The 132,778-nt window shown below is 38.6% G+C and overlaps 2 protein-coding genes across 4 annotated transcripts; both read left to right on the forward strand.

Moving 5' to 3' along the window:
- The first annotated feature begins 12,182 nt into the window (after positions 1–12,182).
- CTXN2 (cortexin 2) lies at positions 12,183–21,051 on the forward strand. Its single transcript, XM_028507837.2, has 2 exons — positions 12,183–12,972; positions 20,381–21,051. The coding sequence occupies exon 2, from the start codon at positions 20,438–20,440 to the stop codon at positions 20,681–20,683; it is 246 nt and encodes an 81-aa protein (XP_028363638.1). The 5' UTR covers positions 12,183–12,972; positions 20,381–20,437; the 3' UTR covers positions 20,684–21,051.
- A 7,873-nt stretch (positions 21,052–28,924) lies between these two features.
- On the forward strand, positions 28,925–110,777 carry SLC12A1 (solute carrier family 12 member 1). Of its 3 annotated transcripts, none has more exons than XM_036033212.1 (26): positions 28,925–29,341; positions 39,462–39,596; positions 39,750–39,825; positions 44,138–44,233; positions 47,384–47,523; positions 49,229–49,339; positions 51,225–51,336; positions 53,094–53,221; positions 59,132–59,216; positions 60,565–60,716; positions 62,106–62,213; positions 62,535–62,658; positions 64,439–64,540; positions 66,397–66,552; positions 69,102–69,201; positions 69,960–70,071; positions 78,146–78,286; positions 80,735–80,841; positions 84,760–84,842; positions 94,745–94,888; positions 97,418–97,549; positions 97,785–97,896; positions 100,386–100,472; positions 106,815–106,950; positions 108,348–108,415; positions 109,471–110,777. In XM_036033212.1, the coding sequence occupies exons 1-26, from the start codon at positions 28,925–28,927 to the stop codon at positions 109,562–109,564; spliced, it is 3,258 nt and encodes a 1,085-aa protein (XP_035889105.1). In that variant the 3' UTR covers positions 109,565–110,777. The 3 variants fall into 3 exon arrangements, with proteins under 3 accessions (XP_035889105.1, XP_028363239.1, XP_028363240.1); XM_028507438.2 differs by lacking the exon at positions 44,138–44,233 and adding an exon at positions 44,762–44,857; XM_028507439.2 differs by lacking the exon at positions 44,138–44,233 and adding an exon at positions 45,397–45,492.
- The last annotated feature ends 22,001 nt before the right edge of the window (positions 110,778–132,778 follow it).

The following is a 132,778-nucleotide window of genomic DNA, read 5'->3' on the forward strand; positions in this document are numbered from 1 at the left end:
AAATTTATTTACAAACACAGGAGACCTGTCTGTATGCTGTAGTGTGGTAATTAAAATATTCCATTAAAATATTTGTCTTGATTATTGAGTTCTTTAGTCACCTTTAAAATTCTGCGCCTTAGACAAACGCCTTATTCACTGTACCTTACTCACTGTACCTTGGTCCTGATTCTATAAAGGCAAAAAGAGCAGAAGTTAATTCCTAAAGGAAGATCCAGGAGAGCTTCACAGAGGAGCTGGATCTTAAAAGACAAAAAGAATTGGGGGCAGCTTCTGAAGAGAAAATGATTAAACCTTATCACTCCATCTGAGTGCTCTATAGAGTGATCTTTCCTCCCTCTTTTGCTATTAAAATTGTCCTTACCTTAGCTAAATCTGTGAAAACATTCTTATTAACTTTCTATTACTACATTCCATTTCTATAGTTTCCTTTTTTCCTTTACTTTTTAAGTCCATATATACATACCATAAAATAATTGAGTAATGCTTTAGCTCTTGTCTTCTTACAGTTCCCATTGCAAATGTCATCCTTTCCAATCACACAAAATGTGTTAATAATAAAACTTCACATAACCACTTAGTTTTGTCTTACAAATTGAAGTGTGTGCGTGTGTGTGTGTGTGTGAGAGAGAGAGAGAGAGAGAGAGAGAGAGAGAGAGAGGAGCTGTTATACAGGTCTAGAAATTTAATCCTAAATCCCAAAATATTTTCAATTAACATGTATATCATTTAGGAATTGTGTTCATCTGCTAGTAACAGGGACTAGAAATAAAATAATAGTAACCGAAACAAGATAGAAGTTACTGCTTTCTTGAGAAAAAGCAGAGCAGAGGGAGGCATCCCAGAGCAGAAATAGTAGCTCCGCAGTTATCGAGACTGAGATTCTTTCTGTCTTAATCTTACGCAATCCTAGTGTGAGGCTTCCACTTTTAGGTTTTCCCAATGGTCCAAGATGGCTGCTGGAGATCTGGGTATCTCATCAACATTGGAGTCCAGGAAAGAAGGATTGGATCCAGAATTCTCACACAACACTTCCACCCATGAGTCAGAACTTAATCACATGACACACCCAGCTGTAGGGAAGGTTGGCAAGTAACTTTCTTTTCATTTTGGCTCACTGACCAGAGTTCTACCTCCAAACAAGAGACTCTAGTGGCAAATAAAATGTGATCATTCTTTTCTCTTTGCATTTGTGGTACATATATACAATGGAATATCACTCACCCATTAAAAAGAATGAAATCTTGCCATTTGCAACAACACAGATGGACCCAGCAGGTATTATGCTAAATAATATTTCAGACAAAGAAAAATATCACATGATTTCACTAAAAAGCAAAATAAACAAGCAAATAAAATAAATTTATGGATACAGAGAGAACAAATTGGTGGTTGCCAAATGGGAGGGGCATCAGGGAGATAGGTAAAAAAGATGAAGAGATTAAAAAGTACAAATTGCCAGTTATAAAAATAGTCATGGAGATGTAAAGTAGAGCACAGGGAATATAGTTAATAATATTGTAATAACTATGTATGGTATCAGATGGGTAGTACACTTCTTAGAGTGATCACTCACTAAGCAACATAAATGTCTAATCACTTTGTTGTACACCTAAAATTAATATAACATTGTATGTCAATTGTAATTGAAAAATAAAAAAAATTTAAAAATTAGAGCCAAAGACCAAAATATGAAATCAAACAGAAAGTATAGTATCATTTTTAAGGCGCTTGGCTCAGCTTAATAAAATTAAAATGGCTGAATTTGGAGCTATTGGATTTCCAAACTTTAGAGAATTAAAACTTAAAAAGGAATTTATAACTTTAAAAAATACTACAGGTTATATTTGAAATTCATATGTAGTTTCCTCTTGCATCATAGAAGTTCTTTCTGTGATAAAAGGTGAATGTGGGTTATTGTCACTAGAAAGAAAAGTATAGCCTTATTCTGACAATCAACTATTTACTGTTTCTCTGTCCCCCCACCCGCATTGCTCTGCTTAATGCAGGAATCTACTTTTTAGCATTTAGCATTCTAAAAATACATCCTGAAGAAAGGTCTCTAACAGCCAAGTGAAGTTTAGAAATAAGGCAATTATGTGAATAATTCAGGCTGAAATTCTACTTTCACCTTAATTATTCAAATAATTCATATAAAACCAAGGGTTTTGACTGAATTCCTTAGATAATTTTTATGTTTTTCAACTGTACCATGCTGGGGTTATTGCCCAATAACAGATTTACTTTCAAGTTTTGTATGAAATACTGGGAATCTTTTTGAAGACTGAAGATTCCTTTAATTCCCATATATTTATTTAAGCCTCCATATTTATTCATTTTTCATTTATTAATTTAAATTACTTAATTTAATTTTTAATTAAATTTCTTAATTTTTAAGATTTTCTGCAACCTCACCCCAGTAACTCCATTAAATGGAGGATCAGCAGAGCAAATTTTCAAGAGTGCTGCCCTACTTCTCTCCCTGTGTGCATAGTTACTCCCTTCTCTTTAATAATTCCATGAATTGGGTTTTCTCTGTCCAAACCCATGGCTCTTATATGGTATTATTTTTTAAAATTTTTAAAAGGATTTTATTTATTTATTCTTTTAGAGAGAGGGGAAGGGAGGGAGAATGAGAAGGAGAGAAACATTGATGTGAGGGAGAAACATCAATTGGTTGCCTTTCACAGGCGCCCAGACCGGGGACAGAACCCACGAGCCAGGCATGTGCCCTGATCAGGAATTGAACCAGCAACCTTGTGCTTTGTGGAATGATGCCCAACCAAGTGAGCCACACGACTCAAGGCATACAGTAATATTTTTAATATTCTCATGTTGATATCCTAACCCAAAAACACAGTAGTTCCCCTTATCTATAGGGGATACGTTCTCTGACGTGCCATTGGATGCCTGAACTTGCAGATAGTACTAAACTGTTTATATAGACTATGTTTTTCCTTATACATTCATACCTAAGATAAAGTTTAATTTGTAAAGTAGGCACAGTTAAAAGATTAACAAATATAATAATAAAATAGAACGGTTATAACAATATACTGCCACAAAAGTTACATGAATGGCTTTAGCGCCATCCTTAAGTAAAATAGAGGTCACTTGTACACAAAGATGGAGACAATATGACAATTGATGTGATATCTGAGAAGGCAACAAAGCGACTAAGGGGCAGGTAGTGGGTAGATTGTATGGTGTGGATACTCTGGACCAACGGGTGATTAACATCACAGGCGGGACAGAGCAAAATTTCATCATGGTACTCAGAAAGGCATGTAATTTAAACTATGAATGGCTCACTTCTGAAGCTTTCCACTTAATATTTTCAGACCATGGTTGACCACAGGTAACTGAAACCCTGGAAAGCAAAACCAAGGACAAGGAGGGACTACTGTATTAATGAACATAATTGCTTCATAGCAAATATTGTTTTTAATGTAAATAATTATCCACCTAACAATATCATTCTCAATTTTCAATTACAACACTGAAGAGAGAAAATAGATTTCTTATAGTGATGAATAATAAGGTTCAATCCACATGCTGTCCTGTAGGATTATTTGAAAATAATCCTATAAATGGTGATTGTACAGATAACTGACACATCCATATTCTTCTTATTTCATAATAAAAACTTATTTAAGGTGTCTGTGAATATTGCTAAAAAGCCCACATTTCCTAAGCACACTTGCAACTATGCAGAGCCACATAACTATGTTCTGGCCAGTAAGATATAGGCAGAAATGTTGTAAAGACCATGTAGGAGGTTTCCCGAAAGGTACCCACTTAACTGGTAGAATAGCCCTTTTGTCCTCTTTTGCCTCCTCCTGCTGTGGCCTTGGAATGAGCAAATGATGACTGAAGAAATAGCAACCATATTGGACCATGAAGTGACCTCATAATTGGAAGCTAAGGTGTAAGAGGAAAATAGGATTAGGGTCTCTGATAGCACCATGAAGCCACATAGTAACAACACCCATATTCCTACCCCAAACTTGTTTTCAAGATTAGGAAATAAATTTCTATCCTGATTAAATTGATACTATTTAGACTCTTTCTATTATTCATAGTTTAACCTAATCCTGATGATTAACATTTTTAATTGAAATAACTGATTTGTTTCAATAGTTTCTTCTACATTGTGGCCACACAAACACTACTACTTTAAATATTTTTCTTTGAAAACCTCAGTTATATTGGCTTTTGTGTGTCCCTTTGCTTTATTTCTATAGAACATTTCGGTTTTCCTATCTGATACCCATTCTCCCTTTCATCCTTATTGACAGGAGCACAATTTTGTTTAGAGTAGCAAAGTGCCCAGCTGAAATATGAGGCCACAGAACAGAAGTCTGAGAAGTTGTAAGAAGAAATATGCTATGGATCCTAAAAGGGTCTTTCCTAAGAAGTTCTTCGCTTTCTTTTTCCCTGTGAGACTAGAGGGTGTAATATTCCTCTTGAAATCATGAGACAACAGTTCTGAGGACAAAAGCTACAACATAAGGATGACAGATCAGTAGTTTAGCAGACTGCAACGTTTGTGACCTCACAGTAACATTGCATAAGCCCTGGATTGCATACATCCAAACTTCTTGTTTTGAGAGAAAAAAATAGCCCCTATTGCCTTTAGGCATTGCCATTAGATTTCTGTTTCCTCACTTCCATGAAACTGAACACAATCCAAAAATTCCACCCTTTTGCAGCCCTTTTTTACAAGGGCCGCACCATTCTTGATGGTGGCTTATGAACCTGATTTGTTAGAAGCAATGACTTTTTTCAGTAGTACACAAATGTGATACATTCTCCATGGTGTATTGTAGAATGGTAGGCTGAAATGATTTCATGTCTTTACATTTCAATCCACAAATTGTTTAAACATGTTGAAACATATGTATATATATGCACATATATACACATAAATATGTACTTAAACAAACTTGATTAGGTATATTTCCATAGTTTTTGTGTTTTACATTATTCAGCAATCAGTTATGAAGAGAAATAAAGCTTTGAATTAAGTCAAACTGTATAAATATTTGCTGTATAAAGTAGTAGGATTAAATGCACAAAGACTTAGCAGATTAACACAATAATTAGTATGACTGAGGGAAGCAAAGGTCTAGGAGTGACTGCTAGAATTTGAAAAATTAGGAAGGGCAGGAAGCATGGGGAACCATCAACACTATCCTTGTTGCCTGCAGTAGCAAGCCTCAAAATTTTCTTATACCATAAAGCTACTGGCATAACATTTCATCTCATCAGCCACTTGCTGATACCTACCAGGTTACTGTTGCTGGGATGAATGATTTCTCTTTCTCTTCCTTCTCTAAAATTTTGCATCAGTGTCTCTCATTGGTCGAGTCCAAGTTGGAATGCTGCTGGCAACAGAGTCTGCAAAATGTTTTATACAAGGGACAGTTTCAAAGGATAAGGATGATGCTGAGCATCAATAAGTAACATTTGGCTCAATTTCTAAGCCATCAACATATGTTCTCAGGTACCCAAATACAAAGAAAAGAATTCCTATATTCATTCACTCATTCATTCATTCATTCACTTGTCTATTAGATTTAAGAATTCTCATACTTTTAAATAAGAGTAAGCCTGTAAAAACACTTATAACTTACATTATTCTCTTGATTCCACTAACAAATCTCAATTTTGAGTTCCTCTAGATACCCTTCAGATTACTAAGGCGACTGCATGGCAGTGCTGTCAAGGTAGACTTTCTGACAGTCCCAGAGTTGTTGAGGGAATGTAAGCTTGCATGAGCATCTGTTTACTTCTATCGATGTCTCTGCTCCTGGCCTCCTAATATCTCTGGAAATTAGTGTCAAAAACACTTCTGCCAAATCAGACCTTATTCTTCCCAACTGTTCATTGCTTTGTGCATTACCTAAGTTTCTGGGACAGTCATATAAGAACAACTGTGTACTGTATATACTATACAAAAATTTGTCCTCAGAACATTAAGTTTATACTTTCTCCTTAAAATCTTTTAGATATTCTTTTATAAAATAACCACTGACTTCAAATCATGTTATACTGACTTTCAGGTAGCTCTCAGAGATAAGGCCTCTTGGTAGGCCTTGCTAATTGTCTTCTATATTTGCCAGAAGTGATTTTATATCTTACTAAATACTCATTCCATTTTGTTTTACTTAAAATATGAGGGGTGTGAGCTTTATTTGACTACATTAGTTTTAGAAATCTGATATCAAATATGCAAGTGTTTCTTCTTTAACAATGCATGCATTCATGGAAAAAAACACCTTGTGTTCTACAAAATCATGCACTAAAAATAACTGTCAACATAAGAAATGAATAGAAGCTCCAACTGAGATAAAATCCTTGCAAAACACAAGTCTGATAAAGGACATATATCCAAAATATACAAAGAACTCTTAAAACTAAATGATAAGAAAACAAATCTCCCAATTAAAAAGCAGGGAAAGATCTCAACAGACACCTCACCAAAGAAGATATACAAATAGATAATAAACATACGATGTTTGATATCTTCTGCCATGAGGAAATCAAATATAAAAACAACAATGAGATACTTCTATATAGCTATTAGAATGGCTAAAATCCAAAGCACTGAGAGCACCAAATGCTGATGAAGAATGTGAAGCAACAGAAACTCTTGTTTCTTGCTGGTAGGAATGCAAAATAATATAGCCACTCTGAAACACAGTATTATAGTTTCTTACAAAGCCTAACTTACTTTTACCACTTAATCTGGCAATCATACCCTTATTTATGAAAATGAGTTGAAAACTTCTGTTCACACAGAAACCTGCACATAAATGTTTAAAGCATCTTTAGTTATAATTTCAAAAATTAGATGCAACTAAGATAAGCTAGATAGGTTAATGGCTAAGCAAACTGTGGTATAGCCATATAATGGAATGGTAGTAAGCAATAAAAAGAAATAAGCTATCAAGGCATGGGAAGTCATGGAGGATACTTAAATGCACACTGCTAAGTGAAAAAATGCCAGTCTGAAAAGGTAACAGAGTCTACATGACTCTGCACATATGTTCTAGAATGGACAAACCTACAACTACAGTTAAAGGATTAATGGTTTCCAGAGGTTCAGCAGGGAAGTTGGGGGCAAGGGGAGGAATTAATAAGTGGAGCACAGGAGATATTTAGGTAAGTGAAACTATCCTGTTATGATATATGAGTAGGTACACAACATTATGCATTTGTTAAAAACCCATAGAACTAAACAGCACAAAGCATGAACTCTAATGTAAACTATGGGCTTTACTTAATAATAAGGTATTAATATTGGTTCATCAGTTGTAACACATGCATCATAAATGCAAGATGTTGATAACACATGAGACTGGGGCAAGACAAAGGAGGTATATGGGAACTTTCTGAACTTTCTGTTGATTTTTCTGTAGTCCTAAAGCTGCTCTAATAAATAAAGTTCAGTCAATTAAAAAAGTAACTGGCAAGATTTAGGGAAATAATCATGTTGGGGAAAAATTCAATGTAACTTCCCCCAACTTCACAACCACAGCACTACAAAAGCCTAATGAAAATACTGGCACAGTTAAAAATAAAATTTCAAAACATGCATTAGAGCATATAGAACTTCACAAAAAATAGTTAAGAATAATGAAAAGTATAAGGAAAGGTTGATTTATGAAAATAAGGGAAAATGCACAAGGATCAGGAAGAACTGTTCAATATGCACTTCAAGAGTGAGCATGTGGCAAAACTGAGCCAAGAGGAAGAAGGGGTGGTGAGCAGGAATAATGTATAGGACTGCTTTCTGCCACAGCTTACTCCATTCAGCTGTGTTGGTAGAGTTAGGGCTAAGCTGCTTTTACTTGGTAGTCAAAACACTAATGTACTGGAGAAAATCATTTATAAATCCATTGATTTCCACATTTTATTGACATCCCTACTTGCCAATAACTATTCATATTATACAAACATAGACCATAGCAGAATAAACTGCTTTTGTTTCCCTATTTCTTCACCTCAGCAAAATGATTTAAACCAATTAAATATACTGTAGTTATAGCTCATACATTTGTGGAGATTGTGCTCAAGATACCTTATCATAGTCATTACATTCAACAGTAAATATCATAGAGGGTTTGAAGTACACTTTACATGAATCAATGTGTAATACAATTATGAACAATAAAGTTAAAACCAACTAAATGAAACTTCATAGATTACTCTGAATTGAAATATTTAGTGCATTTTTCTTTGTAAAAGAATTTAGCAACAAAACATAACATCTCGTTTTTAGCAGGACTCATCAAATAGACAACAATAGATCATTATCTACATGAAAGTGTCACCATGCTCAATTCACTTATGAGTCCACTTACTTAGCTAATTTCCTCACTGTTGACAAAACTCCCACACAGCCATTTTCTAATCAAATTTAATCATCCTGTTACTGTACTCTCTAATCCTATTTCAGCATATTCCGAATTGGCTACTTTCTAGGGATCAGATGGTAAAGTGACCCCTTCTGGTTTCCAAGGAAATCGAAGGGAAGAAAACAGAAAACTAATGGAATTGGGGCAGGGGAGAGAATTACACACATGCCCCCCCCCACACACACACACACACACACAAACAAACCACACCAAAAAAAAAAAAATCCATAGGTCTTTAAGTCAGAATACTTAGTTGCAAAACAGAATGAGACCATGAGTTATTCATTTATAGCAAAAAATTTAAGATCACTCCTTGCATTATTTTGAGATTATAAAAATGTATTTCCAAGGGTCCATGAATGCCTTGAGTTGTGGGCAAAATTATCTGTATCTGTTTACTTTTTAGGTAGAGAGTACACATTTCTTTTTGGAATTTCAAAATCATTCTTGATCCTCCAAAAATATTAAAACCACTTATGCAGGAAAAAAAGTATGGGTAGCTTCAAATTACACTCAAAATAGGTAGAAAAGCATTTTAAAAAACAAACAGTTGACTTTTGGATATAGCTAATTACCTAATACCATCTAAAGCCAACTAAGTATTGGATTAGTTTTGTAAATGTTCATAAGAAAAGTGGTTCCCTTTTGTCTTTAATCATTTTAACTTTTTATTGGAAAGTTTTAATATCTAACATTTAATTAAATGACAACAAAAAGACACAGCAACATTAAAACATTTTAACTCAGAAAAATCAAATTTCAGCCAGACTGGTTTCCATTAAAAGCTGAAGGTAACAGGTCGATCCAATAAATTTAAGAAATGATCCCACTGTAATAAATGAGAGGAAGTCCAGTTAACTGAAGCCAGGGTGGGGAGTACTTATTGCAAGCAAAATTTTCTTTTGAAAAGAACACTGAGCTGACATATTAGAAATGAAATTTTTGCTCTTAGTTTCTTTGTGACACCCTCATTCTACAGTATATTCATTAGGGCAGAGCTGTCATGTTCTTTAAATTTCTATAGTTACCATGTCTTCTAACAAGGTAGATAATTAACATTTCTACTCTCTGACATAACAAAAAGCCCTAGTCTTATAAGACACACTATTTATAGTGTATAGAAGAAGAAAAAAGGAAGTAAAATGTTTAGAAATAAAGCTGATCTGTAGTTATATAAGTTGAAATTTTCTTCTGGTAGCTAAACATTTATAATTTAGTCATATTAAATTAGATTTTATCTTCAGAGCAAACTAGATTATTTTTTCTATACTTTAGTATCTTATTAAAAATAAATTTATAAAGCAAACATATATATCCTCCCAGTAGTCAAAATTTTTCACCAAAAAATAGAGAAATAAATGTATTCATTTACTTGTTTTTGATTTACTGACTCCATTGCTGATTTTATGAGGACATTTCCATGAGAATATGTATTAAAACAGATAATTTAAAGAAAATAATATACCAATATCTGGGGAAACAAAATTGCGTCAGTCAAAGCAATAGAGAAAAAGCACAAATATAAAGGCCTTATGGCCTTATAATGTTACTAATCTGTAGCTTTTAATTTGAATCTGACATCCCTGGTAACTAAAAGTAAAGGCAAATGTGATCAAATGTATGATATAATATATTGTATATAAGAGGAGAATACACCACTTACTTTGGGATGGTTTCAGTGGTAAGGAGTGGTGTAAGAGTTCAATTCACGAAATTGATATTAAACAATGTTTTTGAAGGGATGTCATAAAAAAATAGAAAGTGATATGTTGGATAAGTTTTTAGTAACAATCCTATAGTTGATGTAGAGCAGGTTGTGTAAGCTGAGGGTTGTTTTATATAGAATATTTGTGTATAAGCTGAAAGTGTAACATCAAAGCATGGTAAAGGCAATTTTGTTTGGGGAGGAGCTAAACAATGCCAACCACATATTTACCTTTATAATAATTTGCACTGCTCTGAAAATAAATCATAGACTATCCATAAGCATAGGCTAATCATATATTCTTTAGAAGAGCATTCAAATACTTCATATCTTTCAGCAATTTTTAAAAAATTAAAGTTTGGCCACAGACATTGTTAAGAATCTAAAATACAAGTATGCTGGGTTTTATTCTATTCTTCATTACTTCTTTGGCAATAAAGAATAAAATATAAAATATAAATTACTAATCTCTGTGCTTCTATGGAACTTTGTAGAAATTGCCAAGTTATTGTGTGTTGTAACTCATCAAGGACAGAGACCAAATCTCATCTATCTTTGTATCTTAGCATCTAGCAAAGAAGTGGAACATAATGAACTTTTAATTTATTATTCTTCCTTGAATGAGCCACTTTTCAGACATTTCAGAGCATCACCTTTGTTCATACAGCTGGAAAAAGGTCAAGGTTATGCACCAACTACAACCAAGAAATCTAATTTATAGTCAAAACTTTTCTTTGGCATCAATTCAAACTCATTAACTAAAAGTACTGTATTAACTGAGGTAGACATGATTTTTTTAAATGCCAGAAAACACTCCATAGGAACCTTCAAAATCTAACTATATCTCCATTATGTCAGTGACATGACAGGTCAGCATTCACTTGAATGATCAATGAGACAATGGCCATATCCCACTTTCTAAACTGGGTGAGAATTATGCTAGTGACATCCAGATTTTTAAAACCAGTGGCCTGAGCATTTACTATTCACCCATATTTAAAGTCATAATATTATAAGTCAAGTTCTCCAATTATAATAAATCCTTTGAGTAGGACCTATACATCAACAGTAGAATCATTCAACTTAGTCCCACTTCCTTGAGCCCGGCTTGAAAAGAGAATGGTGATAGCAGATCATAGTATGGAAATACAGAGTGGAGTAAATTATAGTGTGTGTCCAAACAATGTCAAAATCAAATCAAATGATCAAATTCACAAAATTTGTTAATATTGTGCAAATAAAATGGTTAACCCCTGCACTTAATACAAATAGAGTATTCTTGTAACAGGCTGGAAACATACATAGAATAATAGGTGAATAATAAAATGACCTCCTTCCCATACTCTATAGGGTGACTGCATTGCCAGAATACAATATTTCTAGCACCTTCCTACTTGAAGTGTGGTTTGGAGACTAGCAACCTCTGGCATCAGCTTGGATATTGTTAGAAATGCTAAATCTGAGGCCCAACCTCACATTTACTGAATGAGAACATTCATATTAGTAAGATCCTTATAACTGAGTTTGGAGAACAAGATCCCTAAGTAAAGACGAAGTGAGAGGTTTTTGCTGTTTTTGTTTTGTTTTGCTTTCAATGTGGTTTAAGCTTGGATTCAACATACTTAGCACTTAGGGGATTTATACACACATTAGATTTCAAGAGGCACTGCTTTAGCACCTAGTACCTCCCCCCCAAAAAAGGATGTTAGTAAGCTTTAAAAATGTCAATAAGACCATGGCTATGACTGGAAGAAGATACTTCTATTTTTTCTTTGGTGGGCAGTTAATTCACCCATATTATAGGGTGTTTACTAGTTTTAAATGAATAAGAATAACGTTTTTGTTTCTAGTAATATCATGTATGAATTCCAAGTTACACATTGCCCATTTCTGAAAGACCATTAAGTTTTCTAAATTACCAAATACTCTAAATAAGTATTATTAAACTATAACATGATTTTACAGTTTTATTTTTATACGAACGATGACCCAATTCTGTATTTACATTTCCCAAATTTATGACAATTTAATAATTCATAAGGTCAATAATTAAGTTTTTAGGAAATCTACAGGTGTTTGCAACTTGTAGGTTCTGGCTATTGTATCCAAATAAGAATAGAAGTGGAACCTTTTAACTGAGTTTGGAGAACAAGACCCCTAAGTAAGAATGAGGTAAGAGGTTTTTGCTCTTTTCATTTTGTTTTGCTTTCAATGTGGTTTAAGCTTGGGTTCTATGTATTTAACACTGTTTAGAAAACATGCCTCACAACTGCATATAGGCTTTATCGGAGCGTCCCTTGCCTGGTGTCATCCAGCTCCTGTGTTGGAGCTAGGTATTACTGCGCAATGTTTCAGCACTATGGACAGCGCCTAGGCACCAACTTCTACGAAAGGGAGGGGATCCGGTTGGGTTTGCGTAGAGGAGAAAAGGTGGAGCAGGGGAAAATAACCAAAATGCCGCATGCAGTCCCCAGTTAAACCTTTCACTGTGTCTTTTCTGTATCGGAGAAGAAAGACATAAGAATTTAGAACCATCACAAACACGCGCGAGCGCGCAAATATTTACACATTGCTACATCGAAGTAATCTATGCACATTTTCCTGCAAATACACTCGCGCGCGCACACGTACTTCGCGGGCGCCCACGTCCTCTTCCTCTCACCGACAGATACAGACATTTACACACGTAGGCCAGGAAAGCGCTAACCACGGTCCTGTGACTCCACGCAGGTTCCCAAGACACGCCTTTTACATTATTACTGAACCGATCAGCGAACACAGACAAACCTGCCAGCACTTAAGTCTACTCACTGGATTTCATCTCCATGGCAACAAGCATGGAAGGTGAGACAACCCTGCCTAAGAAGTAACTTTCTCCCCCTACCCTGCGCATTAACTGAAGGGTTCCAGGGCAGGTCCAGATGAGAAGCATGTCTTCATTCTCTTGTATTTCTGAAGCTAGGTAGAGAAAGGAGGTGGGGGAATGGGGGGAAGGAGCCTGCAGGTCTGGTAAGTTCAAATTCTAAAGGAGAAAGAGCACAAATGTTTCTGTTGCTGCTGCTGCTGCTGCCAAAAAAGCAAAACAAAACAAAGAGAATGTGTGTGTGTGTGGTTTGCTGATGCTTCTCTCATGTTTTGGAGGAGGTTTCTATGCTTCTTCAGTTTAATATGTCCAAAGAGTACTGCAGACAAACAAGGCAGAATGATAATGATAGTCTAGGTTTCTCTAGTGAGACATTTTGAGAATTTACAGAAAAGGTTTTCAGTGCTTTGAGAGGAATGAATATCAGAGTCCTTGAGGAGTCATCCAAAGATTCTCTTAAGAAGGAAATTCTCTTAAGGTTGAAATCCAAATGGTTGGGGGATGAATTTTGGCAGACCCCAAGGTTTTGCATCCCTGGAAGGCCTGAAATTTATGCATTTCATCATGATGAAGACATCTGGGTTTGTAATTTAGGGTTTTCTTTTGATTCCAACACATTCCATTCCTCACGATTAACTAGCTCTGTGCAGATGTGACCTCAATAATATTTCTTTCCCCTCTATTTTTAATGGGATTTAATAACCTTGATATATGGTGTGGAAGTATGTGTGTTGGGGGAGAGGATTCATTATTCTTAAGCTTGGGTTTTCTTATATATCTCATTTCATGAAATTATAAATGTGCACATTATTACCATTAGAGATTATTGTATCTAATCACCAATATCAAAATACTTTCCATCCAGAACATCATATTATACTGTAATAGTTGTTATTTCCAATTTACTGTTTGGAATATTATTAATAGAAGAATAAATGGGAAAAAACCTGTTGATTAAAATAAAATACAGGAGGTTCCTTATCTTTAATGGGCAATATTTTCAATATTGGTTCTCAAATTGTACATTGCTGCATACAAATTAAATAGCTATGTTTCTGAAAAATGAAATTTTATATCTCCATCAGTAAACTTATATCATAGAAAAACAAACACCACACATAACATTCATGTTTATAAAGGGTTATATATCAGGTATAAAAAATACTGCTATCTTTGCTTGACTACCCAAATGGTATGATTTGTAAGACTTAAAATGGAAAGATTTTATTTATTGGTTAATAACTACAGTGAGATTTGGGCCTTGTGGTATCTATAGGTATAAGCTTGGCTCAATCCTATGACTTGTCAGGACTTAGAGATCCCAGATTTTGACAACTGCCATGTAGGAAATGGTGTGTCTTTTAACTCAAGTATTTATTTCTAGAAGTATATAAATAATTATTTCAGTGAATATGGCTTAGGGCAATATTTTTTTGCAGTAATACTATAAAAATGTACTTAAATACTTTCATCATAATAAATATAGATCCTGATATTTAAACTGTACAGTGTTGATAATTTTACCCATTTTTGTTGTACAGTATTTTAAAAATAACTTTTACCCCACAATTTTACATTCTACTCTTTTTTGAAAATTGTATTTTTAACTATTTTTTTCACAAATGTTTATTTGTGAGAAAAAACATTTGTTTTTGTAACTTCATGGTCTAGATTTCTCTCATTTACTATTTCTCAGTAAACAGGACGTTAAGATGATGGCTCCCCTCTGAGGTATGCATTAAAGGGTCTGTTGTGCAGGAAGAACCTGCTGATTTTTTTTTTTTTTTGCTTTCCCACCTATCCAGGGATTAGAGAAACTGAAATGTACCATTTATCCATACTTGTAGAATAATTTTGAATACTTATTAATTATGAAGAAATCAGTGTTGTAACTGAAGACTTCCATTTATTGTTAACAGTATCTTATTATTGACATTGCTTTTATATCATATTATCCTCTTCACCAATATAAAGATACAAAGCTCAGCACACTTAGCAGTATATTCTCAAACACTTTAGACTCTGTATTGAAATGAGACAAGTTGTTCACCTCACAGAGCAAGAAAATGGAGAGTTTGGGAAAATGTTTAGGAAATTTAGGCCTGAAAATACTGGTATTTCAATTTCTATGTATATGGCTTAAATTACCAAAAGCACGTATTTGCTGAAGATATTGTTAGGCAATTGCTTAACTTTTTACCTTTCTTCTTGTATAGAAACAGCCAACAGAAATGGCCAGACTTTCTTCAACCTTGAATACTACCCTTTCAGTTATTCTCCTTGACCTATATTTTGTTTTTATTTTCAGTAGAAGGTAGAATTTTAAGATTACTATAAAAGTCTAAGGCCTTTCTTTTAAGATACTAACAAAATGTCTGTTCTTTTTTACCCCAAATTTTTTGTTAAAAATTGAAATTTCATAGTTCTTTTGAAACCCAAGTGAATTTACTCAGCTCTACTTTTAAAAACTGAATATATAGTCATGTTCTTATTATTGAAAGTTCTTAGTCTAATGATCTCAACTTCTGCACTTTTAACTTTTGTGCAAATAAAACTTCTTTTCTGTCAAGTTTCCTTTACCGCCTGACTCCATGTTCTCTTTATTCTTTTAAACCCTCTTCATTTGATCGTCTTTCCTGGACTTTCAACTGAAATTTTTAAATGATACAAACATCCTGAATGGCAATGCCGTATTTTTCAGTGTTTAGTTCCAATTACCACTGATGAACTTGACACTGTTTACCCACCCCTTTTAGACACTCTAGCCTCCTTTGTTCCAGGTGAGCTTCCTCCTATGGCTTTACTCATAGTAGGATCACTCCTCATACAACTCCACAAGCAGATCCTGTTTTCTTCTTTCAAAAGAAACATTCATTGAGGCTCATTCCTTGGCTTCTTTCATCTTCAATCCTTTCTAGCACATGCACATAGAACCTTGATGGAATTACAACAAATTGCCTTTGGATCAATTCGTAACAAGTAGATCTGACTTCCTATAGTATCACACTTCAAATATTTGGATGCAACTATCATCTTCCTTGATCTTTCCTTTCCTAGTCAAAACTCAGCAGTTCTTTCCATCTCTTAAATTTTAATCTGCAAAACTTTGATGCTTGTATGTATTGGATACTCCATCTGGGATGCATTCTTCTACACAAAATTTATTTGACAATAATGCCCTTGAGATATTCTCCCCACCAGCAATTTTATGCTGGACAAAATGATGTAGATTAATTTATTGCCCATTAAAGTGTCCGCTATGATCCACTAATTCACTAAGTCCAGCGCAGAACTCTTCATTTCCTTTATAAGTAAGTTTATACTTTGCTCATTTTTCCTTTATTTTGGTTAATGAAAACACTGTTTTTGCACTTGTCCAGTCTCCACAGAGTGGAGTCACCTTTGATGTCTCTGCCTTCATGGCCCACTATGTTCGTTGCCACATCCTAGCCTTCATATCTTTGTAAATATCTTTCAAACCCCTACCATCTTCTACACATTCAGTTCATAGTCCAGGCCCTCATTGCTTCTCACCTGGACCATTTCTTTCCATGATGCTTCCTTCCTGAAATCTATGTCTACTTCAGTCTCATCATCTGACCACTTGGCCTGTAGGCAAAGAAATTTCAAACTCAGCCTGAAAGTCAAGATATTTCACATTTTGGCTTATACAAACCTATCCTAATACCTAATGGTTTTTTTCCATTACTCTCCTTTGCTTGGGCCAAATTGTTCACTGTCCTCTAAACAAATTCAGAACTTTTCTGTTTCCATATTTATTGCCATGCTCTTTCCTTCTACACATACCTAAATCTTCTGTGTTTCAATACTCAGTTCAAATACAGTCCCTTACAAGAAAAACTTTCCTGATCCCTAAATGTGTGAAGTTTCTATTCAGTACCTCTAAATTTGATCGTCCTCTTTGAATCTCTTTTTTCATCAAATTTTTTAAGATAATATCAGCTCTGTATCATTATTATGGAGATTACATAAAATAGCATGTAAAGGAATGCTTGATACCCAGTCTATGTTAAATACAGGTTTATTTCCTTTGTAGAAGCCTATACTGTTTCATTCTTGTTTGTGCATAGGTTCCCTCTCTTACAAGTTGAGTAATCTCTTTGAATAGAGAGGGCCACATCTACTAGAACATATTAGTAGCAACTTAGTAAATATTTTTACATGGTATCTTCAGAATTTTTTAAAAAATCAAATAAAAGTTTTCTTGTTCTTTTTACTTTGCTAAATGTATTTTAAGGTTCTGAATGTTTAACACCTAGGTATTTTAAAACCAGAACTTTATTCATCAAATATTATATTTTCAATATATTTAACTCAATTCAATTAAAGTATTTACTGAGTATTTACAATATGTCAAGAACTGTGGCCACCACTTAAGTAGTTATTTTTCCATAAAAATGATAAGTAACTCAATTTACAGACTGTCTAAGACTCTAAGAACAAAGCATTATCTGATATATGTTAGACAAATTGTAATAAAAAATATAAGAGTGTTTGTATCTCTAACTAGAAAGATACCTTGTTTTTTAATTACTATTCACATTCAATATTATTAATATTTTACATTAGTTTCAGGTGTATAGCATAATGGTTAGACAATCATATACTTCATAAAGTGTTTCCCCTGGTATTTCCATTACCACCTGGTACCATAAATAGTTTTGTTACAATATTATTGACTATATTTCCTATGCTGTACTTTACATCTTCATGACTACTTTGTAACTACCTATTTGTAGGAAGATGCCTTGTTCTAATTTACTAGTGACAAATTAGTTGTGTTTTATTGTGATAGCTGGAAAATGCATTTTTTATTTGTTTGTTTGTTTTGGTCATTTAGTAGATTTGAATGGAGAAAAAGAGTCCAGTGGATTAATCACTGGCTAGGAGCCAACTTAACAAGACTTAACTCTTGTAATGATCAGCTGTCATCCTGTGTCTGTCTGCTTTATGACTTTTAAAAACCAAATAAATTTAGCGAAAGCATAATTATACTCAACTTAGGCTGTTTCTATATGATGGCAAAATTAACTAGCTGAAAAATGTACAGATCTTTGAAACTGCTAGGTGTTTTAACTTTTGTGATACAAATTATTCCAAGTTGGTGTCCTCAGAAACCAGATTCTGAGGCAGAGTTTAGCATGCAGGATGTTTATTAAGTAATGCCCTTGGGCTCAACCCTGTGGAAAAGTGTGAATTAGGCAGGAGTGGGCAGAAGTTGACCTGTGATTGGAACTAACAACAGCTTCGGTGTATCCCATGTGAAACTCTAGAACTAGAATTGTCCTTCAGAATCGTGCCCCTTTGTGACAAGATAGCCGGGTCTTTTTATTCTAATGGCAACTGGCCATTGCAAATGGTCTTCCCTAGGAAGTGCCCTGACCTTGGTGAGGCAGCTCTCTGCTACTGAGGCCACCTGTGAACAGGGCTAACGGTTGAACACCAGCTGCTGGCAGCACTCCCAGCTGCTGGGCAGTAAGTCACTCAGTGGAGGGAGTCTGCTGGACACACCACAGTGTTCCCCAGTAAACCGAGTTTACTGCCTCCTCTTACCCACATGTCCCCTGATATACTCTAATGGTATAGCCTAGAAAGGTCATGATTTTAATGAAAAAACAATTCAAACAAGTTACTTGGCTGAATCATTCAGGTATACAACAAATGTTGGGTCCAGCATCTCCAAGTAGAAAACATCCTGCTTTTCCGTTTCTCCACCATTAAACAAAACAAAACAACAACAAAAAACAGAGCATGTGTAGATCTCAACAAAATATGTTCAAGTGACAAAGGCAATAAAATTAGAGATTAAGATGGAAAAAAAGTTCTAGTTAAGTCCCAAGTTCATTAGATATTCAGTGCCATCTCCTATACCTTCTATATGATAAATTGTACAAGAACTCAATCTTCAGAAAAACCATTCAGAGCCACTCTAAGTAATTCTAATTTTTTAAAAGTATACTCACTATACCATACTTATTAGGATATAAAATGATTTGATGGAAAGAAATTCAGCAGGTGGATTAAAACAATATTTTTCCTTTTATTGAACAAAAATGTCAAATAACCAGCACACTCCAGAATGTATTGTAATCCAAACCATTACAAAACAAAATGTTGTTTGATATTAACTGGTATATTAGTTAGTAAGTAATTTTAAAAACTACAAGGCTTGTTTTTATCAATTACTTCCCTTCTCCACTCCTTACCATTCATAAAAAAACCCTGAAGAGCCAGTCATTTTAATAAACATAGTTCTTAAAAATTATCAGAAGAAGCAGCAACCAAACCCTAAAACAAAACTTCAAAATGACAACAAACAAAAATGAAAATACTAACAATCTATTGTCCTCAGTTATTTGATGACAAGATATTTGGTGACAGTCCTCTCAAGAAGGGTACCTGTGAGTTAGTAACCATTGATTTAATTAACTGATTCAAATTGGAATCAATGTAATTAACATTAAGACATCAAATGGGAAAAAATTTTGGCTTCAATTTGAAACCCACTTTCCCAACACTTTTGCTGTAATTTTAGAACCCAACTATAGTAGGAACTTAGGGATAGGAAAGTTCCCTTTCGAAGAGGACTGAGGACCTTGCCTTGAAGCTGCATTTTTATAGTAAACATGTGTTTAATTTGGACTTTATGTTTATTTAGGGTGTTCTGAAAACTAATGGAGATGGGGGAGACATGGATGCTTAATGGTCCACGGCTACTGTTGTGTGTTACTTGCAAGCTGCTAAGTTGGGCACTGCACTTATAAACAAATTTTTAAAAATACAATTTCTCTCTTTAATAAATTGAGATTTAGTGTATGGAATAGTAGTAGAAAAATACATGGATATAAGTCTAAAGGCTAAGGAGTAAAAAAGAGAGAAGACATGAAAAAGATAAGAATCTGTACCCAGACAAAGGGGCAATGAAGATAGACCTTGAAATCTGGACTTTAAAGAATTTGACCAGCTGACATCCTGTAATTATTTATTTATAGTAGTATCTACACATGCCAAATTAGATGATAATTCATCTAATTTGAAAAAAAAAGCAATAGCTTAATTACCTCACAAAGCTTTTGATTAAAAGCTTTTAGGATTAATTTTTTGAATATTTACCTTCATACTTGACTTTATATTTAGCATATATAGGTACAGTTTTATGTTTCCACAAAGGCATTTACTACAATAGGAGTAACTTCTCCAATGCTCATGATTTGATCATAATTCAGTCTTGATTCATATCTAATGGTGTCTGCAAACATTTTTTGCGAGTTAAGTCAAAAAAGTTTAAAAACTGCCAGATTTTATAAAATAATTACCTGCTCAATAACACACACAGATAAAACTAACTGATTCCAATTTTATATCTAGGCCAAGAGGTGACTCCAGCTGGAATTCTGAAGAGCTGCAACGATGTGACAGTGAATAATGAGTAGTACCTACTGTGGCAACTCTTCAGCTAAGATGAGTGTCAACGAAGTATCAGCTTTCTCATTGACTTTGGAGCAAAAAACTGGCTTTGCTTTTGTTGGGATTTTATGTATTTTCTTGGGACTTCTTATTATCAGATGCTTCAAAATCCTGTTAGACCCATATAGTAGCATGCCTTCCTCTACATGGGAAGATGAAGTGGAAGAATTTGACAAAGGGACATTTGAATATGCACTCGCATGACAGTTGCAGCTTTACGGCTCTTAGTGCTGTGCCACTGGGACACGTGATGGGTACAGTTGTGATTACCTCGAAAGTGCTGGAGACAGGCTCATGTCATTCACTACATTCAATAAACATGTGTCGTTAACTTATCCACTATGCTGTTTAAGTCATAGACCACTGCTGGGTTTCCTAACTTTCCCCATCTGCCAGTATTGTGGTTTCCAATGAACAGAGTAGAAGGATTATTCCAGCCATATATACCATCTTTATTCTTATCTCAAACATCTGCCTTAAATCTCTGCTCCCTTTTTGTGCTTATAAATTGTGCCAGGGCCTTCCTGCTTCTGACCCTCTGCAATGCCAACACACTCTCTCTGCATTCCCAATCCCAGCCCACTTAGCATTAGAAAATCAGGTCTCTTAAGCATAAGGGACCCTCATTGCAAAGGATAAATCAAATATGATTTTCCTAATAATAGCCATTGGTCTAAAATGTTCACGGGTGAAAAAAATTTTCACAAAACTAACACACAATCCTACAAATAGACACAGGTCCTAAAGATTTCCAAATCTTACAGTGCCCTGACCGTTCTAATTATTCTTCTAGAATATCTTGCAATAAACCACCCCATAGCTTGAGATTCAAACTAGATCTGCTTCATACTGATGCTTCCTCCACCTCCCCCTTTCTAAATTAAATTTATTGGGGTGACATTTGTGAATAAAATTATATAGGTTTCAAGTGTACAATTCTATGATATATAATCTGTATATTGCATTGTATCTCCACCACCCAAAAGCAAATTTCCTTGACATCGCACACACTTGACGCCTCTACTCTTCACTACCCTCTTTTCCTCCTGGTAACTACTGTACTGTTGTCTGTGTCTATGAGTGTTTTGAGGTCTTTTAGTTTGTCTTGTTTGTCTATTTGTTGCTTTCAGTTTTATATCCCACATATGAGGGAAATCATATGGTGCTTTACTTTATCTGTCTGACTTATTTCTCTTAGCATGAAATGGTATATGCGTGTGTGTGTGTGTGTGTGTGTGTGTAAATGAGCCACAAGAAAAGATGAAATACTGCCACTTGTGACAACATAGATGAGCCTTGAGAATGCCCTTCTCTCCTTTTATAAACAGCACGGAATGGAGTTTCCAGTGTGATCTGGTGGGAACAGCACTGTTCCAGAAACAGGAAGTCCAGTCTCTGCCCTGCTGCCATGACAGCTACGTGAACATGGTCAAGCCAACTAATCTCTGTGGACTTTAGTGAGGAAGCTAACTAGAGGGTTCTAACAACCCTTTGAATCCTAGAGTCCTGTGAACTGTACGAACATGCCTGGAAACCCAGAGATCTGAGATGAATGAGGACTTAAGATGTGATGAAAACTTTTTTTAGTTTAGGAGCCTAAACTCAGAGATAGGAATTTTCATGTTGGCCCAGCTAAGAACAAGCTTTATGATCCATAAGTTTACTTACAGGAGACTTATTTTCCACATCTGCAAAACAAGGATAAAGAAACCTATCCTATATGTCTTGAAAGGATGCTGAGGGGACTAAGTGACATAAAAAATGTGAAAGGAATTTGAAAACCATAAAGCCCTATTCAAACATAACTTACTGTCATTATTATCCTTATCGATAATAGTTACAGTTCTTAAAATTTAAAAAGCACTGATTTAGTATAAATTATTAAACCTCTTCAGTTTTCAATCTATTTGATAAGTAAAAAGATAGAATTATATAATTCCAAATTCTTTAAAGCTATAAAATTCTGACTCTCTGTAATCATTGAATGGAGGACTAACAGGAGATAAACAAATACAAAAATATTTGTGTCACTTGAGAACACAGAACTGCTAAACATACCTAAAAGGAATGAGTAATATTTACTGAGAGTGAACACTAAATTAGGTGCTTTTTATTAATTATGTGATATGATACTCTTATCAATCTTTTGAGTTCAGTACTACTGTTTCCATTTTATTATCTCAGTTTCACAGATGAGAAATGGAAGTTGAGAGAGACTGATTTCCCAAGGTCACCAAGCTAGGGAGTGGCTGCTTTAGAAATTGAACTTGGGTAATCTAGTGTCAGAGTCCTTGTCTGTGAACATCCTGCTGTACTCCAACATTGTCCTCATAATTCTACATATCTTATAAATATGGTCACTGCTCAGGGCTACGGCACCACAAAACCAGCTGCCTTAGTGAGATTCCCAGACACTTTCTATCTCCTAGTAGATTTAGAACACATCCTGGTTGGTCATGGATCTTCTGGACTAAACCCATACCTCAACAAGGTTTTTTGAACCCCAGTAGGTACAGGAGTATCAGCCTGGGACATCTTGTAATCAAAAAGTTATTTGGTCCAAGAACACCTCATTGAGCCATGTCAGCTGGACACACTGAAAGTTGTATTTACCAGGACACTTGGCATCTTCTTCGGGACCCAGGCTTTTAAAGTACTCACCAGGATATATGTCTAAGTACCAGATGCTCCATTTGTCTGCCAGGAAAGACAGCTACTAAGTCCCTTTATTTTGGTGACTAGAACACAAGGCTAGATCTTTATTTCAGAAAAAAAAAATACCCAAACCAAGGGAAAAGGAAATTTTACAAAGTATGAACATTATTTCAGAAAGTTCAACATTGACAAGCTTTTTCAGATATCATCAATTTCACCATAATATTATTTCAATCCCTCTAGAGAGAAATTACTTTAACCAAAAGTGCCTTCAGCAATGGGATATATTCATGGCCTGTTGTGCACCTGAGACATCTTGTGCAGAGAGAAGAAGAGAGGTCAGCCTCTATAGTTTCACAGCAAGGAACAATATGGAAGATTTTAAAGGCTGGCTCTAGTATGGACACAACATAGAGACTTTTTGAAATGTTAACCTTTCTAGAGATAGATGTACAATGTCATAGCCAGATCATCCCCCAGCTGTCCTTTCCCAAGAGCCCTGTCAAGGTGGACAGGAAGAGAGAGAGAGGAGCACACTGCCAAACAGGTTTCCTTTGGTTCTTTACCCACCAGTCTGAAATACCTAACTTGGGTTTACCTCTCAAGGTTGGATTTATGGCTGGCTTCACTCATATCCCCCAAACCATCTCCCCAGCTCCAGTATGTCCAAATCCCTTTAACAGAGAACAAAGGCTTTTATTTCACAGTTAGAGATAAAAGTCTTAGAATTTCAATGTCTGCTTGATGTAAGACCAAAACTAAAACTAATTCACACTACCCTGTAGTCAAGCAGTCAGCAAGAAAAAAAAATTGACCACTGTCACAGGCATTCACAGTCTGATGTAGAGTAAAAAACTTTATGAAATAAATAGGTGGATCATATGGTGATTCTATTTTTTATTAAAGTATATAGTTGCATACAATATTATATGTTTCAGGTATACAACATAGTGGTTCTATATTTATATACCTTACAATGTGATCACCACAATATGCCTAGTAACTGTCTGTGACCAGATAAAGTTATTACATTCCCCAGCTGTATACATTATTTTGTAACTGGAAGTTTATATCTCATATTTCCCTTCACTTTTTTCAACCATACCCCCATGCCTCTCCTCTGGCAACCATGAGTTCATCCACCTCTTGGTATATACCCCAAAGAATTTAAAACAGGGTACCCAAGTGATATTTGGACACCCATATTCCTAGCAGCATTACTCACAATAGCTAAAATGTGGAAGCAATCAAAGTGCCCATCAATGAATAATAATTGTAGTCTATACATACAATGAAGTATTATTCAGTTTTGAAAAAGAATTCTTCAATATGCTACAACATGAATGAACCTAAGGACATTATGCAAAGTGAAATAAGCCATTTATGAAAAGAAAAATACTGTATGATTCCACTTATATGATGTTCTTAAAGTAGTAAAAATCATAAATACAGACTGGGAAATGGGAAAGGAAGAATAAGAAGTTATTGTTTAATTGGTATAGAGATTTTTTTAAACAACATATAGAGTTATAGGGATAGATGGTGGTGATGATTGCACAACAACGTGAATGTGTTTGATATCACTGAGCTGTACACTTAAAAATGGTTAGGCAATAAATTTTATAAGTACATTTTACCATAGTGAAAATGCAAAAGCAAAACACTATCCTTGGGGGACGGGGATAGTCCATGCTAAAAACATAAAAAGAAAGAGAGAAATAGGTAGACTCCTGAAAGAGGGCAGGTGTTGGGGGAACAGTTAAAGGGAGAGAGACTAGAGATGGCAGAAGTAACTGCAAGCTCATGTCCAGGGCCAGTGAATAGGACTTGTTTGGGGTTTCAGCCTCATCTCAGCTGATTTAAATAACCATCCCCACCTAGCTGAATCTGAAATGTGACTAATTCCTATGCCTGACTACCTTCTATATGGCAAGTCAGAATCCTTTGTAGAACAGATAAATGCCTTGTCCCAGTGGCCTTTAGGAGCAGAAGTTATAGGTGCATTTTTATAAATCTCTCTCTCCATATGTATATGTATATATAGTCCATCCAGAGGAAGTCCAGGCATTGTTAATATAACGAGAATGTTTGCACAACATTGATGTAACCTGGCAGCCAAGGAGAGTGGGCTGGAATGCACATGCATGAACAATGACGACTTCACTATACTAGTCAGTGGGGCAGCAGATGCCATTGAGTGAGCATGTGGACTGTGTGGCCATGATATTCCAAATGACTGAGCTAGTAGAGAAACAAATCTGCATCATTTTTTCTTTTTTAAAATTTTTTCACACCTTTTATTGTTGTTCAAGTACAGTTCTCTATTTTCTTCCCACTACTCCCCCCCACACCGGCCATCCCCACTTTCCCCCCTGTTCCTACCCGCTTTTGATTTTGTCCATGTGTCCTTTATATGTGTTCCTGAAAACCCTTCCCCTTTCCCCTCCCCCCCCCATTATCCCCTCCCACCTCTCCTCTGGTTACTTTCAGTTTGTTCTTTATTTCAATGTTTCTGGTTATATTTTGCTTGCTTGTTTGTTTTGTTGATTAGGTTCCACTTATAGGTGAAATCATATGGTATTTGTCTTTCACCACCTGGCTTATTTCACTTAGCGTAATGCTCTCCAGATCTGTCCATGCTGTCATAAACTGTAGGAGCTCCTTCATCCTTTCCACTGCTTAGTGTTCCATTGTATAGATGTACCATAGGCATCAAATTTTGCATTAAGCTTGAAGATTCCTCCATGGAAACTATTAGGCTGACTCAGAAGGCCACTGTGAGCAATTGGTGATTGGCAGCTTCATCACGAAAAGCACATCCACTCATGCATCACGTCTCATGAAGAGATGTTTGGCGAAACATCAAATAACCTGGATGGCTCAGCCCTCCTACAGCCCGGATTTGGTGCCCTGCAAATCCTGACTTTTCCCAGAACTAAAACCACCTTTGAAAGGGAAGAGATTTTAGACTGTCAATGAGATTCAGAACAATATGACAGGGAAGCTGATGGCAATTGGGAGAACTATGTGAGGTCCCAAGTTGCCTACTTTGAGGGGACTGAGGTGCCATTGTACAATGTACAATGTTTCTTATATCTTGCACCTTCTTCAATAAATGTCTCTAGTATATGGCTGGATACATTCTGGACAGACCTTGATATGATACAGCCTCAAGATACTGGCCTGTACCTGACCAAGAGCATCTGAGAGGTTTTACTTAGGTAACTCCAGGTCCCTTTCTACAATCTTGTTATCTGTTCACCAACCTACATTTCCTCCTGTTTTAATAGGCATAGTACCTATTCTAGTCTCTAATGATTCACCCTAGAATCTTGGATGTGACTAAGTAAAAGTCACTAATTCTTAAGTATTACTAAAATAGTAAAAGCAAGAGCTAAGTATAAACACAAATTGACTTACTTAATCCTTATAATAACTCTACAACTATTATCCACAACTGCATTTTAGAGATGAGAAAAATTAAATCAGAGAGAGACTGAGGAACTTGCCAAAGACACACAGGTAGAAAGTGGCAGAGTCAGGATGGGAATGGAGCAGCCTGACTCCGTAGACTTGCTCCTAACCACTGTATCACACCACCACCACCACCCTGCTCAGGCAACTGGAACTCCCGTGGATAGTTTCTTATAAAACACAAGGAGGACTCATTCAATCATCACAATTGGAAACCATGACAGAACCTGCAGAGAGGAATTGTTCGTGTTATTTTAATAATCACTACCATCTTAATAATCACCATGTCACAGATGTGAGCCAAACCTTTCCCTCCACAAAACTCAAAAACCTGGTTTGATAACAATGTTTCCCAAAGGGAGACAGAAAGATCATTTAGCACTGCCACTGGAAAACTTACCCACAGTTTGATTTCTTCTTGAAACCATTTTCCCACTAGGTAGAAATATTTTCAATAAACCATTGATTGTACTCTCAATCTGCTCACTTCTCATGCAGAGAAGAGTCAGAGTAATATGTGCTATAAGCAAGATAAAATGATCTCAAATATCTTTTTGTAGTTCCAAAGTATAGAAATTATCTCTGGAGGACTATATTTTCTGCACATGCTGAACAATAGGAGGTCACTAAGAATCATGGGAAATAAGAAGACAGGATTCAATTTATTTAGTTCCAACCAACTACAGCACTGCTCACATATTATTGGCAATTGCTGTTGAATAATACAACTCCCTTATGCATTAAAGAAAATTTATTTTACTTTCTGTCTAAAAGGATTAATGGTTTACTACTGGTTACTAGTTGATGTAGTACTTAAGGTTCCTCGGGGCTAATGACTGGGCAGGACATACAGTATTATTCCAGACCAATCATTGCTCAGTCATCTCTTTCAAAGAAGATTCTAACCAATAAGAAGAAGCCTAAGGTTCTGAGCTGAAAGCTAAGTGCCCCATATATGACTGGGTGATGCTGAAGCAAGTTACACTTTTTCAGAAGAAGGCTCCCGGTGGTAAGTTAAACATTCCTGGGCAGGATGAAAATTATACTTAATATTATGTCATAAAGGAAACTCTGAAGAGTAGAGGAAGGGTGAGGATATCAAGGACTATAAAGAGAAGCGGATATTCCATAAAAACTAAAGAGATAACAGATTCACTTGAGATTTTCCCAGAAAAGTTTACTTAGGGTTGAAATTGAAATTTTTTATGATTTTTTTATTTTAATTGTTGTTCAAGTACAGTTTTCTGTCTTTTACTCCCATAGTTTTAGTAATTTCTAAAGAGAGGCAATAGAACTTTCTTTGAAAAGAGAAATTTTAAGTTATAAATAAAAAGATTATTTTAATAAAATAAGGCTCTAAGATGGGGCTGTACCATAAATTTTGAAAATGATTATATAGTCTGTTTATCTGAAAGTCAAATACAAATTTATCAGTGAAGATTGAGAATATTTCATTAAAGAGAATAAGTGGAACATGATTATTTAACCTACATATTGCATATGATTTTGTTGAGGACTGTGATTTATATCCTTGCCCTGAATATTCATATGTTATTTTAAAGATTCTATAATAGCATTTGTAAAACAGACAAATTTATGAGCAAATCAAACATTTTAAAGGCTAGTGAAATATCTGGTAATTTAGAGAGACATCATCTTGACAAGACATTTTTATAAACTAACAAGAATTATTTTTAGAAGATTAAATATTTTAACATTTTACTTATTTAATGTATATAGATATCAGTCATGAAACACTTGGCAGTTTCAACATTTAGAACTGTGTTTCAGGCTAAGAATATTCTCATCAGCTCTTACTGTATGAAATTGGTAGCTATATCTTTTCTAAAATCATATTGAATCCAACTACACAGGATCTAAGCAAACACTACAAACACAGGCAACATTTTAATGACTCCACTGGAAATTCTGGTTGCTGAAACAGGTCCTCAGTTATTTATTATGAGATTTAATTGCTCAGGTGTTTAGGGTTCCTGGACATGTAATTTTTAATGAAATGAATTTTTAAATTGCAAGTCTTGTGAAAGAACACTGTTCCCTCACATCCCCACTCTTATTTAAATATCTTTGAACAGGTTTAATTTTCTTTGTCAATCACAGCTTTGAAGAACAATGTGAAGATTGTATAGGAGACAATACAACAAGAATCCACTTGCGTTCTTCTAGAACAAAAGCCAGGAGCTCACTAATGTAAACACATTAGTGTTTATTTTGAGGAGGAAATATATAGATTAAAAACAACCACAACCACCACTAAGTAAATATCTGAGTCCAAAAAAAATACCTAGTTTGAAGATGTCAGTGAACAATTCTTCCAACGTGTTTCTGGACTCAGTGCCCAGTAATACCAGTCGCTTTCAAGTAAATGTCATAAGCGAGAGCCACGAGAGCAGTGCTGCAGTGGATAATACCGACCCTCCACATTATGAGGAAACCTCTTTTGGGGAGGAAGCCCAGAACAGATTCCGAATCAGTTTTAGGCCTGGGAAACAGGAGTGCTATGACAATTTCCTCCAAAATGGAGAAACCACTAAAACAGATGCTAGTTTTCATGCTTACGATTCTCACACAAACACATACTACCTGCAAACCTTTGGCCACAACACGGTGGATGCTGTTCCCAAGATCGAGTACTATCGCAACACCGGCAGTGTCAGTGGGCCCAAGGTCAACCGACCCAGCCTGCTGGAGATTCACGAGCAACTTGCAAAGGTAAGCTTATGGGCACAAGCAGGGAGCCTCCCTTCCTCCTTCAGATGATTTCCTGATCTCCAAAGACACTAGGAATATAAAAGGGTCCAATGAAGAGGTCTATTTAAACCGTCTATCTTACTTACTCCACTGTCCCTAGTTTCCAATAAACAGAAAATACACAAAAGTGTCTCACAAATGTTTACTGACTGAGAACAGAGAACTAGAGAATTGACTGAAAGTTAGGCAGTATGTCGTAGCTTGTTTACAATTGTAGTCTACTCAATTCACACTTGGTTAAACATGTCAAACGGAATACTAAGCTGATTTCACCTTAGGATTAATGCCTGCACAACAGCTGTAAAAAAAAAAGAAAGAAAGAAGGGAATCCTGATGCTTGCTGTAGTTAATACTGTGGTGCCAGCCTTTATTGCACATGGGTATTTTTTACATTCTTTAAAGAGACAGAAGAGATTTATAAGATTTAGCATTTTATCCCTTCCTCTTCAAAGCTTTGCCTGAGGCTCCAGTGTGCACTTAAGCATTTAAAAGTAACTAAATTAAAGTACAGAAGCAGCAGATGTGGCTAAACTACTTTTTATTTAAAAAATATAGTTAAGGTTCCCAAATCTGCCGAAAACATGAGACAGCACTTTTTCTAATCTGGTAGCAAATCATTTATAAGCGTCGTAGATTTTTTCTTCCACAACTTGCCCTAAAATACTTTGATGTACTTTATCTTCCTGTTCTTTTGGAACATAGTTGGGAATTAACATACTTCTTTATGGATATAATTACTTGCTAAGAAAAATAATTAGCTGTCACATATCTAAATATAGTTTACTCTTGCCCAAGTTTTGAGATAAGAAAAAATTTATTAGACCAATGTTTCAAATTCATTCATTCATTCAACAATTTTTAAATTAATTGATTGTCTGCTCTCGGGAATCTAGGAACACTGATCTCGTGAAAGATGCTAATAAAAGTGAAAATCTCCTTTTGGCTTCTGCTCATCCATCTTTTCATGAGGAAACCCGTTTCCAAAACTTGCTTCCCTTAGCTGTTTAAGGTTCCTGACTCTGGGTGCTACCAGTGGAGACAGGAGGAGCCAGCACTCTGAACTTTGTCCTGTGCCCCCTCCCCACCAGACCTGACTGTTCTGTGTGCTATATCGGCAGCACTCTGCTGCACGACTGGTTTCTTTATAGACCTGAGACTTAGACTTTATCTGGGATGTTTGATACTAAAATCAAAAGAAGTTAGTAATGTGGCAATGTTGAACCAAATGACAGCCCCCACGAAGATTTTTGAAAAAGGGGGCAACTTGAAGCTCCTGAACTCAGGCTGAGGTGTCACTTTCCTTTTCTATTTGAGTGAAGAGGAATGAAAAAAAGAAAAGAAGGGAGGGAAAGAAGGCTGAGAGAAGAGGGTACAAGGAGTTTCCAAGATTCAGGGGCGGCAGAAAGAGAAATTTAGGGTATTATAAAGAGATTTCAGTTTACTCTGAAGAAATGAAATGAGCCTAAGTCCTCTTTAAAAAGACCTGAAATTCTGTCCCCCATACTCCACATCAGTACACATTTTTAGAGCTGATTTTTCATAAAATTTTGATTCAGATTTCAACATTCTTATTCACCCCCAACTTACTTACAACAAAAGAAAATAAAATTTTAACTCCATTAATAAGGGAATGGAGTAAATTCAACATTGTCCTTGGGGTTGATATTCTGGAGAGAGAAGAGTAGCTTATGCACAATTTCTAAAGCCATAACATGTAAATAAATCTTTAAATATGGGGAGAAAAACTCTGAGGGAACATTGTTAAAAGCCATCTAATTCAGTAGCAATGCAATAGCTACGCTTGACAGATGTGATAGCTATTTGGGATTCAGATTATTTTTAAAAGATAAAATGAGACTGGGGACTTAACTGACTTTTAGCATTTTTTTCTCAGATACAAAAGCATAGGAAGTTAAATAAATTAAAAATTAGGTTTATGTCCTGTGTCCTGAAAAATCATTCTGAATTAGTATAGTAATAAGTTACTCTTTTTATGAACTTGATCCTTATTATCTAGGGTACTTCATTTTGATTGAATCACACAGGAGTATCCACATAGCCAACTTGTGAGCAGAATTCAAATACAACCACAAAATCTACAATAGGCACATTCCTATAACCAGGGCCATTGTAGTGTTACTAAAGTTGTAGGGATAAGTCTTTCTCTCTGTGTTCTATCCTGTGGTAGCCTTTGGCTGCAGACAGTAATAGTTGTACCTTCTTAGGTTCAGCTCTTTCTTCCTTGACAGTGAATTTGCCACTACTGTCCCCCCTGCTTTTCACTGCCCACACCCCCAAATAAAAGATGAAGACCTGCCCCTAATGTAACTGTACTGCCAGCTTCCTGTGGCCCTTGACACTTTTATGACAGCTTCTCAAATCACAACTAGAGTGAACATTGCATGATAATATAAAGATATGTCACAGATTTGGTGTGCAAAAAATTGTGAATGATAGTGTTTACTTAATTTAAAAGTAGAAAGTAGTTGACATATTACATGTTTGGTGATCTTTTTTGTATCCATGATTATATTACTTTAAAAAGCCTTATAGGAACAGTACATTTATACTAAATGGCAGAACATATATAGTAAGAAAGCAATTGGATTTTGTGCAAACTGTAGCTATAATTTCCAAGCCAGAAAAAATTACATGACCAATTTGTCCTAATAGATAAAATAGAAAATAAGTTTGAAAGATATTAAGTTTCTATCTTAAGTGAAACTCTAGCAGTGGTAGATATTGACAGAATGTGTAATCCTAGTGATCTGAAATCATAGATGAAGAAATCCTTTTCATTATGTCCTAAAGAGTTAAATGCCTGTGCTGGTGAGTACGAAGTAAGGATTTTTGAAAACTCTAACTAAAAGCAGAAAAAAAGTACTTCATCCCCTATTTGCTCTACAGTTATACAAGCTACATAACTTCAAATGATCTTGCAAGATGCTTGTGAATACTAATGTTTTTATATGAATTTTAAGTCTAGCATATTGCCTCCAATAGATAGAAACTCAAATATGTTTGTTGCTAGTGATGATGATATTTTTTATACTAGCTAACTTTTATTTAAAATATTATTTAAAAAGTAAAATATACATCAATCCAATATTTTAACAAGTACTAAAATATATATAATGAAATCTCTCTTAAATAATGAAAATATTTAGTTATTCTCTTCAAGGGACTCATTACTGAGGGTTTCTTAAAAATCTCTCCTGAAATTTTCTATGCCTATACAAATGTTTATACACACATACACACACACACATATGTGTGTGTGTGTGTGTATATATATATATATATATATATGGTGAGGACAATATTGCTCATTGTCCTACACTCAGCTGTTTTCATTTAACAATGTACTTTGGAGATCTTTCCATATCAAAACATGTATAATGATTATTATATATCTGGCAAATATTATCTAGTATTTTTTACTGTGTAAAACTAATCCCATTTTTAGTATCCAGCTTAATTCTTATAGCTACCTTTCCATAGAACTCCTTTCAGCCTTACTAACAACCATTGTTGTTAGCATTTCAGAAAAGATATAATTACAAGGGAATCAAGAAAATATATAGCCTTTTTATCAAAATTGGTATTCTGAAGTCATTGAAATAAACTGTTTATAAAAAGTATGAAATATTTTAAAAGATTAAAATGGAAATATTCTCTTAGGAAGTCAACTGTTTACAAATTGATTCAAAACAAAAACAGCAGAATGACTTCACATTCAGATCATTAGGTTGTTAACAAGTAATAAAAGAAATTTATGAATAAAAGCATTAAATATGACTCTGATATATATATAATAAACTATATATGTATCAAGCATGATGCTCACACTTAGCAAAATCTCATTCAATCTTTTTAACATTTTTTCAAGTTAGGTACTTCTATTATTTTTATTTTATAGGTGGTGAAAGTTTTATAAAATCCTGTAGACGTTAGAAGAAAAAACAATCATTTAGAGAACTCAAACTTCCAAGGTCAAGAAGCAAAGGTCATGTGATTAATAAGTTGAACCCACGCTTACATGACTCCGAAGTTATGACCTATTTCATCCTCAGCCTGTTCTCCCATAGTTCTTTGCCTCAGCTCATTCCATGGTGATAGAAAACCACACAAAGAAGAAAGGCACAAAGAAGAAAACACACCTCAGTCATGATGGGTTTAGCAGGAGATCCCAATTCCTTCCTTATTTTGGGAAGGTGTCAAGAGATTATGGTGCTTTCCCTACAAAATTCAGTAGGTCTCAATTTTCATTGTCATCATCAAAAGCATTTATTTGCAATTTATTTACAAGAGGTACTGCATAAAGTGAGTTAAAGAGGTTTGACCTCTACTCTCTAAAATTTTATTTTATAAGTCAAATAGCATTGCTATGGGTAGAAATTAGGGATATGTAGTCAAAACACATTAAATCACATAAGTTAGTATAGAAATGTTTATCTTCTATAAAAGGAAAAACAAAATGTACAAATGTGTTCTCTAGAAAGTAATTTTTTGTAAAGTATTTTGAAGGTCAGATTTGAAACTTTAGCCTTCAAATTGGGGATATTAGAAATATCACCAAGGCAAATAAAATAGACATTAAAATTGAGACAATGAATTCCTTGAAGGCCAGTGAGGACCAAAAGCTCCCCCTAAAATATTTGTAGGAGTGGAACTCTGCAACTTAGCCCTCATTCTCATACCTGTTCGAGTTTTTAGTGCCCAAGGCCATACCTGGGAGCTCTTGCTATTAAAATACTCTGTGAAAACAAACAAGGAAGATTAGTTTCCCATTAAAAATAGTTTAGTGATAGATGGTGAGTAGAGTGGGAGTTCCCTTAAAGCATTCTTTGAAAATATTAAGAATCATTTAATTTCATTTTCTCATTTGGGTTTATCATGGTTTATCACATATAGCTACCTTATGGCCCAAGGTATCAAAAACATAAGTCACTTTGCGTGTGAGCCCTGTGTTTTTGGATATAGGAAAAATACTGTGATTATAAACTATAGCATTGGTATGATTTAGAGGCATGGTTTATAATAAGTTTCAAAACAAGAAAAAAACCCTCTTATTTCCTTTTTTAAGTTTTATTTTTATTTATAGTTGACTATATTACATTCCTTTAGAGTGTGCAACATAGTGATTAGATATTTCTATACCTTAAAAGTCGGTCACCAGGATGTCACCATACAGTTATGATATTCTTGACTGTATATACTATGATATTACACAACCAGAACTAACTTTACAACTAGCAGTTTGTACTTCTTAATCCCTTCACCTTTTTCACCACTCCCACCCCCCTCCCCTCTGGCAACCATCAGTCTGTTCTCTGTATCTATGAGTCTGTTTCTGTTTTGTTTTATTTTCATGATTTAAAATGCTCCCTTTTATCACAAGGGCTAGAAATGCACAAACACAATAATATTGATCATTAAAATATAAAATATGAGTAGAATTATACTTTTTTTTCTGAAATGAACCTTAAGAATTCTCTGGTTCTTCCTGGAATTAGTTTTAGAACAATCCAGGGGCAGCAGTCTGAGAGGCGCAGGTCGGGTGAGGTTGGCCACCTGTTGGTAACTGTCGGAGCAGAGTGGTGGGTCCGTGAGATACAGTACTCTCCCTAGTGGTGCATAGGTTTAAACATTTCAATAATAAAGGAAAGTTTAAAACAATGAGGAAGGTATCATGTAGGCCTGAATATTTATGGAACTACTTAGTAGTGCTCTTAAATTTCTGCTTTCCCTAGATGATAGGCTAAAAACTTGAAAACATGTATCTAATTAGAACTTAAAGAATAAATATGTTAATTTTTTCATTTACCCCTTAATTGTATATGACTGAAGCTTTACTAGTTTATCAGCATTAGTGCAACAAAAATTTTTATCAAATGGTCTTTCTTTTCTCCTGTTTTTCTTTCTGAGTCACTTTATTTTGTCTCCTCTGAATACTTGATGCACAGGTACAAACTCTCAGTAAATAAATAATCATTCCCTAAAGCAATGCAATTTAAAGTGCATTTATGAAAGGTTGTGGGTCATCATTTATGATAATGGAGTGTGAACAAATTAATTCAAAGTATACAGGAAAAAACTGGTTTCAGGCAGCAATCATAAAACTTTTATTAGTCTCGCAGACTTTGGTCCCAAGAATATGCAGCAGCCAGAAGTCTGCCTGCCACTGGCTACAGCTTACAGCCACGGAGTCCCCACAAAGCCTCCACCCGCAGCCTTGTCCGTACTTTGATGATAACGTGATTTTATAATTGCTGTTTGGGCTTGTAAAAGAGGCTTTTATTAAGAAGTGATACCAAGTTTTGCTTTGCCATGTCGGAACAGGAAGATGGCAAACACAGAAAAATGATTTTGCCTTAGAGTAAACTACTTCAAAGTAAGATTTTCAGAAAACCCAGTGGATTTATCCTCATTTGCAGTATCCAGGAAAAGGTTACATAACTTGCTGGAGGACACACCCTGAATTAATTGAATAGCCCAAACCAGATTCCAAGTTTTCTAGTGTATGTGGTGCATCGATGGTTCAGCTCCCACATGAGAGCAAGCAATGGAATGCATTCTGTACTTGTAAATTTACTATCAGACCTTCGCAGGTAATAGAAAAAATCTATGCATTCAAGTTTTTTTTTGCTCTCTAACGTATAAATATATTTAAAACTTTGAAACTCTAGCAGGTTGAACATATTTACCTAAGGGAGGGCTAGACATCTTACATTGACTCTATTTTTGAAGAGTTAAGAAAATATTGCCTTATTAATTTCCATATATGATTATTTCCCTCACATGCCCTACAGAATATTCTTTTCACATTATATTATGATGTCTTAGTTATAAAGTAAAGAACTGTTAAACATTAGTGGAAGAATATCAATCAGATAGAAATGTTCATTTAAAGGGTAATGTTAAATATCTTAGTCATCCTGTAGTCTACTTTGTGAGATGTTTTTCACAGGAATTAGCATTCTCATTCATCCAGATCTAAGGGTCACAGTTACCCTCAGAGTTCATCAGAGAGCAGAGCAATTTCCTGGACCAAACCTTCAAGTTCAGGTTTAATCATAAAACGTGGGTTTTATTCCCAGGACAACTTTTATAAAGCAAGTGATTAAGACTTTGTCTCATGGGATCCCCACTTAATGCAAGGAAGAGAAATTGCCTTCTCTCTGAATGAGTAGCTGCCAATGGTCTGGCCATGGATCTTTTTGCCCCCCAGCATATTAACATTTAAATAACAATTTTTAAATTAATTCATTTTCCATTTGTAGTGACATGCAATATTATATTAGTTTCAGTGTACAATATAGTGATTAGACATTTATATACCTTACGAAGTGATCACCCATCTAACACCACATATAGTGGTTATAATTTTATTACTATATTCCTTTATAACCCTGTGACTATTTTTATAATTGACAATTTGTACTTCTTAATCTTGCCATGGGATCTTGATTAAGATCCTATGTAAAGTACTGACAAGTTTTAAAGTTTTTCTCGTGATAAGTCAATAAATGAATCTCCTAATCAAATAATCTCTTCAACATTCATGGACATTTTAACACATTTCTCAATTTCCTGCTCTCACTGATTTTCCAGCTGTGGAAAATGAAAGTTACATTTGACACACTCAGCCACCTTACATGTGTAGAATTTTCTTAGAGAAAAGTTGAGTTTGTAATTAACTGGAAAACAACCTTAACTGTTTCATCTATTTGTAATTGGCTGTATGATATCGATATGACAATTGGCTGTCAATGTAAACCACATGCCAGATCCCCAAGACACAGTGTGAAAAAAGGAATGTAAACTACCTCATTACTATGTTTATATCAATTATATAATTGAGGTGATAATATTTTATATAGATTCTATTAAGTAAATTATATTATTAAGATGGTCTGTGATTCAGGCTCCTCCTACCAGATGGGGTGCTAAACTGTTCATGAATATTTACACTGCAAATATAAAAAATATGATATTCTACAGAAATTAAATATACATTTTAAATTTAAGGGTCCACATTGGAACCCATGCTATTTCACTAATTTCTTTTTACTTTTTAAAAAGTAACTACTGAAAAATTGTGACTTACATATTCCATATGTAACTTGCATTTGTGGCTGGTATAGAGCACCAGGTCCTTCTCTGTTAGTTCAGCCTCCATTTCCATGGACTTTGTTTTTTCATATCTTACACTGATGTGAATATATGATGTCAGCTTTCAATTATCTGTATAAATTGGGACTTAAGGATGCTTAATTAGGATATACCTTGGGTAATTCAGAACTAAATTTTAACTATCAAGTTGTATCCTTTGTCATCCAACTTTTCTCCCAAATGCTGTTGTAAGATAATAAAACAATCTAGCTTTGGATTTTTTCCATTCCTTTTTCTCTTTTAATGTGGACTACACAAAGAAAACAGTGAGAAATGGAATGCCCAATAGGTGAGGAAGAGAAAAGAAATAACAAGCATGAATGGATAAGAAACTAAGTTATCGGCTCCTAAGAGATGGAGATCAGGTGGCCTTCAAGTTCACTTTATGGATTCAATGCTGTTTATCGATGGCCTACTGGATGAGGCCTTGACTGGCATTGACGAGAAGTAACCCACATCACCATCTTCCTTCAGTTCAGTTGACATACAACGACTCATTGCATTGTATTACATTGGCTTCCCCGCTCACATTAGTATCATGAAAAAAGCCTTACAGGAAAACAAAGTTGGGAGAAATCCTTAAGTACAGAGAGAGGTAAAAAAAAATGCTGGAAGGAGACATAAAGTAAAAGTCAAGTGGAGTAAACAGCCCAAATTAGGGTCAGTTTACAGTGAGTAGGCTAATGCACACAAAGCCCAAAGCAGCAAGAATCCTTGAGCAGGGCAAGGGCGAGAACTTCAATCATCCCCAAATAAGGTTCTTACAATAAGTACTGAGTATTTATTTCATATAGTTCTATTTTAGGGGGGAAAACATGCCCTTGCCTAAGACCTATTACACATCACTCTGTGCTTAAATCATTTAAAACATTTAAACAAAATAAAGTTGTTCTTTAATAATGGTAATTATGTGCTGAATTAAAAAACTTCCCCAATTGTCTCAAACCCCTTCCTGGGAAGATTGCTTTGGGGAGTACACTGGGTGTAGTCTAACCATTAATGAGTCAGGTAAGTGTCAGATAAGCTAAATCCAGTGGAAGCAGCTGAAATAAATAAAGGTCATGCCTAAAAGAGAAATTAGGGAGTTGTTCTTGAGAGAAACCGAGCTGCTTTCTCTCCTCTTGAATTCATAGACTTCCTACTGATGAGGAAGCTCTTTTTCAAAATTAGGCCCAGGGAAAATAAACAAATAAATAAAGGTATAACCTTTTTTATACTACTCACTTCTTGTTTCTACTCAGCCTATCTGTCTAATGGTGAGGCTTCTCTCCGTCTGTGCAATACTAACAGCACCGTTCTCGGGCAAAGCCGTGTTGCATCTGAAGGAAGTCCTCCCTACAGAAATAGCATCCTTGTAGCCGTGTGGTGCCTTCACACGTTTTTCTTAAAAATAAAATAAAATAAAAAGTCTATATTCTTTCGTTGAACCTTCTTAAAGATACTCTGATGTGAGTAGAGAAGTTTTGTCCTCATTATTTTAGATGAGCAAAATGAGGCCCATAGATCATAAGGGGAGGAAGGCCAGGACCTCCATAATACAAGGAAGGTTAATTTTCAGGCCCTCTTCTCAAAGGCCCTCATTCGCTTATGATAGACTGCCCTCTCTAGATTGCACCCCTTCTTTTCTCTTTTTTCCTTTTGTGTTCTAAACAAATGCAAATCTGGCCATTTATTCTACAGTAATATTCTTACCAGCAGAACTGCCTGGGTTCCTTTACCACACCTGCAGTCTTGGTGCCTAAAATCACTCAGCTTCCCAGGGCAAAAATTAATTATCTTATTAAAATGTCTGCAGTTTTTTTTGTCTAAAAGTGTATGTCCACTGTTTTGATTGGCTCCGAACTTTGTATGGAACCAAGTGTTTATTGACCATATACTGTGTTTTCAACTGTCTGTAAAAATGCAGAATGTGGCAGTGGCCCCAGGTTCGGCTGACAGGGTGGCTAACGGTGATGGGATGTCTGGAGATGATCAAGCTGAAAACAAAGAAGAAGAAGATAAATCCGGTGCTGTGAAGTTTGGATGGGTGAAAGGTGTGCTGGTGAGAAAGCTCCTATGTTTACAAATGAAAGTTATCCACTCAGTGTTCTAGTAGACGAAGTGTTAGCAAGGCCTGAACACCAGACTTGCAAAGACCTGGGTTTTGCCCCTTTCTCACTTCTCACGTCCCTGTCAATGTGCCTTTGACTCACAGGTAAGATGCATGCTGAATATCTGGGGTGTCATGCTCTTCATTCGCCTCTCCTGGATTGTTGGAGAAGCTGGAATTGGTAAGCACTTTTTCCTCTCCTCTATAATCTCTGATGTAAATGATAAGCTCAATAAGCAATTTGTGTTCACCATTAATGCTGAACATGAGTTGAAGGTCACAGAAGAGCTTTTGGGCTCTTTTACTTTTTCTCTCAGACTATGTTTGTCTGAGAGGAAAGGTGAAGTGTTAACCCCTGGGGGACTGGAATTTTCCAGTGTGCCAACCAGATAAATGCTGAAGGAAATTTTCAATATTTTCATAGAGTTTAGGTGACAGGTATATAGATACACATTCATTTTAAATAATAGTATTCATATTTGGGGACATACTGACATTTATCAGAGTATCCATCCCCCTTAGGATTATTGGCAAAACTTCACTAAGTAAAAATAACTGGTGGAAAACAGGTGAAAATGTGACCTGACTAATAAAAATGCTGAATTGTTGAACATTTTCCAAAGAAAATAATTGTGTTACTTTCAGATATCAGCAGTAAGAAAAAAAGGTTGACAAAATATTGCCAAATAGAAGCTTAAAGTCATAGATAAAATGACTGAGATAATGTATATAACTTGGTAATTTTTTCCAAATGAAAAATTAATGATGTTGAAATTATTATGAGTAATTATTTAATGTTTTCAAATATTATATTCTATTTAAAGTATTTTTCCTATGGCAAATCTTTTTATTGAGAGTATATTAATTAAAAAATTTTGAAAAATTTTTTTGAATTTTATCAAAGTTCCTGACTTACTGTGATAAAAACTCATGGCATTCTACTCTATGTATGGAAAATACATTATGGATTTACTCTTGGCGGAGACTTATAAATCATTAGCATCAAAAACATACAGGTTTGGACGTGTTTTCAGATTCTACTCCAAAATGTATCTCAATTCACAGTTAAAAGGTACTTGGTCATTATTTATTGCCTTCGCTCCTCAAAACACATTTCAGAATCATCAGAAGACTAACTCTGAAAAAGAAAGGGCTGGGTTGTAAATTGAAAAACTGGAACCAGTTCCCATAGTTTCTCCATGTTTCATGTTTGGCAACTGCTCGGTTCCTGACAAAGGGCTGCTTGCTGGCTTTATGATGCGTGTCAAATGAATGCTTACCGCCACAGGGCCCAAAGTAAGTGCATGCTGGTCCATGGAAAATCTGCATCTTAATATTGCCAAGTTTTGCTCCAGGGTTTCATGCAAAATTAGGTTTTTAAGGGCAGTTTAGTAACTTATTGAGATCATCAAGAAACATTACTTTGTTTGGAGGTGTGAGCATAGCCAAGGGCAAGAGTAATTCTTTTTAATGCAACTTATTTAACATCCATATGTTTGTGCAATAATCTAAACTTTAATCAGATCTTACATTACTCTTCACAGGCAATCCAGGCTCACGTTTACTGCGAAACCATAAAATCTGAAGAATCCTATCTTCTGCTAAACTCTTTATTATGCTTTCAGACATCAGTGTTGTTTTAATAAGGAACTTCTATTTAAGTAGTTCAATCCTACCTTGGAAGAGAGTAGAGTTCTTCTAACTAAATGAGTGTTAAGTTTTGCATTATCCTTTCCTTTGAATGGCAGGCATTTTCCTTCTAATTCTCAGAAAATAGACTTTAGTGAGTAATAGAAACTTATTACCACTCTTACTCAGTTTTACTGGCCTTTGCTCTAAGCTTAAAGCTAAATGAGTTCATCAAGTCACTGCCACCTGGGTCCTGTTGGAGCCTCCTTTATTGAGCAAGAAAAGAAACAATACAAGTAGTTTCTTTTTGCTTTGGGAATAATTTGGGGTTTCCCATAAACGTAACCATCAGGTAGGGAAGAAGGGTGTGAAAAGCAGGCACAACCTGAAGTGAGTTATTTATACTTTGTGAGCTTTATTTTCTCATCTACAAATTAGGGAGCTGGATTAATTATTTCCCAATTAATTCTTCAAAGATAATGCTAAAGAATCTTGCTGAATAGGCAGACACACATTGAGATAGGCTGAGGATAGTGCAATGGTTTTTCAGACGGTGCTGTACATAAGAACTACCTGGAAAATTAAGTTGTAAAACTGCAGAATCCAGGGACTTACTTTGAAAGATCCAAACTCAGTAGGTCTGGCATTTTTAATGAGAACCCCAGGCATTTCCTGAAGCAGGTGGTTAAAGGACTGTACTTTGAGAAAATCATGAATTGAATGGTCTCTAAGCTGCCTTTTACACTGGGATTTTATGTTTGTGAGAAAGAAGCAAATTTCTCACAGTTTAAGTGTATAAAATTTGTTTCAGGGTTTAATATGGTTAACTGAAATGTAAGCAATCAATGCCAAAGGATAAATGAAGAATTGTTGGAAATAGAAGCAAGAGTAGGGAAATAATAAAATCAGAGTTGGTTTAATGCCCTGAAATGCAAACTATAGTTCTGTACAATCAATAGGGTGAGCTAAACATTTGATATCAAACTTACTCAAAACAAAGTCAAGAGCAAAATGACGTGCAAAAGATCATAAAAACTCACTTTTATGGGTAAAAAGAACTGAGGTCACATAGTGTTGTAGAGGTGAGGCTCACCCCAGGATTCCTGCCATAAATATGAAGAATTTAGTGCAACTGTTTCTTTCAACACCAAATTTTCAAGAGTGTACAGAGCCAAAGCAATAGGGTCCAAATATGCATGTTGTGTCCACACTTAGCCTCTTGCTACTGCACTTTAACCAGTAAAATACCCTAGAGATTTCTGCTAGAGCCAGGATATAGCTGAGAGTGTCAAAAGGGCCAGCCTCCAATACCTCGTTCCTATTTCTATCCTTAACTTCCTTAGACTTCCATTTCACCCGGAGAATGTCCAGGCAGATCACAGCCTCTCTTGGCTGATTACCTTTCTAATCATCCTTGGAATAAGAGAGATTGCCAACAGTTATGGAGCATCCATTTTATGTCAAGGATCATACAAAACAGGCCAAGGCAAAAACATTCTGGCTGGAGCCAGTATGATTTCAATGCCTATGACCTCTGAATTCTCCCCAAATTCGGGGTCAACCTTCATTGAGGAGGATACCATAGCAAAATAAAACTGTTTTCCCTCTAATGATATTAGGCTCATTGCCTAGAGCTCTGTAAATGAGACTGACAAAAGACAGATTAACAAGAGAAAAACAATCAGAAGTTTACTAACACGCGCAGTGTACATACACATGGGAAAAAGACTCAGTAATGGGTAACAAAGTGGTGGTTAGAACTTGGGCATATACAGAATCTTGACAGGATGATAGATTTTTAGAGAAGTGACAAGATAAAGGGAAAGGACTGAATTTCTAGGTTGGCAAATTGTGGGAAGGCAAATATATGGAGGAACTAATGGAAGATAAGTAAAGTTTGTTATGTTCCCCTGGTATCAATTCCAGCTTATAAGGGTCTAGAATGGTCTTGGGTATCTTTACAAATTTGTGTCTTGTTTTTAGACAAATATGGAGAGATATCTACTTCTCAATTGTCTCTAGCTGAAAATAATCCTTAGCTAAAGGCACCCTTGCCTTCCTTTAAATTCTGGCTTACCACTTTCTCCCTCTTATAATCATTGACTTCTGTACCATAAGCTTCTTGAGGGAAGCTTTTTTCTCATTTTATTTGCTCCTTGTACTTCTCATGTTACCCAACACATGGCTGGATCTACAGCTGGCTTTTCATAAAAGATAGTTGTTATGACTGCTGGGATCTGATCAAAAAGTAGTGCCACTGATTGTGACCTGCATACCACACACTATGCTAGCCACTTACCCACACACCCTTTCTAATTTTATTGCCACTTTTGTCTCAGAAAATAAGTAACTTGTTAGAGGTCACATCACCACTGAGTGAAAGTAGTTCAATTTGATTCTTTCCACATTACTTCCCTGCTAGATGAACAATCTGCTATATTATCTGTAATTCTCCACTCCTACACAACCAAATGTCCATAAAAAGATAGCCACCTGGAAAGGTGAACTTTCACTCTTTAGTTACATGAACTCTGTAGTACTGTGTAGATCAATTACCATGTTTACAGGTGTCATTAGAACTTTGTCATGATACATGGGGTTCACATTAAACTTTGACTGGCCATAGCTGCTTAGTTGTGTGCAAGTTCACACTCTGTCTTAGCTCTTGAGTTTCTAGGATCTGTGCTGCTATAGCAGGAAAGTTTAAAGCTGAGCACTTACTCCATGGTGACTGTTAGGCCAGCTTGTTAACTCAAATGTGGTCCTTTGGTGAAATGTGACCCTAGACTTGCTGGCTTTTTTGTAAACGATCTAATGGATTGTTCCACCGATTAATTGCCTTTATTTTTCCTCTCTCAACTGAGGTCTTGGTGTGATTATCATCGGCTTAGCCGTGACAGTGACTGCTATCACTGGTTTATCCACCTCTGCTATTGCCACAAATGGATATGTCAGAGGAGGTAATTAAACTTGTGACCCGCATGATCATTTGTAAGGTAAAAGCAACACAGGCTCAAATAGTTCACCAGTGAACTTTCTGGAGTGTTTTTAAAGGTAATCCAAGTTGGCTCCTTCCTCCCCCCACCCCTCAGGCAAGAGAGAGGCAAGAAGAATGGTGAAGGATTTAACCTTTGTCAACCCCCCAACTTTCTCACTCAGGTTCCTTTCAAGCAAGAGAGAAGGTCAAATGTCATGTTTTCTCTTTTCACAGCCAGGGTGGTTTCTCTCCCAGGACACCAGCACAAGTCAACTTTTCCTTTCCAGGGCTGCAGCTCACACTTTTACTCCTGGAAACCATCCTTCATCCTAATGAGCAGCTCTCTGACTTGATCTGTGTGCCAGGCAAGCCGGTTTCTCTGTAGCACAAAGGAACTCCATTGGGGCCCAAGGCTTGGACATAAAAAATTAAAGGCAGTGTAGGTTGTGGCAACAGGGAATCCACGGAAGACAAGTAAAATATAATATCTTTTATCTTTCATTGCTGACAGGTCTCGGAGTTCTCATAATTCTTCTTTCCACCATGGTAACTTCTATTACTGGGTTGTCAACTTCCGCAATAGCAACTAACGGGTTTGTTCGTGGAGGTAAAATTTCTAAGATATCTAATGCTCTCATCACTTGTTACGGGTAGGCAAAAACTTTATATATATATATATATTTTTTTTATGGGAACGAGAAAATAGCCCAATGTCCTTGAAGCCTGGCTAACCCTTTGGATGAGTGGGAGCCCGAAGGAAACGTAAGGTACTGTGAGTGTGGTCCCGGTTCGCTCCGGTCTACTGCCGCCTCCTTTCGAACGGGAGGTCCTGTTCGAAACTTGCACGCTGCAGGTCCTGGTGTACAGCTGTTCACATCCCTTGGGTAAATGTTTCCTTTTTCAGGCAAGTCTGCATTCCTCCAACTGGTGTTTCTTGGAAAATGATCCCTGGACATGGTTTCAGTTTTAAAGTTCAGTACATTTCAGGTGTTTCCTAGATCTTCGTGGAATGGGACTCTTTAGAACATTCCAGGTTTTTCGTGGGGAGACGGATCCTTCTGTGACAAGAGTCAGGCTGCTGCCTCCTGAAGTACTGAGGACTTCGGGAAGTCCTGGAGCCAAACAGTTTTCTTGGGGGTTTTGCAGGTCTTGGAGTCATCATCATTGGCCTGAGTGTGGTAGTGACAACACTCACAGGTATTTCTATGTCTGCCATTTGCACAAATGGAGTAGTAAGAGGAGGTAAGCCAATTCATTTACCTATGACTGCAAGCTTTGGTGACATGGTAATGTCTAGAGCTGGTTTAATGTTGGCAATAAAATTTGTGTATTGATAATTAGTCTCCAAAGCTTTAAAATAAAAGAACCCAAAATGTAAGGAGTAAGGCAAAATTCTTCTCAACTAATATTAAGAGATCTCCAGAAAAGACTTCTCCAACCCATTTCCAGTGGGTAAACATGTTTATAAAGTAGAGAGTGACCAGGGGTGTAGAAAGAAAGCATTCCTTTGTGCCTCAGACGAGCCCTGCAGGCCGTCTCCCAGGTCCCTCAGTGGGGCCCTTCCCCAGTGCCCCGGCCAACAGTGCTGATACTTCCCACTCAGTCAGTCCTTGGAGCTCACCCCAACACTCCGCTTCCAGTGGCCAATAGCTGTGAAAGATCTTTAAAAAGAAAAGAAAAGAAAAGCAAACAAAACAAAGTTTCTTTCAGATCATCCAGGAACAAGAAGGCCTAAGCAGAAAATGAAGTGGGTAAAGTTGATCCATGTTCTGAATTCTTTTCTTCTCCCTTCCCATTCTGCTTTAGTTCTTCAGGGTCTCTACTTGGGTGTCTTATCCAGGTCTCCCACTCAAGGCCTTCAAAGCACCATCCTACCCACAGCATACCTCCTCTCACAATGTCTGCCTGGCTCTCGTTTTGGTCAAGCTTAAGGAACTGGCTAGCCAATTTATTTAATATAATCTGCACAAAGGAAATAATGGGGATTTGCCCCACTTAGATAATAGGTTACATTTCTAGAGAGGGCTTTGACCCCTTAACCCATAAGAGTCACTACAGTGGAGGAAATTCCTCTTCAGTAAAAGATTGTTTGATTTTTTTTTTAGTTTTTTTAATTTTTTATTCAATCTTTATTATAATTTTTCTGTTACCATTTAGTCCCTTTAGACTCCCCTGTCCCCAGCAGTCACCATACTGCTATCCATGTCCATGAGTCCTTTTTCCTTTTTGCCCAATTCCTCCATCCCCCAACCTCCCTCCACCACTAGCTATAGACACGTTTGTTCAATGTCATTTCTCTACCAGTTCTGTGCACCTCAAAGACTAGCTTGGTATAGGAAGCTATTAATTTACTATGTCTGCACGAACATCTAGTTATCCAGGCCTCTCAATGTCTGGTCCTTTTTCTATCACTGACACACTCTCAGTGCCCCCTAAGCAGCTAACCAGCCCAGCTCAGTCTTTCACATGCACAGAAATACAGCCATATGTAGGCTACCTTTTGAAGGTCCGAGGCAGAAGCAATTGTTCCAAGTTCTCCTTCCCTTTCTTCCCGTTTGTCACCTCCATACACATCATGCCTTTTTGAGCTAAAAATATTTTTAAAAAGTCTGATTTATAGAGTGGATATTATAGAGCACTATACAGGTACCATTTTTATACAGCAAATATGTACTAGAAAATTATAACAGAAAGGAAGTTAGAATAACAACAATAAATTTCACCCACTTCATTGTTTGCCTGTGCCTGCCTGTTCTTGGGAATTTCAGATATAAAATTTTACCTCAGTTACATTCAATAATGTAACTGAACTCTCCAATGAACTTTTGTAAAACACAAAGCATCATTGGTAAAGTTTACTATATTCTTTTTGTAACATTTGTGTATAATTAGGTTTCAATAACTTGGGTTTTACTAAATCAGGATAGTTCTATTGTAGGTTATGTACAGAGTACAAGGAAGGGTTCAGCTATTCATTAAGGTAAAACAAGATTCCCAAAATTATTAGGAAATTATCATCTTTTTCTTAGAATAATTAATATTTCCTATGTTCTCAGTTTTCAAAGTTACTTTGTCATATAAACTAAGTCCCTTAGCAGTTTCTCAAAGTAAAGCATATTCTTTTTTGTTTCAGGCGGAGCCTACTATCTTATTTCTAGAAGCTTAGGGCCAGAATTCGGTGGGTCAATAGGCTTGATCTTTGCTTTTGCCAATGCAGTGGCTGTTGCTATGTATGTGGTGGGATTTGCTGAGACTGTGGTAGACCTTCTTAAGGTAAGTAAAAGCTTTTCTTTAGCCAAGCAACATAATTTTGCTCAATATGCCTTTTCAGGGCACTAGGTCATATTATGGTATTATGGCATGATGAGAAGAAATAGATTTATTCTGCAGAATATGGAAATTGAATATAGTTGAAGGAACCCTAGGTTTTACATCAGAGCTGGCTTAAAATCCGGGCTCTCACATTTTCTAGCTGAGAGATTTTGGACCAGTCGCTCTATTCATCTGAACTTTGTTTTCCAAATGGTTAATGTGGGCTAATATTGCTTTATACATTTCACATAAATGTGGTACAGATCATGAAGTAATGTACATGAAACACTGCATAAAATACAAACCATCAGATAAATAATGGATGTTACTATCAGCAGCAGTATGGTAGTCCCATTCCATTCACTAAGGATGTGCTCTAAGACCTCCAGTGGATACCTAAGATTGTGGGTATTACTGGGCCTATATATATTATATTTTTCCTATAGATATTTATGATAAAGTTTATAAATTAAGCACACTAAGATGTTGACAATAACTCTTAAGAAAATAGAGCAATTAGCGGAATATGCTATAATAAAAGTTACATAAATATGACCTCTCTCAAAATACCTTATTGTACTGCACTCACTTTTTCACTTAAATGAAGCACTCTGTAACTTTGGCCTATCTGAATTGCCAGCACACCACCTTAGCACTTTGAAATCATGTACTAAAATAAGATTACTTGAATGTAAGCACCAAGTTATTGTGATAGTTGATCTCAGAACCCAGATGGCTACTAAGTAAGAGGCCGGTGGGTAGCATCTACAGCATGGACACCCTGGACAAAGGGGTGATTCACATCCGGGTGGGACAGTGCAGAACAACACAAGATTTCACCACGCTACTCAGAATGGCAGTTAATTTAAAATGTATAAATTGTTTATTTCTAAAATTTTCAATTTAATATTTCTGGACCATGGGTGATTAAAACCATGGAAAGAGAAACCACCAATAAAGGGGAAACTACTGTATTACTATTATGAGTATAGATTTCCAAACAGAAAGAAAGTTAAAACATTAGAATAACTCACTGAAGAAAACCAGGCATTTCCTAGTGTAGGTGGTGCATATGGGAGACTTGAATTAGCTGGCAGATGAACTCACGTCTAGTCCTCTTTTGTGGTAGGGATAGCATTCACTGAATTTAGTTGCTAACAGTACCTCTATTGAAAAATTAGGTGAATGAATGAGTGGGGTATATAGTTCATAAGATATGCTATCTTCAAGAGATACATTATCTGCTTTGTGTAGTTTGTTCTTCAATTGAATAACACTTATTTTCCAATATGTACATTGGAAACTACTCATTTTTATTCTTCTAGGATATCCCTGACACACAAAAATAACTAGTCATTCTGAAACAAAACATGATATGTGTATGTGCACATACTTTTACTTAGTGCTATAATAGCTTCTGAAGCTGTGACTAGAATGAATCTCCAAAATTTCCATCTCCTAACCTTAGCTATCAAAGGCCTATTATCATAGGAAAAAATTAATGTTAAGTTCTTTATCTTCTCAAGTTTATGAGCACTTCATTTTTCTATTATCCTGTATGGCCCCAGATATTAGTATATTAGTATTCATCTTACTGTTAAATGATACAATAAAATATGCAAAAGAAAAAGCTCCAACTCTAACCATTGTTGTGATTTTTCCCCAGGAGAGTGATTCAATGATGGTAGATCCAACCAATGACATCCGGATAATAGGCTCAATCACAGTGGTGATTCTTTTAGGAATTTCAGTGGCTGGAATGGAATGGGAAGCAAAGGTAAATTTCTCAAAATCTGGCTTCCAACGACTTCTGGTCAGGCCCTGGATAAACTGCAGGGATAGATGGAGCCCCTGTGTAGAAAGAAGTACTGTTATTACTAGCCATGGAAAAGTTGTGGATTAGCGCTGGGCGGAACACCAAGCCCTCAGAGCATGAGTCCAAGCAGTCTGGACTCACAGTGCATGTGCCACACATGATCAGACCTGAGCTTTGTGCTTCTCTGTTCTCATTGTAGCTACAGAGCCACCAAGGCTGGTGCCATCTTCATGCACAGGTCGAGTTATGATCATAGCAGCAGCACATGCTGGAAGCCTATGTCTCCCAGTCATACCTTTGTTAACTCCTTTCAGGTGGTTGTGGGTTGGTGCCAAAACCAAAAGAAATGGCAAGTGCATTGAGAGAAGGTAATAGAGGCAGAAACTATAATTCTCTGAAATCCAGTTCTCCAGCAGAAAATTGGAGGACAACACAGGCCTTGGAACTAGTGAATATCTGTATTTAAATAGTAATAAAACCATTAGTAAAATTCTAAATGACAGGAAACATGCCTTTTTGCATGCTTTGTAACTCTGTACAGTGACTGGTACAATTGAAAATGAATCTGTATGCCTGGAGAAGGCACCAGCAATGGAAAGATGGCCTAAGCCTTCCACCTACATAAGGCAATAGGAGACATTCCTGCACTGCACTTATCTATGGATTATGCATTCACACATTAAACAAAAATGGATTAAGTGCTTACATGTGATGGGGATTCTGCTAGGCACTGGATACTTATTCCATTATGAAAGAAACAGGCACAATTTCTACCCTAGCTGAGTACATGCTCTATGAGGATATGAGTAATAATCAAAGAGATAACAAGTATATATAAAACGGTAAATTGTAAAAGTACTATAACAGCAATAAACAGGGCACTGAGATGGAAAATAATGGGGAATGTACTTTCAATGACTTTGTTCCCTGAGGGAGGCAATGCAGTCCCAAGGAGCAGAGGGTAGAATCCCAGCTTTGCTCTCAGAATGCCTGGATTTGAATCTAGTTTATATCCATTTGACCTCTAATAAATTGCTTAACTTATCTGTGCCTCAGTTTCTTTATCTTCAAATGATGATAACATTACCTACTTCACAGAGTTATTAGTGGTAATCCATATCTGAAAGCATACTGATAAAGTTAAATCTGCAGCTGTTATATTGAAAGCCCTTGGTGAACATTAGCTGCTAAGGAAGGCCTGTCTGAGGAGGTAACTAAGACTGAAAGGAACAGAAGAAGGAAACAGTTCTGTAAAAAGTAGAAGTGCCTTCTTAGCAGAATGAACAGCACATGGAAATGCCAAGCCAATAAACACCTCTAAATGTATGGGGAACTAAAAAAAAAAAGGCAATTTGGCTGATCAGCCTTGCAGACTGCTTCTGCTGGGCACATAATGGCAGCCCAACATCAAATGCACTGAGGGTCAGGGGAACTCTGTGAGTCATTCTGTGTTCTCATACTCCTTCAGTTAGCACTGGGAATGGGAGGAATCCATGGTGCTCTGCCTGAAAAAGAAATAAAGTCTATCAGTGTTAAAGCTTTGGGCTCCATTTATATTCCTGAGGATATTGCAGTAAGGTACCTGCCCAGTACTTAGAATATTCTTGTAATGTCAGCTTCAAGTGCCCAATCACATGCTCCCACTGAAAATGTGACATCTATAGTCAGACCAAATAAGGCTCATTAAGATGCCATTCTGTAAGGGTCCACTTATTTAATCAGAGTAGTAGAGTCTTAACTGGAATAACCAGATAGAATCTTTCTTCAATGGACACATAACTTTCATGATTATGTAAAAAATTGTTAAATAAATGTAATTTGGCTTTTTTTTACTTTGCCATTCCAGGCTCAAGTGATCCTTCTGGTTATTCTTCTTATTGCTATAGCAAACTTTTTCATTGGAACTGTCATTCCATCCAACAACGAGAAGAGGTCCAGAGGTTTCTTTAATTATCAAGGTATGTGCATGTGATAAATGAGTTGCTTTGCGATAAATGGTCCTTCATTGCTCCCCTCCATCACCATCCCTATGACCCCCCACTCCAGCCCTGTGATCCAAGGAAGAGCCAGATGTTGGGTTCAGGAGCCAGAGTGAGTCACAACTCTGCTGCTTACCAGCTAGATGGCTCACTAACCTGTTTGGGTCTCAGATTTTCCTGGTCAGGTGTGAGTGAAAATAATAACTTCCTGTGGGGATTTTTAAAAGTATCTAAGATAGTGGATGTAAAAGTATTTTTGAAAACCTTGAAGTGCAAGACAATTTGTTATTGTTGTCAAAAGAGTAGGGGAAAAATGCACATGCAAAGAAAGAGAAGGAAGCTCAGACCATTTGTCCAACCACTAAGAGCACTAAAGCCAGACAGTTGTTTTTTTCTGCTAGACTTTTTTGCACCTTGCTTTAATAGTATTTCCTAGTTAAGCAGCACTGTCAGGTTTTCAAGCATAAACGGTTGTAGGAGGTACTGAGGGCAGCGTCCTGTGATACCTTCGCTGAGCATGGAATTTGACTTCTCTCCCCTCTGCTACTTCCCCTGTCTACTCTTTCCTAACTTGCCACTCCAGCTTACTCCAGAATCCACGGCTGAGATTTTTTAAATATTCCCCTTCATTTGCTCGGTTGTCAGTATTCATTTCCTTCTTATGTCACATCATCTCTTTCTTTCTGATTATTTTTCTCTGTAAAGATCATCTTGTTTGCTTTGCATGTTCATTTCCTTTTGCTTTTTAATTCTTTTTTCTCCTTCCAGCTCCTGCTGTATTTCTTTTCTGATGCTATAAATCTTCTTTCCTTGTTTTTGCATTATTCTAGATTCTTTTGCTCACATTTATCTTCCTTTTCTTGCTCTCTTTCCCCTTCTGTTTTTTTCCTTCTAGATAATTTTTTTCATTTAAGTAATTTGGTGACAACCTATGGGATGGTATTATTTTATGATACTATCACAATATTATTATAATATTATTCTCCTATATGTGAGAATTTGGTATAAGAATTTAAAAATTCAATCTCAGCAGGGGGTGAGTAAGCTAGAATATTAAGAGCAAAACTGTAAGGTAGCACCCCAGCTGGTGTGGCTCAGTGGATTGAGTGCTGGCCTGGGAACCAAGGGGTTGCCAGTTTGAGTCCCAGTCAGGGAACATGCCTGGGTTGCTGGACCCTGGTTGGGGGGACATGACAGGCAACTGCACATTGATGTTTCTCTCCTTCTTTCTCCCTCCCTTCCCCTCTTTCTAAAAATAAATAAATAAAGTTTTTAAAAAATTGTAAGATAGCCTCATTCACAGGTTTCTACAATTTTTTAAAAGAGACATGGAAAAGCAATGTGTTGATTAAGGTATTTATGAATGTGAAAATATAGTTATATATGTGCAGAACAGGGTATATGTGTGGTATATTTTTGAGTATGCCTGTAACACCATGAGAGAATTCTCCATTTCTTTGTTTTTCAGTCTTCTAGATTCAAGGAATTCAGGTGTCTCTGTTGGCACAAAATTGAATGATTTCTCAGAGCTCTGTTCTAGAAATCTAAAGCCTTGTGAAATGTGTGTTGACCTTTGGCAAATATTAACATGAGGTTTATCAGTACACCAACACCTTTGGGTTTCATTGAGATTATAGAAACTCATTTGCATTTAGGGCTATAGAAGCCAAAGGTAATTTTATCTCCTACTCTGTGAAGAACATCTAAATGGTAATTTCTCATTATTTGTGTTGCAGCATCAATATTTGCAGAAAACTTTGGACCAAGCTTCACAAAAGGCGAAGGCTTCTTCTCTGTCTTTGCCATTTTTTTCCCAGCAGCTACTGGGATTCTTGCAGGTGCCAATATCTCAGGAGATTTGGAGGTATGTTGTTTTCTCTGCTTTTGTAGTCCAGGGAGATGGCAGTGCAGTTGGCGGGCAGCATAAAGAGCTGTAGAGATTGACAGTGGTCATGTTTCTCTACAGCTTTGAAATCATAAAATTTCCATAAGGTTTCCTCATTATTAAAAAATTGTATTTTAATGCCAAACGATCCTATTTCTGATCGTTCTTCCACAAGTCTTAGTCATATCAGAAGGAAAGAGTATGACAGTGTGTCACATTTCCAACAAAATCAATACTATTCAATGAAACAAATAGAAGAACCACCAATTTCTCTCTTAAACATATAATGTGTAAGAACATGGAACATTTAAGAAAAAAAAAGATAAATTACTGTATTGCTAGATGCTGATATTAAATTCAGGGACACACTCACTCATTTAATAGGTATTTATTTAACACTTATTCATATTATCCTATGTTAAGTACTATATGGAGCATTGTATTAGTTAGGATATTGGTTTAAGTATTTTATAAGAGACCAGTAATTTTGACCTAAACAAGACAGAAGTTTTTCTAGTGAATAAAAGTTTACACTCATAGCCACCCAGTGGAGTAAGAAAGATGTGCTCCGAAAGGTAGCCCAGGGACCCAGATAACCTCCCTTGTTTTACCATTCCCTTGGGGATTTCCTTCATCTGCAAGGTCAAAGTTGACTGATCATGTCCAAGATCACATTCTAGTCCATAGGGAGGGGAATAAGGAAGCAGAGGACAAGCAATTCCTGGACCTTCAATGTATCACTTCTGCTGACATTCCATTGGCCAGAATTTGGTCTGAGGCCTTACATAGTTGTAAAGAAGGCTGGGAAATGTGGTCTCTAGCTCAGCTGCCATGTGTCCAGATAAAATTTTATAGTATTCTAATAGTAAAAGGAAGAAGGTGAGAAAAAATATTAGGAGGCAATAAACAGTATCTAAAACACACACACACACACACACACACGCACACCATAGAAGGCACAAGTTTTACATCAATAAATCTATAATTACTTTGGAAAACAAGAAATATTTATAAGAGCCATCAAGAGATTTGTATACAAAGAACTTATATTCATGACCCAAGGACATGAACTAAGGGAGGAGGGATTGCCAGAGGGAGTGGGGGTGCTGGGTGGAGGTTACCAAAGGTGGAAAAGTTGGGACTACTGTAATAAGCATAATCAATAAAATATATTTTAAAAGAGAGATATGTATACATTCAAACCATTTGCACTGTCCAAATGGATTGTGAGATAAAAATTAATGGGCAATTAAGTTAAGGATGATATCCTCCTAGCAGAAACATTCAAGTGTGAACTGAAAGCAAAGGCTAAAGACTGACTATTGGTGAGAGAAGGTATTGCAGACAGAGGAGACGAGGAACAGTCAGGCATGGGGAAAACTAGGGAGAGGAAGCATCTCTCATGGTTTACGTGGAGAAGCCCTCATGAGGCTGGATAACCTTATAAGGTGAGGAGAAACAGGTGTCAGTGTTGGAGAGACCTGAGCCAGAGGTGCTCGCTCTGGAATTCAACTTGTGAAAGTGGAGCCTTTGCCTTTGGTTTTGTTCATTGCTGTATCATCGGAGCTAGCAAAGCTTCAACACTTATTGAGTGAATGAATAAAGGCTTTTGCATTTGTTACATTAAGAACCAGAGTGCCACAGTAAATTCCTGAGCAGAGATATGGCACAAGAAAAGATTAGGCTGAGGTTTGGAAAAATTAAGTAACTTGTTCAAAAATGATTTAAGTAGTAAATATCACTGCTTAGTGAAATTTAGCTATGGATGTTGAGCTTCCAGTTTCTCAGATTCAGAAAAGTATCAGGTGTCACTGACTTAAGTTTCTACAGAGTACACATTTGAATTAAAGAATACTGTGCTTTTCTTAGACTCCTTAAATACAATTTTGTATGAGATGCTTACTAGTCAGTTCATCTCAACCAACACTTACACCAGCCACTGGGGAGGCAAAGAAGAACTCAGTCCCTCCCTCTGAGTGCTCAGGGTCTAGCAGAGAGACAGACTTACTGTAATAAAGTCATAAGAAGCAAAAACAGATCACGTGCAGGGTAAAGAAGAAACAGTAATTGCTTTCCCTAAAGAAATAAGGGAAGGCTTTCAGAGGAAAGACAGTCCATCCAGATTCATCAATAGAATGAAGAAGAGAGGGATGTTTGGAACAGAAGAAATGGAATGTAAGAAGGCACAGAGATAGATGCTGCTGATGGAAATGATTTTACATGCGTAATGAGTACAATGAGGCAGAAAAATCTTTTCATCTATATATTAATAAACATATTCATAAAGGAACTTATCTGTGTCCTGGGCACTCTAGGAGTAAGCAATGAACTAAAATATATCACTATCTAAAAAAGCAAAACTTACAATATCTTTCTTCCAAGGTAAATGCTAACTCGAGTTAGGGATACTGTATTAGTGAAAGTGTTTACTTATCTATCAATCTGTACTGAGAAATCTCCTATTTCGATTTTACATGTGAAGAAAATGCAAAGGGTATCCCATCGTGATTTTCAGGGCACAAGCGGTTGTAGCAATGTTGTAAAAAGTTTTTTTCCTTTCCATTTCAAAATGTTTCAGTTATTTTACAATTAAGCTTAACTTTCAGCATATACCCTCATTTACACTATTAAATAAAACTCAGAGGTTCTTTAAACTGGAGACAATGGAGTTTGAATATTATCCCAAAACTAGCTGGAGACACTAAGGAGTTTAGATCAAGATATATGTTTTAGAGAGAGCTTGCTAGCTGCCTGTGAAGGATGAAGTGTGTGTGTGTGTGTGTGTGTGTGTGTCTGTCTGTCTGTTGTGGGGATGCTGGGGGGTGATAGGTAGGGACACTAGAGCTGCAAAAAGATTAATTAAAGGATATAACAGAAGTCTAGTCAAGAGGTGACATGGACTTGAATTAAGGCTGTGGCAGGGGAAATGGGTCAAAATGGTCAGCTTTTGTTAGAGTTAGAACAGGAAATAAAAAGGATATTTTATTTTACTATGATTTTCAGTAAGAAAACATGTACATTACAACCAACTGTACATATACAAAATTTTCCCGAAATAGTTCTTTACTACAAATGATGTCTTCTGATTATTTTCATATCATTTCTATTTTATTATATTCATTTCATGCTGGTTGCAACCAACTGCATTAATTCCAGGGTGTAATAAGTGAGAAAAAATAAGCTCATATTTGGCCCCTGAGGTTGAACTTGCAGAAAGACCTCAAGGTGGAGATGTCTAGGCATGTAGCTAGACTTATGAGTCTGGAGCTCTGGAAAGGAGCTAGAGCAAGATCGGAAGGCATGGTGTGCTTGAGTTTATCCAGAGCTGTGCAAAGGGAAGTACTGATGGTGGAAAGGGAGCCCCTGAAGAAGAAAGAGAAAAAGCTGCCTAAGACATAAGAGAACCCAAGACAGAGTGGGGTCCTGTGAGCCAAGGGAGAATACTTTGAGAAGTAATAGTTTATGATCAAAAACCAGAGTCATCAAGCATTATAAGGACTGAGAGGTGACTGTGTATCGGGAAATAGTAGAGAAACTTCAGTACATATTTCTTTCTGAGAGAGAAACTAAATAATCAAAACATAATGAATTCAGTTCAACTTAGTAAACATTCATGTTCTACATACTGTAGGAATATGCAAGATGCTGCCTCTGCTCACAACCCAGCATTCTTCTGAAGATGGCAGTCAGTAAGAGTTAGCATAAATAGAGTTCCATCCTGAACCTCCTATTTGTTAACATATTCATTGAGAACCTGTAAATATGTGCCTGGGAGAAAATTTGGGAGATACTGCAGTCAAATCAAGAGAGTTGGGATGCAGTTTGAGAGATGCAAGATTGGGATATGGCTGACATACTCCAAAAGCAGCAGTCTAATAAAATGTGTTCTGTATACATACATATATAATATATATAATGTTTAATGAAAAGGTGAAGGGAAGTGATATCGGGGTTTACTGCTTGGGGAGGGGGATGGAAACTAACATTTAGAATGAAAACTAAGCACTTTTCAAAGTCCTAAGCCCTGTCTAGGAGAAACGTAGCCAGACCAGACAATGTGAACATACAATCACACATTAAGATATTGGCATTCAGGTCAAGTTTGACCCTCATGTAAATTCTAAATAAGCAATCTTAGAGCTTATAACAGGTTGTTCTAAACAAAAACTAAGTTTTTGTGTTTTAGGTACAAGGCTGCTTTCCATATTTATACCTCTTAATACTTACATATATTTCCTTTCTTCCCACTTAAATCAGGTCTTCACATTTCACTTAGATCCCAAGAAATCCTTAATCAATAAAATAAATGTTAAAACATAATTGAATTAGAAGATTGAGTGGGGCCCATTTTGACTGCAATCGTCTTCTTCTTCTCTCTACATGCTTCTCAACTGCACACACTCCCACATTCACTTTTGGAAACAATAGCTTGGGAGGAAGAGGCTGCATATGTATGTTAGACCAGTGACTTCCAGCCGGTGTCCTGCAAGAATTTTTAAAGCATGTGAAACCTAACTATTTAGTCAGAGGCACTGACTTCTTTTCCCATAGATTGTCAAATTAAAAAATGACAACAGCCAATACAATGATACTGGATCCCATACTGGATTCAGCCATCCAGTACAAATAAATCAAAAAATTATACCTATTTTTGTCAGATAGGCAAGCATATTTTTTGTGTTCCACAGAATTTTAGTAATATGTCTATGTGTGCCATGAGATGAAAACATTGAAAATCATTGTATTAGACAAGGCATGTGTGGAGCTATTCCTAATGAGTAGGAAAGAATTAATGATCACAGAGTGACTCCACAGGGATGGTCACTCCTGTGAGGGGACAGATTTGCTTGACTCTGCAGCTGTCAGGTTGAGTATACATTCACCACGAGTTTACCTTTCTGATGGGTTTGATCAGCAGACTTAAGCTAAAAAACAAATAAACAAAAAACAACTTCATGCTTTAACTGCATTGATTGTTTATTCACATTGATGAGTCTTGTGTCCTCTGGTAGAGGGACTAATGCCTACTGAAACTGTGCTTCCTTCAATTCAATATTCATTGACTCCTACTACATGCCAGCCACTGTCCTGTATAGTCAATAAATATATTAAAATATCTATTCAATAATCCCTGTTAAGTTGAATTCAATTATTTAGAAGTTATGCTGCTTGGAATTGATTATGATATGATTTAGTCCTTCAAATAGGATATAAGAAGGTATATTATGTATGATGTGGATTCAGCTCAGTGAATTTATATATATTTATAAGCAAGAGAATAGCCCATTTTGGGGTATAAGTTTATATTTGCCTCTTTCTTTATGCCTGCTTATGAAAATTAAATATCCCCCATTGCAGTCATTCCTGAATAAGACTCCAATGGGAAATTTGAGAGATTGGAGAATTTAGAAGATGATCCTTTTTGTTCAGTCAAAAGTTATTTTTTTAAGGCAAGCTTAAGCTTAGTACAAAACACACACACACACACACACACACACAGATATCATCAATGTGCCAAGTATGGTTGGACATTTCTCCTAATAATCTAAGGTTTAATAAATCAGCATGAAATTCACAGGAGATAAGGGGGAGAGAGAGGCATTAGGGAGTGAACTAACTAATATACTTTTTTATAAAAACTCCCTCCTGGACAATTGGAGATCTCTTCTGTTCAGTGCAAAATTCTACGGATTTCTTTGTTCACTCTAGACACTTTGGCTTTAACCCCATAGAATTTGAGCTTACCATTTTGCTATTAGCTTGATCTTTTCTTTAGAACTTGCCTCAGGAAGAGTAGCCTAAAAGTTTGCAAACAGAGAAATAACTCCTAGTGATCTCTGTTTCTGATTCCACCCTGTCTCCTTGTACTTCCATGTTACTATTTGAAAGGATCCCCAAGATGCTATCCCCAGAGGAACCATGCTGGCCATTTTCATCACCACTGTTGCCTACATAGGAGTTGCTATTTGTGTAGGTAAGTAGTATGTCTCTGGTGTTGGAATGCCAGATTTACAAGGGGTTTTATGGGGTTTTGTGTCCAATGGACTTTCAATGGAACACAAGCAGAACATTTTTTAAAGGCAACAGTTTAATTCTGTTCTTAGATGCTCTAGGGTTTGAATGCAATTAAACTGTAACACACATGTCTCTGGTTCAGGTATAGAGTAATCAGGCCATCTCTCAGGGCTTTAGGAAAAAAATTTCTGTACTGAAGTGGTTCTTTCAACTTGAAGATTCTATGATTCTTAAGTCTTTCCTAGATTTAAAGAATATGAATTCATGGCAAAAATTCAGCATTCTCATTAGTACCTAACTATCACTGGAACCTGTCTTATAGTTATGAGCAAACAGGAAGAAAGCAAAATAAGCAGTTTTATTGGTTGGCATTGATTTGTCAAGTATTTATATCTTCAGGTAGTTCAGAAAAGTTTACATACATTTCATGCTTATGTTCATATATTTCAATAATCCTATTAAATGCATAATGTCAGAGATTATGGTTAGAAAAATTCATAAGGAATGTAGGTGATTAAAATATATATTAAGGATCTTTAAAAAAGTTGATAATTCCATTTCTGGGAATCTATCCTAGAGAAATACTTTGATACACAGGGAAAAAATGTATGCACAAAGATGTTCATAGAATATCTATAGTAGAAAATAACAGAAACACCTAAATGTATGAAAAAATTGAGCAAACTGAGGCAAATATTTGATAGAATATTATTTGACCATTAATATCACTTAATAAATTGTAATATTTTATCCCAAAATATTTCATTTATTATTTCAACTATTAAAATTATGTGTCAAGTAGAATTACAACTGCTTAAAAATTATGCAAGGAATATCACTAGTTGAAAGCAGGGGCTTGGTCCTCTTCATTACTTGAATTCAAAAATGCTATCTCTTAGTTCTCTCATAGATGAGACAATAAATCCTACTGCAAAAACACTGAATTGGTAGCACTAAGCCCGAAATTTGAATTGAGTGGTATGACATCTGAATTGTATGTGCATTTTAGGAGATCAGAAAGTAAGATATTTCTAATACCCAAGTGTCTTGCAGAAGCAAGTGAGAGCTAGGACTAGCCCCTCCCCCAAGACAGTAGCAGTGGCAGCCTGTTAGACAAAAGGGCTGTTCCCAGGCTTCAGCGGATAGGAGCCTCCAGGTACCTCGTCCCAGGAAGCATTGACAGTGAAGACAGGAGAGTCAAGGGACCTTCTCAGACTCCAAGTAAACCAAATATGTTTTCAGAAGAAACCCCTCAGGGAACAGAACTCCTCATATAAAGAAATGACAAGCCACCGTTGTTTCCCCAGGGGCCTGTGTCGTCCGAGATGCCACTGGGAACGTGAATGACACCATCATTTCTGGGATGAACTGCAATGGCTCAGCAGCCTGTGGGCTGGGCTATGACTTCTCAAGATGTCGACACGAGCCATGTCAGTATGGGCTGATGAACAATTTCCAGGTTTGAACTGCAGTAATTATAATGATGCTTATTGCCATTGTTGTCATTTTTCTAGCCATCACGTACAATGAAACTTCTGATGCTGTGACTAATTAGATTACTGATTGATTTGAATTCAACATGGAACACATGGTATGGGAGGGAAGGGAGTCGTACACACATTAAGTCATAGCAAATTCTGTGATTGCATTTACTGTGGTGAGGAGAGAACAGGCACTTGGTATGACTTGCTCCACCAGGGAAGGATCACCACCCAACATTGTGTCTTCCAGTCATTGTGCAAGGGGGGAGTTGTGCACTGTTTCATGGAGGGGAGGAGAGACTTAGAGCTTAGGTAGCATTGGAATGCATTTCATGCATGGCCCTTGGCTTAGAAACAGCAGTGGCCCTGAAGTGCCTGGAACTCTAGGCCAAGAGATAAAGTGAGTAGCAGAGGGGGAGGTAAGTAACAGGGAAAGAATAGAGAAGTTGGGAAAACTGTAGGATTTGAAACAAACTGATTTGTTTGAACTATTGGTGAGCAGAGGGAGAGGCAATGTTGTTGTGAAGGCTTCATTGATGAATGAAGGGACTAATTAGTGATTAGTGATTTTTACAACCAACAAAGAGAAATTAACTCAGCTGAAGCCATCATTCCAAAATATGACTTAAATGGATAGAATCTCATCATGTCTCAGATCTGAAATTATGTTAAATGAGTACAGGAAAAACAAAGGTTTGAAAAGCCTCTATGTGCAAGATGAACAAGAAAGTCCAATGCCTTTAAAAAGACTGGGAAACATCTGAGTCCTCCCCCAAACCTTATTAAAATCCCACTTTCTGTAGGATAGAATTTCCCATTCTGAAAGAAACATATACTCACAAAGGATGAGGGGGGCATGTCAAAATCCTTGAAACCTCTCACTTTATTCTTTCCAGTATCTTCTGAATATATTGCATTGAGCATTGATTATTTTCATAATCAACAAAAAGGCCATTTCCATTAAAAAAAACAGCTCTTAAGAACTTGAGAATGGCTGGAGGAAGGGGGGAGGGGATTCTAGTTAGAAATAATTAGCTTATAAAGGAGATTCCAAATCACAAAAAGTGGAAAGAGAAGCATTTTTTTATTTATTTATTTTTAGAGAGGGAGGGGGGAGAGAGAGAGAGAGAGAGAAACATCAATGTGCGGTTGCGCAGTTGCTGGGGGCCATGGCCTGCAACCTAGGCATGTGCCCTGACTGGGAATCGAGCCTGTGATGCCTGATTCACAGCCCGCACTCAATCCACTGAGCTGTGCCAGCCAGGGCTCAAGAGAAGCATTTGAATAAAAACTTGAGTCTTTTTATTTGTTTGTTTGTTTTTACTGTTTGTTGGATGAGTTTCCTTACGTGAACCTCTCTTCTCAAGGTCATGAGCATGGTGTCAGGGTTTGGCCCCCTCATCACAGCTGGCATCTTTTCTGCAACGCTGTCCTCCGCCCTGGCCTCCCTCGTCAGCGCTCCCAAAGTGTTCCAGGTGATCCGGGCACAAGAGCATGTGCTTCTCTCCCCTGCTGTTGCCACTGAACGCGGATCAAGCTGAAATATTCATTCTCACCAGCAATCATTTTCCATCATTTTCTGAAACAGTTTAATGTTTGCATCTGGCTCAAATGCTATGTCTGCCACATAGTCAAGATCGATTCAAATAATACAAAGAATGATGAACTGCAGTGTTAACTTGTGCCTCGTACTGTGTATCACTTCATCTTTTGCCGTATCTTCTTGTTTGAGTCACCCAGGGAAAAGGATCGTACATAGATATAAATGACGAAGCTCTCCTCTTTTTTCCCATTAGGCTCTGTGCAAGGACAACATCTACAAAGCCCTGCAGTTCTTTGCAAAAGGATATGGGAAAAACAACGAGCCGCTGAGAGGATACATCCTCACTTTTGTTATTGCCATGGCATTCATTCTTATTGGTTCGTAGAGTTTTTGTTCTTATCAAAAGCCAAATAATTCTTCTGATACTCATAAGTTTTCCTTTTAGCTTGTGAAGTTACCTGTTTTATGCTTAATATTCTATTTGGGAATATTGGACTCTATCTAAAAAGGAAATGAGAAATCCTTGTACAACTGGGCCTTTGAAGACTTGAGGTGGACTTCGGACTTTAAGCTCCTCTTTGAATTTGAGTTGGAAATCCATCCAACCCAATGTAACTGAGTCCATCCCCCAAACTGCCCATTCTTGTCTAATCCCAGAGTATCCCCCAGCTGCCACGGGTCTTTACATCTCCCAGCCTGGCAGGGAACAGGAGAGTTGAAGTGTCTGTTCTCCAAATGTGGTCTGTCGACCACCTGTGTCAGAATCAGAACCGCCTGTGGGTTTTTCAGAGTGCAGATTTTCTAGGCACGACCCAAGAGTTACAATCAGAATCTCCAGTGATAAGGAATCTGCATTTTTACAAGTTCCTCAAGAGATTCATAAATCACTAAAACTTGAGAACCTCTTACTAGAACTTAACCTCCTCTCCTTCTCCCTAAACAATATGGAAACAACTACTTAATCTTGGAAAGGCACATGCATCAATGTAGCCTGCACATTCCTCACTGCCCCCCGAGGCATCAGCTTTGCTAGGGGACATGTTAGATGAGAAAGAGCAAGAGGTGGGGATGGTCGCAACTCTGTAGGGATGGGCAGAGCCTTCTCAGCACCGAGGTACCAAACAACGAGGGCTCCTCCTCTTCACATAAACTCAGGAAGTGACTGTAATTCGTGAATCCTCATAAGATTTCCATAAGGTTGAAGGTATTTGTTACAGCTAATAAGTTTTGTTAGGTTTTTTTTAAATCATACAAAAAAGTGATTCTGTACAGATGTTTCAATTATGTACTTTTAAGACTTCAAATCACAGCCATATCCTGCATTTAAGTGATCAAATAGACAAAGCTTTAAAAATGGTATAAATCAAATAATATCCATACAAATCACTCTTTTAGAACAATGCAGGGCAGCTTCACGGCCCCAGCTTTGTGGCACCTGTTTTGTCTGCTTCCTTGCTGGCCTCCATGTGCTAGAAGCACACACAGCTGCCACCTGCACTTGCAGCACTGAGGCTGATAGACACCTGACGTTCAGAGAAGCAGAACTACCTCTAAATTATTACCTCTATCGAAGAGTAAACAATTCAGCTGGAATTAAATCACGCTGGATACTTAGCTACTGCAGTAAAAGATCTTTGACAAATCTTGAGAGGTAGAACTCTCTAGAGAGGTAGAAAAGTACAAATGACTAACAAGAATTCTGAAAGTCAGAGAAAGCAAGTTGGGTATATGCAGAGAAACTTCCAAGTAGGCATTTCTGGTGCACTGGTGTTCAACTGCTCTGTCACCCCACGGAGGTATGCATAGCAGACAAAGAACACAGAGTTTGGTACCTTTGGATTACCTACAGGGGAGTTTATCATCCCATTCCTCAAACCCTCTATCCATTCCCACAAAAACTTTTATTCAGGTAGAGGTCACTATGCTTATTTCCTGAATGGTAGGTTTTCCTGGTTCTTTATGGAAAAGGAACTCTGTCTAAGAATAGATTTTAAAATGAATGCAGCCCCAAAGAAAAATCACTAACTTTGTAAATTTTGACAGATGCTAGCTATGTTTTCAATTTCCAAATGAAGTCAAGCTTCCAGGCTGCCACAGCTGTTTCAGCCCCTGGTCTCATCACTCATATGTACATGCTCAATTCTGCTTTGTTCACAGCGGAACTGAACACCATCGCTCCCATCATCTCCAACTTTTTCCTGGCTTCATACGCGCTTATTAATTTCTCCTGCTTCCATGCTTCTTATGCCAAATCTCCAGGTAAGCTGACTTTTCCAAACTAAAATAAGCCTAAGCCAACAGTTAGCATCAATAAAATGAAATAAGTCAGGGGAAGTGCTTCATTTGTGTTTATCTGTTTTTTATATCCTAGTGGGCAGTGTAATCCACTTTGTTTTGGTGAGTTGGGGGATGACTTCTGAAATGGAAAAAGAATCATTTGAGCAATGGCCTTTTTGACCAACCGTAAAGTCAATTTTCTCCTACAGCAATAAATTATTCATTGCAAGAGAAACCACATTTATTTCAGCAGTAGAAAACACCACTATTTATTTCCAGGGTGAAAGTGACCACAGAAGTGGAATAAATGTATATATTTGAAACTTCCTTACTATCAATTTGTTTCCATCCCATGGTGCAGAAGAGAAGGATGAGTAGCTCCCGTAATTACCTGCTGAGTGTAGTCAATGCAGATTCACAGTGGAGCTGCTGACATCCCTGCCCTCTCAGACTGTGGTTTAAAGTGCTGTAAAATTTCACACCAAAGAACCTTCCCCTGTCCAGTCATCCCTCACCTCTTCTTCACTTCCGCTGGCCAGTAGAATTTCTTCTGCCTTTCCACCAGAAGAGAGACTAGTCTTTATCGACCTTCAGAAAGTCCTTCACCGTGAGGACTTTCATTAGGGATACAAACACATTTCTGCTTTTAGGGCCTGCTACAATTGAACCTCCTTTGGAAAAGCTGCTGCCAGTAAAACAAAGGGTAGATAAAAGAGGGGAACCTTCATTCCCCACAAGGCCACTAGGCTCCAGAAAACACTGAGGACATTCTGTTTCTGTTTTGTTATCTTCTTTCAAGCGGAAAACAGAAAGCTCTAGTCAGAGAATACAACAAGCCACAGAAATGTGCGCCTTCATGCCATGTTATGTTCATTTTTGAAAAATAAGGGGAAGTAACAGAGATGGGGAAGGGAAAGATTGAAAGGGAAGGAGGGAAAGGGGAAGAGAGAGAAAGAAGGAAATAGAAAAGCACATAGGGGAGACACATAGATCTGCAGACCCAGAAACTGAGGCTCTTCCCCACCTCCCCCCACCCCCTCCACCTCCTTCTGTTTCACACACGCGTGCACACATGCTAGCACATACACAGCCAGCCGCAGAAAAATAAGGGCATTTCCAGTGACATTCTCAACGTGATATATCCATCTTGTGGCCATTTAGGAATTTGCTCTAGCAGACTTTGAAAGCTCTGTTGTGTTTTGTCAACTCCAAATTTAAAATGGACTTTATCCATAGACCAAATGTACCCTTCAAATCAGAGTTTCCCCATCCTGGCCATACTGTCTCCCAGCTTCTTTATTTCAGGGAACTAATAAAACATGGGAAAAACCCCCTTGCATACATGAATTGTAAGAAATAGTTTCACTGCAAATGCAAAACATGTTAATGCATTAGGTTTAAGAAGACTTGCAGACAAATTTCTCCCTCTTGTCCCATTGATGATTATTTCTGAAAGGGCAAGCACTATCTCCTTAGGGGAAAGGAAGAGCTAGCAGGAAGTTAATGGACTGGCTTTTGATGACCGCTCTGCCTTCTTCATGGGAATAAAGCCATTGTCTTAGCCTTCTCTTTCTTGGTCCACCAAGCAATGCCTCCCACCCCTCCCCTGAAAGACCCCACTTTTCCATTCCTCCTGCCTCCTTTAAATCCCTAATGGCATAGATATCAGATGCTCAAGGTTTCACAGAAAACTAATAACAGAAACCTGGCCTAAAAGCTCTGATTTTTATGCTAGGAAAAAATATGTTACCTGTACTCTAATAATTTGCAGTGGCATGATGGTGAGAGCATGGAAGTTTTCCTTCTGCACATACATTTTGTTGTTCTTTTGCTTTCAGGATGGAGACCCGCATACAGAATTTACAACATGTGGGTATCTCTTTTTGGGGCTGTTTTGTGCTGTGCAGTCATGTTTGTCATCAACTGGTGGGCCGCTGTCATCACCTACGTCATTGAGTTCTTCCTCTACATCTATGTGACCTATAAGAAGCCAGGTAAGATAAGGACTGTGTAGGAATGGGTTTACCAAGTAGCCTGTAACTCCCCATTTACTCAACAAAGTATTATTGAGCAGCTCCTATGTTCTTAGGTGTGTATGTGTATGGTACATATTAGTAATATAATGTAATACAATAGTTAACTTTTTGAGCACCTATTATGTATCTTGCACTCATTTAATTCTCATAATAATGCTGCATATTAAGCATTATTAGACCTACTTTACTAATGAAGAAACGAGTTCAAAGAGTTGACCACTTGCCAAGGTAACAGTCAGGGTCTGATGGAGCTGACATTTTAACTACAGTGTGTATTATGTTCCTGGAAGTCTATTTCCTTTGCCAGATTAGGGAAGCTCTCCTTTCAAATAAGTTTTCCATTTCTTGCTCTTCCTCTTCTCCTTCTGGCACCCCTATTGTTCAGATGCTGGAATATTTAAAGTTGTCCCAGAGGTCCCTAAGCCTCTCCTCATTTTTTTTAATTCTTATTTATTCATTCTGTTCTGGTTGAATGTTTCTTTCTTCATTCTGCTCCAAATCGTCAATTTGAGTCCCAGTTTCCTTCCCTCCACTCTTGGTTCCCTGTACATTTTCCTTTATTTCACTCTGCATAGCCTTCACTTTTTCCTCTCTTTTGCAACCATATTCAACTATTTCTGTGAGCATCCTGATTACCAGTGTTTTTTTGAACTGTGCATCTGATAGGTTGGGTATCTCTTCATCACTTAGTTGTATTTTTTCTGGAGCTTAGACCTGTTCTTTCATTTGGGCCATATTTTTTTTGTCTCGGCACACCTGTTATATAGTAAGGGGTGGAGCCTTAGGTATTCACCAGGTGGGGCAACCCTCCTGCTGCATTGTGAGGCTGTATGTAGGGCAGGGGTCCAAGAAGGAACAATGCCACTTGGTTGGCTCTCAGTAGGCTTTTAGTCACTTCTTCCACTACCCACAAGCAAACTGGGCTGATTCCCAGGTGGATGGGTTTGTGTACATTCTAGGACCCTGTGGGTCTCTCCAAAAATCTCTCCTGTAAGGCTGGGAATTTCTCCCGCTGCCACAACCTCCACAGGTTTTTTTCACTCAGAGGTTTTGAGGCTTTATTTCCCACACTGGAACCCTGGGTTGTGCAGTCTGTCTCACTCCCAAGTTGTTCCTCCCAGTTTATCTGCACGCAAATGTGGGACTGCCTGCTCTGCCAGCTGCCACCTCACCTGGTCCTCCAGCCACCACCTTGCAGCGAGTCCTCTCTACCTGGCTGCCCATCTCTGTCCCTCCTACTGGTCTAGATGAATGTTTCTTTACCTCCTTGGTTGTTGGACTTCCATACAGTTCAATTCTGGCAGTTCTGGTTGTTTTTTGGTTTTTCAATTTGTTGTCCTTCTTTTGATTGTGCAAATAGTCAAAGTGTATCTACTTATACCTCCACCTTGGCCCTATTTTTATTTTTCTTATAGTTTGTGTTGAAAAGTAGACAGTTTTAATTTCTATAAAATCTAATTTATCAATTTCTTTTATGGTTTGGTATTTTGCTTCTAATCAAGATATCCTTTCCCAATTTAAGGTCATAAACTTCTACAAGTTTAATGCTTTAGATTTTAAACATATGTTTATTATCCATTTTGAATTATTATTTGTATATAATGTGAGTAATGCTTCAAGCTTTATTTTTTTACATATAAATATCCAATTGACTAGTAGGGTTTTTATAAGAAAAAATAATTTCAAGCTTTATTTTTTTAGATATAAATATCCAATTGACTAGTAGGGTTTTTATAAGAAAAAAATAATTCAAAGTATGCTAAATGCCTGAAGTCTAATCAACACTTAATCAGTTTTAATCTTCTCTATCGCAAGATAGTGACCCCCCCACCGTTTCCCTCACTCTTCTAAACAAGGCTGGGGAGATGGCCCTGTCTGCCATCTGGGGTGAATCTGTACATTCCCATCAGGTACTTTCTCTTATGCAATGTACAAAATCCATCTAATGTTTAATTTGCTCAAAAAAAGGCAAAGTATAATAGTGCTTACCTCCCTTATTAAGAAGAATAGGTCCTAAAAGATCAAACTAAAATGCTTAATCATAATTGACCCTACTCATGGACACCTAGAAGTAAGAATTACTGAACTGTTCAGTTTTATGATTCCAAATACAAAGATTGCTACACACTATCTGTGTATATAAATACCTCTTTTTTTATTTAAGAATTTTTTTAAAAACCCTTGAATCTATTCAGGGGCTGATCATTTTTCCAGGTGTATCACCTGCTGTTTGGTTATTACCCAGCCTCTCCACAAAGCAGGATTTCTGAGGTCACAGCTTTCAAGTCCAGTCTTTACCTGGAAAGAGAGGTCTCACTTCTAAGAATTCAGAAAGTGTTCCTAGCAGAACAATGCTCTTTCTGGGCAATACATTACATGTTCTGTTATTTGGGCACTAATCACTGCCAACATAGCCAGGGAAAATCATAAAAGGTTTATAAAAATTATTTACAATATACAGAGGGAAGGTCAATACTTTATATGCCATATTCCTCTTTCATCCACAGATGTGAACTGGGGCTCCTCTACCCAGGCTCTTTCCTATGTGAGTGCTTTAGACAATGCTCTGGAATTAACCACAGTGGAAGACCATGTAAAAAATTTCAGGTAAAATTGGCTTCTCAGGAATCCTGGTATTTTTCCAAATTAGAAGTTGTTTTTCTCTGTGGGGGACAAATGGTCTGTGGGTCTAGTCTAGGGCTAGGCAGTCATACAAACTACTACAGTCTCATGCCAGCACCTCCTGTAAATAAGAGCTCCAACTCTTCCCCTCTGAGGTATGCCCACCTCCAAGTATTAACCCTCCTAGTACCAAGGATCACCTTCCATTCATGGGGACAAAAAGGTGGTCTGAGTGAAATGATTTTAGGGAGATGTCACCAAATGCCCACCAACCTTAACCCTTGGTGCTATCTTCATTCAACTGAATGCTTTGTGGCTTACAGAATTCTCTTAGAAGTAACACATTAAGATCTTTATTAGTTATATCTTATTTCAGTTGTACCCTAAAAACACAAGCTTTGCAAGGAGGATGAAGGAAAATACTGGGTGGAAAAGGATAGGCTATATTGGGATTCAGAATAGGATAGTATCCAGAGAAAAAAAGACAGGGAGAACCCAAGACCACCTTGCCTGGCTTTACATTTTTGCTGTCACTAACTAAACTAAGACGGCAAAGGTGACAAGATGGACAGGCAGGATGATTCAAGACTTCTGGTGAGAAACTCAAGAAATATTTAGGGGAGAGTTGGTTCTCCCATTTTGCTAAGCCTCCTGTACCTGCCATTTCCAGTAGGGTAGTTCTGAGCTCATAGGCCTCTTGCAATGGTCAGTTCTCACATCTTCTTTCTTTTTTCCACTTCCAGGCCCCAGTGCATTGTCTTAACAGGGGGACCCATGACAAGACCTGCTCTCTTGGACATAAGTCACGCCTTTACCAAGAACAGTGGTCTTTGCATATGCTGCGAAGTCTTTGTGGTAAGAGCCACTTCATCCCAGCAAAGCCCTTTCCCCTCCCTGCTCAGCTTGTGTTATTTTAGGCGAGCCAAGCGGGTATAGGTAATGGAAGGAGAATGTAAATCAGAGACCAACTAAAAGCGATAAATATTTCCAAATGATGGCCTTTGAGTCAGGAATGGCAAGGCAGTTTGGACAAGAGCCCTTTTCCTTGATTCATATAGCAAGAACCAGCAAGATCCTGTGGTTCTGAATTTAAATGAGCAGAAAATATGTGTTTCTGATTTCATCAGAGACCAACTAAACGTGATAAGTATTTCCAAATGATGGCTTTTTGGCTCAGAAATAAATAAATAAAATGAAGACATTTGAGGTCATAACTGTCCACAGAAATATAAAAGGCTGAAATGAGCCAGAGGGTGCTCATATAGAGATTACCTGATGAGGGCAGAACCAGACGTAATGGCTTTAAATGAGAGCACAGAGAATTTAGATTGAATATTTGGATAACCTTGATGACACTATAGATATCTAGGGAATTAAACCAAGTTTTCCATGTCTTAGATAAATATTCAGAGCTGAATGAATGCCTTTTTATTCAGGAAGTATCTGGTAAACTAATGATAACTTAAGAGTGGTTTTCCCAAGAGGTATCAAAGTAGATGCTAAAAATTTAACCATAATTATTGCTTGATAACCAAACTCTAAAATTAGGAGAAAGCATTAAAATTATAGCAAAATAACAAATCTAAATTGTCCAAACCAGTCTACTGCTACTTGTAGCTTGTGTTCCCCTAACACTCCCTCTCTCACACATACACACTCAAAATTCTTAGCTACTTCAATGCACTGTTATAATAGTTACCTATTCTTCAAAGCATTTTCCTACTGTTTTTATTTCATCTACATAACAGCTTGGTGAGGCAGAAAGGAAAAGAAGTCTTGTTCTCACTTTACTGATTAGAAAAGTGAGATTTGGGGAACTTAAGTTATTGCACAGGGTCAAATGACAGGAAAGCTGTCTAGGAGGTGATCCAGGAGGTGAGTCTAGGCCATCCGATTATACTTTGTGTTACATCATGAGGGGAAAGCTATAGCAGACTTGTATCCTGACAGTGTTATTAGAATCAGGCACCACCCCCTAAACACTCAATACCTCCCAGAGAATAATAGGGCCAATCAGGAAGCTGTGTAACCCTGGAGCCAGTCAGCTGTGCCATCCTCAGGGCTTAATCTATCACATCATCATAACCAGCACTTAAGCATCTTTTTATACTTGGCAGTACTCTAAATGCTATATGAAGCCAGTTGGTCATATTCTCTTTCTCCTCTGTGCTTATATGATAGTAACTCAAACAATATAACTCAGTGCAATTATCCAGTAGGCGGTGCAGGGATCTTACTGACTACATAAGATTGACGGGTTAAGTAATGACCAACTGTGACTCCAGAGGGTTTTAAACAATCTTATCAGGCACCCCTTTCTCATATTATCAACTTTGGTGCCCTGGATGAGTGGATTTCATTTTGGCCAGTATAATACAGGAGTGGGTTTTGATGAAATAAGCAGTTTGGGGTATTTTTCTTCTCCAGCAATTTAGAGAAAACTTAGTTTAGCAGGCAATAAGATACCTTTAGGGCAGGAAAAATGAACTGGGAGATAAACAGTCATATATTGGCAAGGGAGAAAGGTCTTTTTATAGAAACAAAAGATATTGCTTTTAATTAACCCTTTGCTACTTTAACTACAATCCAAGAGTATGATTCTGGAATATCATTTCATGTGAAGTAGGTGCCTAAATCCATGCATCCAATAGCCCTGGTTGTTTGGCATATACATTGGACCACATTATAAATTACCATGCTGGTCTCTCTGAGTAAGGCCCAAGAGTCTTGCTTACTCCCAGGTACTGCAGTTCTCTTGGGGACAGAAAATAGTTGTTGCTTCAGTTAATGACTTCCCAGTTAGTTACTTTCTGTGAGCTCCTGTGGCTGCAGATACTGTCAGTGTTTTTCAACTCCTCATTCAGTTGTCAATCATCTTTGCAAAGAAATAGATGGAAGTTGGATGTGGGTAAAGTCTACGTACCATTAGAAAAATTTTTCCAAAAGCATGTGCTTGGTGGTTAGGCCAACCTTGTGGAAAAGGTTAAATAGTAACGATGCTGTTAAGGAATGACAATTTAATGGTTAATGCTAGGAAGCTGGTGCTCATGGACTTTTGAGACACATGGTCAAGATCTGAATCACTGTTTTGCCATCTAATAGCTGTGGGTCCCTTAGGTCCCACAGCTATTAGACAAAATCTAGTCTCCCTATGCCTTGATTTTCTCAGTGTTGTTGTGAGAATTATATAAAATAAGCATTCTAGCGTTCAACTGCATTTCTGTCAAATAAAAAATGCTCAGTTAATTTTAATTGACATTGTTATTCAACTAAATAACAAGCATTATCATTGTTTTAATGATATTTATTTTAGTATATACCATAGTTGCCATTTCCATTTCAAAAATATATCCCCTTTGTTCTGGCCAGATGTCTCAGGTGGTTGGTGTCATTGTGGGTTCAGTCCCCAGTTGGGGCGCATACCTAGTTTGATCCCGGGTCAGGGCACATATGGGAAGCAACCAATCAATGTTTGTCACTCACATCAATGTTTCTCTTTCTTTCTCTCCCCCTTCCTCTCCCTCTAAAATCAATAAATGTTGCGCGTGGGTCACCGGCCAGCAGTGACCATGGAACGCTGTGGATGGCTCACCGAAAAACACGCGAGAAAAAACACAAACATACACAGAGACAACCAGGTCCTGTGGGGAAGTAGGGACAGGATGGCCACCCCCCCTAGTGGGGAGGGCCCTGATTTACCGTCCATACATGCTTTTATTGGGCTCATTTTGCATAATAATTCAGGTAAAGTACAGTACTTATCAGTGGGAAGTAAGGAACTATAGAAAACAAGGAACTCTGCTGGTCTATTGAGTTGGGGTCAGAGAGCTGTAAGACTTTGAGGAACAAACTTCCTCCTTGGACCCCTCTTATTCAATTGAGAGCATTTTAAACAAAGCAGGTTTCACAGTAATTTACATGTTCTTTCTTAGGCCTGATCACCCAGGGAATCTGCCCTTTCAGCACAGAGCTGCACCACCCTGTCATTGTTTCAGGCTTAGTGTGGGAACTAAGGCAATAAGGAGATTTTCTGCCAGACGATGAGAACTCAGGCTATGTCAAAGCCGAGGAGCGAGGGTCCGTCACCCCCTTCTGCTGCAGCCCCCAAAGTCCTTCTTTTGGGGGGCCTCCCAAAGTGATCATGCCTGCCTTAGGTCGTTCCCCCCTTGGGGAATCTTACCCGTCTTTGGCTAACCAACCAAGCTTTTTGGGGTTCAGTTATGAATAAAGCAGCAGAAGCAGCATTACTGCCAGGGAGACAAGCCCTTGTCTCCTTGCTGGCTTACGGTTCCAAGGGCGTTCCCTTAGCCTTAGCCTAGGCAGGGGTTTCAGCTTCTGATACCAGTCAGGGCGGTTCCCAACAAATAAATATGTCCCTGGGTGAGGATTAAAAGAAAATATATATACCCTTCAACAGAAACCTAAAATACTTACTTTTAAACAAACTAGGTCCAGACCCTGGATCTTGGACCTTTTAGGTATCCAACAGCTTGATCATGAGAGAATGAGATATGTGCTCCCACTGGAGTGATCACAAGACAGCAGGCTCTATGCTCTGTCCTCCTGGGCCCCTTCAGTATTTAAAGTGCTAGCTTAAAATGCAGTTACACTACAAGGAAGGAGCAAGATTCAGAGCTCACTGACATTTTGATGCTGGTGGGTAGATGCAACATGTGGCGACAGCTGCCATTTCCTACAACCAAGGCATTTTTAAAGGACTAGACGTTATAGCCCTCAAAGCTGCTGAAACTGGAATGAAGAGAGTTATTATTACACCGTTGACCACACTACAGCTTTCCGGCCATCCAACTCACTCTTACACACTCCCATCAGAGCTTCTTCCTTCTCTTATGCCTTTTTCCTACGTGGCCTGAGATTTCAAATGGGGGACCCTTCATCAAGACAAATTTGGGGATCCTTTTTAAGGAATCCAGCTTGGTGATATAAAATACTGTCTCTTTTTCTCCTTTGAATTACCATGTAATAAATCAGTGGCATACTTATATCCAAGAAGCTTTATACTCCACTTCTCGTAATAAACTACTGTTAACTTTTTTGTCAGAGATCCTTCCATTCACTCACTTTTTGAATGAAATAAGCCATTACAGATCAAGCTAAAGTCCCCTTTCTAACCACATGGCCCATGGCTCTTCTTGCTCTCCAAAGGGAGTGTTATACAGATTTTGTTGGCACTCTTCTAGTCATTTCACATATGTGTACTGAAATGTAAATTTACTTTAACTTTTTCTTCTCTTTAATATTCTTTAAACTTTGAATGTCCTGACCTTTCCTCTCATTGTAAGGGAGGAAAGTTCAAGCATAGATAACCCAGGGAAAACTAAAATTCTCATTTTCCTTCTGTCTTCAACCTTTTCTTAATTCAACTTTCATATCCACTAAGAAGAAAATTCATTTTTCTTTAGATGCATCTCTTCTCCTTAAGTCAATGAGTTTCTATCATGATGTTAATAAAATAGTGACATGACCAAATACAGGAAGAATGAATGACCTGTGAATGGGCACTAGGATGCATGGGGAGATAAAATATGGGTAAATTAGAAAAGGAAAAACTCTCTTTCCCACAGTTCTAAACAGAATGGCAATAAAAGCATAAACAGAGCAATAGGATTCTTAATGTTTTGAAAAAATAAAAGTTTGAAAGGACACTACACTTGGCCCAAATTCCTCTATTTAATCCTATTGATACCGGAATTTCTTTGTAAATTCTCTTTCATAATATCCTTTTTTTTGAAGTAGTGTCACACCAACTTCTCCAGACTAAATAATTATCATTTCTTTTCCCTTTTCTCAATAAATGTCAAAATTATAATGTATTTAAGACTTTTAAAGCTTCTTTGTTTAAATCCTGAGTTAATTTATGTACTCATATTTTGGATCCTAACTAAGCTAATTTCTATAATATATTAACAGAGTGGTAAAATTCATTTTTATGACTATGACACATGTGAATGTTGAATAAGTATTTTCTAGTATGTCTCTCCTCTTTGTTAGCTGGCTTTTTGCTCACTACATTTGTATTGCAGCCTTGCCTCACATTAATAAGTGTGCTAAAAGGATATGATAATATTTTTTAGCCAAGAGAGATTCTACATGAAATATTTTTATGACTTCTCAATATGGCAAATTTAGGCATTAAAGTAAATCTCTCTGTCAAAATTAGCATTTAATATGGATTTCTGTATTACAAATAGACATATGTTACACTGTATTTATTTAAATGAATGTGAGTTCCCCCGGGGTTCACAGTCATTGTGGCACAACTCAATATATTGACGGCCCCATATCTTTCCTAGCTGTTGGTTTTTCTTCTGTTTCATGGCTGTTGTTATCAACACGCTTACATGAATGAAATATTCCTTCTTACTTTTGAAGTTGACAGAGTCTAGAATGCCCAAGAAGGACCAATGGTTCAAAATACATGGACAATCTATAACCCTGAGCAAAACTTGACCCATAACGACAAGTCCTTCTTTAGGCTAAGTCTTCTGGCTTAGTAACTACCCTCTCTATAGCTTTGCCTTCTCCGTCTTCATTGGAGGGTCTTGTTTTTTAACTTTAATGTAAGTCATTCAAATGGCCTCGAAAACTTGCCACATGTTCTAGAAAATATCCTGGTAAAAATAAGTACATAAGGATATGATCCAATTTAAATAGAATAATGAAGTAGAAGTTACCCCAGAGGTCATCTAGTGTTATGTAATAGAAAGTTAATATGTGCTGCAAGTACAATTTTCTAGTAGCCAATTTTAAAAAGTAAAAAGAAACAGGTAAGTTAATTGTAATAACATTTTATTTAATATAATGTATTCAAAATATTATTTTATTTGATTCCCATTTAGTCCCCCTATACCCTCTTCCTCCCTGCAGTCACCACACTGTTGTCCATGTCCATGAATCCTTTTTCCTTCTTTGCTCAATCCCTCCACACCCTACCCACCCCCAGCTGTCATCCTGCTCTCTATCTATGCAAAATGCAATCAATATAAAATTGTAAATGAAGTATTTTACTATATTTTTTCATTCTAAGACTTCAAAATTCAGTATGTATATGTACTTTACATTTCTAACATTTGTCAATGTGGACCAGCCACATTTCAAATGCTCAGTGATAACATGTGGGCAAGGACTATGAGAGTGGGCAGTGATGACTTAGACAATTTCCTTATTCTTTTAAATGTATAGCTCACATCAAGAGAGAGCAAATGGCATACCCAGGGTGTTAGCTAGTCAGTGCCAGAGCCAGACCTCCACCCAGCACTCTGGTTCCCAGTTATCAGCCCTCTTCCGTCTCTGTTTAGAATTAGGTCAGGGGCTTCAATGAGGTTGGGAGCACTCAGTTAAGATAATAAAAATCAGCCTTGAACTAGGGACTTATCATGATTACTTAAAACAACCTTGCAGCATAACATTTTTATACTGTTTTCAGAATAATATCTAAAAGTTCAGATATTAATGAAATCATCAATTACCTCCAAAGTAGCCAAGCTTAGATTTGAAATCAGCCTGTCTGACCACAAAGTCTGCTTTCTTTTTCATACATCCAAAGCCCTTTTTCTCAAATCAAAGACCCTCTAAGACTGCAACTCCAAGTGTGGTCTGAGGACGGACAGCATCCATGTTGCCTGGGAGTTATTAGAAATGCAGAATTTTGAGCCCCATTCTAGGCCTACACACTGCAATTTATCAAGATTTCAGGTGGGCCCTGATTGCTGTGGCTCAGTGGAGTGAATGCTGGCCTGTGAACCAAAGGGTCACCAGTTCAATTCCCAGTCAGGGCACATTCTTGGGTTGCTGACCAGGTCCCAGTGGGGGACTCACAAGAGATAACCACACATTGATGTTTCTCTCCCTCTCTTTCTCCCTCCCTTCCCCTCTCTCTGGAAGCAAATAAATGAAATCTTTAAAAAAAAAAAGATTCCATGTGGATTGTAAGAAATGTAAAACAAGTCAACAAAATTCTAAATTTCTCCATGAACTGAAATAATTTCCCAGGACAACAATAGATTTGTACCCTGTAGGCCCATAGTACCTATCTGTCAGAAATACCTTTTGGATTGATTTGAAACATGCAAGGAAAAGCCAGCTTGGCCCTTTTAGGTAGAAGATACAAGAACAAATTTTTATTTAAAAATGTGATTCCAGAACTCAGATCTTGAAACTGTAAAATGCTTCACCTTCTAGGACAGCACCTGCCTCCTTCTCTCTTACTCCCTTCTATTCTTCCTGTGCTGTAGGTATGTGAGCTTTTGCTCTCACCAAATTCACTGAGGGAATGGGAAATGTTGATTTACCTGAGTGGGAGTATGTTAACATTGCACAGGGAAAAGTGATGCAGTGGTATCCTTATCACACAACAAAAGCATTTGATGGGCCTGATAAAATTGTCAGAACAAAGTAGTCCATGGAAGGGTTTGTAGATTGTCATGCCTTGGCTCCCAAGAGGGCTGTCCATTTCTTGCCATTGGGCTCTAATTCTAACTAGTGTTCTTACAAGTGGCTCTTGTTATTGAGTCACAGGTTGATTGTATATTTATTCTGACCTTCTTCAATCACATTTTCACTATTTCCCCAATATTCTGAATAGATTATATTAAATAAGGTATATTATTAAAATTAACTTTACCTGTTTGTTTTTATTTAATTGGCTTTTCCTATCATTCCACATGAAGCAGTTAATTAAGCAGATATTAATACATCTAGACATTCTGGATAGACAGTGATTAATGGGAGTAACACAGATCCTCTTGAAAAGCTGAACCTGTGTGAACCCTGTTTATTGCAGTGTTTTCCCTCTTCCCCACTTCTTAACTCAGTGGGGCATTGCCAGCTATTTTTGCCTGTTAGAAAACAACAGCGATGCAATGTATAATAGCAGGGCTTCTAACCAATATTTCATTGTGTCATCCAGGGACCACGCAAGCTGTGTGTTAAAGAGATGAACAGTGGCATGGCGAAGAAGCAGGCCTGGCTTATAAAGAACAAAATCAAGGCTTTCTATGCTGCAGTGGCGGCAGACTGTTTCAGGGATGGCGTCCGGAGTCTCCTCCAGGTAAGGCTAGTATGGAGGGAATGCGTACAGAGGCAAAGACAATTAACACTCCATGTTAGAGAATTTCCCAGAGCAAGTGGCTCTGCTTAGGCATTCCACCATCAGAGCCCAATGCAGATGATTAAGGAATTCGTTTTGAGTTCCTGGAGACAGACAAAGCTAAAACAAGAGCAAAGAGGCCCTGTTCCCATGAACTATGAGTCGTCCACTGGAAATGGGAAACGAGGCTGCCCTCGGCCCACAGCTACATTCTGTCCCTGTGGTTACTGAAACGCAATTTTGTTCTGATGGCGGAGGCCATTCAGGCTCCTATTAAAACTTCAGACTACTTTTGCATCTACAAATGCTCAAGTCAGGCATTCTTTATCCTTTTCCTTTTGCAAGTGGTGTAAGGGTAGCTGCAAAGCTAAATAAAAGTGTGGTGATCTGGACACAAAAATCTCTCTATCCTTCTAACTTATCTCCAGAATGTTGAATAAAATGTAATAATCTCTGTGGTCCAACACTAAAGCGCACAGTTCTACCATCTTTTCTCATTCATTCTTTTTTTTCTTTCCCTTCTATAGTAAGTACATAAAATTTTTCCCTTGTTCTGACCTTCATAATTCAGAGTGTTAGAGTTTCCTTAAAATAATCCAGGAGACTGGCTTTCTAATCATTGTGGCATTAACATGGTTGAATAGCCCTGATTCTACACACACCAAATGAATTATTTAGCTTCCAGAGTTGCTCTACACAGTGACTCAAAATTCCGAACTGCATCCAGGTAACTCTGATGTTTATGAAGGCAGAAAAGAAAAACTATTGATTAAAGTGTAATGTTTTGGAGATTAAGAGTCCTGATGCATTCCTGTCTCTAATATCCCTTACAAACAATTGTGAAGTGGCTGAATATGCAGAGAAACAGTTTCTGAAAGTCCTTTTACCCCAATGAGCCTCTTTTCAGCTGTTATTAATTTGCTAAAACACGGAAATAGAGGTCATTGCAAGAAGCTGAGTTTTCCTTCATTATTGAGCTATTTTTCAGTAGCTCTTTGGTCAAATGTATTGGGAAGGTTACACAGTTAATGTAAAACTATCACAGAAGATTGAAAAAATAATAAAAATTTCCACTGGGAATAGGACATGTATAGAATAAGAACAGGGAGAGAAAAGACCTAAGTATTAAAAAACAGTTCATATATTAATCCAAAAGAAATTGTTTTAAAAATGACAGTGCATGAATTTGTCCTGGTAAGTTTCTTCAAAGAAAAGTGGAGCACAGAAGGGTCTCAGCAAAGGGAAGGAGAGAGTGGTAATGAAGGGGAGTACTGCCGGTGATACCATTTGGGATAAAGCCTTCTCATTTAAGACATTATGGTATGAATCACATCTCCAAACTGTAGTTATGGAAAAGACTCCATCCCTACTGCCATACATCTGCCAGGGGCCAAATGAGCTGTTCTGTTACCTGTACATTTCTAAGAGCGATATGCCAAATGTGTTAGAGGCAGAGCTTATTTTAGGAACCCTCCATCAATGCCCATCTTCTACTTGCTACTGGCCTCTCTAAAATTTCCTGCTCTGAGCATTTGTTTCACTATCCCCATGGCCCAGGATGTTCTGCCTTTACTCCCACTGCCCTCCTTATCTTTACTTGTCAACATCTCACCAACCTGCAAGATCCAGAACAAGTGCCGCCTCTCCCCATGAATCCTCAACTGGAATTCAAGGTCTCTTTCTTTATGCTTCCGGATGAGTTCCGACTGCATTTGCACTTGAATTTTCCGTTGTGTATATTTTGTTTCCTCCACCTATTCTAAGCTTCTAATGGCCAAAAAACATGCCTCACCATTATCCCATGGCACCCAACATAGTACTTTGCTAGATTAAATTTAATTAACTGGAGGTCATATCCTGTCATTTCATGGGGGAATGAAACTTCTGCTATGGAAGATAGCTGTTAATGATACTGTCATGTAGAAAAGTTAGGTTCTGGAAACATAGCTCAGCTAGTCTTCAATAAATAATGTGAGTAGAAGTTTCAGTGACTTTGTACATATATGAATTTTACAAACATGGATTTTACTGCTACAGACATTATGGACATAACAGGTAGAAACAAGCTTTGAACCACTAAGTTATAACACTCATGCCAACAGTTAAGTCAACCGTCTCTTGATTTTAAATTATTGAACCATTTTAATGAGTGTATCAGAAGAAATGCAAATGACTGCTAATTTAGAAAAGCTACACATTTCTGTCATCCTTTTATGGCTGAGATGATTTAGAACTAGTCTTTCTATTTTATGCCTGGGTATGGACATGAGGGACATGCACTGAAGTCTAATCCAGTCTTCAGAATCATCACAATACTACTTCAGTGCTCTTTTGGACATTAGTTTTCGTTTGCTGTGGTGGGTTCCTGGTACAGTAAGGATTGCCTATGTGTTTATCTCCTCTGTGTAGGCCTCAGGCTTAGGAAGAATGAAACCAAACACTCTGGTGATTGGATATAAAAGAAACTGGAGGAAGGCTCCCTTAGCAGAGATCGAGAACTACGTGGGAATCATACAGTAAGTGATGGCTTTCAAGGCATGTTCTTGTTTATAAAGCACTAGCCAGGGCAGAACATGACAGACACTGGTTTACTAGATGAAACTGCCTGACAGGTGGACATTCCCCTGGTACTCTGAATTCCTTACCCAAGTGAAAACACACTGCCAATAATGGAACTTGAAGGAATCATAGCATCAGAGGAAACAGAGTGGGGGAAATTTGGCATCAAAGAAAAAAGGTACATATGAAGAGTTACAACATTAAAACCTGTTTATGAGATTAAAAGCAAAGGCCAGCTAGGTAAGAAAAGAATTTCTTTTAAAACGGCTGGAATCTTGGATTAGCTGGTGTGCCCAATTCAGTCGTTGTCTTCCTCTGAGCCTTGGGTAACGTAGTCACTAGCCCAAAGCCCCAAGTCTCCCTTCATTGGCACAAGGGGCCCATATCCCAGTTGTCTCTGCTACATAGCAGTGCTAGTGTATGCACAGAAAGTGAGTGTTAAGTGGTATGGTGCATGACATCTAATATTTAAATATTGGAAGAGTTTGGGGATAAAGGCAATAACCATAGGTGTTAAAGGATGAGCAGGCACCAGGCTCATCTCCTCAAGATGAGTCATTCCATTTAATTCTCACAAGAAGACTTTGAAGTGAGTACTACCATTGTTCCCATTTTATAAGTAGAGGCACAGACATTGAAAATCAAGTAACATGCAGAAAATGAGCAAGTTGTGTAAGTCAGAACTGTAATTTCACCCCAGGACCATCTGAATTCAAAGTTTACACTCCTGACCACATGTTATGCTGCCTCCAGAAGTACACATTAGTACACACCCTGAGTATTGCCTGGTTTGGTTCCTTCCTTTGCATAAAAGTAGTCAAAAGCTACACTTACAGAGAGGCACAGGCTGCCCTCTGTGACCATTCTAGGAAATTGGTCCTTTCTTCCAGGCTTGAAAATACTTAACCAGATTCACCCAAGGGAGGCAATACCAGCTCCAGCCAGCATCTATCTTTTGTGTCAACAGCTCTGACAATGGAAGATTTCTTGTTCCAGGGCTGATTTCACTCTGATTTTATATAAAAGGGTAAAGAACATGCTATGAGCAGTCTGAAAAGTCCAGAATACACAGGAAAGAAATTCCCACTCATCAAACAAGCATATGCTCTGTGCCTCTACGTCCTCTGGCCCCTGCTAGAACCAGCACCACATTTATCATCATTTGGGGGAGATTTAGGCAACATGACAGAAGCGTTCTAATACTAGTTCTACTAAAAAAGAAGCATAGAAAATAATTTTTAATCTTCTGAAATTATATGCATTACTTGATCAAACAGAAATTCACTTACTCTTCCTAACATGGGCAACCTATGCTTTCAATACATGCTCCCGAATTGTGTTCTGCAAACATGTGGAATCCAGACACCACGTGCCACTCTCTGGCTCCTGCTGGTGCTCCCAGTTAAGTAAGTTGAGCCTAAACCAGGAGATCAGGGTTAGAATTTTGCCAGGCTCAGCAAACAGCATTTTGATATGTTTAGAATCACAGGCTGCTGCTGACCTGATGTTCTTTGAAATGGGCTTAGATCTGCTGTCTACTATCCAGATTTCTCCATTCAATTTCATCTTTACCTTTGGGAGAAAAATAAAAGGTGAAGGGGAAAAATTTTATCTTCACTTTTGGGAACAAAAAAAGAGGTGGAATCTAGAAGAAGAAATATGTAAATCTATAGTCAGAGTCCATTATTTGAAACAAAATTAACTGGAACCATCTTCCAACCTCCACACTAGCCCAAAAAGTTCTAGAATTTCAAAGGGACCAAGATAATTAAACTTAGTAATATTAAGCCAAAGAGACTTCTTACTTTTATACCAAATTAATAATTGGTCTTCTTGGTAATAAAGTTCAGTGTTAAGGTGGCTCAAATTTGCACTAGTATAAAATTTGGCTGGCCTGGTAGCATTAAATGGCCTTCCTACCACAGCAATGGTGTCAGTATAGGAGGATGACCACCATAAACGATACTGCATCATTTTTCTCTTTTGCATTTTGGCTTTGCTTTGTTGTATGATCTAAAGCAAGCACGGTATTATTGTTATCATAAGGATATTATTATAATAGTTTAGTATTTTACCACTTTTCTTTGAATAAAAGACTTTAAATGCCTATAATATTCTAAAGTATGTTTAGTTTTAATGAGAATCTGTACTAGTTTTTGTTGGCTGCATTAACAAGTTATCTCAAACTTTGTGCTTTAATACAAATGTATTAGCTTACAGTTGTGTGGGTTAAAAGGCTGACACTAACTCACGGGGCTAACCTTGAGGTTTGGGCTGGGCGGTGTCACCTTCTGGAGACTCTAGGAGAGAATTGGTGGCCTTGCCTTTTCTAGCGTCCAGAGGCTGCCCATTGCTCTCTGCTTGTCCTCCATCTTCAAAGCCCTTGATGGGTCAAATCCTTCTTATATCACATTACTCCAACCTCCTCTTCAGCCTCCCATTTCCACTTTCAAGGACACTGGTGATTACAAGGCCCACCCAGTCACCCAGGATAATCTCTCCACCTCAAGGTTCTTAACTTAATCACATCTGCCAAGTCCCTTCTGCCACATGAAGTAACGTATTCAGAGGCTCCAGGGATTAAAATGTGAATGTCTTTGGGGGTCTGAAATTATTCTGCCTAGCACAGAATCCAAATATGTTTTTGTGGAGCATATTGTCTGCTTTTTATAATCTAGGATGGCTAGAAACAAGATTTATCAGGAATGTGTGGCAACTTTTGCTAGAATGGATCTATTTTGTTAAGAGAGCATCACCTAACAGTTAGAATTTTGGATGCATATGCACAGTATACTGAACTATTTGTATCATTGTGTGAAAATTCAGGTTTACATCAGCTATTGGAAGCTTGTTTATACATAGTGAGTTCGTCGTAAACTGCACTGTTTCTGGGGAAGGTGACCCAGTGGGAAGGGTCCTGGGCTACAGATCCACACACAGTGAACAAAGGAACTCCCAAGGAGAAAACTGTAAATGAACTCAAAGTACTAATTGGTTTGCCCTATATTTACAGACAGAGAAAAAAAATATTCTACAGGAATGGAGATAAACAAAAGAAAGCCTTTCTGTCCCTTCTAGATTATCTAATTCCATTGGGTTGGGTGTAGAGAAGGCACAACAGCTAACTTCAACAGCATAGAGTTACCATGAAAAAGTGTTGCTTCTAGTGTCTTTCCAAAGTCAATGGTGTAATTTCCTTAGAGAAACTGGAGACATTTTTAACTGGGAACTTGATGTCAGAAATGTTATAGGATTCCTCCTCAGTGGGTGAAGAAATTTGGTTGATAATTTTAAAGGGTTTAAAGGGTCCTTATGGAAAGTTTCTGTTTTAAATATTTCAATAATTGTTTTGTTTACATTAGAATCAATTTTTAAGTATGTTATAAGCTCTTAAACAGAATTCTAGTTGATAGTATATTTGAATAAATCGGTTCCAGAGTAAAAAGTTAGTTATCTTTATCCAGAATACATTTTTTAAAGGTATAAAAGGAACCCTGGCTAGTGTCGCTCAGTGGATTGAGCACTGGCCTATGAACCAAAGGGTCACTGATTCAATTCCCAGTCAGGGCACATGCCTGGGCTGTGGGCCGGGTCCCCAGTTGGGGGAACGTAAGAAGCAACCACACATTGATGTTTCTCTCTCTCTTTCTCCTTCCCTTCCCCTCTCTCTAAAAAATAAATAAATAAAATATTTTTTTAAAAAGGTATAAAAGGAGGACAAGCTAAAACAGAAAGTTATAAGCTCTTGGTAGTATTCTAAAGTAAATTTTCTTAGTTTAACTACATTAAAATCCTAGAAGCAAGTTCTATATTTGTCCAAAGATTGAGGGTTAAAGAGTCATTTAAATCACTAACCACTTTGCTTCCACTTTCAGTGATGCGTTTGATTTTGAGATTGGTGTGGTCATAGTCAGAATCAGCCAAGGGTTTGACATCTCTCAGGTTCTTCAGGTACAAGGTATGTACTTTCCTTATTCAATCAACAAACATTTATCGAGCCCCTACTCAATGGCTGGTGCGGAGTACTGGGTGCTGGGGATAGAGCAGTGCACAATACAGACAAAACCCTCTAACAACAAACAGAGCTGACGTTCTTGTGCTGACTTGAGGTTGGTACACTTCCCAGTGTTCTTCCCATCGCTAACACAAGTGGCCTTTGTCCTGATAACCAGAAATATAGAATAATCCATAGCTGTCATCAATTATTCTTCTTATCACAAAACCACAAAGCCAGCATCACTGAAAATAAACACCTTTGGTAAATTAAACTAGAAGATGTTTCAGAAGATGCAGATTAATTCTTTCCTTGGAAAACCATGTATTTTGTTTTTAAGAGTCTATGATCTAGTTTACAACTAACATGGAAATGAACCTGAATGCATCATGCTAGGAATCACTAATTGATGTCTGAGGCAAGCACACTAATTCGATTAGTGATTCTGCTTTTTTCATCTACACGATAGCAGGTCCATGTATACAGGACTTTTTTTAACTGACCTGCACAGTTCAATTGACCACAGTTCAACTGAACCTCACAGTTCAATTGACCTGCACAGTTCAAGGATCAGCTGTACTTGTTTAGTCTTAAACATACCCTCTAGTGTATACAATAAAGAACACATCTAAAAAGTCACTGCAATATTAGAACAAAACAATAATCCATGGCTTATCTTTTACTTAACTTCACAATAGAGTCCACTGATGACACAGCACTAAAACAAAGGATTTTGGGGGTGCATCTTATGTAGCAGCCACAATATAGGTATCAGTGCCGAGTACAAAGACTGGTGAGAGTCCGCCTCTGTCCCCAATAGACTCACAGCCTAGTAATGGAAATGAGTATATGATTAGTGTGATGATGGGTATATTGATAGGGCATTGTGGGGAAGAGAGAAGAGGCATCTAACTCCAAGAAGGCTTCCTGGAAGAAATTACCTTGGTTTTGAGATCTAGTGGATAAGTAGGAGTTAACTAGGCAATGTTGGGGAAGAAAAAACTGAGTTTGGGGACTAGCATTTCTGGCAAAGAGAAAAGCATCAGCAAAGGTGTGAAGGCATGGTAAGATGGAAGAATGCAATGTATGGGCCACCAAAAGCAGATTAGTGTTAGTTAAATGAAAAGTTGAAGTAGACAATAGAAAATATGAGGCTGCTGATATAACGTCCTGATTTTAAAAGACCTCATTTGCCATATTAAAAAACATGGCTCATACTCCATAAGCAATGAGGAACTATTGAGATTTAAGTGAAAGAGTAATGTGGTCAAATTTAGGTTTTAAATCTTATACTCTTTCAATTATATTGGCATGGACTCAATAAGGACCATGAATGGAAACAGAGAGACAAATCAAAAAGATTTTTATTTAATCAAAGCTAGAGAAGGTGACAGCCTAAACTAGAGCTATGGATGGAGAGAGGACGGGAGTACTTTGGAGGTACAAAGAGAAGTATTTGAGGGTTGGGTGGATGGATGGGACATGAGAGAGGGAGAAGTGAAAAAAAGATTCCTTGTGGTTCTACCAATGGAGTAGGAAACACAAGAGGAGTAGGTTTAGTGAAGGAATACCTGGTTCAGTTTTAAATAATCTCCTGTGGGAAATTCTATTGGAAATGTCCAGTAAGCAGTAAGACAGTCCTGGTCTTAAAGAAGAGTCATGAGCTTAAGATGTAGATTTAGGAGATATTATGGGCCATACTGTATTGCCCAAGAATTCATACGTTGAAGTCGTCACCTCAGATCTGACTATTTGGAGAGAGGATCTTTAAAGGAGTAAGGTAAAATAAGATTATTAGGGTGGGCCATAATCCAATAGGATTTATGTCCTTATAAAAAGAGATCAGGACACAGGCAAACATAGAGGAAAGGGAGATGACGGCCATCTACAAGTCAAGGAGAGAGACACCAGAAGGAAACCAAGCCTGCCACCACCTTGATCTTGGACTTGTGGTCTCTAGAACTGTAGGAAATAAATTTATGTTGTTTAAGCCACTGAGTTGATGGTACGTGTTATGGCAGCCCTGCCAAATTAATACAGGAGACATCATAATGAAGGTGAAAGTTAAAACTAGCACATTGGAAAATATAGCCAAAAGAGTGTGTGTAGTCAAGAGACCTAAGGCACAGAAAAGGGGCCCCATCGAAAGAGCAGAAAAGGAGCAATTAGAGAAGCAATGAACCAGACATCCATGATGCCATGGCAGCAGAGTGCTCAAAATGAGAAGAATCATTAACATTGTCAAATACACCGCAAAGACTGGTGAATAGAATGTAATCGACACAACACAGATAATCTTAGTGAGAGTAATTCCTGTCAACCTGTGTTCACAGAAGCCAGATTACAGTGGGTTGAGGAAAGAATAGGAGGTGATGAAGCAGAGAATGTGGATGTGGCCAGCCATTCTGAGAAGTTTAGATGTTGAGGAGGTTTTCTACAGGGAGACCTATAGATCTTAGAATGGAAGACAGAGCCATGTTTTTAGACTGAGAAAGTGGGCCCAACAGAGTGGGAGAGGTTGAAGATGAAAGTTAAAAAAAAAGTGTGGGGATTGGGTGGGGGTAGGGAATGACCTTGGAGTAAGATCCTGGAGGATCAGGAGGGGTCAAGAGAAAGGTGTGAATGGAAGAGTTGACCTGAAACAGAAGAAAAATGCTTCATGAAGTATGTGGTTTTGTAAGAGTGGAGTGATGAATTGAAGAGGATTGTGTACATTAGTCTCAATTTTTTTGAAGCCGGAGCAATTTGTCTCGTTGTCCAGTTATTCTCTAGCAGCATTTGGCCTCCAGGGTATAGGAGGATTAGGGTTTTGCTGGGTAGGTCCAACAGAAAGGAAAGGCCTAGGAGGGATTTGAGGGTGCTGGCCTCTGACGGGTCCAGATTCTACTTGGCCATTTCACAATTGTCTCCATCTTAACAGGAGGAAACATGAGTGGATTAGGTGAGTTCTCTGATGCAACCATTCTGGTGTGTTGTGAAGGAGGAGGAGAAGGAAGAGGAAACTAGAGATCAAGAGTTTGTATAGGACAGAGAATAACTATCTGTTATGTACACTCTATGATTATGTACAAAGAGCTTTAAAAGAATTGAGAATAGAGTCTATCCTATGCAATATTGTAGCATGAAGGTTATCTTTGGTATCTTCAATCTCCCACTGCTTTGTCCCATTTTTGTTTTTATGAACCTTTTACAATACATTTAGAGACCAAATATACTAACGCCCTCTCGGTATTCATGATTAATTTATATATTCCTCCCTAATTGAACTTAATACACTAGTAGCAACAATAGTGAACATTTTGAGTACTTACCATGTGCCATGTATTATGTCTCACGTTCACATACATGACAACGTCTATCATCTCACTACCCTCTGAGGAAAGTACAATCATTAACACCATTTTCTAACTAATGAAATTGAGGCTTCCCCAAGATTCACAAGGTCAATAGTTGGTAGAGCTGAGATTCAAACACGTGTCTTTTTGAAGCACTATTCTACTTTTTAAAAAGGAAAGCTAGAGAAGACAATGACATACATAATGAGAGACAGTGGTAAAATCTGAAATATGGGAATGGAACAAGGCTGTTCCCACCTGTTTCTTCAAAACCGCAGTGCAGGGGCTGCCTGTCTGTGACAAGATAGGCATGACATCGAGGACAATTGTAAGAACCTAATATTAAGAGACCTGCTATGTTGCTAAATTTCTATATTTTACTTTAATTTTGGCTGCCTTTTGTGCTGTAATGTTTTTCCCTAAACAATGAGAATACAACATGCAATTGTATTAGGTTACATCTTTGCTCTATATGTTATGTTGATCTCTTCAAGCTGAAAGATCTGATATAGCTAAAAAATATTGCTCCCACCCCCTCTACTCCATCCACCAAAAGGCATCATCAATTTAGCTCTATAAAGCAATACAGAAGCTCATTTTGCATGTAGTATTTCTGAAGGAATCCTGGCAGTGAACTGCATCCCCTTTTAATTTCCCAAGGGATGTATTTGATTTATATCAACTTTGATGTTTGAAATATTTCTGCTTCTTAGTCAAAAAAGGGAAAGTATAGTTGGATGCTAATAAAATAATTATAAGTACCAATTATCTAGGCTAAAAGAACAATATTACACAAATACATGAAGAACATACAGAAAAACAACAGCATAATGATAGAAATTAACTTTACACTGAATTTCCATGCATTGTTTTGAAGTTTATTTAATTTATGGCACAACCCTCATATTAGATTTTGAATTGGAAGAAATAAGCTTGTTTCATTATATTACACTGTAATATAAGGCTTAATAAGAGCCTGATAAATCTTAAGCATTGCATTACACTATGCTAATGATTATCATCATAGCTTTTCCAACACAGGCACCAAGGTGTCATCACAGATTATAATTTAAAGGAAATATTAGCAATTCAGAGTGCCCATATACTGTAGTTAATAAAGCAGTGAATAGAAATCAACTTTATAGGTAATTTGGTAGCTAATGACAATTATTTCTATTCTGTGCCACAGGCTTATGTGAAGAGAATAACTTTTTGTATAAATAAGATCGATACTCATAACATTCTAATTTGTACTCTGCAGCAACTCATTCAATACTGGTGGCTGATAGTGTCTCTTAATAAATTAATTTATTGCCCAACAACACAAAAACCTCAGTATTTCATGTTGTTCACTTCCCAGGGGTGTTTAGCAAGTTTGCCAACTTCAATAGAGAGTCCAAGTTATTCTGGTAAGAAATCAAGTGATGACATGTGATTTGCAATAATTGTGATCAAGTAGTCCACGGAAGAACTGCACGATTTATGAGCATCTCAGAGCACAGGGATTCTGCTGTGTCTGAGGAAGTGGCTTAGCAAAATAGAGACAGATGGCAGTGCAGTGAATAACTACTTCATTGGGCAGTGGCCACTGCAGGACTGCTTCCTGCCTTTGGTTCAACTAGACTTTGCCCAGGCTACAGCACATTGATTCATGCGAGCGTTTACAGTGTTGAGTTGATTGACCAAAGGAAGAAGCATGATTTAATAATTAATAAAGAAAAAGGATGCTGCAAAGTGGGAGGGGATGCAGTTCCTCAGGGGGTTTCCCTGTTCTCCCTGGTGTTGTGACATCATTGACTGCTCTCTCTCCTAAAGATTCAGAGTGAATTGTGATGTGCAGACTCCTGACTATTTCTAAAAGATACCTTTTTTTAAAAAAAGACTGAGGATAGAACATTTGAGGCAATCTTAGCACTAAATTGAATTTTAAAAATATGGTCACTCCAGCTGGTTACCATACAATCAACTTATAAAGCACATGAAAATAGAATAACTACTATTCAAGTGGTTTGGCATTTTTATGAAGATACAGCTCAGGATTCACTGTTTTTACTGTAAGGACTGTTTGGGGTTATGTATGAACAATTGGTTATAAACTCACTCAACAGAGAGCCTAAAGCCTAAGCTTTTTTATCCAACATTAGGGATTCTCCTAATCTTAGATTGAGAGAATGGCAGGATTACACTCTCTCTCTAGTATTGTGGCTTTGCAAATTATGGTGGAGTATGGAATTATCTAACATGGAAAATTAAAATTCCCACCTGATGCACAGGTGGTAGCCCTTTCCAGGGAAAGGACCCCTTTCCTTGCCCCTCATTCTTCTGACTAATCCCACCTGTCCTACCGTTGGCCCCTTCCAGCCTGGTTTACACCACCAGCACATTAGCACCTCCTCTTATCCCTCTGTGTACAGCATTAACTCCACTTTTTTCAAACATTGTCTTTTGTACCTACCCCCCCACACACACACATTACTCACCTCATCCCTGACAACTCTCCACTTATTTTTCTCCCTTTCTAGAGGAAATACTTTCAAGTGTTTTGAGCTGTACTAACAGCGCTGACCTGTTCTTTTATTTCAACACACTGTTCTTGGGTACTTGTTATGGTGGTACGAGCAGAGAGGTGTGGGGAAAACTAAGAAACTGAGAGAGGGAGAATGTGAAGTCTAAACATAGGGCTCTGACAAGCCTAAGCTCAAACCTCAGCTTGACACTTTTTGGCTGTGTGACCTTAGTCAAATTACTTACCCTCTGTGTTTCACTGCGCATTTTCACATTGGAATAATTATAGTGCCTGCCGTATAGATTTACAATTTTGCACTAAAAGATACAATGGCTGCCACGTGTTCAACACTGTACAGTGGTACCTCAGGACCCGTTCACAGATGAAGCATTTTCTCTTGGGGGGCAGTGCTGTGACTCATACCAGTTCCAGCTCCTGCAATGAGTCCCGAGCAAGTACCAAGGGCTAAAACATTTTTTTCTCATCAAAATGCCATAAGTACAGAGTTTGACGAGATCTGAAGCTGATGAGTGCCAAGGTGTGACTGTGCTTGGCACAAAATAAAGTCGCAGTAAACGGTGGTGATAAAATAGAGCCCACGCTGCCCTTCAGCAGTTTGCCGTCTAGTGGTGTGGAACAGGCGTGAGTCTTCCAAATGCTCTGTGTCCCTCGACAATAAAGTGGAAGCAGAGTATTGCAGAAATGTAGAGCATTATGTGAATTTCTCTGATTGGGAAATTTGGATGGGGGAGCTTCTTAAAAAAATGCAGATTGGGTGTTCCTTCAACTGGCAGATGCTGGCAGTCAGAGCATGTCACCGAAGACAATGGTAAAGAGCGGTGAGCACCAGAGCTGGAAGCAAAGGGCTTGGGTCGCCGGCTGTGCAACCCTGGGCAAATCACTCGAACTGTCTGAACCCAAGTTTCCTTTACATTAAAATGGGGAGACTATTACCAGCTCTGCCTGCATCCCAGTGTTGGCATGGGGATCAAATTAAATACCACGTGGAAAGGCTTTGTGAACCCTGAAGGTCACAAAAGTAGTATGGTAGTGACAGTAGCAGTGATGAAGTGAGTTGTCTTTGTCAGCCCTGTGGAAATCAGTTTATGTCTCTCCATTCATTCTACCTGGCTCACCTGCCTGTGCCTAATGGTCAGCTTGCCCCCTCCTGTTGAAAGAAATGTTTGACGGAATCTGCTCTTGATTTCTTATGCACACATAGGCAAACAGTATACCAGATAGATAATTCAGAACAGAGCATCAAAACATCCCTTCTACTTGGTGCTGAAATAAGAGGGGAGGGAGTATGCAGAAGGAGGCCTTAGATCACCTACAAAGTGAATAATGAAGAATTAACTCTAATGAGAACTTGAGAAATCGCTGTGCCAAGGATCACACCACTGTGTGGATCCGAAAATGCCAGATGGCCAAGCAAGCAGATTTTAGCCTTTAGAATAGCCTCTGTTTCTGTCATCTTTGAGGGAACTGTCAAAACTGACTCATTCAAGCAAAGTCTGGCTTTGTCCTTCAGGCCTGGGAGTTTGCAGCTCATGCTGTCCAGCATGGGCTGTGTACCCACCTTCGAGCAGACTGTTGGAGCAGCTCCCAGTGCACTCAGCCAGCTGACTCTGTTACAAAGGATTTATCTTCTGTTCTCCTTTGTCCAAACTAGAGGACAAAGAGCATGGAAACTAACTGGCCAATCACAGGGTGTGCTGCAGCCAGCCAAAAAATGAAAGCAAATGAACCTCTTCCCCACCTGTCCTTACAGTTACCCCCAAAGAAGCTCCCAAATATGCACCTTCCAGATGCCTGAAAAGAGCAGTTACTCTACAGCTGCCCCCTGCAGCACCCCAAAATGTGGATAATAATAGCTGGGGGACTGTCACCCAGGGCCAGGATGATGCTGATGTTGCTACTCTGGGCAGCCTGATATATGTACCCAAATCTTTAGGGTCCCTCCCTTTACAATGATATGTTTGAGGGGCTATAGTTTGGGAGAATTAACTTGGCATTATCCCACATGGTTGAGAGTTTTTGTGTTCCTCTGATGATGAAGAGCTGGAAGTTAATAAGACAACTCTGACATAACAGCAGTAAGCCAAAAGCAAAAGGTCTTCCATGTTGGAAACATGTGGGATTTGGAATCAAGCAGACCTCTTTGTAGTTGCATCCTTTTACTTGCTGTGTGATATCAGACATCAGACAGGTTAGTCACCTTTCTGAGCCTCAGTTTCTTCATCCACAAAATGAGGATTATCACAGTTACTATTTCAGAGTTGTTTGCCAAGGAATAACATGCACACATTCCTGGCACCTGGAGAGTGTATAATAAATAGTAACTGTTAAAATAATTCCCAGGCTTTCCAAAATACTCAATTTGCTTTGCATGACTAAGCCCATTTCCAGGAGTTGCATAAATACACTGCCTATAGAATGTACTGGTTGCTTTGCTTTTTAAAGAGCTCCCAAGCACTACACAAGAACTGTCGTTTACTCTTTTTGCAATGCTAGGAAAATGGGGAAGGGTTACAGTTTTCCATTTCACAGATAGGAAATCAGAGGCATAGAAAAAGTCAATGACTTGCTTAATGTCACATAAAGCCAGCAGCAGAGCTATAATCGGTCACGACCCCCAGTGCAATGCAGCTTGTATTCACCTTTCAAAAGTCGGGTAAGAAACTCCTTTCTGAGCTTTAATACCATCAGTCTAATTTCTCAGATTTTCTATAGCTGCTGATCTTCAGAACCTTTGAAGCTTTGGGGAAATCACATGGCTGATTTGACCTTACATCTCATGCCACTGGCAAAAGATTAATTGCTAAGACCTGGAAAGGGGCCAGACGATTCCATGTAGCTGAATAACAGCACTGTCTAGGGATGTGACTGTCCTGACAGATTTAGTTAGTGCATAATTGATAAATCTAGAGTTTGTATAGCTTCGCTTCCCAGATAGATGAGGCAACAGGCTCCGAGGGTTGACATTTGCAGAAGCCTTACCAGTGTTTTGTAACATTGAATCTAGGTTTTCTACTCTCTGTCTCAGAATATTGCTCTTTTTCTAAGGCTCTGTTCTCAGCAGACAAGAAGATGAGGGGATCTGACCAGAGGGGCACTGTGCTCACTGGAAGCGGGAATGCCCACCACTCTTCAGTACTGTCCTATGACCGCTCTCAAAGTCTTTATTTACCCTGCTCCAGTGCAAGTGAGGTCAGAGAAGACTGTAACACATCACACAGCAGCTAGTTTTTCATCACAGTCAGAATCCCCAAAAGATAAAAGGCAGCCAGACACAATGTCAAAGTTTGGATAGTGGGTCTGAACCATGGACAGGAAATTCTGCACAGCCTGTTATTCCAGACTCTAGTGTCATGAGACCCTTTTTAGCAATCTGAGCCCAGACAAGCACACAAACATCTTAGCTTTGGTTGCTTTTGCTTTGGTCACTCACTCCAGAAAGTATTTTGTTTATCGGGAAGAATTGGGGGTGGACATTTGTCGCCATCATTTGTATTCAGAGCCCATAAACTTTACTATAAGGTTTGGTTACCTGTCCTTAATTCCTGTTCTCTAGTCTTATGTTTCGATTCGGGAGGCATTCTTGTGCCTGCTCTACACCCAGCGTACTTCTGTAGTTCGGTCGCTTCCGCCTGGAAAATACCTGACTCGGTGGCTCAGGTCAGAAAATCAGCGGCTTTCAGTATATAAAATCTGGTGTACAGTGGGTCTGGCTGTTTGGTTTTTGCATGAAGTGAATAAAGATGACATTAACTAGCCCTTACAAATAAAAACATAGTAACTTTCATATGTTCTAATTAACACATAGAGCTATTTTTAGGTAATTGTTACTTTCTTAATATCATTTACTGACATTACATTACTTTTTAATAATCATTCAGAAAAAAATCATATTATGATAATCATTTTGTTGCCGATATGCCATTTTGATATTAAAATAGTTTATGAGTGTTCCTAAAAATTTTGCTTCTCTGAGTTTAGTAAGTGGCTTTGTCTTCTCTCTTCAGATGAGCTAGAGAAATTAGAACAGGAGAGGCTGGCTTTGGAAGCCACTATCAAAGACAATGACAGTGAGGAAGGAAGTGGAGGCATCCGAGGCTTGTTTAAAAAAGCTGGCAAGTTGAACATTACTAAGACACCTTCTAAAAAAGGTAAGTGGCGGAGTAGTACACTTATATCTAAATATTAGGTGTACATCCCGGAACAGAGGACTGGAAATGAAAAATCTTGCTATAAATTTCATAAACAGTTGATTCAAACATTTGGGGGGGGTTTGGTTTTGGTTTTTGTTTTTTTGAAAACTGCTCTTTCCAGAAACACTGCAGTTTTGAGTTTAATGAGGTCCACAGCGACCTCTGCTGGTTGACAGTAAGAATGTTAACATTTATTTCTGTCACACAACTAATAATCCTAGTTACTGGAGTCATTCACTGGTGTGCAGCCCACGAAAGATTTTCTGTAGTAGGGTCTTGAAGTCAAATAGCAAGATCCAAACTGTGATTTAGCAGTCTTCTAGACTAGGCTGACAGAATCCAACCTTTTGAAGAAGCTGTCTCCTACCCTGGCAAAGGTTTGGTTTTGTTTCCTTGTTTTTCTACTGTAACCCAAGGGTGAAATTTACGTATACACATAAAATATATATATCTTTATATACCCCTTCAAATGCCAGAGATTCCCATAGGTACCTACAATATTGCATGGGCAATTAAGAAAGCCGAGTCTGTATTGTCACCCTTAAAGTGTCATTTTCTAGGAAAACAACGTATTTAAATCTAATGTTGGTGGTATTATCAGGACTTTAAGGCTGTAAATATTAGAGTCTCACCATCTGGATGCTAACTGCTATCTTCTTTTCTTTCCAACTATTTGGTTAATTCATTAGAAGAGTTAACTCTCCATTGAATCTGTTCTATTCAGTAGCACAGTCTGGAAAAGCAATGGAAAATATAGAAGTCATAGCCCAATACTGTTTGTATCATTCTCTAGCTGATGGCGAGGAGGGCAGTATTCACGTCCTTATTAATGAGGGGGACTTGTTATTTATTCCAGAAGTCTGTTTCTGCATCACAATACTTTTGGCAAAAAGGTACTGCTCTGAAAGTCAACACGTCTCATTGTTTGAAAAAGCAAAGTAAGGTTGTGTGTTCTACCCAACACCTAAAATTTCAGACACAGCTCTAAGGCAGGCCTCTGCACTGCTCTGGGCTTCTGCTGGTTAGCAGCACTTTTGAGCTCTAGATCAAGACCAGCTCTGCCTCCAGGTACTCATGCTCAGAGCCCTCTGGGGGCTTTGATGTGTGTGTAAGTGGGGGCAGGGTTTGGTCCATTTTGTAAATGCATTTACTTTCTCCCTCAGCAGTCCTGGGGAGATAAAAACAATATAAGATAATTGCTTTAGAAGGGGGAGGCCCAAAACAGGAAAACAGCAAAAGACAGAACAAAGCGTCTTTAGAACCTCTTAGATCAGAGAGGAAGCTCTGCCCGCTGCCAGCTCTCCTCCAAGCACTACAGTGACACCACCTCTTTGAAATAAGCAATAAAGCCACAACTTTGAAAGACATGGAAATAAGAAATAATATACACAGTGTAGCAAAGAAACCCCTACTGGCAAACAGAAGCAAGGGTCCAGTTCAAACATTGGCCTAGTTCCCCAGAACACTTTCATTGTGTCCCTGTCAGATTGGAAATCGCACTAAAACTTTTTTCAAGTATTTCATGTGCACCCTTAATTATAGCTCAAGTAAAAAAAATTGTCTTTCCATATTTCTTGGGTTTTTCATCTCATTCACAGAAACTGAAATAGCTCGAATGGCTTTATTTTAACTTCACAAGACTCCTTAAACAGGCTGGCGTTAGGATCGAAGGGTCACACACAGTCATACATATCATCCCTGGCCTCCCGCCCGATTTGCATTCATGGAATTCACACCAGGAATTGTCTAATGAAGGAATACTACTGATTCAATTACTTCTTTCCAGAAAATTGATCACCATGTGTTCTACTTTCAAGTAAATCTGAAAATATGATTAAATTGAGTTATATATGAAATTTGTAAAACTCAGGATTTTTTTCTAGCTAATTTAGCATTGTTACGTGTCTAAGTAATGATTTCACTCTAAGACCAGTAACTGATAGCAGTTAAAGAATAGCATTTCTTCCAAAGACTTTACATTATTTAGGAGCTGTGAATGTGGGAATGGAAAAAGATCTAATCTGAAAATAATCCATAAAACCAATATCTTAAATTTTCAGCCCTGACCAGGTGGCTCACTCACTTAGAGCATCATCCCATACATCAAAAGGTTACAGGTTCGATTCCAGGTCAAGGCACATGCCTAGGTTGGGTTCCCTGCCTGGTCAGGGTGCTTATGGGAGACAATCAGTCGATGTTTCTCTCTAACATGGATGTCTCTCTCTCTCCCCCCTTTCCTCTCTAAAACATATTCTGGGGTAAAGATTTTTTTAATTTTTTTAAACTACTGAAGATGATATAAATTACCATGTGTTCAACATTTATCTCCCCTTTTCAGAGAACAAAGTTCACTATTTACCTATAACTAAAAAACTCTTAATTCGTGACCCTTCCTCTATCATAAATAGATAAATAGATCTATTGGAAAATTATTTTGTTTCTTTCCTCAAAAGACGAATGGATATACTACTTTCTTTTTCATTGCAGACAGCAGCATTAACACAATCCAGTCTATGCACGTGGGGGAGTTCAACCAGAAACTGGTAGAAGCCAGCACACAATTTAAAAAGAAGCAAGGAAAAGGCACAATTGATGTTTGGTGGCTGTTTGATGATGGAGGTAAAATTTTCTGGAATATGCTCTCGGGAGCAGAATTTCTGTGTTGATAAATTTAACAAACAGCATGGGAAGGTATATGAAAAAGATAGCAGTTAAAGAATAACATTTCTGTGCTCTCCAAAGACTTTACATTATTTAGGAGCTGTGAATGTGGGAGTGGAAAAAGATGTAAAGCCATTCATTTCCTTTCAGTAAGATATACTCATTCTTTCTGTCATAATTTACTTTTTTTCAGGGTTAACACTCCTTATCCCCTATATCTTGACTCTCAGGAAAAAATGGAAAGACTGTAAATTAAGAATCTATGTCGGAGGGAAGGTTAACCGCATCGAAGAAGAAAAAATTGCGTAAGCAACTTATCACTTGTGTTAGCACATTTTGGGTGTTTGTTCTAATGTTTTAATTATAAGAACTTTAAGTGACTTTGAGGTACAATAGATTTCAAGAAAATCCACCATGATACACTTCATAGTTACTTGGTGTTCTAGTCAATAAATTATCTGTGTAAGTTTTCTAACCACTGTCCTTTCATCCTCTGCCACAAATACTTTCAAAAAGGAGTTTGGCACAGAAGCCTCATCTTGTCTTGAATGAAAGTATCATTATCTTGTACAGAGTTTATTGTGTTCTGACTAGTAAGTGAATCCCAGAAAGGAAGAGCCTGCTGGCATTTGTGTCCAACAGCTCCTTCTGGGAGGCCCACACGCGGTCATTCCCAGCAGGCACTGCAGCACAGATCACTTTTAACAGAGAGCTGAGAGGCTGCCCCTGGTCCTAGTCCCGGCTCCACCACCACCCGGCTGCCCGACTCTGCAGTCACTGCACCCCTCTGGGTCCCCACCTTCTCATTTGTAGTGTGGGAGAGTTTAAATGCATGACTGTTGAGAACTTTTCTAATTAAAAAATAAAAACAAAAAAGTCTCACAGTATAAGTCTCTATCTTTATTACTTAACTCATGAAGAGCTGCTGTGTATTTGTGAGAACAACAGGCATACTGAGCAAGAATGTGGTGGAGCCAGAGTTCTGCAGGAACCTTCTGAAGGACCTTCAGCAGCTTCCAGGCCTTCGTGGCATGTCTAAGTCCTGAGCCCTTTCTGGAATCTGCTTCCAGAAATCACAAAGTAGCAATGGCTCTTACTCGATGATGTTTTTAAATATTTTCTCCCCCTTCTTACGAGGTATCATATATTTAATTTCTCTCAAAGAGGGTCATATTAAAACGAAAACAAACATGATGTCTATAACAGTTACATTTTCTTAAAGCCTCTAGGGTCTTATTGGGACAACTGACAAAAGTTGAAAATGGTTAGTGGATTAGATGACAGCATGGAATCAATGTTAAATTCCCTGATTTCAAAAATTATACTCTATATAAGAGATTGTCTTTGGTAGGTAGGTGGGCAGATAACAAGAAAGCATGAAAACAAGCAAAGAAAGGAGAAGAGAGATGTAGATAGATGGAAACGTATAAAGAGAGAAAAAAGAATGATAAATCAAAAAGGGCAGAACATAAAATTGATTTCTTTGCACTATCCCTGCAATTTTTTTGTAACTTTGAAATTGTATGAAAATTTTCAGTTGCCAGGGGAAGAAAACCTCCAATATATAATAATATACTGTCAACCAATGGTCATTGGCATCAATGGAGCACCAGTTTGGGGTGTACTGAAGAAGGAAACTTGAATCAGTCCAAACAGCTCAGTTGTGATGGTGCACAATTGTGAGAACAGCACAGCTGTGAAACAGTTCAGTAGTGTTACAGCTCAGTTACGAAGCAGCACAGCTGTGGAACGGCATGGCTGTGAGGTGGCCCTGGGGCAAGGTGGCTCTGCTCTGCTCCAGTCTGCTCCACCTGCGCTGGCCCGTTCTGTGCCAGTCACTCATCCTGCTCTGGCCCTCCCTTGCTCCAGTGAGACTTCTTCAGCTCCAGTTGGGAAAAGGCAGTCTCTGTCTTTGGTGGAAAGGGAGAGTACACTCTCCAAGCCAGATAAGAGAGTGCTTTATAGAGAGAAGTCCCAACCCCCGGTCCCTGACTAGTCTGTCCTCATCCAAATGAGGACTCCAAATAATCACAGTTGGATTGGTCCAAAAAGCACTGTCTTCATTGGTCAGAATGGAGTCACTCTGGTCAAAGAAGATGCCAGTTGCGGCTATAGCTGTGCAGCTCTGATTGGACTGAGAAAGTCTCAGTCCTATTGGTTGAAACCGAATTCCAATACTTTCTCTACAAGAGCAGGCTCAGATGGCAGGAACACAGTGCAGACAGGCAGTTCAGTGCAGGAGGCAGGCAGTGCAGTGCAGTGCAGGCTTCTCCCACAAGTGCAGTTTGTACGCAAGGCCCCTATTTAGAAGTAGCTGCTGGGCTTTGATTGTAAATTTGAGTCCAGTTAGCCACCAGGAGCCCTTCTCAGAAGGTATCTTCTTTCTCAGAGTCCACTGTAATTATTAGTTTGTGAGTATTTTGACAGTAAACTCTAAAAATTATCAGCAAAATAGTAGTCGATAAGTATTAAAACTTGTTCTTTTTTCAAATGATAAAGACATTTCAACAGCTCTACATTATTTTCCCTGAAACTTAACGCAGAGCTGGGTTTGCTATTTCCAATGTCTGTACCTGTAGGAAGTTGTTTTATTTTTTTTCCTTCAGTGGAATAGCTTGATCCACACGTAATATATCTATCGAGTATGATAATGAAAATCAAACACGAACAAGACTTTGTCTGAAAGCTAAGTGGAAATAAGACATGATTGCTTTGGATATCTTAAACACAAAACTCTGTGAAATGTAGCTAAATATGGAATGACAAAGGTTTTTTTTTCTCCTTATATTTTCAGAATGGCCTCCCTTCTGAGCAAATTTAGAATAAAATTTGCAGACATCCATATCATTGGTGACATCAATATTAAACCAAACAAAGAAAGGTATGAATCATTTAACAAGGTCCATTTTTTTAATCTGTGATGGTCTCTCATCTCTTTTGTGTCAATTATTAAAAGGGTAAAAATGCTATGTATTTACTGCAGTGACTTCCTCATAGGATGTAAGAAAAAGGGACTTCAAATGATCATGACATAGGATTATCAAATACATTCTAAAGAAAGAAAAAGTCTTATGGTGGAGACAAGCCTGAGAGGGAGAATTGTTGAAATACAGTTTAGTTAGCATTTTAGAACTGCCCTTCATGTTCTTGGTGTCTATGATGGCAAGAATAGCAGGAAGTATAAGCTGAGAGGACTCTGACCTGAACAGTCAGGGCAAGTCCCTGTTATTGAAAGTTACTGGTGGGGCATCCTGGATGGAGAGCTCCAGTGGAGAAGACACGGAAACAGCTTGTGTCTTCTTGGCACAGTGGTGGCACCAGCCCTCTATAGCCATTCTAGCTTTTAGGCACTAAGGTTTCAATACTTAGAATCTATTAGGTCCCCAAAAGGAGGTCTTTAATACTACCTGAAGTCTGACAAGGAAATGTATTGGCTCCAAAATTTAAACATAACAGAATTGAAACACTTGTTTAAGTGTCTTCAAAATATGACTTCATTTTAACCTTCTTTAATTATTAAACTGTCAAGTCCAGGATATTTAAAAACAAGCTGAAGGTTAGATCTTCACAGCAATTCCCAGAGGTGCAAGATTACCTGGAAATGATAGCTGATTGTGAGTTCAGTGAACTACTTAGAGCAGTAAATTAACCATTATAAATGTTTTCAATTTTTTACATTCTGAAATCGTGTTTACTATTGCGTCTGAATGTGATTTTACATGTTTGATTTGGTGTGGAATGGGGCTCCTAAGGCTAGCGTGGAGAGAGGCAGGAAGGTGTGCCTTAGGCCTTCCCCGGCCGTGGGCCTCTTCTCATTTCTGTTGGCCCTCACTGCTCCCTCCTCCTGCTGGTCTTGGGTTGCCGTTCCACGTTCCTCAGGCCTTCTTGCTCTTCCCTTACTTTGATTCATATATCCTGTATGAGCTTAATAACTAACTAACTGAAAGTCATCCGAATTTAGGATACATTCTTATTTATTGAATAACCTTGAACTTCATGCTGTTGGAAGGTATTCATGATTTCTCCAAGGCTATGGGTCACTTAAAATGGCTTTACGAACACCTTAGCTGTGATAAGCTGTAGTTGTCAGGGTTGACCTAGGTTATCACTATGTAATATTTCCTCATATCGCGTATACCACAAATAGTCTCTGATAGCCTTCCACATTTCATTTGAAGAATTTTAATGTCTAAGTCATTGTCTCTTGGCATTTGCAGGGATGTGATCAAATGAGCTATTCTTATGACTCCGATTGGTGGAAATTTCATAACATTGCAGGTCCAGTGACTCCCTAGCATGTGCCACTTAGCAGCAGGCCAGAGCCTGCCAATGCTTTTCAAGTACAGGGCCATTTACTGTTGTCTAGAGGGTGGTCACAGCATGCCCTGCTGACTGGATTTTCTATAAGCCTTGGTTCAGTCCTGGGCACAAATTAGTCACCTACTTGTAGCTGAATTCTTCTTCTTGTTATTTGTTTTTTGTCTTAGCAGCTAAGGACTATCTATTCTTGTTGATCAATTTGTTCCTACTTCTTTGTCCCCTTACCCATAAATATGATTTTCTCTACCCAACTCCTTGTTTCCTTCCCTTTCTTTCTATCTTTATCCAAGGATATGCTTACTGATTTTAGAGAGAGTGGAAGGCAGGGAGAGAGAGGGAGAAAAACATTCATTTGTTGCCTCTCCTATGCACCCCGACTAGGAACCGAACCCACAACCTAGGCATGTGCCTTGACCAGGAATCATACCTGCAACATTTTGGTTTACAGGCTGATTCTCCAACAAACCGAGCCACACTGTCCAGGGCTCCTTCCCTTTCTTTCATGCTAGTCTGTGCCATGGTCAGCCTATCATACCCATCATTTATGTCCAATCACCAAGAATGTCAATGTACTGCTTCCATTAGCCATGCCTCTGCATTCTTTCATTGCCCAGCATCGTCTAGGCACTCTTCATCTTACTACCTCTGACCTTTGTGTCAAGGTTCCTCTTTTCAGGGATCAAACTCTATGAACAGTAGTAAGAAGCAGAGACCCAGGCATTTTTGCTTGTTTCCTGGTAGCTAAGTTTAATTTTAGATACCATTTTAATTGGGTGTTTCTTACATACCCTCCTCATCCTGCAATGACGAGATCTATTTCCCTTTCTCAGGAAAAAACATGAATTAGTTTTCACAATCTCTGAGGTTTTTTCCCCTGATATTTCAAGGTCTTGAGGAAGATGCAGGGGAGAAATTAAAATTGAATTTCTCGTTGGAGTTAGCGAACTTTTGCAGTGAACACCCTGGCACAAAGCTAAGAGGCCACCAGGAGGAAGTGTGCTGGGTGTGCTGCCCCCTTCTCTTCAGCTTCTGCTGCACCTGATGCCATGTTCCTTTATAAAAGTCATCTACCTATCTGATGTTGGCAACGGCTAACAGGTAAATTTTAGAAGACAGAATGGCGATTCAGTAAATCTCACATATGGCTACTTGGTAGCACATCTGGCACCTTGGTGATGATTTTAAAAAGGCAACACCTCAGGGTGCATCAAAGAGAGAGAGAGAGAGAGAGAACTCTTCCTGTGGGCTGACGCAGCTTTGGGCCCAAGTCCCAAAGCTGGGAGCACCGGCTCAGTGTGGGCTCCCACCTGGGCCTCCCTGGCCAAGCAGCCCTTACCTACCGTCAACAACTGTCGCCGGGTCACTGGTTTTTGTTTTTGGTCACTGGGTGACACTGAATGTCCAGGATCGTTTGTTAGTGATTTTGGTGCTGGAGGCTAAGGTTAAATGTCCTTAAATTGTGTTTAATAAATCTTTCAACTACCATAAAACATCAATAAGTCATATGGGGACATTTTATCATAGAAACATTATCTATAATATAGAGCAAGGGTGAGAGGGAGTACAAAAGCAAAGTTAATGAGAAACTAATTGAGCCAGGAAAAACTGAAAAGCTCTTGTGGTTGAATTTCATTTTTTATTGTGTAACTGAATTAAAAGTCATAGGCCAAAAGGACAACAGTCTTTATATAGAAATCAGGAGAAACTAGAAGCAATTAACTAGACAATTTAGTTTAAAGATGCTAGAGTGGCCATAAAAATAACTAGTACATTAATTGGAAAGAAGAAATCTTATGTAAATTGGGGGGAAACTTTTACACAATTAAAAACATTTTAAACTTTGTTATTATGAAGAACAGGATGGAAAAGGCAAGGCAGCTGGAGGTAATATTTTAATTGAATTAAATCTCATTTATTTTAAATAGCATGTAATGCTTCACCTATTCTTGAGTCATTTAAAAAAATACTTATAAGAAAAATCACATTTAATGAGAATTAAAATAAAAGTCTTCAGCTAACTTTGAGTTACCTAGCTAGAAGATAGGAAATGACCAGCTCAGGGTGAGGATGAAGTCAAAGGTGAACATAGTCAAAGAGTAGTAAGAATTCATAGAAAACATATGGGCAAATACAGCCCATGACAACCTTCTGTGTCACTTTAGCATGTTTCAATTGCAAGTAAAAGAAAACACATAGTGACTTAAGTAATAGAAATTATGTCAAACATAACTGAAAAGTACAAATGTACATGGGGGGACCAAAAAACAAAATAAAAAAACGGAATTATCTCCTGTCAAGTGGATCCCTTGCAATACTGGCTCCTCGCTGCTAGTTGAGTGTTCTAGGAACCCATCTGTAGCAGTGTACCAGCTGGTGTTGTTGTGAGAGGCTGCATTCAGCTTCAGTGAATGTTTTTTGAAGACTCTTTCAGCGCACTTGCCCATTTCATAGTGGGTGATTTACAAGCACACCTGCCCATACTACGCTGAGTGTTCAGCAGTTTTTGACCAAAAAAATGACATGACCCCCATGCCCCACCCTCCCTGTTCACCCGATCTCACCTTGAGTGACTTTTTTTGTTTCCCTGGATAAAAAAAAGCCTCAAAGGGGAATGTTTTGCCAATGTGAAAGAATTGAAACAAAAAACAACAGTACTAAAAGGCATCAAAATTGATGAGTTCAGAAACTGTTTTGAATGGTGGAAAAAACATCTCAATAGGGGTATTGCATGAAATGGAGAGTACTTTGAAAGTGACTAAAGTTTATACATGTAAGAATAAATACACAATTTTTATTAATAAATTACATTTTGGGGGGAGTCCCCCCCTTGTATTTTGGTTTTCAGGCAAAGCTTGATCTAGAAAGTTAATTTTGCAATCAAAGACTAATTCTCTTTCATTCTCTCTACTCTACCTTTCATTATGAAATTGTAAGTTCAAATTGATTTTGCTGATAAAAACAACTGTCCATAGCAACCAGGACTACAGTTTTGTGAATTTATGTTCAGTGAGAAAGTTTGTCTCTTCCCCAGTCATTGAATTCAGGTCATGGGCACCATTTAGGCTGTAAGACACTGCACCACTCACCATGGTCAGGTGGAATGCTAGGTCCCTATTGATCAAGCTTACCTGGGTTATGTGCCCACCCTGCCCAGCCACTCTGGCAGAAAGGAGAGAATTGTGCAGATTGGCTGATGCTTCGGATGGAGTCATTCCCACCCAGACCACAATGGAGAAGGTAGTACAAATGCTGGGGGACAACCAGCTACCTCCATTTCACCTTCTATTTCTTAGGAAACTATTTTTGAACTGCTCTTTCTAATAAGCCCATTAAGATACAAAGAAAACTCTTATCGTGATCAAAATAAGCATGTGGAGAGCTTAAAGAGAAAGCCTCTCAGTGGCTAACCTCAACCTGGGGCTCTGCAGTAAAATGAATTCCTTGCCTTTACAAGGCACTGCACACTTTTCACAGCACTGTCACCAAAATCATCGTACTGACCCTCATGCCAACCCTCATGCCAGCTCTGAGCAGCCATTGTCACCCCTGTTATAGGCAGGGTCACCCATGTTGTAGAGGAGGAGGGGAGAGCTGGAGGGAGAACCCAGGCTCTTCTCTCCTAGGCCAGCCCCTTCCCATTGATTTCCACCCAAGGCTTCTGAAAGCACGGCACTGTGGGAACAAACTGTGAATACAAGTACTGTGTGGTTGAAAGAACAATAGGGCATATTAGTCTTATTCCTTCCCTGTCATTGTCCACAGTTCTAAGTAAGTTCTCATGTCAGAAATCTGCATTAAGTATCTTTCCAATCCCTTAACAAAGGCACACGGGTAGGGGCCTTCTACTCATCAGTAGTCCGTGCACTTTGATCTGCAAATCCTAAATCATGCCAGCTGATGAGATCATTGAACTCACAGCTTCGTATTTTACAAAGCCTACCAGCACATTGAATGTAATTATCACTCATTCCAAAGTTACTAAATTACACACAAGCTACGTTATATAAAACCAAAGAAAATTATTTATATTCGAGATCATTAGAGTAGCATACCAAAGACGACTACTCTCATCAATCACAAGCTTTGTTTTGTGCTATCATTTAAAAGAGATATATCTTATGAGATTGTTATGAAGGACAAGCGTGAGATTGTTCAGCAATTTTTTAGAAGTCCCACAGCACTGGCATACTACTGCTCCCAGTTCTCTACTAAATAATTTCTTCTTAATTACTCTAAAATGCCTCAGAATTTTAGACATTATTGATTTTTGTTCTTTTTTCTAACATGCACCTTAACAACAAGCATTTGAAAAGCTCAGGCAACAACAGCAGGACAAAGGTGCATTATTAGCAGCAAACATTCAAGTTGCTCTGTAGCCACTGAACCTGTGGGAGCCTTGCTGTTCTCCCACCTGCCCACACCACCTGCCTGCCATGAGTGGGCATTGTCATGTGGACTGAAGGTGAAAGGACAGCCCTCTCCAACCCCCAAGGAACCTAGTTTATCTCCTGCACTGATTCATGCATGTCTGCCATGGAATCTGTAAATTAGGCTGATGGAAACTCAGCCTAATTTCTGGGCTACAGTGTCTGCATTACAACTGTGTCTTTGACTATACTGTATAGAAAACATATTCACAGGATAACTAGTATCTCTGTGTTTGTGTGTTTACATTGCGGATCTAAACAAGTCCTCAAGCATGTTAAGGCCTTTCCTTGGATAAGGAGGCAGTACTGTAGTCATGGTTTCACTCACAGTACATCCCTTGCAAGGATAACTCTTAAAAGATTTTCATGACATTCAGCTCTGATTCAGCAGCCGGGGAGCCAGTCAGACCAGAAGTATCTGTGAAATAATGAGTTAGTTTCCCACTGTGAGACCTCCTTTATAATTCCAATTTCAGCTGGAAAGTCTTTGAAGAGATGATAGAACAATATCGGCTCCATGAAAGCTGCAAAGATGTAACAACTGCTGAGAAATTAAAGAGAGAAACTCCATGGAAAATTACAGATGCCGAACTGGAAGCAGTCAAGGAAAAGGTAAAAGTCTTGTCTTCCTTAATTTTTACTTTGCTGTCTAACTAGCTGAAAAAAGGAAACAGTGGTTGATTTAAAGATCAAGAAGTAATATCTCTATTACAGAATTTCATTACTTAAGATCCAGGGTTCCTGCATTTTCAAGTGCTTTTCAATTATATTACCAGATAGAAGGATTTAGAAAACTTTTTATTTATTAGTATGAAATTGATTCCTTTTAACAGTTAAAAATCATAGGTTATTGACACATATTGTAAAAAGTCCTTTCAAGTTTCATTTTCTAGAACAGGAGACAGACTCACCAGTCTAAAATAATTTAAGTCAAGTCAGCATGTATGCAAAGTAGATAAAGATAGATTGCCTCACCATCTGATGCAATAACAAATAAAGATAGCTGTGAAAACTAGCATAGGGATCTGAGAAAATAGGTAATGAGGATAGTAAGGATAAAAGCAGGAGCAGGCACAGGTTGTAGGATGGATGTAAAACGGTGGGCTTTTCTGGAAAACACAAGAAGGGAGTTACCCCCGATCTGGCCCGTACTGAAGGAGGCTGTGATGAGGAGGAGGGTGAATAGGGCAGGGACAGAAGAGTAAAGCGGAAGGACTGACATTTGACTTGAATTGGATGTTCAAGAAGGACCACAAGAATCTTTTTTAAAAAAACACAGGTTATTGACACATATTGTAAAATTTAAAATTTTTAAATAAATTACATTAGGAACGGAAGTTGGAACAAATTAGAGCAAGAGGTAGTAAAAGCATTTCAAAGTTAGTGGGAAAATTACTAAAAATCATAAACTGCATAACAAACTGCCCAGTTCTAACAAAGCCTTTTCATATAATTGAACAAATCACATATCTGGAATCACATTCTGAACCAGTAAAATATAATAATATATATTATTGTTCTTATTACTGCAAAATAGTCAAGTGTAATTATTTTCCCCGGTTAGTCTTTTGGTGCCTGTTTAGTTGAACCAGTACCCTCTGCTGATAAAACATGCAAAGAGTTTAAAGAAAGGTAGATGAGGACATAATTTATATTCTTAGAATATCAAGTTAGCATGAAGATCAGGTCAGCTTTCTTCAGCCACAAACCTTGTCCCCAGAACTGGTTGTCGTCAGCTTCTTTCTCCTCCTGTCCGTGTAGTTTGCTCGGTTTATCCTGCCTGGGATTTAATGAGACGCTACAGCACAGTGACGACTTGGTTCTATACTTCATATTTCTAAAATTTCTCATGGGTTTTTAAAACACTCGTTTCCAAACCTGAATGAAATCACTGTAATATTTTTAAGAGTGAGGTTTTTCTACTTGTCTATAATTTGAGGTAAGAAGAAAAATTCTTATTCATAATTCTGGGAAAACTGCCCTCAACAAAATCTGAATGTTGTCCACAGAGTTACCGCCAAGTTCGGCTGAATGAGCTCTTACAGGAGCACTCGAGAGCTGCTAATCTCATAGTCCTGTAAGTATCACGGCAGACATTTAAGAATGTTCCAGCATGATACCTAAGAATGTTACCTAAAAGAAATCTTAGGTAAATGGGTTAATCAAGTTAAAAGTTCATGCCTATTCAGGTGGACACTTAAAAATTTCAGAACATGTGGGATTTTAGACAATGAAAAAAAATGCTTGTCACGCTAAGACCTAGAAAACCGGGGCCCACGGGCTCTAGTGGCCCCACTTGCACTTTGCTGCAGGGCAGTGCCCACCCGCAGCCCCGGCAGCCCCAGCGGCCCCAGCGGCCCCTTCCAGACGATGCTCCAGGAGCCTGGCCCTGGAATTCCCTGCCTAATGAGCTTCGAGTCGGCCAGCGAGGCCCACAGGCCCCTTCGGTAGGTGGTGCTCCTGCGGTGAGGAGTCCACAGCATGTTCACGAGGCTCCTTGCCGTTTGCGGAGAGGCGAAGGGGAGACCCTCCACCCCACACATGTTAGGGGTGCACCTCCTGAAAATGGTAATGTTTGTTTGCCTAAAGATTGATAGCTAAATATGAAAATCTCCGACTATTTCACATTTATAGTCTATGAACTGACTCCTACACACATTCCCTGCCTAACGAGCAGGGAAGATAATATGTCTTCAAGCGGGGTCCAGCCTAGAGGACTGTCCATCAAAGACATGAAATGGCCTCCTGAACTGAATGGTTCAAACAGTTGGTTTCTGAGGTTTCTCCAAATATAAGAGCTTTAAACTACTGGGAAAAATTGTTTTCTGCCAAAAAAGGGGGAGAAGTATTGATTGATACAATTTTTCATTTAAAGAGGAGTGAAAATCTATAGTTGTGTTTTGTCTCTACAATGCCTAAACCTAATTCTCTGGTTATAGGTATTTGTGTTATCTGAGAAATACATCAGGATAATACCTGTATTCACAGTAATTGAAGTGCTTTCATCTTGGGGAGAAGGGGTATGAAAGTTTCAGGCCACTGCTTACTAAGCAGCTCAGACGACTGGAGGTGTTCACTGACTCCATGCAGTAACTCTCGCCTTTGTTTTCTGTTTTCCTCCCCTGCTGTCAGGAGCCTCCCAGTGGCCAGAAAAGGATCCATATCAGACTGGTTGTACATGGCTTGGCTGGAAATCCTCACGAAGAACCTCCTCCTGTCTTACTAGTTAGAGGAAACCACAAAAATGTCCTGACATTTTACTCTTAAACCATGAAAAATCACAGCACATTTTAACTGAACATATGGATAATTAAGAACCGGTCCAGTACTTGATATTGTAAATCCAACCCGCACTTATGCAACCTCTGGGGGCTATACTACAGGATTCTACATACACTTTGTCATTGTTTTTTTATTAGTTAATAGGAGGGTTTGGTTTTTTTTTTCCTGTCAGCTTAAGGGCAGTGTCAAAGCCACTGGTACACCTAAGAAAAACATCTTTGTCATTGCTGTTGACACACCAGAAAATTAAGCAAACCCACACTGGTTTATGCTCGTGAGAAGCAGCAACTTGACTGTAAGCTTCCCCAGGCAAAACTAACCTTTTGTTTGCTTCTAGGCCCCTACGGAGGCCCCCGCCCCACAGCAGGTTCTCACTAAATGCTTATTGACAGGCTGGTGGAGGAACACGGCTGGTTATCAAAGGAAAAGGCCAGCTGGGCAGGAAACGTGATTATGCTTGCCCTTCTGAGAGGCTTATACCTACAAAGAAGATTTGAGAATCAATAACTGAAAACTTTAAGAAGCACTGGAGTCTACAAAATGTTTAAAGCGGTTCCCAAAATAAGGTTATTTAATGTAGCACAGATTATGCACTTAGAGTGATCAGAGCGATCGCTGGCGATAATGCGCATGTCCGTCTGCTGCCGGCTGAGGTGTGCGCGGCTGCACTAGGAGGCAACTCGTACTCTCATTAAATGCAGTATGTTCCATTATTAATGCAGAAACTTAACTTCCTTCCCTGTCAAGTATTTTGAAATTTCCACCACAGTATTTCTTTGCATATTTTTCTAATTGAGTAGTTAGCGCAGATGAAATCTTCAGATGTCTAGAAATTGAAAACCAACAACCACAAATTTTTAAACATTATAAAGAAATATATCCTGAATCATTTACTTAGTTACTTTATATAGTGATTATATAGATTTAAAAGAGCAATTAAAATGTGGAGAAACTTGCAAAATTTGAAATATATAAGTACTGATTGTTTTCCCATTTTTGTTAGTATTCCTATAATAGTTGATCACATTGAAAAAAAAAACAACAAAATTTTGTTTTCTGATGATTGACTTGATTTTTTTCCTGACATGTTTTAACTGTTTAAACTAACTGCTAAAATATAAAGGAAACAATAAGCCTGAAATAAAAGCACTGAAATTCATTCGCTTTGGCCTAGGTCATGTTTTTATTTTTCAGTCACTGAGATCACAGTGCACTGGTGGAGCAGATATGAGCCTTAAAATTTCTATCATTTGCCCATCTGAAGGTTATTGAAAAGTGGGATTTAAGATTAGGACTTCCAAGCCCAGACTCATCTCAGAAGGATGACCAGGGAAGCAAATGAGCCCGCAAAGCTGCAGCAGTAGGCTATCCCCACTCCCTGTGTGGGAGCACTTGACTTAACTCAGCTCTGGATCAGACCCTCCCTCGTGAGGCCTCTGCACCTGAAATCCAATGACTAGAAGTGGTGACCAGGGGCAGGTGTGCCCAGTTTCACCTGGGCCTGACATTCTCTGAAACACTTGGGAGGGTCTATGGGAAAGGTGAGAAGTAATGACTTCTGTAACAGCAAAGTCTGGCTCTTGTTTCTTTGAGAGACTGTTTCAGTTTGGGCTCCCTGGAAAACAGACTCAGAGTTGAGTGTGGAGCATGTTATTGAGGAGCACCCTTGGGATCAACGCCCGTGGAAGAGAGGAGCAGGAAGCAGGAAGGGTGGAGGAAAAGGTGAGCTGTAGTGCAGGCCCAAGGACAGTCTCAGCTGACCCCACAGGATGCTCTGGAGACAGAGGTTCCTTCAGAGCAGTCCCAAGCAGTCCTAAGGGCCGAGAGGGCCAGGCCTTTATTCTCCCTCACTGATCAGTCATTGGATGTGGCCTGCCAGGCCGGGGCACAAGCTTGGGTGAGGCTGGTCTCTGTGGCTCAGCCTGAGAGCTGAGGCCTGTCTGCTAACAGCACTCCCAGCTGCTGGGGCACCCAGTCTTGCATTAAACAGTGTCTGGGAGGGACATTACCATGCCAACCAAAGGGGCCATATAAAGTAGTAAACAACAGCAACGCCACACACACATACACACACACACACACACACACACACACCCCTCCAGACTGCTCTCACCATTTATTAGTGGTTTGACCTCATACTAGTTATTTAATTTTCTCTGGGCTACTAGCAAGAGAGTGACTAAAGGAATGTCCCTTGGTTTCTAAGTTAACAGAGGAGAAGAGCACGGACTGAGAGAAAAGGGATGGGTGGCAGTAGGGACTGACGATTTTAAAGTCAAGAGCAGCTGTGTTGGGAATAGGTTGAGCAGCAGAAATCTGAAAGAACTAGGGGTGGGGGTTGCTGCACTCAGGTACCAGCAGGTTTTTTCTAGCCCTGGGTGACCTGCCCTTATTCTCTGCTTCCCCCAGCTCTGTTAAGCCAACCACCCATTGTCCCCACGTCCACACTCAGCTTTCTCAGCAGGAAGGGGAAAGTCTCACAAGCAAGTACCCTGACGTCCCACCATCTGTGTCCTCTCACCATGTGCACATTTCCCATCAGCTGCCTCCACAAGGACTTCTCAAAACCTTCACTTCTGTGATGACCATGCCACCATCCCTAGCACATAGCTGTGTCCATAGGAGTGCAGACTGCGACCTTTCCTACTTGAACAGGCCACGCTGGAAGTGCTGTCTTATAAGTTCTTCTCTTAATGATCAAGTTTGGGAATCTTTCAAAGGAATTAAAATAAAGATTGTGGATTCTTGGAGACTCCCACAGACCCATTAAATCAGAATCTCTGGGACAGGGACTGATGAGATTCTGAAACTGCTGCTCTAGGCAGCCTCTCCTCCTGTGACCATCTGACCACTACCACTGGCTGATGTCTCCAAAATTTCTATTTCTGACCCAGACCTCCCCCACGTCTCAGATACACTTATTCAATCACTAACTTTCAAAGTGTTTCTCTTTGTAAGTCCTGCAGACATCCTAAATTCAGGATGACCAGACTTCTGTTTAAAAATAAACAAATGACCCAAAAAATTCAAACCACACAACTGGAACAAAGGCATCTAATTCTGTTTCTCTGTTGTCTATTAGATTCCCCCCAACCCAGCCCAAATGAACAAAGAAACATAAACATCATTCTGGCTGGCATAGCTCAGTGGATTGAGCGCAGGCTGCAAACCAAAGTGTTGCAGGTTTGATTCCCAGTCAGGGTACATGCTTGGGTTGTAGGCCATGACCCCCAGCAACCGTACACTGATGTTTTTTCTCTCTTTCTCCCTCCCTTCCCTCTCTAAAAATAAATAAATAAAATCTTTTTTTAAAAAAAAGAAACATAAACGTGGGAAAAATTGGCATCACAGTAGGATGCCAAGGAAGGATGCCATCCATGGGATAACGTTTTTAAAACCACAATTTACTTGAGAGAGATCGAAGGAAGCTATCAAAGGCATCTTGAAACAAATGCTCCCAAGGAAAAAAGTCACAGAAAATCGCTGCAAGAGGCATGGGAGAATTCCACTAGCTCCTCCCCCAACCTACAGCCAGAGGCCAAACCCGGAGATGGGAGGGTGCGACACTGAGTGGGATCCCTTTTGCCAGATGCCCAGAGAATTCAGAGATGGCTACCTGGAGAGGCCAAACCGTGTGCTTAGCGGTCCCTTGAAACAGATGGGTGTTGCAGTGGGGGTATCTCATGTATGCCCTTGAAAGATCACAGAGAGACAGCTGCCTGTCACAGAGGCTGAGACAAAGAGAGAGTCTGCCCTCAGTACACAACTTATCTTAACACAAAGAAGAAACTTTGCAGGGATGAACAATCCTGTCCCTGGGTCTCACTGCTCTCAGGTCGCTGGGTTACTAAATTGGTGCTGCAAGCTCATATAAACCAGGTCTCCAGCTAAGATTAAACAGGAGGATTGTAACAATACCAGGTGCTATGGTGGAGGTCCCTGTGCCAATCACAGACGACCAGCCACATCTGCTTGTTGACAGCATGATATCCAAGACTTAGCACGCGCAGGGGCCTTACTAGCTGAATGTCACCACATGAGTCACTTAAAGCCCATTCACCTAGGTATTTCCAACATCTTCCTCTGCAGAGATTTGGGGAACACATTGACACAAGGATGAGATCTGTCTGGGCGCCACAAGGGGAGAAGAGGAGAAACTCCCCTTTGGGTGAGACTCACTCTACTGCTGAGATGTCCCAGTTGCTGACACATCGTGGCATCCCCATCAGCTGCAGGCAGGGCCAAAAGGACAAGGTCTCGCTCCAGGCCCCAGCATCCAGCCCAGGCACTCGCAGACAGCCACAGTGCCCCCCATTGTGCTGGCCCACTGACAGCGGAGACCTCTTCTCCACAGCAAGGTGAGTAGCTCAGCCTTACCTCTTTCAGAAATCCTGATGTTGAAAACAATTTCAGTCTTTCCATCCTTGTGCAGAAAAGTGTTTTCAAAGAGAACATAAAAGATTTCATCTCATCTGTGACACCATTCTAAACACGCCATTATTTAGGTCCCACTAAGGAAGAAAAATCTCTGCCATTTAAACCATGACAAAATATTCTATTACCTAGCATTGTTTGTTGTTTTAACCGAGACTCCTTTTTAAGGCTTTTAGGTATGGCGTCTCCATGCTTCCCCACTACAGGACCAGGAGTGCCAGTGATGCAGCGCTTCTTTAAGGAAAAGCCCATACACACTATTTATTATTGGCATTAACAACTTGCATAATTATAGATTCAAGCATGATTTTTTAAAAAAATAGCTTAAATATAAGTCATGACACTGTAAAAGTCCTAGGGGAAAACATGGGCAGGAAAATCTGAGATCTCCCATGCAGCAACATTTTCACAGACACATCCCCTAGGGCAAGGGAAAAAAAAGGAAAGAATAAATAAATGGGACTATGCAAACTAAAAAGCTTCGGCACTGCTAAAGAAAATATCAACTAAATGGAAAGGGAACCAACCTTATGGGAAAACATTTTGCCAATGATACCTTGGACAAGGATTTGATCTCCAAAATATATAAAGAACTCACATGACTCCACATAAGGAAGACAAACAATCCAATTAAAAAATGTACAAAGAACTTGAACAGACTTTTCTCCAAGGAGGACACACTGAGGGCCCAATAGACACATGAAAAAATGCTCAGCATCACTAGTTTATCAGAAAGATGTAAATTAAAACCACAATGAGATACCACCTCCCATCAGTCAGAGTGGCCATCATAAATGAACAAACAAGTGTTGGAGAGAATGTGGAGAAAAGGGCACCCTAGTGCACTGTTGGTGGGAATGCAGACTGGTACAGTCACTGTGGAAAACAGTGTGGAATTTCCTCAAAAAACTAAAGATGGAACTGCTTTTCAATCTAGCAATCCCACTCCTGAGAATCCTGAAACATCAGTTCAAAAGAACTTATGCACCCCTATGTTCATAGACAGAAGTAAATAACTTATAATAGCCAAGAGCTAGAAACAGCCTAAGTGTCCATCAGTAAATGAGTGGATTAAACAACTGTGGTACATTTATACAGGGGAATACTATGCAGCAGGAAAAAAAGGAACTCCTACCTTTCACAATAGCATGGATGGATCTGGAGAACATTATGCTAAGTGAAATAAGCCAGGTGGTGAAAGACAAATACTATATGATTTCACCTATAAGTGGAACCTAATCAATAAGACAAACAAGCAAGCAAAATATAACCAGAGACACTGAAATAAAGAACAAACTGACAGTAACCACAAGGAAGAGGGGGATAATGGGAGGAAGAAGGGGAAAGGACAAGCAAAGGAATAGAGGACTCATGGGCATGGACAATGTGAGGGATTGACTGTGGGAGTGGGGGGGGGGTAGGGGTGAGTAATGGGGGAAAAGGCTGGACAACTGTAACTCAACAACAATAAAAATTAAAATTAAAATAAAAAAATAGCTTAAATGTGTCTTCTAGTGTAATTTTAAAATTGTATATAAATTCCAATACATAAAGAGCATAAAACAAGAAAAAATTCTCATTTAAAAGAAATTATGCAACACAATATGATCATACAATAGAATGGCATACAAATCATACATATAAGAAATAAGTAAATATATTTATCTTTCTTAAAGACTCTCGAATTTAATAAAATAAATAAAATCAAACTATGTCTATCTTCATATTCTAAAGTATGTATCAACAGGCCAAAAACAAAAGAATAAACAAAAATATATAGAAATATTCAAACAAAAAGAATAGAGTTGGCAATATTATTCAAAGTTTAAAACTAAAAGAATTAGAAAGGACAGGAGAGTATCATTTTATATTTATAAAATATACAAAGGCACAATATAGCTATAAAATAATGGAGCTTTAGGTAAACAAACAGCATGGCATTGACATAAATAATACAAGAATTGCTTGAAATATAAGAAGAACATCACAGAAAATCAATTTTCTTGGGAAGAGCTCACCTATATCACCACCTGTGGCAGATCAAATATAGGAGAATTCAAACAAAATGGATTTATCAGGTACAATAGTGCTCACCCACAGACAATACACCATGTTTTAAAATCTATAGAATGCTTATAAAAACAATTCATATATTAGATAACTGAGTAAATTACAAATGCAGAAGTAGTAAATATCACATTTATATTACAATATAATAAAACTAACATTATTACAAATATATAAACAATAATATCAAAAACCTTAATCACTGGGAAAAGAAAATTCTTCTAAATAAGGCAGGGTAAAAATGTAATTTTGGACTCTTTAACAAAAGAAGACCTTAAAATTCCACATAACAAAATGTATTTTATGCTGATCAAGCAGTACTCAGAGGTCAATTTATACTTATAAATACACTTATTAATAAATTAAAAAATGCAAGTTCACATTCCACTTAAGAAGTTAGAAATGGTGCCAAATAATGAAAGGAAAGTATGAAGAAGAAATTAAGGAAGAAAGAAGTAAAGTTAAAAGCTGAGGTGCTAGAGTCAAAGAGAACAGAGTTGAATGTCAGTCCCTACTTATTAGTGGAGGGATTATTACCAAGCCTCCTAAGAGGTGAGGGGACTAAGAAGTACAAATGGGTAGGCAGTTACAGAACAGTCACGTGGGTGTAAAGTACAGTATAGGAAGTGGAGTAGCCAAAGCACTTATACCCATGACCCATGACATGAACAATGGTGTGGGGATTGCCTGAGACAGAAGGGATTGTCTGAGGAGTAGGGGTGCTGGGTGGAGGGAGGCAAAGGGGAGAAAATTGGGGCAACTGTAATAGCATAGACAATAAAATGTAATTTTAAAAAATCCATTTTCTCATAAATAATATGAGGGTTATTAAAAGAATCTGCCCTTGAGTGTTGTTGCAAGGAAACAAGATCATGTGTATTAATAGCCGAGCACAGTACCTGGCTGAGCACTTTGTGGTACATACTTAATGAAGTGTCAGACATTATTATTTTTGGAGAAGATAAAAACAGGATCACTGATAAATACAAGTGCTGTTTGTTGCCATTGTTAAAAAGAAAGAAAAAATGCCAAAGGATAAAATATAAATACACAAATTTACAAGTGAGCAAGGGGCCTATGGGTACAAATTTGGAGAAGAATGCTTTTTAAAACTCTAGACTGGTAAGTTATTAGATTCCAATTAAATGTATCAATTTCTAGTAAAATATAAATTAGTAAAATTAACACAAGAAATAGAATACCCAGTAAACTCTAATACCTCAAAATAAAACACAAAGATTGTCAAAGAATTAGCTCCAAAAGGGCATCAACTGATAGGGTTTTTTTTCTAGGTGGCTTATTTTAAAATTTCAAAGAAAAGATAATTACCATTGTTTTTAAACTGTTGCTGAACAGAACAAAATAACACCTTCTTTCCCTTCCTGTTATTCTGTGAAACCAGCATAAACTCAACACCAAAACATGACAGACTATAAGACCTGGAAGTGGAAATCACTTTCTTATATGAATAAATATGTAAAAGTCTAACATAAAGTACTTTAATAATATAGTTAATTTTTAATATATTCAAATAATAATCCACCATAATCACATATTATAGGACTGCAGAAAGATCTGATTGTTAGAGAATCAATTAATCTAATTAATAACATTGAGTAGTAATTAACAATGAATATTCATAATTATTTGAATATTCATTTGTAATTGCATCAAATACCTGTCAAAAAATACACAAGAAACTGCTAAGGGTTGCCTTTGGAGAGGAAAATGAGATTAACAAAGGACAAGTCTGTGAGACAGAGATTTACTTCCTGCCATACACCACTAACAAATCCTCAAAATAATATTTTAAAAATTAAATAAACATACTTATGTGTTAGACTATTTAATTATTAATGCATGTCTGAGATGACATTTATTGTAAAGGTCATATGTAATAAACTTTTAAAAAGTGTATAAAACTCTCAAAAATATAGATATATATTATCAGCCCTGGCTGGCATAGCTCAGTGGATTGAGCGCGGGCTGGGAACTAAAGTGTCCCAGGTTCGATTCCCAGCCAGGGTACATTCCTGGGTTGCAGGCCATAACCCCCAGCAACCGCACATTGATGTTTCTCTCTCTCTCTATCTTCCTCCCTTCCCTCTCTAAAAATAAATAAATAAAATCTTTAAAAAAAAAAGATATATATTATCATTATATTTTGTTGCACTTATTTATAAAATAAGTAAGCAACTGAAATATCACTGTAAAAAAAGAGGTTGAACCCACCATATGCCTACTGATACATTTAGTTTTATTGCATTTTGGTTATTTAAAAAAACATGTTTTCTTAAAAAAAATTATGATTTTTTAATATATTTTATTGATTATGCTATTACAGTTGTCCCATTTCCCCCCTTCACTCCCCTCCACCCTGTACACCCTCTCCCACCCACTTCCCCCTCCTTTAGTTCATGTCCATGTGTCATACTTATAAGTTCTTTAGCTTCTACATTTCTCATACTATTCTTACCCTCTCCCTGTCTATTTCCTACCTACAATCTATGCTACTTCTTCTCTGCACTTTTCCCCCTCTCTCCTCCTCCCACTCCCCTGTTGCTAACCCTCCATGTGATCTCCATTTCTGTGGTTCTGTTCCTGTTCTAGTTGTTTGCTTAGTTCCTTTTGGTTTTGCTTTAGGTGTGGTTGTTAATAATTGTGAGTTTGCTGTCCTTTTACTATACATGTTTGTGGTTTTTTTAGCCCTCTTTTCTTAGATAAGTCCCTTTAACATTTCATAAAATAAGGGCTTGGTGATGATGAACTCCTTTAACTTGACCTTATCTGAGAAGCACTTTATCTGCCCTTCCATTCTAAATGAAAGCTTTGCCAGATAGAGCAATCTGGGATGTAGGTCCTTGCCTTTCATGACTTGGAATACTTCTTTCCAGCCCCTTCTTGCCTGTAAGGTCTCTTTTGAGAAATCAGCTGACAGTCTGATGGGAACTGCTTTGTAGGTTACTGTCCCCTTATCTCTTGCTACTTCTAGGACTCTCTCCTTCATTTTTACCTTGGCTAATGTAATTATGATGTGCCTTGGTGTGTTTCTTCTTGGGTCCAACTTCTTTGGGACTCTCTGAGCTTCCTGGACTTCCTGGAAATCTATTTCCTTTGCCAGAATGGGGAAGTTCTCGTTTATTATTTGTTCATATACATTTTCAATCTGTTGCTCTACCTCTTCCCCTTCTGGTACCCCTATAATTTGGATGTTGGAATGTTTAAAGGTGTCCTGGAGGTTCCTAAGCTTCTCCTCATTTTTTTGAATTCTTATTTCTCCATTCTTTCCTGTTTGGTTGTTTCTTTCTTCCTTCTGGACCACTCTACTATTTTGAGTCCCAGTTTCCTTCCCATCACTATTGGTTCCCTGTGCATTTTCCTTCATTTCTTTTACGGTAACCTGCATTTTTCATCTAATTTGCGACCAAAATCAACCAATTCTGTGAGCTTCCTGATCACCAGTGTTTTGAACTGTGCATCTGATAGGTTAGCTATCTCTTAGTCGCTCAAAAGGATGAGTTCTGGGGCACTGATTTGTTTTTCTGTTTGAGCCATCTCTCTCTCTCTCTCTCTTTTTGGTCTGGTCACTCTGGCTATGGTGAGGGGCGGGGCCTGAGGTGTTCATCAGGGCTGGGCACCCCAGTCTCTAGATTGTGGCATTGTATGTAGGGGCAGGGGCGGAAGGAAACAATGGTGGTAGCTCCGTTCTCTGTGGGATCTCAGTCCCTTCCCTGGGATCCTTGGTTGCGCCCTCTACCCTGGTCCACAATCACTGCCCCACTGGGTCTGCCAGCTGCCGCTTGCATACTCAGGGTCCACCCGCTGCAATCTTGCGCGCCCCAGATGCCTTATGCACTCCCAGTTGCCTTATGCCCTGTGCCCCGGGCCCGGCTGTTTGTCTCTGCCTCTCCTACTGGTCTGGATGAACGAGTCTATTTCAACTTCTTGGCTGTCTGACCTCAAATCAGATAAATTTTCTGTCATTTCTGGGTGTTGTTCTGCCTCTAAATTGTTTTTCCAATCTTGGTTGTGCATGGAGGTATAGTGCATCCACCTATGCCTCCATCTTGCCCAAAGTCCTAAAAAATTTATGATTCTTCTTGGTGTGTTTGAAAAAAGTGATAGAGAAGAGAAATGGTGGGTTGAATTTACCACTAGAGCCCTGCATATTTAATTTTCTGAAACTCAGGAATGAGAAGTCTAACCTAATAGGTTCTGGGTTTTTATTTCCTGGGCTGAGTAAAACTCAGAAATGATATTGTCCACAGTGGGATGGACTAACTAGATAATGTAATAAGGTGTGTGTGAACCCTTGCATTCATTGCAAGTCCAGCATGTTCTTTTGCACTTTTGAACACAAAACTCAAATAGGATGCTGTATTACTTTCCCATTAGTGCATAACAAACTATCACAAAGGTATCCACTTAAAACAATACCCACTTATTATCTTGCAGTTTCCATGAGCTGAGAGTACAGACATAGCTTAATGAGGTACTCTGCTCAGGGTTTTACCACACTGCAGTCAAGGTGAGACTGGGGCTATGGTCTCCTCTGAGGCTCAGGGTCCTCCACCAAGCTCACATGGTTTGGTCAAACTCTTTTTATAGGAGACTGTTCTGCGTGGCATGGGCCCATCTTCCACTCAGAGATGCACAGGACCAATGCCCACAGATAGGTTCTCCTGTGGGGAATCAGGCCTGCATTGTACCTAGACTGCTTTGAGACTTGCTTTTGCTAAAACTCCCTCACCCTGAATTGAGGCAGCAAACATTTACTGCATATCTTTAAAGTAACTTCCTAAAATCTATGCTAAACCTTCTAAGGACAAGTGTAACCAGTTCAACCACTCTTCCCTTTGCATTTGCAAATATCCTTCTTCTGTGATGGGATTAGCAGCATCATATCCTTTGTTTTCTGTTAAAGGTAACCACCTAAAGAGAACCTGTGCATAGTAAATGAGGACCGTCATGTAATGTGCCCAGAAAAGCAATAAAAGTTTGTCAAGGCAAGGGCTGAGGCTTTTTCTCCTCTTGAGAGAGAAGCCACGCTGTCCCTTTTCCTCCACAGGACTTGGTAGTCCCTGTGAATTTGTCTTGTCTCATCCACAATGTCACGGACCCCATGAGCTGGGGTCCACATCATCTTTTCCTTGCTGCTGTACAACTCCTGGTAGCTTGCTTCTTCAAGGCCAGCAGAAGAGAAAACCTCTTACCTCTAGCCCCGCTCTTAAAGGACTTGGCCTGATTGAGTTAGCCCTACCTAGGTCAGTCTCCCTTTTGATTGGCATAAAGTCAAATGATTAGGGACTTTACATATGCAAAATCTTTTCACCTTTGCCAAGCAGGTAAGGTAACCAACCTAGTCATTGTGGTGATATCCCCTCATACTTAGTTGGTCCTTCCCAGACTCAGGGGAGGAGGCTACACAGGGTGTGAACATGGGGCGGGTGGCGGGGGCAGGTAGAAAGCATGGGGACCATCTTAGAACTCTGCCTCCCACACCTGCCATCTTACATTTCTGAAGGTCATAACTCAGCTACTAAGAGTCAAGCTGGGAATCAGATAATAAGTTAAAAATGGCCTGTGAAGTAGCCAAGTAAATGCTCTACTATCCACGCCCAATATATCATGCCCATTTTTCAGGAAACATACAACCAGAAAAATAAGTTAAAATTCAAAAGGACAGCCCTGACTGGTGTGGCTCAGTGGACTGAGTGCAGGCCTGTGACAAAGGGTCGCTGGTTGGATTCCTAGACAGGGCACATGCCTGGGTTGCAGGCCAGGTCCTCAGTAGGGGGCCCATTGGAGGCAAGAACACATTGGCGTTTCTCTCCCTCTCTTTCTGCCACCTTTCTCCTCTCTAAAAATAAATAAATAAAATCTTTAAAAAATAAAAAAACTAAAAAGGACATCAAAGATCCTCTGCTACTAAAATGGGATTCTCAGAATATTTGTACACAATTCTGTTTACATGATTTGCAGTCAATGTTTTCCAGCATGTTAAATGAGTGGTAACTAGCAATAAATGACAGTAGGGATGATGTAGCAAAACACCAAAAACATTTTTAAAAAGCAAATACCAGCCTCAGACATGTTAGTGTGCACTCATATTACTGAATGAATCCACTGGGGAAGCCCAGTTCCTGTTACCAAAACAAGCCCCTCCCCCGGGGTCTCGCTGCACTAGGTTCATCTTGTCAGCCACCAGGTGTTAGGAATTGTGGCTGTCAGTGCCAGAGTTTGGTCAAAAGGAAAAGAACTATTTATTCAAAAGTTAAACAGGTTTAGAGCAATGGCAGAATGTCGCCATTAAATCCCAAAGTCCCTTTAAAACACCCACAAACACACACACAGAGTCCTGCCTTCCCCACTTTGCCCAACCAGGCCAGTCAGAGGTACCATATCTCAGGAAAGGGAAGCGGAAGCCCATACTCGGCTCGAGGCCTGGTTCCTCCCAGTAATCTGTGTTCGGCTGGGCAGGTCTCTTGCAGCTCACAGCACCACCACGATCTACCGTTCTTAATCCAAAACCACATGGCACCCCCTCATGGCCCACACGGTCTTGAATTGTCCTCATCCATAGTCCTGCCTGCCCAACACTGCAGCCTGCCTTCAGTTTGCATCCCAGCCTGGAACCTGCTCCATAACCCCATTTCTGACTCCTCCCACAGTCGGCTACACCTGCCAGCACTCCTGCATTTTCTGCCTTCCTTGACTGCCATCGTTAGTCTGGGCAGGTGTGGCCCTGGGACACGGTGCAAACCATCTCCAAGCTCTCACACAGGTGCTGTAACCAGGGGAGCTGCCTCCCAGCTACATCATGGGTCAAAGTTGTGCATTCCTTCTGGCTCCATCCAGGCTGGAAGCTGGCCTGCTGTTAGTGATATCCAAAATAACTCTCCATGGCCCTGCTCCATGTTTCCCTTCCCCAGCGAGGCCTACAGGGGATATCTTATATTCCTGGACACCCCAAGTTCTGGGCCCCATTACAAATCTCCCCTTTGGGGGGCCCTGGGGCCTCCCAACCTATACCCCATTACAGTCATACATGTAGGTGGCACAGACTCTACAGACCTCACTAGAGCCTGAGGACATCACCACTTTGTGAGAGAACAGCCTAATGGCAGAAAAGAAAAATGATTTTTGTTCCATGCACTCTGATTAAGAAAGCAAGAATATGTACAGTTCATCCTCAGAAAAATCCTCCTTCACTTGATTGGCATCATAGGATGGCTAAGCTTCAGTTATCTGGAAAATTAATTTACATGGATTGACTCTGCGCTGAGGCAACACGTATGACACTCCTGGTCAAGACTTAAAGAGCATATTTTCAGGTTGGGTAGTTCAAGATGAGGAATGTGGAGGAACTCAGAAGTCGAGGTCAAGACCCAGGTAATGAATGTCATTGCTTCAGAGAAGGTGACTAGCAAAGACATCTGGAGCAAGGAGACTGTTTTCTTTCTCAGCCTGGAATGTCTCTCAGCATAAGGTTGTTTGGGGACAAAGTTAAGCAGTCAACTTTTTAAAGAAACGCATGAGTCACTACCAAGCTGTGTGTGGACTCAGCTGCAGAGCCCTAGGGGCTGAAACACAGGCCTCTGCTCTGATGCAGCGCTTTCTCCAAGGCTGGAGGCTCTCCTGAGCTTCCAAACACAGTTTGTCTGCTTTTCAATGCCTGGAAAGGCAAGAAACAGAGATATTTCACATATATCTTCTCAGTGATTATTTCCAAAATTTTCTAATTTTCCTTCTGTACTTCCCCCAACAAATAAGTGGTAGAAATATTCTCAGGGAAGGTGAGAAGTTCAGAGAAGTAAGCAATAGCACGTCTGGAAAGACATTAAACTACTCTAGCTGCTAATGCAAACATTACACTGGAAAGATAGGATCCACAGGCCTGTGATTTCCTAATGCTCACAGGAACATTTACAAAATGAATTCTATTTTTTAAAAAAAGTATTACTTGTGCACTTTGAACTTTGGGTCCAAAACTGAGCTCTTAATCTTCTTTCCCAAAGCAACTCTTTTAGCATGCTTCCAAATCTCAGTAAATGGCAACCCCATCCTTGCCATAAATCTTGGAATCACCTTTGACTTCTTTCCCTCACCTCACATCTGACCCATCAGCAAATCCTATCGACTTCAGAACTTACCCAGAATCTAATCACTTCTCGCCATCTCCACTGCTGCTCCCTGATCTGTGCTACCGCCATCATTGCTCACCCCCTCACTGCCTCAGTCCTTGATCCTTTTCTGGCTCATTTCAGTATAGCAGCCCAAGCACGCCTTTAAATGAATTAAAATCTATTTAAATGAAATAAAGCACATCCTTCCTCTTATCAAAATCTTCCAATGGCTTCCCATCTCTCTCAGGGAAAAGTCCCTGTCCCTACGAAAACCTACAAGGCCCTACAACTGCAACCATCCTCCCCCACATGTGACCTCACCTGCCACAACTGTGTGAGCCCCCTGTCACTCTGTTCACACCACACCAGACTTCTTACAGGTGAGTTTGCACCTTGGGACCTGAGTGCTTGCTCTGCCTTCTAACTGGAATGCCCTTCTCCCTCCAAATTTGGTTAAACACCTCCTGCTCCCCGATCTGCATGCCTGGCAGACAGCATATTCTCACTGAGACCTTCCCTGGCCACTCTCTATAAACCACAAGCCTACATTCCACATCTCACTCTCCTGTTTTGCTTTGCTCCTTAACACTCAGCACTATTTTAATCACTTCTTCTATTTACTGTCAGACTTATTTTTATCTGGTCTGTCCCCTGCTGTGTCCCCAAAGTCTAGACCAGGGCCTAGCACATGGAATGCACTCAATAAATATTTGTTGAAAGGATGAACAAATCAGGACCGTGGTGGGAATAGGAAGCATAAAGCCTGACATCCACTGGGGGCCGGTCTCTGAGTCCGTGTGGAACTTTACCCCACTAACTCAACCCGTACCAGTCATGTCCCATGTTCTACACATGCCTCTGTGTGTCTCTGAACATGTGGGCCCTCCTGCCTGGGATCTCTCTTTCCTGCTTATCTGTTATTCTCATTTATTTCACTACCAATGAGGTAATGACTAGACAGTTTCTCAAGAGTTGATTGGCCATCTGGTATTGCTTCTCTTGTTGGTTCAATAAAAATGTGCCAGGCTCTAAACACTAAACAATACATTGTTCTAAGCTCCTAAAAGATTTCCAGGTCCTAATCCCTGGAATCTCTGAATATTACTGTATATGGAAAAGGAGCTTTTAACAAGATTAAAGTTTGAGATGTGGTAATTATCCTGGATTGTCTGGGTGGACACAAAATATAATTACAAGCATTCTTGTAAGCCAGAAGCAGAAGGAGACTGGACTGCAGACAGAAGAGCAGGCAGCCGTGGAATGGAAGCAGAGAGGAACAGTCAGAGAGAAGATGCTATACCACTGCTTCTGAAGACAGAGGAAGCAACCATGAGCTAAGGAATTCAGCTCTAGATGTGGGGAAAAGCAAAGAAAACAGACTCTCCCCTAGACCTTCCAGAAACAGCGCAGCCCACTAATACTCATTTTGGACTTCTGGACTCCAGAACCGTATGAGAGTAACTTTCCATTGTTTCACACCACTAATTTTGTGGTTATTTGTTACAGCAACCATAGAAAGTTAATGCTCTCATCTTGAGACCTGGGATGCTTTCCCTGTTGCAATAGCCTGAATAAAACCTATCTCCTTACTGGGTTTTGTCTTCGACAGAGCTCACCAAATGAAGGGTGGGGAGCAGAAGAGCCCAGACAGAGTGAATAACAGGGACAAAGTTTCTCAGGCAAAAGAGAACTTAGTGTGTCCTAGAACCTGAGAGGTAAGTGGGACTCAAGATGATGAAGTGGAATGATAAAGAGCCTGATCATAGGGAATTTGGATTTTATCATATTTGGGATGGGAAATCTTGAGGAGATTTTGAGCCATAAAGAGTAGACACAAGGAGATCAATTATTAGTACTGGGAAGAGATGATGGTGGCTCCAGAATGTGGGAAGAATTTAGATACAGGACTAAATGAATCACTGTGTTTCTGTAAGGGTTGTAATATGAAACAGTACAGTCCAATTAGGATAACTGAAGGAAGGTTTACTAAAGAGGGTATTTATACAGGTGTGGGCAAGATATGGGAAGTCAAAACCACAAAAGAGAGTCTATTACCCTGAAGCTTACCCTGTAGTGCCAGGCCTAAAGGGAAAGTCGGGGAACGCAGTTTCCAGAGCCCGGGAGGAAGGGCAACATTGGTAAGAGCAGTGGTCTTCCATAGAGGGGCAGGGCCTTGCAGAGGAGCCCCTGACCTTATCCTCCCCTCCCCCTTGGACCTCCTGCTGAGGGTCTCTATAATCAAGCACAAAATCAAACCAGAGGACAAGAGTGCTCATTGGTGAGGTCAAGGCAGGTCAGCCTCCCTGGGCAGAGAGCAAGGCAGAGACAGAGACAGACAGTGGGTCTGGAAGGAAAAGAGAAGATATGTCACAAAGAGATTCCAATTAGTCCAATTTATTAAAAGAAAATGTAGAGACTTGAATTTTCTATATTATTTCCTTAGTACTTAATTTCACTTAGCCCGTGGCTAAGGCACAAAAACAATGGCCTTTCACCTTCCTGACTCTTCTTGGAACATTTATAACTGCTCTTTTGTCCTGAGGGCAATAAAAAGGACAGTGATTAAAACATTCTAAGGACTAATAATGCTATCTTTAAAGTTTGGTGAAAAACCTCTTTTGTTAAAAGTGTAAAATTTGAAGAAATATTGCTGTGTGAAAAATAGATGGTATCTACTTTAGACTGCAGAGAATTGCGTGTGTGCAGCCTAGTATGTAAAGGTTGTTTGACAGGCACAGAATATTGAGTCACAATCAAACGAAACCACAGCGAGCCTGATTCACACATCTCTCTGCGTGGGTACCCCCATATTTTACCATTGTTTTGGTTTCTTTTTTGTTTTCTGTTTTTTTATTGTTGTTGTTATTACACTGGAAGATAAGTCAATTAGCATTGCAGGTTTCCTCACAGGAATTTTGAATCTTATGAATACAAAAATTATGAACTCGGCCCAATTTTATTTGAATCAGTTTTTATGTTTCCTAATTCAGGATTAACTTCCCAGGATACATGCAGAGATTTAGTAGCAAGAGCTACAGTGCACACATTAAAATATGGAGAATTTCAACAGCAATTTGAGTTTTGGTAATTACTGGCTTTGTTTACATAGACATAGATGAAAAAGTGCAACTTTTTGGTTCCTGTCCTTTTTTTTTAATTTGGAAAAATTGTGTACTACCAACAGAAAAACCATGCAATAGTTGTTCAATGTCATAAGAAAGTCTGGTGCAACCAACAAGATTCAGAAATACAGAGATCAAATCTGTCTGAGGCAGTGTCTTAACAAGACATCTCTCTCCCAGCACCATCTTGGACAGTGCCAAAAGACTCTCATGCTCACATTCTGCTCAGAACCATTGCCACCACGTTTGCCTCACCCAAAAACTACCAGTGGGTCCCACTCATATAACCAATTCCGTGTGGCCCCATCTTCTTCTGTTTTCATGGTCATTCTCCATACCCTGCTCCCTGGTCCCATTTGCTCCGTCCAGGAAGTGGGGCCCATAGGAGAAGAGGGGAACAGAAAAAGGCGATGGTCCCAGTGGCCAGGAGCCAGTGGGAGAGGCACCAGTGCTCTCAGGGAAGGTAGGAAAATAAGCCCACCCCTGAAAACACTCACGAGCAGACCAAGCCTGTTTTTTAAGGCTTGTTGATCCTAGATCTAGAAGTTCCCCAAGACAGCCATTGGTTCATGACTTCAAGGATTTTCCCCTAAAAGGCAGCAGACAGACAGAACTTCTAATGTCTTAGAACAGTCAAAAGGGGTGATATTCAAATGACTAATGCTTTATTTCAGTAGCTTCCTCCACCTCTTCCACACCATTTTCATACCAAACTGACTTTATGGGACATCAACCCAGCTAAAAGGGAAGTCCTGTTGATTGTCTAAAATATCTGTTCTAGCCCTGGCTGCCGTAGCTCAGTGGATTGAGTGCGGGCTGCATCGCAGGTTCGATTCCTAGTCAGGGCACATGCCTGGGTTGCAGGCCACGGCCCCCAGCAACCGCACATTGATCTCTCTCTCTCTCTCTCTCTCTCTCTCTCCCCCCTCTCTCTCCCTCCCTTCCCTCTCTAAAAATAAATAAATAAATAATATATGTATCTGTTCTAGGGGTTTATAGTAGACATAGTAATGCCCCCCCTCACCCTTGCAAAGACATCCATGGAACCTGACAATATATTACCTTACATAGCAAAAGGGACTTTGCAGATGGGACTAAGATTACTGACCTTTACTTATAGAGATCCTCCTGGATCATCTGGGTGGACTCAACGTAATTACCTAAGTCCTTAAACAAGGAGAAGTTTCCCAGCTATGAGCAAAGAACCAGAGAGATGGCAGCCTAAGAAGGAAGGACTCAGCCTGCTGTTGCTGACTTTGAAGGTTACCAGACAGGGAAGTGGTCAGCCTCCAGAAGCTGCAAAAGGCAAGGGAATGGGTTCTTTGTTAAAGACCCTAGAAAGGACCGAAGCCTTGGCAACAACTTGATTTAGCCCAGGGAGACCTACGTCCTACTTCTGACCTAAAGAACTATAAGATAAATTTATATTGTTTAGTCTACTAAGGTGAAATGATGTGGTCAATTGTTACAGCAGCAACAGAAAACATATACAGTCTTCATCACCTCAAGCTTGGATTAGCACCATAGAATATTCCCAATTCCTCCAGCTTCTCTAGTCACCAGGCCATCTTGGAAACTCCTACTCCACACACACTCGTCAAAGAGCACTCTCTTCATTTGACCTCTCTGTTTGAGTGCCTACAAATGGCATTTTTTCCAACTAAGCTCCTCTGAATATCAGAAGATCTGAGGTGCCTCCTCTGGACCTGCCAAGGGTCAGGCTAGAAGGTTCATGAATACTGCTGAAGATGCCCTGAAAAGATTTGTGGGAGAGATAGGCTGACTGAATTTTCCAGGAGTGTCATCACCAAACATGATTAACAACAGGAATACACTGGACGGCTCACAAAGTCTCGCAGCGTCTGCTGGTTACATGGCTCCCCTGACAAAAACAGTTGTGTGCCAGAGGAAAACCCATTCTGCAGCTCTGTCCAAAGTAGGTCACACAATTAACCTCTGAACCAGGGACCAGTCAGTAAGGAGGGTCACACTATAATACCTTCTTTGTTTTATGAAATCTTATGACTAATTTTCCAGTCCAATCAGATGCTTTTCAAAGATGAAAGAACATATGGTTTGAGAGAGATCACATGAGCCAGGAGAGAACGCAGAACTCCAGCACTTAGAACTTGTAAAGCTTTCCATTTCAGTCCACATAACCCCCTTCCACAGACCCTTTGCTCTTTGTCTGATCTCACAGTTAAAACTGTCCATATATCAAGTTGCTTATTGCTCGGAATTCCACTTTATATTCTACAGTGAGTTTCAGAATGTTAGTCCTACTTAAACATTGGTAAGGCACCTTTTGTGCCTTGCTTTGTCTCCATTTTGCTTAACTAAAAAACAAGCTTTTTTCATTCTGAATATTGGCTGCTCTGTGATTATTCTTAGTAAAATTATACTCCAAATTTATTGCTAAGAACAAAGGCCTTCGCCTGCCTCTATATTTAAGTAATGCAGTCTCTATCAAATAGTCCAGAGTATAGTGGTTTTGGTAAAGGTTGTATAATATTGGTTAAATGTAAAGGAACTCTTTCTAGCATGTCTTAATTCCAGCAGATTCTCTACAAATGAATCCTAAAGCAGGGGTCCCCAGCCTCCGGGCTGTGGACCAGTACCAGTCTGGGCCACAGAGCAGGAGATGAGCTTGAATTTAATGCACTTGAATCATCCAGAAACTATTACTGTCCCCCTCCCAGGTACATGAAAAAATTGTCTTTTGTCTTCTATGAAACTGGTCCATGGTGTCAAAAGTGCTGAACATCGCTGCCCTAGCGCAGTGGTTTTTAACTAGGAATGAGCAACAAGAGTCACCCTGGAGAGTCTGAGCAGCCAGTTTGCAGAGGGATTTGAACATGTGCATTTGGCCAAGCTTTCTTTCCAGGTGATTCTCTTGTGTACCCTGGCTCTTAAGTCATTTGCTTTTTTCTTTACTTCCTGAAAACTCAATGATGCTTTAAAATGAAGTAACAGCAGTCTTTCTCTGGGCTGTAATCACAGACTTTTTACCTCCTGGTACTCCTACAAACACTGACATAACTCAGAGTCAACTTTTCATGACAATTATGTTAAGACTAGGCTCAGTGCGCCACTGAGAACTGTAGCTCCGTGTCTGCATTAACTCTTCTGATCCCTTTACACTTCCGTGGCACACACAGCAGTAATTTGTTAGTCTGAAGTAATTTTGTACTAATGAAGGCCTGTGTGGCAGGCCAGCTGCTGGCTTCTTGTTTATTTAGTTGAGCTGCCACTCGACTTAGTGTCAATCCCATGATCTACTTACATGTGTAAGATCCATGTGCCACTCTTATGGAAGCGGGCGCCTGATCTGTGTTCTTCCCAAGAGCCCGGACAGAACTTTTTTGTGGGGTTCACAAGTTATATGTTGGTTTAGTGTTTTTAAATTGGGAACAGAACATCTGAAAAGAACAAGGGGAAAAAGAAACACTGACCATCTCAAAAGAACCCAAGTTAAGGTAGTTTAAGTCCATCATGGAGTTTACATGCTAGTGGAGAAGACATACAACTAACAAGTGAAATAAATAAATATGTGATTTCGTGTAGCAGTACATGCTATGAAGAGAAATCAAATAGGTGGTTCTTAGGAGACTTTTCTAGGTAAGGGAAGAGCTGCTAGAAAGAAAGAAACATGACTGCAGACTTTTTTATCTTGAGCAGGACGAGAGGTTGAAAAGAGAAGCCAGGAGACTGAGAAGAGGCAGCCAGTGAGGGGAAAGGCAAACAGTACGGCCTAGCAAGGAACTGTTTCAACCAGAAGGGCATGGCCAACTGTGAAACTAGGAATGCCTGGTTGATTTACTACACACATGCTTCCCAGACTTGGGGTCACAGCCAACAGCAGGCTCAGTATTAGAAGTTATCACAGTCGGAATAGGACACGTAAACCTACAGAGCAGAGTGGCTAAGTGCATGGACTCTGAAGCCGGCCTACCTGAAGTTGAATCCTGGCTCTAAGGAAAGAAAAAAAACCTTCGCTGTGCTTGGGTTTCCCATCTGTAAAATGGAGATAATAATAGCACTTGTTTCTTCTAGTTGTGATTAAATGAGTTCATATTTATAAAACAATTAGAATCAACCTGCATGAAGCTATCACCGTGTAAGTCTTTGTTAAAGAGAGAGAAATCCCTATACAGTTCTCCCTTATCAGAGGGGGACACGTTCCAAGACCACCAGATAGTGCCAACAGTAAACCACAGATAGTGCCAAACACTACATATACTATGGTTTTTCCCTAGACATATATACCTACAATTAACTTATAAATTGGGCACAGTAAGAGATAAACAACATATAATAAAATAGATTATAACAATATACTATATCATGTGAATGTGGTCTTTCAAAATATCTCGTCGTGCAGTACTCTTCCTTCTTGTGGTGGATGATGTATCAGTGGGACCGCCCCATACACAAGATGTCCCCCATGTCTTCTGCTTATGTTGCCAGAACACAGTTGTTTTTTGTGGGGCTCATAAGATGTGGGGTTCAAATAATCTTAGTGTTTGAAAGGGTGTGGGTTCTTTTCTCTATAATAAATTATGCCTGGCTTTATCATATGACTCTTGTTAATGTTGAAGATAAAATTCATACACGAGATGATTATACTAGACAACAGTTTATGGCTAATGAATGATACAGTGTTATGAGATAAGATAATGCGAAGTTTACTACTGGTTGTAAGGATGTCTCAGGAGTGGGGTGAGAGTTTTATCTGGGTCATTACAAGATATGCAAAGACTCAAATGATTTCTCTCTCCTGTGAACTTCCTTAGGAAAATACTAAAGCAAAATAGGGAAGTAAACAAAGAGGAAGATACTAGATTCATAAAGCCAGGGCCCTAATACAAAAGCAGCAAGTCTCAGGGAAGTCTCGGGGTGACAATTAGTCAGCAGGACTAGAGGGTCACTTACACTGGAGCAAGAGGAGAGGAGAGGAAGGAAAGAGAAAATGGAACTGGAAAGAGGATTTGCTGTTTCAGTGTTTCATTTGCTGTGATAAATGTTTCAAGTATTGGATCCACTGGAGCATTTGGAAAAAACAAGCAATAAATGAATTAAAAACACCACCACCAACAAAGATAAATAGAAAAATAAGGCGATTACTAACTTGAGGGGGATAGGTGAAAGAAAAGAAATAATCATACCACATTGTCTCAGCAGTGAATACTTTCATAGACCTGATAAAGTAAATACTAACTGCTTACCCAAAAATTCCTTCAAAACTATTGGAAGAATGGGGTGGAGAGGGGAGTAATAGACTGAATCTCAACTGCCCAATTCAGGAGATAATTTCTATGCTATTGCCATTAAAAAAAACAAAAAACATATAATTTAGAAATAGAGAGGTAAAATCCAGTAGAAAGAGCCCTAAACAGTTGTATTGCCCCT

Source organism: Phyllostomus discolor, chromosome 1 (genome assembly GCF_004126475.2).
Source record: "Phyllostomus discolor isolate MPI-MPIP mPhyDis1 chromosome 1, mPhyDis1.pri.v3, whole genome shotgun sequence".
Taxonomy (NCBI): domain Eukaryota; kingdom Metazoa; phylum Chordata; class Mammalia; order Chiroptera; family Phyllostomidae; genus Phyllostomus; species Phyllostomus discolor.

Bases quoted from the DNA above. Each gene is read 5' to 3' on its own strand.
- CTXN2 (XM_028507837.2), top strand. From the start codon at position 20,438: ATGAGTAGTACCTACTGTGGCAACTCTTCAGCTAAGATGAGTGTCAAC.
- SLC12A1 (XM_036033212.1), top strand. From the start codon at position 28,925: ATGTCAGTGAACAATTCTTCCAACGTGTTTCTGGACTCAGTGCCCAGT. The intron at 80,842-84,759 runs GTAAGTGATGGC...TTCCACTTTCAG, and splicing joins AACTACGTGGGAATCATACA to TGATGCGTTTGATTTTGAGA. The intron at 108,416-109,470 runs GTAAGTATCACG...CCCTGCTGTCAG, and splicing joins GCTGCTAATCTCATAGTCCT to GAGCCTCCCAGTGGCCAGAA.